General features: G+C 37.9%; 3 protein-coding genes across 4 annotated transcripts; all 3 read left to right on the top strand.

Moving 5' to 3' along the window:
- Positions 1 to 30422: 30422 nt before the first annotated feature.
- LOC149820661 (uncharacterized) lies at positions 30423 to 73535 on the top strand. Its single transcript, XM_089983444.1, has 2 exons — positions 30423 to 30637; positions 72743 to 73535. The coding sequence occupies exons 1-2, from the start codon at positions 30565 to 30567 to the stop codon at positions 73390 to 73392; spliced, it is 723 nt and encodes a 240-aa protein (XP_089839570.1). The 5' UTR covers positions 30423 to 30564; the 3' UTR covers positions 73393 to 73535.
- A 4066-nt stretch (positions 73536 to 77601) lies between these two features.
- Positions 77602 to 116931, top strand: LOC149820660 (putative glutamyl endopeptidase, chloroplastic). Of its 2 annotated transcripts, XM_089983458.1 has the most exons (16): positions 77602 to 78144; positions 78979 to 79195; positions 79335 to 79445; positions 80881 to 80926; positions 81043 to 81152; positions 81242 to 81745; positions 82979 to 83107; positions 111745 to 112041; positions 112151 to 112609; positions 112832 to 112897; positions 114102 to 114162; positions 114252 to 114401; positions 114511 to 114648; positions 115603 to 115913; positions 116374 to 116451; positions 116711 to 116931. In XM_089983458.1, coding segments are annotated over exons 1-15 (2886 nt in total). In that variant the 5' UTR covers positions 77602 to 77858; the 3' UTR covers positions 116375 to 116451; positions 116711 to 116931. The 2 variants fall into 2 exon arrangements, with proteins under 2 accessions (XP_089839584.1, XP_089839583.1); XM_089983457.1 differs by lacking the exon at positions 116374 to 116451 and having other exon boundaries at positions 77603 to 78144.
- A 25094-nt stretch (positions 116932 to 142025) lies between these two features.
- Positions 142026 to 142982, top strand: LOC149820659 (nicotianamine synthase-like). The gene has a single exon (XM_089981840.1). It carries the CDS (start codon positions 142026 to 142028, stop codon positions 142980 to 142982), a length of 957 nt encoding a protein of 318 aa, XP_089837966.1.
- The last annotated feature ends 1197 nt before the right edge of the window (positions 142983 to 144179 follow it).

The raw sequence follows: 144179 nt of genomic DNA, 5'->3' as shown, positions 1-144179 counted from the left end.
CAATAAATGATAATAATCGCGGTCGGAAGAAGCATAAAAAAGATATGAAATCCCTATGAACAATGCCTTGAGATTATATCGTTCATAGACGTGAAAAAGAACGTTTCGACCAGATAAAATCGGAAGGGCAAATATAGATGCAAACCTATCATACAGAAGAGGATTTCAAAGAAGGCTAAGATAGAATCCATGTTGAGCCTTGGTTGTGGGTGTGGAAAAAGGAGGGAAAAGCATGTTTGAAGGTGATTTTCTGATGAGGTATCATCATCAAGAAAGAGGAGACAAAGAAGATGAAACGTGAAGAAGACGGCGTTGCTGCAGTAAAGGATGTGATGTTGTGAGGAACAAAATGCATTTGATGTCGTCATTCAGCACTGCAGTGACATCGTCCGACGAGTGGATAAGGGATTGCCCAGCGCTGCAGAGGTTGTCGTCGTCCGGCGAGTGGAAGAGGGATGTTGATTCACCGAGGGTTTTTAGAAGAGAGAAAGATGTGGTAGAGAAAAGGGAAAGAGGGTTTGACTGCTACAGAGAAGAAAGAAACACACATATGGGTTTTTGGGAATATAAGTTGACTGCCCCCTTTTTAAAACACATAAGTTATCAGGTCCGAAAAAAAATAACCAACTATCAGTCGATTGAAAAGTTTAGTTTTGAAAAGTTTTAAGAAAAATAAAAATTTCAAAAATAAATTATAAATCTAATAATGAGAAAATGCCTAGTTCTCTTCTAATTCTCATAAAATCTTCGTTTTTGAGTGGTTTAGTAAAGATGTCGGCGTGTTGTGCATTTGTGGGTATAAAGTTTAAAGAAATATCACCTTTTAAAATATGATCTCGTAAAAAATGATGTCTCACTTCAATATGCTTAGTTCTTGAGTGTTGAACATAATTTTTTGAAAGATTTATAGCACTAGTGTTGTCACAATAAATAGTTGTTGTGGAGTAATTCAAACTAAAATCTCTTAAGGTTTGTTTCATCTATAGTACTTGTGAACATGCTAAACTAGCCGCTATATATTTCGCTTCAGTAGTTGAGAGTGATACTAAATTTTGCTTTTTACAAAACCAAGAGACTAAAGAATGTCCTAAGAAGTGACAAGTTTCACTAGTACTCTTGCGATCAGATTTGCTTCTAGCAAAATCTGCATTACTATATGAAACTAAATTGAAGAAAGATGATTTTGGGTAAAATAAATCAAAGTCTGAAGTATCTTTCAAGTATCGAAGAATTTGTTTTACAACAATTAAGTGAGATTTCTTCAAATTAGCTTAAAATATAGCATACATACAAACACTAAACATTATATTAGGTCGACTAGCAGTTAAGTATAATAGAGATCCAATCATACCTCTGTAGAGCTTAGTATATACAGTTTTACCATTTTCATCTTTGTTAAGAGAGGTAGTTGTGCTCATAGGATTTCTTCTTGATTTAGATGAGTCTATGTCAAATCTTTTAAGAAGTTTTTTTGTATACTTGGCTTGGTTAATGAAGATTCCTTCTTCTGTTTGCTTTATTTGAAGTCCAATGAAGTAGTTTAATTCGCCCATCAGGCTCATTTCAAACTTTTTTCTGCATAACTTTAGCAAAATCTTTCAAAGAGAATCATTAGTAAAACCAAATATTATATCAACAACATAAATTTGTACAATAAGAATATCTGAATTTAGATTTTAAATAAATAGAGTGAAGTCTACCCGACCGATGAAAAAACTAGATTTTTCTAAAAAACTTTGTAGTCTTTCATATCATGCTCTCGGTGCTTTTTTGAGTCCATACAAAGCTCTTTTTTATTTGTAGGCTCTTTCTAGATATTTCTCATCTTCAAAGCCTGGAGGTTGTTCTACGTAAACTTCTTCGTTGGTGTATCCATTCAAAAATGCACTCTTAACATCAATTTGGTATAACTTAAAATTTATGTAGCTCGCAAAAGCAAGCATCACATAAATGATTCTTTTTATATGATATTCTAGGTAGGCCTTTAAGAAGATCATTCTTGGATAACTTAGAAATTAAATTGAAGTTAACATGTCCAAGTTTCTTGTGCTATAACCATTGAATTTCATTTGAAACAATAAGACATTTTTCATTAAGGTGGGTAACTCATCAAGATAAAGTTCATATACATTGTTTCTTCTTTTTCCTTTAAAGATGATTGTTTTAGAACAAAAATCAGAAATTAAGCATAAATCAAGTTCAAAAGAAATGAAAAAACCTTTGTCACATAATTGACTAATATATTACAAATTATGCATTAATCCATCTACTAAAAAAATATTTTCTATCACGGAAAATTTTGGATTACCAATATTACCAATACCGATTATTTTTTTCTTACTATTGTCACCAAAGGTGACGGTTCTTCCATCCTTACTTTGAAGGGTGAAAAATAACTCTGGCCTTTCAGTCATATGTTTGGAACAACCGCTGTCTAAGATCCACTTGTTCCTTATTTGGTGTACCTACAACAAAATAGGAAGACAAAGTGTTTGACCCCTTTTTATTTTCGAGTCCATGAGAGTTAGTCTTAGGAACTCAAATCCATTTGAATTTTGGTTTTCTTTGAGAATAATTACTCTTTCTATCATAAAATGAATTAGCATTTTTAGAATGATAAGATGAGTAATTATGTCTTGGCTTACGTGCATTGGAAGTACCATGATGTGATATGTTTCTATCATGATATACAAGTCTAAAAAACTGAGTTCTTTGAACCAATGATTGAGAATTTTGACTTTGATTCTTTACCACATAGTTTGGTCTATTTTGAGTATCAAAGAAACTATATCCCAATCCAGTTTTGTTAACCGAGCATCTTTGAGAACCAAGAAGTTTTTCTAGATTTTCTTGACCTTTAGTGAACTTAGTCACTATAGACAGAAGATCATTAGATTTTTCTTTTGAACTAGATATCTCTTCTTGTAAGACATTGGTTCTAATGCCAATTTCTTTTATCTTAGATGTAAGACCCACGAATTTTCTGAGAAAAAATTAATATATGATAGAATTTTAAAATATACTTATATAGAACTATGTATATGTATATGTAGGTACATGTATATATGCATGTGTGTGCATATTCGCATATGTAAATAAATAAATAAATCTATATATATATATATACACACACATCGCAATGAATATTTAATCACTAAGTTTTATTTAATTGCATAAAGAAAATTTTATGAAGACTTGTTGAAAATGATTTTTATAGTTCAAGTTAGTTCGAGACTTGCAACCTTAGGACCCAGAAGACAATTTTGAACCTTCCACGCACGTCAGAACCTTGGCACAATTTTGATGCTTATTTGAGAAGAAACTTTGAATGTCTCCTTGTGTGAGGCATTCTCGAAAGTCTAAAAAAAGTAATGGCAAATGTCGCTCATCGGAAGCACTTGCAGTGCAACTCACGACGATGGGGCGGCCCCAAACTGGCACACCTGGGGTCACATTAAGGTGGCCAGGGGGCAGCCATGTAAATTGGCCAAAAATCAAGGAGAAATGCCCAACCAACTAGGCATTAGCATTTTTGAAAGCCTATTCAAATATTTTCAAACGTTATAATATGATTGGTTGTGAGGGAAGCCACATTAGAAAATTTCAAGAGTGCCACACCCTAGAAGGGCATGAACACCATCCCACCATCCATTTTGGATCTTAAAATCCCATCCATCCATTTCAAAACCCTAATATATATATATATATATATATATATATATATATATATATATATATATATATATATATATATATATATATATATATATATATATATATATATATATATATATATATATATATATATACTTTTAAGGAGGAGGAGAGAGAAGCTAAGAGGGGCGATTTTGCTCTCTCTCTCTCTCTCTTCTCTCTCCCTCTCTCCCAACCGTGAGGTTCTCTCCCCTTGGGTGCCGGTTGTATCTTCCTCCCATTGCTAGGGTGCAGTGTTGGGTGCCTCGTAGGAACTTCACTCTACACTCTACGCAAGGGAGGAGCACCATCTTCTCCACCATTTCAAAAAAAAATCGCAAGGTGAGGTGTTTCCTTCCATTTTTACCATTTTTATTGGAATAGTATACATGCATATCTTGATGGAAGCATGAAGCCTCATATCCTTCTTGCATTCGTTGGAATGTAAGAGGTCTTGGCGGATTAGAGTGTGTAGATGTCGGTTCCTACCTTGTGTTGCCATGTTTTCACCGTTTATGTGCACACACTCACATTTTTTTTTGGGTCGGCTGAGGTACTCAACTTCATTGTCGTGAGAGCCCCCTCTTGGCATTTTCTTTCGCTGTTTTTTTTCTCCTTTTGCATGCTTAGTGGCAACTTAGGGTTCTGCTCTGTTATGGCAACGAATTCGGGGCTGTCATGGTGATGTTCGGGTGGCAAGGAGGTCGTGGACTGACTCTAGCCAAGCAGCCTTACCCAGTCAAGCCAGCCCCTTTGGGTTCGAGTGCTGCTAGCCTCGGCTAGTCCAGGCTGAGCCATGCTGAACCCTCCTCTCCCCTTGTCATTTCCTTCTTTTTCTTCATCTGGCCGCGGACGCCCTGGTCCGTGTCAGCAGAGGACCCTAGCCATGGCCCCCTTGCTGTTGGTCAGGCTTGTCCAGGCTGCTGGACAGTGTCCACCAGGCATCAAGGTATGACCCCAGGCCGACTGTAACTAGGTCAGTCCGGGTCACCTCTCTCCTTCCCTTTTTGCATATTGCGGAGCTACAACAGGGCCTTTAGCCCGGAGCTGCAATAGCTTTCCTGGTTTCGGCCTGAAACAATCTAGACCGAGTTTGGTACAGACCTGTCAGAAGGTCACCTTGGACTGAGCAGGGTCTCAGATGGGGTCACCTTCCCTTGTAGCCACACAGTGCAGCTGGCGTTCGGGTGTATGCTGCAACAGGGCTGCCATAGGGATGTCGATGTCCTAGTGCAGGCTGCGGCCTACATCATCACTTTTTTTTGTTGTGTCTGGGCCACACCGGGTCTGGACACCCCGGTCCAGACCTTGCTCATGGTCTGAGCAATTCCAGCACAGGTCTGGACTAGTCAGTTCAGACCTGGGCTGTTTGTTGTTGTCGCGACCTGCACCTAGTTTGGGTTAGGTCGTGGCTGCCGCGCGTTGACCCCTAAGGGGCTGCGTGATGGCCATTTCGCTGGACCCGTGTGAAGCTCCAGTTTGTTGCATCATGACAACAGGGAGATGGTCAATAAGCTATCAGTTGCTGCTCATTTTGGGTGCCCCACCCGTAGCTGGTCATGACCGTCATTTTGTCGTAGCCATGGGTAGTGCGGCACTCTTGCTGCAGCCTCGTTGGTTGCAACTACCCATGTTGTGGTTATGACATGTGGTCCCTCACACCAACCTTGCTTGGGTATCTTTGAAGCAAGATCTCTAATGTTTGAATCTCTGCAAAAGAAAAGCGTGCAAATATAATTCTCACAAGCATGTTTCACAGGTTATTACAAATCAATTGCACATCACAACACGTACATGAGAATCCTTCATTAAATTATGTATGAATGATGGTGCGATGCATTGAGATTATGCGAATCACTTTAGCACTTAATGGTACCAAATGCGATGCAAAAAGACATGTGATGTGACATGCAATTACAAATGCTTATTTTATGATAATTGCAAAACAATACCTGAAATGTAAATGCCTATATTGTCATAACTTGTGAAAATGCGTAATTGCTTACGGATCGTTAGTTGTTGACCAATGACACTTCACACTCGCACATATTTTCATGAATGCAATTATAAACTGTACGTGACAAGCGCAGATGCTACAAATTTACATATTTGTATGTGTGTAAAGATAATGAAAATGTGTTCTACGTCATTGCACTCACACTTTGGGCACACCATGTCACTAGACTCAACTATTGCGTTAATATATGCGATAGCATGTTGTAGAATGAATTACGAGTGTATGCAAAAAATACATGTGTAGGAATATATGTGCCGTATAGCCTACGTGGTGAGGTGTAAGCATATTGAAAATCGTGAATGCTTGTAAGTGGTCATAGCTACACCCTTGCTCACCTTTGCACAAATGTCACAATACGTTGTGTGATGCATGCTCCATGTTGACTGCACAAGATATTCTTCTCGTATGTGTGCCGAATGGATTGGAGTTTGTTTTATGGCATTAGAGCACTATATGCACATGATCACACTATGGCTCAAAGAAACATGCTCCTCCTCAAGTGTAGAAATAAATGATAGTATTTTTCAAACATGCTATTTTAGAACTCAACTCATGTACATTTCACACTACACGAATGTATATTGCCCTACGTGCACTCGATGTGTCCCGATGTATGGGACAAAGAACACCATGTTAGGGTAGCTACACATTTCTGAATTGTCTTTGTGAACTCCAAGAAGTTGTGTTGGGCAATGTGCCCTTGTCTCTGAATGAGCGCATGTAGTGCTTTGTAGCATACCCTATTGAATGTTTAAATGGTGTTATGTCGCCTTCACTGGCGAAAGGCTTTTCATTATTTTGTTGTATTAGAGCACATGAATGGGCGGGCTAGATCATGTATGTTGTTCGTGTTGCCCTGCGGGGAACACAAGGCCAGATGAGCCTAAGTACTTCAGAATGAGGGAATGTTGCTATAAGTCTCACTGCCCAATCGCCCATTTCACAAACTGGTTCGCCTTGAAGAGTGTAGTTTGAAATCTGTTACTTATGCGAGTTTCCTTCGCATACTCGAAGGAGTAAGTAAGAAAGAACATAATCAGAAAACTATCACATAGTGACTCTAACTTGCTAGTTGCACTTGTTTTGTTATATTAGAAATGCTTAGTTACATGTGCTACATGCTTAGTGTGTATCATGGTTTCACATGCTTATAGTTTTCTTACCTTGATTGCATGTTTTTGATTGTCTCATCATGATACTCATAGTCATGCTTTCGTAGTTTTTGAGCCATGTCATTAGTTGTTATTTTGATTCATGTTTTCCTTAAAAATGGTATGTTGTGAATGGTTTATCTCACCACCTCGCAAGTGGTCTAACCCCACTTTATGGAGATACAGGTGATGACTTCTAGTGGTGCGATGGTGATCGATATACTACGAGGATTGGATCCCACACTTCTAAAACTTCTCGCAATTCTGACAGTTATTTGGAGAATGTCCCATATTTTGAGAGACATTTTGTAAAGAAATAAAATATACATCTTTTTCTCTCATTTTGTAAAACAATTGAAATGTGTTGTTTCTACTGTAACCCGCTCAGAATTTCTAACTATTTTCTCTTATGGTTTTTCCGCTTTGCGCAATATTTCAAAAAAAAAATACTCTAAAAATATAAGGATTTTTTTTTTCAAGTTGAGATTTTGGGGCGTTACAGATGCTTGAGATAAGTTTTTCTTCTTGAGATCTTCCATCTCTTGAAGTAATAAATTGTTCTTAGAATCAAGAGTCAATTTTTTTATTTTTAGAACTTAGACTCTTAAATTTAGCATATAAATCATTAAAAGCTTTTAATAAGTCATCATAATCAAATTGACTTACCGAGTCTTCTTGTCCTACAAAGCACATGTTGGCAACTTCTTTCTTTGATTCTTCATTGGAAGAAGAGTCACTTTCATCCCAACTTGATTGAAATGCCTTTTTCTTCTTGAATTGGTCCTTAGGCTTGATTTTGAGAAGAGAACAATCTCTTTGGATATGTCCAGTTTTTTTGCAGTTGAAACACTGAACTCCATCAGGATTTAATGGTTCAATTTTCTTCACCTTTCTTTGGAATCTCTTATTTTTTATGAATATTTTGAATTGCCTAATGATAAGAGCAATATCTTCATCTTTATATGAATCTTAAGAGTTTGAAGTGACTTTGAATTCAAGAGATTTCTTCTTGTCTATCTTGAAGTTGAACTTCATATGCCATCAAATTACCAACTAAATCTTCATGAGAAATGGTGTTTAAATCATTGGCTTTCTCTATTGTTGTGGTCTTTCTCTTTTATTTAGGAGTTAAACACCTCAAGACTTTTCTAACTAAATCTACTTGCGAATATTCTTTCCCAAGGGATTTGAAAGTATTAGTAATATCGATTATTCTAGTTATCATGTCAGAAATTGACTCATTTTAGTTCATTTTAAATAACTCAAATTTATGAACTAAAGAGGCAATTTTGGATTCCTTTACCTTTGATGTACCTTCATGAGTCATGAGAAGGATATGCCAAATTTTATTTACAGTAAAACATTGAGAGATACGATTGAACTCTACTTTGTCAATGGCACAATATAGAACATTCATAGCTTTGGCGTTGAGTGATGCAATCTTCTTTGCTTCATCGGTCTATAGGCTAAAATCAGTTGATGGTGTTTGGTACTTTTCTAAAACGACTCTCTAAATTTCAAGATCCATGGATTGTAGGAATATTGTCATTCTTACTTTCTAATAGTCATAGTTTATTCCATCAAAGAGAGGAGGATGAACTGAGGAGCATCCTTTTTGTGTTGAGAAGATGATGTTGTTGCCATGCTAGATAATGGTAAGATCAAAAGATAGCAAACCTTGCTTTGATACCAAATGAAAGTGTTGTAGGATCGATGCAACGAGCACTAGAGGGAGTGAATAGTGCTTTTAATCTTCATCTTTGAAATTTGAATACTACAAAGCAATCACACACAAATAACAAATTTTTTTTATCCTAGTTTGTTCTTCAAGACCTACATCCAGTCCCCATGCAAAACTCGTTTGAGATTTCTACTATTATACTTGTATCACCACAAGATCAAACTAACCAAAACCGGTCCCATTTTCAGCAACAACCCCGCTGAAAGCAAACTGCTCCTTTAAACCAATGAGACTATGTCCTTTTATAGAAAAATTAAAATAACCAACTTACAATCAACCTACAAGCCTTTCTTATGAATGCAAATGGAGTGGAATAAACTGCTAAGGTTGCTGAAATACTCAACTCATAATTTCACTAACTCACAAAAGGAATTGGAGTAAAAAATCAGAGTGAAAATACCCAGTGAGTGAGAAAACAAATACTTGAATGAATAAGAGTGAAAAAACAGAATTTGATCTTTCAAATCAATGTAATTTGATTCAATTTGATTGTTTTGAGTGTAGATCACACTCTTATTTATAGCTGAGAAATTTCATATGTTGGAGGTACGAAAGGGTGTCAAAACAGTCAGTTTTGAATGGTCAAATCATTTGAAAAATTGAAAAGATGCACCTTTAAAAAGTTTTAGAAAATGACTATATTAGTCGACTGAAATCAAATATTAGCAGACTGACAGTTAAAGTCAGTCGACTACTGTGTCTAGCCTAATAAATTTAAATTTTGGTTTTTGAAACTTAGTCGACTAAAAAAAAGCTAGTCGACTAATGAAAATCATCAGTAGACTGAAAAAACTTTCAGTCGGCTCTGCTAAATTTTTAAAAAATCGAGCATTCTGTCGGTCGACTAAGAGTCGATTAGTCGACTAAGAGTCGATTAGTCGACTAATCAGAAAGTTGACATTTTTCTTTGAAAAACTAGCATAAAAAAGTTAGTCGACTGATGAGTCCATTGGTCGACTGATAAATCTGAAAATGTGAATAAAGAGCTTTCTAAAATGATTTTTGTTAAGGGTTCTTTTCGAAAAGTTTTTCCTAAGTCTTTTTAGGTGAAATGCAAGTGAGATATGCAATCAAATGAAGGCACTTACAAGAATCTAAGACTTTTAAAGAGATTTATATTTGCACACTTGTCTTCAAAGATTCTTCAATGAATTCTTCAATTCTTGTCATCTTGCTTTATTGCCTTAACTGAAATTCAGTTATTCCACTTGTTAATCATCAAAGTCTTGTACTTGAAGTGTCGTGTAGCTTCTTTATCGTAACACAATAAACACTATAAAAACTGAGTGCTAAACCTACTTATTGGATGAAACTTTACCCAATTGAGGTCATTTTTTGTGCAGTGGCGCTACATCTCAGCTGCCGATAACCATCCATCTCAACATTATTGAGATGGACCTTGCACTCAGTTTTTTTCTTCTTCAGACAGAGAACACTACAACAAATCTAACCAACAACGACCATTCAAATAGAGGGTAAAATTGAAGAATTGCCATTGTTAGGTGTGTATACATATAGCAGCAGTTCCAACTGCTGCTGAAGGTAGGTTATTTTCTCACCCCGCTCCCATTTTTTGCTTCACGCTCCTTATTTGGGCGATCTATAATGGCAGTTTGGACTTCTTCTACTGTATCTTCTTAGGCAAAGAGAAGAAATTGTCGTTGTTGGGTGTTTATACCTACAGCGACAGTTTAAACCTCCGATGTATGTAGGGTTATTTTTTTTGCCCCTCTTCTCGTCCCCTCATTTCATTTTGATGGCCTATGGTAGTTTGGCAGAAGCCACTGTTGATGACCTGTAGCGTCAGGTGAAAATTGTGCCAAATATGCATTTTTATCTATCGCAAAGCTTTTAAGTGTCGTTGAATCCTCCCCCATTTTCGGCTTCTGCTCCTTTTTTTTTGTGACCTATGGCGTCAGTTGTGACTGTCGTTGAATCCTCCCTCATTTTTTGGCTATCTACAATGGCAGTTGCGACTGCCTCTGCATCCTCTCCCATTGTCGAGACTTATTGTGGCAGGCAAAACATCTAGTGAACAACAGTTGAAGTACCCACTTTCATTTTTCGCCTTCCCTCACCTTTTTCATTTCGTGCCCTCTCTCTCTCTCTCTGCTAGGCGAGTTTCGCCCCCAAATCTCTCTTTCTCTCTACTAGGCCAGTCCCCCCCTCCTAATCTCTCTCTATGTTGGGCAAGTTTTGCTCCCCTAATATCTCTTTCTCTCTGCTAGGTGAGTTTTTGCCGACCCTAATCTCTCTCTCTCTCTCTCTCTCTCTCTCTTTGTTGGGAGAGTTTCACTCCATGATCTCTCTCTCTCTCTCTCTCTCTCTCTCTTTGTTTGGCGAGTTTCACTCCCCCCCCCTCTCTCTCCCTCCCTTTGTTGTGCTTTCCCCCCGATCCTTGTCTCTTTCTCTCTCTCTTCTCTTCAACCCCCTGATCATTTTTCTCTCTTCTGATCATCTCTGGTCATCATGGTGGAGCATATTGACGAGAGGAACCGGGCATTCTAGGTCATCACAAACACGTTGCTTAGTTAATGGCTTTTATTGTTCGTTATTTGTCTACATTACATCTAATATTCTGTGTGTTTTGATGGTGAACGAGGAACTCTTAGTTGTTTATGCATTAGATATATGCTATTTTAGCAAAAACAGCCATCAATTTTGTTTTTTAGGTAGTAACCCATTTTAGTTTGATACTAAATATGTTGTTTAATGAAAACAACTATAACATTGTGATCGTTGCAAAAATTTTCCCTTTCTTTTTCCTTTTGAGGGGAAAAAGAGAAGGAAACTCTTTGCAAGGTCTCGCTTGACCTTTTGAAAAAAAGAATTTGAAATTACTCGCTCTTGTTTTAAAATTTATGGCAAAATGGGGAGATAGGATTTGCTTGTTGGTACGCGATTCAACCGTTCCTAGCACCTTTACCAGGGGTAATCGAACCAAGGATCAAACTTATGCCTTTGCTTTGCCTAAATTTGCTTAAGTAATTATCTTACGGCCTAAATGCACAAAAAATCACGCTTGTGTTATGATGTATGCTTTCAGAATTTTTTCAAAAATTTAGATTTTCCAAGTGATTTTGAAATGAATTTGAAAATACCCTTCAGGGAGTGGTTTAGAAATTTTAATTCAGAAAATTGAACTTTGAATCTAAATTTTGAATTTGGAATTGAAGTGAATTTGAGATTTAAAAAATGAAATTAGGAATTTGAGATTTTGTAGAAAAAGTTGAAATTGCAACTGAAATCAAAAGTTGAAATAGAATTTTGAGATTAAGAGTTTTAAAATTTGGATTTTGAAATTTGAATTGAAAACGAGATTTGAAATCGAAAATGGAAGTGGAAGAGAGTAAAATTGAAAAATAAAAGTTTGAATTTAGATTTTGAAATTGATAAATTTGAATTTGAAAATTGAGTTTGTTTCTGAAATGGAACTTGGAATCGGATTTTTTGAAATGGAAATCATAATTTGAAATTGAAATTTTGAATTGATTTTGAATTGATTTTGAATTTTGAATTGAAGTTTATAATCAGAATTGAATTTAGAAATTGAATTGGAAATTTAAAGTAAATTTCAGAATTTGGTTTAGAATTAAATGGAGAATTGGAATAAAATTCAGAATTTTTGAAATTGAACTTGAAGTGAAAATAGAATTCTGAATTGGGAGTTTTGAGAAGAAGTAAAGAATTTGAACTTAATATTTGAAATTGAAATGAAATTCCAAGTTAAAATATGAAATTCAAAAAAACATTAAGTTTAGAAATAAAAATAAAAAATTGGAATTTAAAATAAAATTTAAAATTGAATGAAATTGAAAATGAAATTGAAAAATGAAATAAAAAGATAAATTTGAATTTGTAAATGGAAATCGAAAATGACTTTGAATTTAGAAATGAAAATTATTTTTGAAAATTTATTTTGAAAATCACTTGGAATTTTGAAAACAACTTGAAATAATTTGAAAAAGATGGCAAATAATGATGCAATTCTATCTTAAATGATGAATGTATTTAAAAGAATTTATTTTTAAATTGGAACAAAAAGCAAATTTCATTCTTTAATAGAATTGAAACAAGATTACATCTTAATATATTTATGACTACGGTCACAAACATATTTTAATTTAATCTTTATTTAAATTTCAAGAAAGATTAAAATAAATTTTGTGCCTTTATAGAAGTAAAGAAAGATTAAACTTTCGTATATTTGTGACTATGACCATGAATATACTTTGATTTAACCTTTATTTTAGATTCTAATAAAAAAATATTTAAAAATATAATGATTTTTGAAAATAAATTATATTTTAATAAAGAATAATAATTCTAAGTATTATTCATATTCTGACTATGGCCATAAATACAAACTTTACTTAGTTTTAAAGGGTGCACGTGCCATTCGTGTTTTCCTATCGTATCCTTTTTGAAAAAAAATATAAATAAAATGCCTCAATTAATTACGAGAATTTAAAATGCAACTACATGCTCATCCATTCTAAGCTAGACAGAAAGTAAAAATTCTTATTAAATGAAAGTATTACAATCTTAAATTTAAATTGAATACTGAAATTTCCTAATCTAAAAGAAACCACTGTCTTCCTCGCTTTTCTGCAAAACACAAAATAACACAAAGCAGTTGAGGAACGAAAAAAAAATGAAAGATTGGAAGGGGATAAAAACTATGAAAATTATGATTTAAGAACTACTAAATGACCAAAAATAAAAGATTGAATATAACAAACGAGATTACAGAGTAAAGGGAAAGAAATATAACATAGATGACATACATGATGCATAGGATTAAAACGCATATGTATATATAGTATGCTGGGAATGAAATGCATAAACTCATGCTGAGAATGAAATGCCTATGCTCATGCTAAAATGAAATACGTATGCATATGCTTAAAATGTCATGCATATATATACTAAGATGAAATGCATACACATTTGCTAAGGTGTAATGCCTATAATAAGATGCAATGCATATGCTTATACTAAGATGCAATGCATAGGTGAAATGCATATGCATATGCTAAGATGTGATGCATATGTTAAGAAAATATGTATATGCTTATGCTAAGATGCAATGCATATGCTAAGAGGAAGTGCATATGCCTATGCTAAGATGCAATGCATATGTATAGGTGAAATGCATATGCATATGCTAAGATAAGATGCAACGCATATGCATAGGTGAAATGCATATGCATGTGCTAAAATGCAAGGCTAAGATGAGATGCATATGTCTAGATAAAATGCAATGTATGTGCTAAAATGCAAGGCTATAGTTACACTAAAATGGAAATATTTATGCTAAACAACACTAATTGTCTATGTCGCCAGCAACTACGCGAAGCTTGATTTCATCCCTTTTTGGATGAGTCTTTCATAAACATAGTAGCACAACCATGTGCTAACTTGAATGTTCCATATAAGAGACAGCTTCACTGCACTCTTGGTCAACTCTACCCCAATAATATCAACATTTCTTGCTCGATCCCATCGTGGTCTAGGAGGGAAAGTATCTGTCTAGCCACTGAATTCGAGACCACAAATTATGATGGATGCCTCTGAAATGGATCATATGAAATCATGTTTCCAATGAGCTATAAACCCACACATGCATTGGTGACCCAACCATTTCCACAATCCTCATTCTTGGTACATAAGCTCAGAAAACTGGGACAGTGAGAAATAAGGTACCAGACGCAAGTAAAATCCTATGTATGTAACAACTTGAATAAGAGCTTTCAGGACAACCCTCTAGGGGGAAGGAGATGCTTTCTTATTATCAGGACCCCATAGTCCTTTCTTTTTTGTCCATTCAAGATAACCTTTCATTTCATAAACTGATCCAGCCAAGTGAATGCCACAGTAAAGACAATAATCCTCATATCTCTTGTTCATAGAGGAGCTAATGCCACAGTAGAATGTGCAAGAAGAATATCTCATCCAGCAAATTAAGTATTTCCAACTCAAAAGAGTGGAATTTGAACTTAATAAAGCTATGTAACGAAGGATGAAATGAGATTCACAACATATGCTGGAATACATTTCAAATGTGATTCACAGCATATGCTGGAATGCATATGCATATGAACATAGTTGTAATGAATGCACAAGTATTGCAAGTGATAAACAATATATGAAGTGAAATAAAGTGAAATAAAATGAAACAAAATGAGAATCAGATGAAAGTGTTGAGTGAAACGCAATGCCGACCAGATGCAAAGAAAATGCAATGCAAATGAAACAGAAAAGTAATGAATAAAATGAAGTAACGATGAAGATAATGTGAAGCATATGATGCTGTGAAATAGAGGTTGTGAGAATAAAATGATGCGAAATTGAGATGCCATGAAATTCATTGAATGGATCAATTGTGAGCAGATCTCATGACAAACACCAACTTGCTTTTACAGAAAAATAAAGCATCTTCACGGTAAATTATAACAAGTTTTCTTTACAGCAAATGTAACTCAGATTTTCACAGTAAAATCAAATACAAAAAAGAGTTTTATGATAGGATCAAATGCATAAAAGGATTTCACAATGAAACCAGAGGATTTCACAATGAATCATATGTGAATCCAACTTCAAATCAACAGTGGATGATGACTTAAACTTTTACAAGTAAATCCAGAGAGGCCTTTGCGGTACAACATAGGCATACTTCATAACAAATGCAGAACCGAATTCCAGATCGGCAATAAACACTGATTTAAGCTTTTACAAGCAAGTCCAAAGAAGCATTCATGATACAGAAGAGGTATGCTTCATGGAAAATGCAAAAAAAACTGTGAAATGCCGATGCTCAGCAATTCCTGGATTGAATCGAGTCCAATTGCATAGGTGATGCAAAATGATCAACTCGAACGGGCGGTGCAGATGGTGAAATAAAATTTTTGCAGAAGATGCGGATTGAATTTGATGCATAGAACAAGAAATCAAAACAACTTATGGAATACCAATGCAATTACTGTGCTGAATCAAGAAATCGATGCAACGATTAAGGAATGAAGAAAATGCAATGCACAGGAGAATGCTTTTGTAACAAAATGCCACAAAGAATGATACAGTGAATGCTAGAAAGTAAAATGTAATGCCGATGCAGACATATTGCTGAATCAGAAAAAGTAAAACTCAATAGATGCTCATATGCTACTAGATCAGATGATGCCGATGCTATGAATACAACTGATGATGCAGTGATAATCAGGTAGCAGACAAGATGGTGCGAAGGGGATATGTTATAGATGGATGCAGATAAGTTCAAGACCAGATTGATGCAAGCTATTTTTTGATGCCGCTGAGAATGGGTGAAGTGCGATGACGAATGAGTGAGATGAAAAAATGAAGAATTAAAATATATAGAGAAAGCAATGACGCGACCAAAGGGAATATGCTAAAATGAACGATATAATGATATGCAACTGAATGTGATAAACCAAGATGTAATTGGAGAAGGAATGGAATCAAATACAGATGAATACTGCTGATGGAATGAGATTTTGACACAGATCCAAAGCTAGAGAGCTTGCAGATCTGATGTTAGTCAAATGATATCGGCAAGTGCAGATGCAATATGAATCGATGGAAACGCTTCTCAAAGGTAAATAAAAACAAAATGCATAGTGGATGAATGTTGATGAGTATGATATGATGCAAATCAATATTATTGAACAAGATTTCAATGAACAAGAGAAACAAAGCAAACAGAAAATGTTGTAAAAGAAAGAAAAACAAAATAAACAAATGCTAAATAATCCTAGCAAAAGAGTGGATCAATCAAACGATTCTAATGAAATACTTGAGCATACAAATTGATCTAATTCATAAAACGAAAAGATGAAGGGAGAGAGCATCTTACCAGACTAGCTGAAGTGGAATGGATATCCGCAGACCGGTTTGTTCGATGTTCTTCATTGGGCAGTTCCAGCGCTTTTGATGATAGAGAGAGGAAAGAAGAAAAGAAGAAGGAGAGGAGAAAAAAAACAAAAATTGGAAGAAGAAAGGAAGGAGGAAGAAAGAAAAAAAGGAAAGAGGGAGAAGAGAAAGAGCTTGCTCTTTTCTACTGGAAGATGACCCTCCGAAATAAAACTCGATGCCCCTGCCCTCTCCTTTACGTGTGTTTATAAAGGAGATGACGATTACAAAACTTTAAAAAATGCCTCTTCTAGATTTTTGAATTTTTTTAAAAAGAAGGCTTTAGTTGCAAAAATTTTCAAAACCTCCTTTTTTATTTGACCTAAAACCACTTTATTTTTATTTTTTGAAAGAAAATCTAAAATGCAAGTAGCTCAGGAGACGAGATCCAAAATGGAGTTTTGAAAGATTTTGCAAAGTATTGAATTTGAAGTTTGAGGATTTCGTAAAGGAGAGCTTTTGAAATAGAAGAATTAACTTTGAATTTTAAAAACGAATCTAGAACCGAGATTTTGAATAAATATCGAGTTTGGATCTCGAACTTGAGAAAAAATGAGAAAAATGGATCCAAATAAAGATTGGATCTGAATGAAAATACTTGAGTCATACAGAAAGTTGATTTTGGATTTTTAGATTTGGATTGAAAATAGAAGATCCGGGCTCGAAATTGGATTTGGATGTGCGATCTGGATCTGGGATTGGGTCAAGTATAAAAACTGAAATTGGATTTCAAATCTTCAACAAGGAAGTGAATCCGAGAAATGATTAGAAATTGACTCAATTGTCCTTCTGAATGACTCAGAAGGCTAGTCTTATGGGTAAAAAGGGAAATTTTAAAACTTTGAAAAATTTGAAGTGTTTACAAACATACAATTGGTGTTTCTCTTAATGAAAACCAACATAGATCCTTTTTCTTGTAGCATATATGATACTTCTCAACTTGATGGCTTAGTGAGGCCTAATGAATATCATTATCACTGTTTTTTAAAGGAATATGCATCATATCTATCTGTAACCGATCTGTGATTAGTTATGAAGCCATAGACAATCAGGATGCAGATAGGTTTTGATCCGACCTTAGTGGTCTTACTACTATGTGTTCATGTCTATTTTTGCTACTGCTATGACTCAAAAAAGCAACAGGTCTACCAAATTTCTCCTGTGAGTGTGATGGATCTTTTATAGGAAAATCAAGGTTGTCTTTTTGAACTTCACTTATGGAAGACTGCTTGTAATTCAAACAAGTTGTGGCAGACTACATGTATCCTGTAATTCAGACAAGGTACATTTCTTTCATTTTGCAACCTTGGTATCATGTAAGCTAGTCTAATAAGGTTACTAATTTTGTATTGATCAGGTGATGCACATCTAAATACCAAATATCATACCATTTTCTTTTTAAGAATCTTTTATTTACAACATTTGATCTTCTCTCTTTCATAACAAAAAATAATCAATGTTAGTAAAGTTAGCCATTGTGAATATATCAATTTCTTGCATAGTGTTAAGAACAATGACACATAACTTTTGCAATGAGTTGGCTTAAATGTGTTAAGCATCTAGCATGGTAATTTATCCAATTCTGGTTCGTGGTCACTGAAGGTTTATGATTCAATGAGTATGATCTCAGGGTGTTTTGTACCTACTTAGTATGTTAAACCTGAATCTGGATCCAATATCATACCCAGAAATCGGGGCCAAGTTTGGTTTCACCGGGGTCCTAACCAAACTCGACCCATTGGAACCCCTACTTGTAACTAGGCAGGACACCATATTTCTCTTGTGAAATGTGATTGCACCTAATCTTGCACCTTCTCATCAGGACATGACCCAAAATTTGATTCTATGTATTACATGACCGAAGTCGAGTCAGACCCGCACACCTGTCAATTAGGTTGTACTATCATAACTGAGGGCTCGACAGGCCCTGACTGTTAAATTGGTCGAGCCTAAAAGGCTCAACCCGAGCTCGATTATAACTGGGTCAGGCAATGACCTTTTTTGCTTCCCTAGTGAAGTCCCTTGTTCACCCACAGACTGACCACAAAAAAAGCACGCAAATAAGAGTATTTAATTCAAATGGAAATGGAAAGACTACTATGGATACTTTACATCAAGATAATTTGCATTTTATGATATCCAACAAATAAGCAAATAAATAAATGAGTTCATCTTCAAGATTTACAATTTGAAAGAAACTCTTTCTGTACATGTATATATTTTTAAGTTTGCTTCAAACCAAGGTTGCCAGATTAAGGAGCAAAAGTGAGAAATGATGATACGAGAAGGGAAAGCGAGAAGCGGTGCATTTTAAAATATATAGGAAGCGGGAAGCAAAAAATAAAAATATATAAGAATTGAATGAAAATCAAAATGAAACACAAATAAAAACTAAAATAAAAGTGACAACTATTAAATTTCAAGTTTTTTTAGTGTAAAAAATTTATTTTTTAGTGTAAAATTTTTTTTTTAGTGTAAAAAAATGATTTTTTAACAAAATCTAAAAATGATGACTACCAATTTAGAGAAAGCACATAGAAGGGAGTGAGAAGAGTGAGCAAAAACACATAAAAAACAAGAAAAGTTAAGTAAGAGAACATATAAGAAGAATAGACGAAACATGTGAAAATCATAAGAGAAGCATGTGAAAACCGAGGTTCTCATCAAGTTTTGAAAGTGAGAAGTATCGTGTTTTTGAAGCAAGTTTTCGGGAAGCGAGCTTTCCACCTATCTAAGAAGCTTCTGGCAACTCTACTTCAAACTCTACCAAAAAATCCAGTTGGTCTGACGTTAATCCAGACAAACACTACAAATGGATGCCACAAATCTTTATAACGAGGTTTTGTCACAAAAGAATAGTTCATGATAAATTAGAACCTTTTGGTTTTTGGTAAAATCTTAAGAAAAATAGCAGTAAAGATAAAATACAAAAAACTGTTAATAATAATAAATAACATGAAAAAAATATAGATATCTTTTTAATGAGTTCGAATGCAACAATTTTCTGGTACATGCCCAAAAAATATCATGATATTTCCAACTCTTAAAATTAATTAATAGCAATAAGTGGGAAAACTAGCATGAAAAATTCCAAGATTGTGTTTCCCTTCTATCCTAATCTATGTAACAAATATTGATGATACTTCGAAAATACCATGATTTTAACATGACTTTCGGTAGCTGATATTTTGTGTGATATTTGAAAAAGAAGAACACATATTTTTTTTATATTTACATGGAGAAACTTCTCACAAGATTAGAGACCTAGCCGTGCAGGCTCTGCCTGCCGTACTTATGGTCGATGTCTTGGCAACGTAAAATTCTGTGGGCTTTGACTTGTGCAAGGAGTGATGCCCATGGGATTTGAACCTACACTGCCTGCCTAGGCGGCCTAGGCCCCATCCCACTATGCCAAACCCCTTTGGGTATCCCATGTGGTAAGTGGGGTCCTGTGTCTGAAGGCCCAGGATCAAATCCCTCTACCACATGGGATGGCTATTCTTCTGGTAGGAGTCCGCCTAACCCCAACTTGCCTTAAAAAAAAACATATATGAAAAATATCATGTTTTTAATGCAATTTTAACTCATTATTGAAACTATAAAAAAAAATAAACATACACATATACAAGATCTCAAGAAAATTGGATCTTTTGAAAATATCACAAAATTTCATTTAGGGGCTAACCTTTTTCCCCTAAGTCTAAATATAGACTTCATGTTTATAAAATTCCAAACATAGGCCAATTTTTTTTTGAAAATAGTCAAATAGAGACCCTAAGTCAACATCCATGGAAAACATGACCCCTTTTTTGTTTATTGTATTGTCCTTTAAAAATTTCAAAACATACTCGTTCATCCTCATTTAAACTCTTAATGATAAAGGTCACTGTTGTAATTTGACCTATGATTTAGTATGTCAATTTTTAAGAAAAGACTGACCCAATTAAAATTTTAGAAACATGTAGCCCATATTTGAAATAAAGGGCAAAAGGTTGGCCTTTAAATAATTTTTTTCTTAAAAATTTGGTACCATTTGAATGACACCCAAAATCAGGTTTAAAATCTGGTTTTGGTCAAACCAAGTTTACATAACAAAACCTGGTTTGGTGATAATTTTGATGCCACCAAACTAGGTTTTGGGCTGACTTGGTTTGGGGCAAAAAATGTGGTTTTGGTCAAACTAGGTTTATGCCACAAAACCTGATTTGGTGGTTATTTGGATGACACCAAACTAGGTTTTGGGCCAACTTGGTTTGGGGTAAAACTAGGATTTCAACCCAATTTGTAAAACAATTACACCCTATTTTAACAACTTGGTTTATTAGGGGGGGGGGAGGGGCAACCCCTTCCCCCCTTCTTCCCTAGTAAGTCACCCCCACCATATTATGAGTCTAACCATTTTCGGTTGGCCATTGGCCAGAAAATGTCTGAACTGGTACTGCCATTGTCGACTGGTACCAGCTCGATCATTTCCTCCTGATGATCGACCAAAAAAATGGCAGAAAAATGTTAGGTTTTTTATTCATTTTCTAAAAAAAAAAGAGGATGATCGGCTATTTTCAGCTAGTAGTTGACTGAAAATTAGCTAAAACCTTTTTTTTAATGTTTTCTTTAAAAAAATGGTCGGCTAGCCATTTTTTGACCGGTCAACATTTCTTTTCTTTATATGGCTTGCCATTTTCTGACCAGCCATCGATCAAAAAATGGCCAGGCCGGTGTTGCCTTAGCCGGCTGACCCTGGTCCAGCCAACAATGTTAACAATGATTGGCCTTTTCTTATCCAATTTTCTTTTTTCTTATTTTTTGGAACCAAAAACTTGAAATGCAAGTTTTTTTTCATCCAAACACATTATAACTGGTTTTGCCTCATCATCCAAACATGACCTTAGTCTTTAAAATGGTCCAAATAAAAAAATGACCCAATTAGATTCAAACCAATTTTGTCATGTTTTGAGGACGACAATTGACTTAGTTAATCAATTTTAACAATGATGATTCCTGCTACACACCCTTCTATGAATACCACCTCTCAAAGCATTCCTCAAACACCACCAACTGCAAAAGCTAGAAACTCCCTATCATATATGTAGTCTTGTGCTTGCATGGTTCCACAGATCAATAATCGAGGTTAAGCATGTTGTTTAAGCAACCATTAACATGAAGCACGTTTCATATGCCTCAGTAGTAGGAAGCCTAATGTATGTTATGGTATGTATACACACCTGAATTTGGCTTATGTGGTTGGTGTGGTGACATGATATTTGTCTAATCTAGGTAAAGAGCATTGGACTGTAGTGAAGTGGATTCTTAAATATCTAAGGGGCACTTCAAATTATTGTTTGTGTTTTAGAAGCTCCAAGTCAAAGATAGTGAGATTTACATATGCAAATATGGCAGAAGATATGGATTGCATGAAGTCTGTTTTTGGTTATGTTTTTACTTTTGTAGGAAAATTATGTCATGGCAGTTGAGATTACAAAAGTGTTGCATTGTTTGCAATGAAAGTTGTGTACATTGTTGTGATAGAAGCCTGAAAAAGATGTTTTTTTTAAAGCAAGCTGGAGTTAGGCAGACCCACACCAATTACACATGGTGACATGCACTAACAACTCCTAACAAACATGTGGAGCCCTTGTTTGTGCAAAAATATGTGGATGAAGAAGTTTTTACATGATATAGGTCCAAGTCAGATGCATAGTGATAGTTAGAGTGATATACACTTGCCAAAGAATTCAACTTAGCATTCTAGAGCAAAACATATTGATGATCAATATAATTGGATAAAAAATGTTTTAGAGAAGAGGTTGTTGTAGCTGAAAAATATGTTGAGAAGAAGGTCCAAATCCACACTATCCAGATCCGCATATTGATTCAGTCAAGAAACTGATTGGTCCAAGACTCCTTAGGAAAGAGTTGGTCTTTAGGCTAGATCGTGTAAATGGAAGCAACCAGGAGCAGAAGGATAAGCGTGCAGAGGGGTTTTGTAAAAATAAATTTCTTCTTTCAAAGGAAAGTCTAAAATGTAAATCTTGTTTCCAAAATAAGTCCCTTGGTTTAAGGAGATCTGATTCTGATAAGAGATCTCTCTTACTTTGTAATTAAGAGATTCATCTTTTAAAGGAACCTCCCACTCACATTAATAGTCGAATGAGTGAAGGAGAAACTGTGGATGTAGGATGTTATCGAAACACGTAAAAATGGATAGTCTTGTGTATGTTTCATGTGAACATTTTTTGATAGCATCGTTTGCATGTTTCTTGTTTTTGTAAACTCATTTGCATCCGAGTATATTGAATGTTTTCTCAGGCAGAACCAGGGACCTAGTGTTATTTCTAAGAAGGGCATCATATTCCTTCTTCATGGCCAAACACCACTTTTTCTCCTTGAAGGCTTGATAAAAAACAACAGGTTTTTCTTCTTGAGTCATTGGCTAAGGAGACAAAGACCAAAAAAATAAGGTGATGAATCAACTTTCTTAACTTTCAACGATCGATCTTGATATCTAGTTACCATCGATTGAGTACGACCTTGGACAGGTTGGACAAGTTGTTCAACATGAGCATCACTAGAACTGTGAGTATCATGATCATCATTTATGACTTCATGTTCAACAACATTGTCTCCGTTACCACCACCATCACAAGTGTGATCCTCATCATTGTCATGGTCACAAGAGGATTCAACGGACCGATCAAGAGAATCTTGATATTGGTTTGACATCAAGGACTAAGTCGGTAATGGATGGCAAGGTTGAAGAATGACCGATTGGCTATCATGACTAAATTAACTTTGAGGATCAATAATGGCAGCAAACATGGGTTGAGACGTCAAACTGATAACGGACAAGGGAGAGGTTTCCTTTCTCAGCTACTTCGACACCTCTTCAGTAGTGATCGGATCCCGAGTTCCCGTGAACAAAAACTTGGTCTCATCAAATAGCACATGTCGAGAAATATATGTTTATTTAAAAGCAGGGTAAGATGAACTGACACCAATAAATATGCATGCCTTGGACTTAGGATTCAACTTCAAATTATTGTATGGAACAAGATAAGGATAATAGGTGCTGCCAAAAACTTTTATTTGATCATAGCTGGGTTTTTTCCAATTAACAGTTTATATGGAGTTTTTGTGTCTGTATTAAGATTGGGTAAGCGGTTCATCACGTGTACAACATACTGAAAAGCATCTACTCAAAAATTAGATTCTAAAGAAGCGTAAAATAGCATACATAGCCCACTTTCAGTGACATGTGTATGTTTTCTTTCCACAAATTGATTTTGTTATGGTGTGAGGATAGGTTATCCATCTCTTTATTCTATAGTGATTAAAAAAATTATCAAAATCTTTATTGACAAATTCACCTCCTCCATCACTATGGAATATTTTAATAGGACGTCCCACTTGGTTTTTAACTATGATTTTAAATTTTTTGAAACACTCAAAGTTATCTGATTTCTTTACCAAAAGAAACAACCAAGAAAGCATTGAAAAATTATCCACTATCAAAAAATAATATTTGTACCCTTCTCTTGAGGTCACGGGAGCCGATCCCCAGAGATCATAATGATATCTAATGGAGTATTAGAAGAATGATAAACTTTATTAAAAAGAATCTTATGCATTTTACCAATCATGCATGCAGATCATAAACTACCATCATCAATGTCAAAATAATTCAAATAGTTTATTTGCTTTAAAAGAAAAAATCCTATGACCCAGATGGCCAAGCCTAGCATACCAAACTTGAGAAGAGGAGCGCTTTACAATAGAATTGACAAGTGACTTGAAAATCACCACGATTTTCAACATTGGATTTATCTTGCTGGCCTCCTTCATTATGATAGTAGTTTCGATTTCCATGTCCATAGTTTTTATTTTGGCCACGTCCACAACCATGGTAAAAGTTTTTGTGACTTCTTCCTCTTTGGCTAAAGAAAGCTGTGGTGGAATTTTGATCATTGCTTGAAGGCTTAGGGGCTAAGAGTTGTGGTTTCTTTTCTTGATTCACTAACATTTCTTACATATCAAAGAAAATTGGAAGATGAGTCATAAAGCTCTCATAAGGATAGTCCATTGAGAGTAAAACTAATGAGATCATCATCAAAGACCTATTCATCTACCACACTTAATGAATCCGCTATAAATTTAACTTCACTCAGATAATCAACCGTTGATTTCTCACCCTTTTTGATATTTTACAACTCTCTCTTGAGTTGTAAGATTATTAAATTAGAATGAGATGTCTATGACTGCTCTAATGCAACCCATTCTCGAGTCATTGGTATGTGAATAATCTTAGAGAGGATGAATTCACATACCGCTGCCTTGATCCAACTTAGGGCGAGCTGATCCGCCTTTTTCCAAACAACATACTCTGGATTTTGAGTTTACGATGAATGATGACATGAGTTGGGGCCTGAGATGTCCCATCAACATACTTTATCAAGTTTTGAGAGTACACAACAGATTTAATCTGTGACTTCCACAATAAATAATTATTGTGATCGAGCTTGATAGAAACTAAACTCAAAAAATCATTCCATTAAATGGCTTGGTTGGGAGCAAGCGATTCTGAGTTCACTGATGAGGAGGACACCATTGGCTCTGATACCATGAAATGAGAGATCGAGCTCTCAAAGATTTTCACACATGTTGTAGCCAGATACAAAACCCATTTAGTGGTGAAGGGCTATAGTCAACCAGAGGGGGTTGACTATTTTGAGACCTATATCCCTATGGTCAAACCCATGACTGTGCATATGGTTCTCTCTATTGCTACAAATCATAATTGGGCGATACACTAACTTGATGTTAATAATGACTTTTTGCATAAATTTTTAAAAGAAAAAGTATATATTGAACGACCTCCTGGTTTTGAAAATAAACAAGTTCCTCATTACATTTGCAAGTTAAATCGTGCTCTCTATGAGTTAAACCAGACACCAAGAGCTTGGTTTGAAAGGCTAAAACTATATCTTGAAAAATTGGGTTTCACTAGTTCTAAGGCTAATACATCTATATTTTTAAAGATTACTCAATATGTGACTTTATATGTGTTCATGTATGTTGATGATATAATAATAACATGAAGTTTGTTGGCCATGGTTCAACAACTAATTAACATGTTTGGCTCAGAATTTTCTATCAAAGATTTGGGAACTTTACAATTTTTCTTGTGGTAGAAGTTGTCAAGAATAATCTTCAGATTTTACTTACCCAAAGGAAATACATATATTATCTTCTTGTTAGAATAAAAATGGAAACTTGCAAAACTCTCTCAACCCCTGCAGCTACCAACGTTCAGATCTCCAGGTATGAGGGAGAGAAACTCAAGGATCCAACTAAATATCATAGTGTGGTAGAGGCTCTTCAATATATGATGTTTACAAGACCTGATATCTCATATGCTGTAAACAAGGTGTATCAATTCATGCATGATCCAACGAAAGTTCATTGGTCCCTGGTGAAACACATTTTGAGATATCTGAAGGGGACTATTAATATGGGTCTTCAAATATCCAGATATGAAAATAGCAGTGAGTTGGCCGTTTACACTTATGGTGACTGGGCCGGATGTCTAGACGATCGGAGATCCATAAATGGCCATCTGTCATACTTGGGCTCAAACCTATTGTCCTGTAAGTCATCCAAGCAACAAATTGCTGCCAAGTCTAGTACAGAAGTAGAGTATAAAGCATTAGTTGGAGGGGTCTCAGAACTTTTGTGGTTGCATCAACTATTGAGTGAACTTGGAATGCAGAACTCCAAATCTCCAGTTATATGGTGTGATAATCCTAGAGTCACCTACTTATCAGCAAATCCTGTCTTTCATGCCAGGACAAAGCTGTTGGAATAAAGTAAAGATATATGCAGCAACACTATAAAATATTAACTTAACAATGGAGTAAAATATTGAAAATCTTTAACACAAAGTAAAAACAAAAGGAGAGAGATTACACATCTCGTACAACCTCCAAGACCTCTATTTATAGCTAAAAAGGTAAACCTATAATTGTCACTTCCTCATTAATAGCCACTACTCATGACCCATTTATAACTTATGAATTACATAACTTACTCCTTAAGTTTAAGAACCACAACACAATCGTGGATTCTAAAACGTCTCTAACGCATACCCACTAACCCATGACTTATGGTTACCCATTCACGTAACCCCCTTTTGCATCATATTCTATCACTCCCCCTTGATGCAAAACTCGATACACCTAAAGTGGATCTGAATTTCACAAACTTTGAATAGCTAAGTGCTTTTGTAAATCCATCTGCAATTTGGTCATTTGTAGAGCAATATTTCATTACTACAGCTCCATCTGCAACAGCTTCTCTGATAAAATGATGACGTAACTCAATATGCTTGGTTCGTCCATGGAACACAGGATTCTTTGTCATGGCAATGGTTGCTTGATTGTCATAATAGAGTTCTGTTGCATTCGTTTGTTCTTGATGCAAGTCCGCCAAAATTCTTCTTATCCAAATAGCTTGACATACAGTTGCATTTGCAGCAACATACTCTGCTTCTGAAGATGAAAGTGCCACTGTTGCTTGCTTCTTTGACATCCATGACACGACTTCTGATCCAAGATTAAAGATGAATCCACTTGTGCTTTTCCTGTCATCTACAAAACCAGCCCAATCACTGTCAGTAAAGCCAGTTAATTTAAACTCAGGATTTGATTTGTACCAAATCCCATAATTAGTGGTAGCTCGAATATAACGAAGGATCCGTTTTGCTGCTCCAAGTTGATGTATCGTTGGACACTGCATAAACCTTGAAATTAGGCCAACAGGAAATACGATATCTGGACGAGTCTGTGTAAGATACATTAGCCTTCCAACCAAACTTCTATACAACCGTTCATCAGCCTTCATAGTACCATCATGTACTGATAATTTCTTATTAGTATTCATGGGAGTGGAACACGGCTTGCATGACACCATGTTAAACTTCTCAAGTAAGTCTAAAGCATATTTTTCTTGAGAAATAAAAATACCATCAACACTTTGTTGAACTTGAAGTCCAAGAAAATAGTGTAACAACCCTAAATCTGACATTTCAAATTCATGCATCATGTCCTCTTTAAATTCTTCAAAAAGTGTACTTGACGAGCCTGTATAAATTATGTCATCTACATAAACGCAGACAATAAGAAAGTCAGTACCTGATCCTTTTACATATAAAGTGTGTTCACTCTCACTTCTGTGAAATCCTCTTTGCATTAGATATGAGTCCAATCTCCCATACCAAGCTCGTGGTGCCTGTTTAAGGCCATAAAGCGCCTTTTTCAACCTGTACACCTTCTCTTCCTTCTCTTTAACAATAAATCCTTGAGGCTGGCAAACATATACCTCTTCTTCCAAGAACCCATTCAAAAATGCTGATTTTACATCAAATTGAAAAACTGACCATTTCATATGAGCTGCTAATGCCAAAATAATTCTAACAGTTTCAAAACGTGCAACAGGAGAAAAAGTTTCTGAAAAATCTACTCCAAATTCTTGAGCATACCCCTTAACGACTAACCTTGCTTTATATTTTTGCACGCTCCTATCTGCATTATATTTAACCTTGTAAACCCATTTCACACCAATAGCATTTTGACCTGTGGGTAAATCTACAAGTTCCCAGGTATCATTTTTCTGAATGGCTATCATTTCTTCTTCCATGGATTTTACCCATTCTTGTTTCTCATTAGCATCCTCGTAGCACATAGGTTCTTCAACCAACAAGGAAAAAGTACATGATTCATAAATCTCTTTTATGGATCTTACCTTTTTAGGTGGTGAGTCTATGTCCTCATTATCACCATTGTTTTGAGACATACTTGTTGAAGCTTCCAATGTCTTATCAGATGCAAGGGGAATGACCCCCATTTTTGACTTATCTGCATCTTGATTCCAAGTCCAAGAGCTTAATTCATCAAAAATAACATCACGACGAATGATTAAACTCTTAGATGTTGGATTATATAATCGATACCCCTTTGTTGTGTCACTATAACCAACAAAAATGCATTTTTCACTTTTCTTATCCATCTTACTACGATCACTATAATCGATCAAGGAATAAGCAACACAACTAAAAATTCTTAAATTACTTACATTTGGCTTCCGCTGCCACCACGCCTCATATGGAGTCATGTTACGCACAACTTTTGTTGGAGATATATTGAGTAAGTATACTGTTGTGTTCACGGCTTCAGCCCAAAATTCATTCGGGAGTTGTTTTTCAGTCAACATGCTCCTTGCCATTTCTACAACTGTACGGTTTTTCCGCTCAGCTACACCGTTTTGTTCTGGTGTTTTTCTTACTGTTAGCTGCCTGCGAATTCCATTCCTTTTGCAAAACTCTTTAAAATCATTAGACAAAAATTCTCCCCCTCTATCTGTGCGTAGACACTTTATGACATGCTCACTATCCTTTTCTGCAAAAGCCTTGAACTCTTGAAATTTTTTAAATGCTTCTGATTTTTGAGAAAGAAAAAACACCCAACTCATGAGAGTAAAGTCATCAGTAAGCAATAAAAAATATCTACTATTATTTAAGGATGGAGTATTCATGGGACCACAGAGATCTGCATGAACTAACTCAAGAGGCTTTCTAGCTCTCCACGCCTTTCCGATGGGAAATGATAAACGATGTTGCTTCCCATATATGCACCCTTCACAAATTCCATCATTACACGTTATACTAGGCAATCCCAAAACCATGTTTTTGGTTCTTAGTATTTTTAGCCCATTATAATGTAAATGGCCATGTCGTAAATGCCAAAGATGTGATGGCTCATCCTCTTTACCAATTTAAGGCAACATCATTCACGTGTGTAAATTCAAGAGGGAACATTCTATTAGGTGCCATCTTGACTCTTATAAGAGGTTCAGTGTCCTTATTTTGCTTGTATTTGCTTCCCTCTATTTGCTGGTGCTTATTTGATTGTTGGATTTATATTGGGGTTTGCTCAGGTAAACGGGCAGCTATCCTACAACATTGTAAAAAATGCATTTCTTATGGGAGCATTTGTTTCATGTAGATCTCTTTCTTACAAAGATTGGAACAAATATTTTTTTGAAAAATATATGATGGGACCAACACAATAAATGCAAAAAAACAAAATGGGTTCATACTATGGGGTTTCTCCAAAGTGACTTAAAAAAAACAAAGCTTCCCTTGAGTGTGAGTATAACAAACACTTGGGTGAAAAAAAAGGTTCAGTGATTTTCATCCATGTGCCCCTTTAGATTCTCTCTCTTTTCATGAGAAATCACCATTTCATGTGAAAAGGGCATTTCCTATGACAAGTAATAAAAAAATGAGCTCTTCATGCAAACACACTTAAACTAGGGATGCAAATGGGTCAGGTTTTGGATCTCAAAAAACATCGGAGAGTCAATCGGTGTGGATCTGGGACAGCCAAATTTTGCAAATTTCTCACCAATGATCCATTTGCGACCCTAAATTAAACTACCAAAATGCCCTCACTGTCATTGCTTACTCGTACAGTTTTAGTATTTATATTGGATTAGGTTCTAACTAAAAAATAATTCTGATTTGGATTAAAATCTGATTCAATTGCATGTCACATGAAAAAAGGCTCGTTTTTAATCCTTTTGTTTTTACTAAATCCAGCATCACCACATGTATTTCACATCTGAATCCAACCTTGCCTCATTGGGTACGATTTGTATCCGAGTCTGCTGCTTGAATTTGAACACATATTTGGATCTAACCTGATCCGTCCCGGAACCTGATCCGTCCCGGAACCTGATCCGTCCCGGAACCTGATCCATTCACTCTCCCGACACTCCATTGTAAGGGTAATTTCGTCATTTCAAAACTTCAGGGTTGTCCCCGTCTTTGGGACGAAGAATCCCTCCTCCTGTGTGTATCATTCGCTTCTTCTGCGTCGCTTCGTCAAGAGCTTCTTTTCCTTCCCCTTCGGTTGATTCTCTCACGTCGATGAGGGTTTAAGTTTTACGGGTTAGTAGTAGTTCATTTGCAGAAGAAGAAGAAGATGTTGGATATTCAGAAAAGGCGGGTCCAATTGATGCTCTTCATCTCCGGCCTCATCGCTCTGAGCATCACCGGTAATTTCTGTTTTCTTTCTCGATCTTTTTCCCATCTTCATTTCTTGATTATTTTGTCAACAATTCAGTTGATTGGTCAATTAATTGCTTTAATCAATCGACTAGTCGATTGATCAGTTAGTGCCTGTTTGGGAAGGTGTTCTTGTTTGATTGGCCTGGAATCGTGTGATTTTTTCTTTATGGTGTTTTTGGTTCTTGTTTTGCTGAGCAAGTCTTGGGTTTGGGTCTTGATTTTGTTGGAAGATTGGATTGGGTTTGGAAGTGGGTTTTGAGTCTGTTGGTGATGAATTGCACGCCCAATTAGGCAGATTATAGCCAATTTTGGTTGGGAGATTTTGTTATGTGGCTTAATTTTCTATGGTTCTTTCAGTTGGTTGATTTGGAGAACAATAAGCTTTGTCAAGGCTCTTGATCTTGTGCCCTCTTGGCTAAGTGCTCTGTGCCTTGGAGGGTGTCGCTTTTGTGTCTTTGTTTTAAGATGTTGGGTGACATCGTGAATGCAATTGTTTCTTGCGTGTTTTCTGGGGTTCTTGATTCAGTTTTGTGTTATGTGATATTTTTCTGATTCGTTGGCTGTTCAACTTTCTTTCATTTGATGGTTCTTAGATTCATGGACCAAATTAGATTCAGTCCCACTCACATTTTTTTCACCAAGAACGTTTTGTGAAACTCCTTGGCCCCCAAACTTAACAGTGTCTTGCTTTCACGTGATTCACAGGGTTCAACCTTAGTTGTCATAGGCGCTAGGCGGAGCCTAGGCGGTGAGCCCCTAAAAAGCTTAGGCAAGGCCTAAGGGGTCTAGGCGGTATCCCAAACAAAAAAACAAAAAAAAACATACAATTATGTAAACAAACTACTAAAATTAATAACAAACATGTATACAACATAAAATTAATCAACAATAAGCAATAGACAAAACAAAATATGTCGTCGACCACTATAAGACAATTATATCAAATAACCTTCTCAATATATTGTCCAACACAAAACATTTAACATTTAACAACACAATACGTTTAACTAAACATAGAGTTCAAAAACATATGTCTATATATAAAAGTCATCTTCATTCTTTAGTATCAAACTTCATTTCAACGATTTCGTTTGTTTATTGCATCGTTTAGTGGCTTGAGATGATGATGGCGGGTCATCTTCATCTTCTGAATCAGGGACCAGTGGCAATTTTTGTCCTACAAATACTGCATGTACTTATTGTTAGATCTTGAGATATCACCAAAACCGATCTGCAAGAAGAAGAAGAAAACACAAAGTTGTTGGGGCTGAACATGTCACGTCTTTCACACATGCATGACCTGCCTTTTCTCATTTATACATAAGATACAATGATTTTCATGGGCATAACAGTCCTACAACAAAAACAATATTACAAGTATACCCCAATAAACACGTCAATCACACAATACATGATTTGGGTCTCGATCAGATGCAAACTGATCCAACCCATTATCATGACACTTAATAGCCTCCCTCAAGTTGTATATGATCCTGTACCATAGACAACTTGTCCTTCAAAAACCAAAATTTGTTCTTCGTCAGCCCCTTTGTAAATAAATCAGCCACTAGGTTTTTTGTAGAAACGAAGTGAGGCTCGATCTCTTTGTCTTCAACCTTTTGTTAGATGAAATGTTTATCTATCTCAATGTGCTTCGTCCTACTGTAATAAATAGGATTAAAAGATATTTTGATGGCACTTTGATTGTCACAACTCGTTCAACAAATGCCTTGTTCAAGTAACTTCAGTAGTTGCTGCAGCCATTGATCGGTATTCAGCTTCGGTATTTGATCTGACTATTTCCTTTTGTTTTCTACTACTCCAGGACACCAAGTTTTCCCCAAGAAAGATGCAATATCCCGAAACTGATCTTATTTCATCGGGGTTTCCTACCCAATCCGCATCACTGTAGACCATGATGTCATGCATACCTTTACTTTTTCATTTTTTCTTATATACGAGCCCATCTCTAATTGTACCTTTTAAATACCTTAACACTCTCTTGACTGCATCCATGTGTCCTGTTTGCGGCTCATGAATGAACGGTGACACTTGATTGATTGAATAAACAATGTCGGGGCGAGTAAAGGTAAGATATTGAAGCATACCAACTATACTTCGATATCTTGTAAGATCTGTGTAGAGATCTCCATCCTATGAATTGAGCTTTTGATGTAGGACACTCGGTGTAGACAAAGGTTTGCAATCTTTCATACCGATTTTTCTCAACAAATCCAATGTATACTTGTGTTGTGTTAGGGTCAAGCAATCACTCTTCCTGTCTACTTCGACTCTAAGGAAATATTGCAAATCTTCAAGTTTTTTCATCTTAAATCTTTGACTTAAGAGTCTCTTTATTTCTTCAATGTGATTTATTGAGTTTCCTGTGACAATAATATCATCGACATATATCAACAACAAGGTAATTGTACCTTCACTTTTGAAGATGAATAATGAGTTATCCAAGAGAGATCGATAGAACCCATGTTTTTGTATTTTTAAGGAGAAACTTTCAAACCACGAGTGTGAGGCCTGTTTCAAACCGTAGATGGCTTTTCTTAATCTGCATACATGTGTTCCTGGGTCTCCCTCAGCATATCCAGGGGGTTGCTCTATGTAAACTTCTTCCTTCAAATCTTCATGAATGAATGCATTCTTGACATCCATCTGATTCAATGTCCATTTATGTTCAACGACTGGAGATAATATAATTCTTATTGTTCCATCTTGACCACAGGACTGAAGGTTTCATCATAATCTTGACCATATTCCTGAGTGAACCCCTTTGCAACAAGTCTAGCCTTGTATCGTTCTATGGTGCCATCGGGTTTGTACTTAATTTTATAAACCCACTTAGAATCAACAACATTTTTATCAGTGGGTCTGAGAACAATTTCCCATGTCCGACACTCATGTAGCCCTTCCACTTCTGCATTCATAGCCTCAGTCCATTTATTTGATTTCACAACTTGATGAAACCCCACGGGTTCATCATGCTTATCAACCTGAGATAAAAATAGCTAAAGATCTATAGAAAAATTGTTGTAGCTAAGCCACCTGTTAATAGGATGTTTGATTCTACCTTAACTCTTCACGTTGCCATGAGAAAGAGAAAAGAAGAGGAGAATAGGGGTTGCGACTGTCATGATTTCCATAATGAAATTGTGACCTAAAACATGTATTTAAAGTTTTAACATACAATATGGGTCCGGGTCTGTTATAATATCCAGACCCGGTACATGGTACATTCGGTAACATGTGATATACAAAATACTACTTTTTCACCTCCCCTCAAGTTGATCACGGTTTTGAACCATGAACAACTTGCCTTTAAGCATCCAAAAATGATCTTTTGTTAAGCCCTTTGTAAATATGTTTGCTATTTGTCTTTCAGTATTAACAAATTCAGGCTCGATCTCTTTTTCTTTAACTTTTTGTCTTACAAAATGCTGGTCGATCTTAATATGCTTGGCACGACTATGATATACTGGATTAAATGACATGTTGAGAGCACTTTGATTGTCACACAACAAGGTAGACCGAGAGATCATTTCTCCCACTTCAATCAGTAAATGCCTGACCCATGTGACTTCGGAAGTAGCGGCAACCATGGATCTATACTCGGCCTCAGTGCTTGATCTAGCGACGACCTTTTGTTTTCTACTACTCCAAGAGACTAGGTTTTTTTCCAATGAAGACACAATATCCTGATGTAGACCTTTGCTCATCTGGATCCCCTGCCCAGTCTACATCACAATATACAGTAAGCTCACGCATATCCTTGCCAGACGATTTTGGAGAATATATCAACCCATCCCCAATTGTTCCTTTCAGATATCTGAGTATCCTCTTAACCACCTCCATATGTCCAGTACGTGATGCATGCATAAACCGAGACACTTGATTGACTGAATAAACAATATTAGGTCGAGTGAATGTGAGATACTGTAACTTCCCTATTAGACTACGATACCTGGTGGGATCCTCACACAGGTCTCCATCATGAGTGCTTAATTTTTGGTGGAGCACACTTGGAGTTTCTAGAAGTTTGCAATCTTTCGTACCTGCCTTGCCGAGAACGTCTATCGTATACTTGTGCTGAGTGAGAGTCAAGCCCATTAACCCGACTATCGACTTCTACCCCAAGAAAATAACACAAGGCACCAAGATCTTTCATTTTGAACCTCTGACTTAATAGGTTTTTCACTTCTTTGATGTGATCTCCAGAGTTTCCTGTGATGACAATATCATCCACATAGATTAGTAATAGGGTGATCACATTCTGCCTTTTAAAAGTGATCCAGTAGAGAGCGTGAAAATCCATGCTTTTGAATCTTAAGTGAGAAGCTGTCAAACCAAGAACGAGATGCTTGTTTTACGCCATAGATAACTCTTTTTGACCTGCATACATGTGTTTTACAATCTTGCTCGTGATATCCAGGTGGTTGTTCCATGTATACTTCCTCATTCAAATCTCCATGCAAGAATGCATTTTTTACATTAAGTTGACTCAGCTTCTATCCATGTTCAACAGCCAAGGAAAGAATAATTCGAATCGTTTCCATTCTCACCACTGGACTAAAGGTCTCATCATAGTCTTGCCCTACTTCTTGGGTGAACCCTTTTGCCACCAGTCTTGCCTTGTGTCGTTCGATGGTCCCATCTGGTTTATACTTTATTTTGTAGACCCATTTGCATCCGACAACATTTTTGCCAGGTGGTCTGGGAACAATTTTCCAGGTTCCACATTCATGCAAGACTTGCATTTCATCATTCATGGCTTCTACCCATTTGGTAGAAGTGGTTGCCTGATAGTACATAATAGGTTCATCTTCCTTATTGAGGGCAGTTAAAAAGAGCTGAAAATCCAAGGAGAAGTTATTATAGCTAACCCACCGATCAATAGGATGTCGCATGTGATTGAATCTTCTGACCTCAAGAATATGAGAGGAAGTAGGTGCAGTTGCTGGGGCGTGATTTAAAAGACCTGGCGCGATCGTTCTTTGTCTAGTATAGGAAATGCCCTTGTATCTGCCCGGTACCGATGATGGCACTTCTTCCCCATTCTGTGATCTCGATGCACCAATAGTCTCAAACCTTTCTTCTTCCGGCTGCACGCAGTCTGGAGAACAGACTTCATTAGGACTAGCAAAAAGTTCTGAGTTCAGCCAAGGATAATAAACTTCAGTTGTGGTAGAAGGAATATCCGTTGTGCCAGTGATCAAAATTTTGGTCATCGAAGACAACATGCCTTATGATTCTGATACGTCTATTAGCGGGATCATAACACCTATATTCTTTGTAGTCGTCTGCATATCCCATAAATCTACACTTCTGAGCCTTGTCCTGAAACTTGTTTCTCAGGGACCGATCAATGTGTACATAACAAACACATCCGAAGGCACGTAAATCATGATAACTAGGATGAACCCCAAAAAGACAGTAATAATGAGACTTATTTTTCAAAACAACCATAGGTAATCTATTTATCACATGTACGGCAGAATGAAAAGTTTTTGTACACAGATTGATGGGAAGATTACTGTCATGGAGCATACTCATTGCACTTTCGACGATATGCCTGTGTTTTCGCTCAACAATCCCATTTTGTTGAGGTGTGTGTGGACAAGATACCCTTCTTCCTATACCATTATTTTGAAGAAAATAAAGTCACTAGATGAGAACTCCCCTCCTCCGTCACATTGAAAAATTGTATGGACTCAGAGAATTGATTTTTTACTAAGGAAAGAAAGTTTTGAAACAAAAGAAAAACTTCCGACTTATTTTTTATGAAATATATCCAGGTGTATCGAGAGTAGCTATCAACAACAATTAAGTAGTATCTGCTTTCAGATTCAGAGGCAACTGAGGCAGGTCCCCATACATCAGAACATATTATCTCAAAAGGCTTTGAAGCTCTCTTATTAACAGAGTGAAAAGGCAATACATGACTTTTGCATAAAAGACAACTGGAACACTTTTGACTTTCCTCATCCACATTAAGACTTTCTTTTGGAATGAGATTATTAGAAACAAGTTTCTCAATAAAATGACTCCCACAATGTCCTAACCGACTGTGCCATAGGAAAGGCTTATTACATTCAGAAATACTAAAAATATTTGCTGAAGAGAAAGAACATGACTCTAATGAAGACTTCAAATCCAGATGAGTAGAGCGGACGAGATGACATGGAGCTTCTTGAAAGACATACATATAGGGGTGGCAAAACCTGACACGACCCGCCAACCCGACTCTTAGGCGGGTTCAGGTTTGGCTTAAACGGGTTCGTGTCATAAACGGGTCGACCCGCCTAACCCGTTTATTAAATGGGCCGGGTTCGTGTTAGGGGTATGCCAACCCGCCAACCCGACTGACCCGTTTAATAAACGAGTTAGGCGGGCGAGTCAACCTGTTTACCCGAACTCGACCCGCCAACCCGTTTACCCGACCCAACCCGTTTATTAAACGGGTTAACCGGGTCGTGTCGGGTTACCCGTTTAATAAATGGGTCGGGTTCGTGTTTGCCACAGCCGACCCGTTTAATAAACGGGTCGGGTTCGTGTTGAGGTATGCTGACCCGCCAACCCGATTGCCACCCCTACATACATATTGCCTTGTCTCTTTCCTTCAGCGAATGTTTCCCTCGTGCGAAGGTCCTTGATCTGCACAGTGAAGGGAGTGAATTCAACTAAAGCATGATTATCATCAACAAGTTTAGAAACAAAAACAATATTTTTCTTGATATTGGGAGCATGAAGAACATCAGAAAGTTCAAGAGTAGAATGGACATGGGAATGACAAATTTTTCAACATGAGAAACAGGATGGTAGGATCCATCTCCAGTGACAATCTTACTTTTACCAAAATAAGGAATAGGTTTAAAAAGTTTACCTGCATCACCAGTCACGTGAGTTGCTGCCCCTGAGTCAACGAACCAAGTTCCTTGATCATTCTGTTTTAAATTCAATTCTGACATGGCAGATATCAACAGATCTCTAATCCCTCCATTGTCTCTGATATTGCTGGACTTTCTTTTTGGTTCTGTCTGTGGAGTCTTTCCTTTATTTTCAGGATTGTGCCAATAATTCGCCTTGATATGCCCCCTTTTGTTACAAAAAAAGCAAGTGGGGATAGATCTTTGTCCCTGAGCATGGGTCGACATATTTGGAGTGGGAAGCAATCCACGTCCTCCGTGTCCACTTCGCCCTTGTTCTCCTCGCCCCCGTCCTCGACCATAAGTCACCCCTGTGGCAAAAGCTTCTTGAGAATTTGCATGAGCGTGGGTTTCTTCAGAAAATCCTTTCAGAGTCATTTCATACTGAATTAATTTAGCCCACAACTCATCAAAAGTAGGAAGAGCAGGCAAGCACAGTAGTGAAGTGACAATCATATTATAATCGGATCCCAATCCACTCAGAGTTTGTTGCACCATATCAGTGTCACTCACTGCACATCCTATAACTGCAAGTTGGTCTGTGATAGTCTTCATCTTGTTTAGACATTCCATGATAGTCATGGAGTCTTTTCTCAGCAGCTGAAATTCCCTCTTGAGAAAAACCATGCTCGCCTGCGAAACTTGTGAATACGTCTGAACTGTTAAAATGTAAAACTGTACATATATGTATATATAATAATATTATATTATTATATATATATATATATAAATACATTTTTCATTTCTTTCATTTCTGTAATTTTTTTCCTTTATTTTTATTTTTTGTCTTTATGTCATCTAGTTCAGTTTGAACTAGAATGACTGTTGCTAGTCAAGTCTTGTCCAGACTTGACTAGCAATAGAGCTGTTGGACTGACACAGTCCAACAGCTCTTAATAGAGCTGTTGGACTGACACATTCCAACAGCTCTAAATAGAGCTGTTGGACTGTGCCCAACAGCTCTATTGAGTCCTCTTTCAGCTGTGTATATAAAGGGGTGCAACCCCTCTTGTATTTTACTCCAATGCTTCTTAAGCAATTGGTTTTTCATATCAATAAAGAATACATTTTTATTTTTATTTTGTTTCCAGTTATACCCTTTTTAAGGGTTATGCTTTAGTGTCATTCTTGACACTTGCTCTTGTTAATCTAAGCTCGTGTTTCGAAGATCCCCATTTCATTTCATGGTATCAGAGCCGCAGAAGTACTAAATCTTGAGGAAAAGCTGCCTCGGTTTCTGTGCCCATTTGCAAAAGTGTTCGCCACTTGAAGAAAAGTGTTTTATCACTTCATTGGAGAAGATTTCACATCTTGTTGTATTGTTTTTTTTTCTTTCTTTTTCATTTTCCTTCTTGTTTCTCTTCTATCCCTATTCTTTCTCTCCTTGTAATCGATGGATGACAATGATAAAGTCACCATCATGCCTATGAAACTAAGCAATACGAACTATGTAACATGGGCTTCAATCGTGAAGCACCATATATGGGGAAAAGGCTTATGGGGGATTGTGGATGGTTCCGATTCGGAACCTAAGCTCTCTTACTAAAAAGGAGGGAGATAAAAAGGTCCCTCTATCGGAAGAAGAGAAAATCAAGGCTATTGCCTCATACGAGAAGAAATGGAAAGAATGGAGAATATCTCATGCGAAGATAATGTCATGGCTTATCAATAGCGTTGACATTAAAAAATGCTCAAGTCTTGCCAAATTTGATCATGCTGATAAGGCATGGGAATACCTTAAGAATATGTATTCCCTTAAAGATATTGCACACGTGTGCAACCTCCAAGAAAAAGTTCGAATGATGACACAATGAGACAAAACTATTCGTGAATATTACAATGGGTTGTCCGAACTTTGGGAAGAACTTTCCCTTTTAGAATCAAAGTGGCATTGTGCCGAAGACATCGAGCTTCGTCAGAAACAACTCGATGCTGAACATTTTTACCAGTTTATCACTGGATTAAGGCCGGAATTTGAAACCACTAAATCGGCCCTACTTCACCGGGGAAAAATTTCTTCTATTGTTGAAACTATTGAAGAGTTAACAATGGAAGAAAATCGTCTCCGAAAAGGTTCTTTAAAAATTGAAGATTATTCCGTTTTAGCCGTGTCTAGACCAGGGAATCATGTTCGATCATATAGGCCTCCTCACTTTAACCGACAAAATGGTGACTATGATAAGAAGAAAGTTATTTGTCATCACTGTTATGAACCAGGACACTACAGGCCACAATGTCACAAACTTAAGGAGCTGAGAGAAAAAAGAGTTGTAATTGCTGGATCGGAGCCTAAAGACCAGGATGCACCAGTTTTCCTGGCCCAACTAATGGAGATTCTTCAGCCTCTCATCAAAGGTGCCTCTTCCTCATCTGAAGCTTCAACCGACGCAGCAGCCTCATCTTTTTCTGATCTAGGTAAAATTTCTTGGCTTCTTGACTCTGGTGCATCTTTTCATATGACCCCAAATAATCAAAGTCTATCCAAATGTGTTAAAAATAAAACAAGTGTGTCAAAGGTCTTTACTGCTGATGGGACTTCTCTTGAAATAGAAGGAATAAGAAATTTTGAAAAAATTTATAAAACAAAAAAATTTTTTATTCCAGAAATTAGACATGTTCCCAAATTAAATTTAAATCTTTTATTTGTATCTCAAATTTCTGATTATGGGTGTAATATTTCTTTTTCTTCTCATGGTTGTTGGGTACAGGATCGCCAGTCAGGCAAGCTGATTGGGGAAGGCCATAGAGAAGGAGGACTCTATTACATGATTTTTTTGGAAATGCCGAAGAAAGCTTTTTGTTATAATATTCAAAAAATAGAGTTGGAACTGTGGCATAAGAGACTTGGTCACCCACATATAGCCAAAATCCAACATTTTCCAAATCTAGGGAAATTTTGTAACTCTGAATCATTTGATTGTAAAGATTGTATTCTCGGCAAAATGAAAAGATTACCATTTCAGAACAAAACCTTTTTCTCTTCAAGACCACTTGAATTAATACACTCGGATGTTTAGAGTCCTGCACCAGTAATTTCTAAAGGAGGATTTGTTTACTATGTTATTTTTGTCGATGATTTCTCCCGACATACGTGGATGTACTTTCTCAAACATAAGTCTGAAGTATTTTCATACTTTCAAACTTTTCATAATATGGTTAAAAACAAGTTTCAAAATGATATTACTATTTTTCGCACAGATTCAGGGGGAGAGTTTTTATCCACAGATTTTCAAAATTATCTTAAATTGCATGGCATCACACATCAAAGATCTTGTCCTTATACACCTCAACAAAATGGACTGGCAGAACAAAAACATCGCCATATTATAGAAACCACTAGGACTTTATTAATAGCAAATCAAGTCCCAAAAGACTTTTGGGCAGAAGCTGCCTTAACTGCCACCTATCTCATTAATAGGATGCCATCTTCTTCGTTACAAAATATCACTCCCATTGAAAAACTTATGAACATTTCTCCAGACTACTCTAGACTAAGAATATTTGGGTGCAAATGTTTCATATTTACTGTAAAAAATGATAAACTTTCCCCTCGTGCGATTCCCTGTGCCTTTTTAGGATATGCTGAAAACCAGAAAGGTTATAGATGTTTTGACTTCAAAAATAATAAACTATATGTGTCTAGAAATGTTTCCTTTCTTGAAAAGGAGAGCTTCTTTGATTTTAGAAAATTAAAAGACGTCACTGAGTACTCCTTTTTGCTAGATCTAACATCAACATCTGATGAATATGACCTTGACTGTAACTTTGATGATGATCAAAGAATTATTGATCTTAATGTTGAAAATGAAGAAGTTCATAGAGATACTAGTATTCAATATTCCAGGCGACAAGAGTCTAATCCTCCATGTGCACTTGAGAAATATTCTAACATTCCAACTAGACAATCAACCCGAATCTCGAGGCCTCCAGGAAAGTTTGTATCATACGAGTCTTTCTCACCCACATATAGGGCAGTTATTGCATTAATTCACTCATATGAAGAACCATCCACATATTTTCAAGCAAAAAATGATATCAAATGGATAGAAGCCATGAAAGCTGAATTAGATGCACTTGAAAAGACTTCTACATGGAATATTCAAGATCTTCCTCCAGGGAAGAAAACTATAGGATGTCGATGGGTTTATAAAATTAAAACCAAGAGTGATGGTACTCTTGAAAGATATAAAGCCCGTTTAGTAGCCAAAGGTTATGCCCAAGAATATGGGATTGATTATGAAGAAACCTTTGCTCCGGTGGCTCGTATGACTACTGTCCGAACCTTAATTGCCTTAGCTTCTATCAAAAAATGGTCTATTTTTCAAATGGATGTCAAAAATGCTTTTTTAAATGAAAAGCAAGTTGAAGAAGTATATATGAAACCCCCTCCTGGTCTAAGTATTCCTAAGGGTAAAGTCCTTCGCTTAGAAAAAGCTCTTTATGGACTTAAACAAGCACCAAAAGTTTGGTATGATAGGTTTAGTCGTGTTATGATTGATATTGGTTTTCAATTCTGTTTAACTGACACTGCTTTGTTTATTAAGAATTCTGATGCAGGGATCATTGTGCTTCTTCTCTATGTGGATGATATGATCATCACCGGAAGCGATAAATAGGGAGTTGAAACAATCAAAACACTTCTTAAATCTCATTTTGAAATGACTGATTTGGGCTTGTTGAGATATTTTTTAGGCATTGAAGTTGCTTATTCTCCTAGAGGATATTTATTATCTCAGACTAAATTTGCTTTTGATATTGTTTTCAGGTCTGGTATTACTGATGATAAGAAAGTCGGCACTCCAGAAGTTGTTAATGTTAAAATGAAGATTGATGATGAAGAACTTCTTGCAGACCCTACTCCTTACAGACAGCTTGTCGGGGCACTTTCCTATCTATCCATTACCAGACCAGATATAGCACATGCTGTTCATACAGCAAGTCAATTTCAACATGCTCCTACTTCTGTTCATATGGGAGCAGTCATGCGTATTATCAGATACATCAAGTCCTCTCTTTCACGAGGACTTTTCTTATCTTCCTCCTCTTCTCTTGATTTAATTGCATATACTGATGCTGATTGGGGAGGTGATCCCAATAACAGACACTCAACCACTGGCTTTTGTGTCTTTTTAGGGTAATCATTAATCTCGTGGAGGTGTAAAAAGCAGCAGAAGGTATCTCTCTCATCCACCGAAGCTGAATACAGAGCCATGGCAACCACGACCATGGAAGTAGTTTGGCTCCGACGACTGCTTGCTGACATGGGAGTTGAAGCAACAAAGGCTTCACAAATGTGTTGTGACAACAAAAGTGCGATCTATATTGCCAGTAACAGAACATTCCACGAACGCACCAAACACATCGAAATGGATTGTCACTACGTCAGAGAGGAATATCTACACGGGATAATTGATCTGCCATATGTCACTTCAGAATATCAGTTAGCAGACTTCTTTACAAAGCCTCTCGCTGCTCCCCGATTTCACTTTCTCTTAGACAAACTTTCGCTCATTGTACCGTAAGTTTGAGGGGGAGTGTTAAAATGTAAAACTGTACATGTATGTATATATAATAATATTATATTATTATATATATATATAAATACATTTTTCATTTCTTTCATTTCTGTAATTTTTTTCCTTTATTTTTATTTTTTGTCTTTATGTCATCTAGTTCAGTTTGAACTAGAATGACTGTTGCTAGTCAAGTCCTGTCCCGACTTGACTAGCAATAGAGCTGTTGGACTGTGCCCAACAACTCTATTGAGTCCTCTTTCAGCTGTGTATATGTATATAAAGGGGTGCAGCCCCTCTTGTATTTTACTCCAATGCTTCTTAAGCAATTGGTTTTTCATATCAATAAAGAATACATTTTTATTTTTATTTTGTTTCCAGTTATACCCTTTTTAAGGGTTATGCTTTAGTGTCATTCTTGACACTTGCTCTTGTTAATCTAAGCTCGTGTTTCGAAGATCCCCATTTCATTTCACCAGTGTTGTGAAAAGCGTTGAGGCGTAGCGAGGCGCTCCACCAAAAACCAAGGCGAGGTGTAAGCCTCAATTTTTTTTTTTAAACTTTTAAAAAATTATAAAAAATATCTAAAAATACAAATAAATAAAGAAATGCATTTTTTATAACACTGATGTCAATAATTACTTCGGAGAAGTAAAGTACCTCGTGAAGTCTAAAAATACATATATGAACCATTGTTAGTGGAGTCTTGGGCCGACTTAAAAGCCTACCTGTATGCGTTAGGGCAAGCCAATACAGACCCAGATCAAACATAACTAGGGTCACCTTTCTTCTTTTCGGGGTTTTAGTTGCACAAGATTGATGCCAGGTATATGAATTATGATGATAGATATTTACAATTATGCATGAATTTATTCTTACGCTAATTTTCATTACAGTATGCTATTCAAACATTGTCAAATTACTATTATATATTACTTTTATGCTCAAAACCAATGCAAGAGGTCAACTGCCACACAATGCCAGTTTGCACTCGTGCCTTTCCACTCACTTTCATGAGTGAAGATCAGATCTATACTCTTGCTCAAGACCTACAACCCAAAACCTACCTGTGATGCCTGCACTAGGCTATGGACGACCTCAATACCGCGCTACGGCTCTCTGAGATGCTTAGTTCTTCATACTAGAAGTGATTAGGGCCTTTTTCTTAAATTTGTTTCTGTATTTAAAATCATAAAAAGTAATAAAAGTAATCTCTGTTTTTAATTCAACAACAAACGAGTTGGTACCAAATTCAACATTCTCAGAACCCTATAAAGAAAAGAGGGGCATAACATAAAATTCAACAAAAACAATAAAACAATTTGTGCTTGATAGCCTGCATTAAAATTGAAGAGCCTGAGCTTCACAGAGAATAAATAAGAGGGTATCACTCTGGCACCAACAAGCTACACCCTGGACGAATTTGATAGAATAGTACCTCATCTGCCCCTACCTGTGTGTTTCAAACACCGTGGGGGGGGGGGGCAAAGCGATCCTGGGGGATTTGTCCTGTGTTTCAAATATACTCACAGACAAATCTGTTTGTGGGCGGGATTTTTCCAGCGTTTCAAGTATACTATTGGGGGGTGTTACTCACTGGACACACCAGGTGGCGTTTGTCTAGGACCTGGGGGTGCGACTCACTGGTTCCCTTCTGCCCTGTTAAAAACAAAGAGGCGGGAACCAACGGCTCCCTGTCGGACCAGTTGGTTCCGGCATGTGAAACATGGGGCGGCACCCAGGCAAGGACTGATCAGTCCCCTCTCAAGCGACTCCTGCGATTCAAACACGCCCTCCGCGAGCTCCTCTTATGCACCCCACCCTTTAGTACCTGAGCGGAGTCATCCTCTTCGAGGAGACCCTCTATCAGAAGACCACCTCCGGGAAGCCCTTCGTCGAGGTGCTTAAGGAGGGCGGAGTCCTGCCGCTCATCAAGGTCGACAAGGGCATCGTCGAGCTCGTCGGCACCAATGGCGAGACCACCACCCAGGGGCTCGATGACCTTGGCAAGCGGTGCGCAAAATACTACAACGTCGGCGCTCGCTTTGCCAAGTGGAGGGTTGTCCTGAAGATCGGACCCAACGAGTCCTCTGAGCTCTCTATCCACGAGAATGCCAACGGGCTCGCCCGCTATGCCATCATCTGCCAGGAGAACTGACTGAAAGCCTAGAGGGAGACGTACCTGTTTCGGCTCCACCACGAGAGAGGCGTGCCTGTTTCGGCTCCACCACGAGAGAGACAAAGAGAATGCTGCAACTGTGAGAGGCGAGAGGGAGAGATTGCTGTGAGAAAAAAAACAAAAAGTGGGGTTCGAAAAAACTAAAATCAACACATAAAGGCTCGGGGGCAGTATGTTTATCCCTAATTTTTGGTCGAATAAGGGTTTTGACCCTCATTTGACCAAATGCTTTGAGGCGTGTACGCCTCAGCCTGAGGCGCACCTCGCCTCGAGGCGTGCGCCTCAAGGCCTATGAGGTGCACGCCTCGAGGGTTTTGCGTTTTACACATGCGCCTAAAGGCAAAAAGCCTCTCGCCTTGAGGCGAGGCACGCTTTTTGCACCTTGAGGCGCGTTTTTAATAACACTGGTCTGAACCAATCTCTCTCAAAGTTGCAGGGCTGTACAATTGTCAGGGATTGCAACAAGAATCTCTTGAGACAAGGTAAAGGTAATGTATGCAACAACTGATTGGTCTTTCCTTTCCCAGTTGAGATATTCTTCATTTTTGACATACACAATTGAATTTGCCCTTTTATCATCTTTCTCTTCTCTCGTAATAAATTCTAGCGGGACTGGAGTAGTTCCATCCAGATGACCTAAGAGACCTTGGCTCCTTATAAAATGAATGATTTGTCTCTTCCAAATCAAGAAGTTTGAGGTGGTTAACTTTTTAGAAACAAGTTGATCGAGGAAACTCGAAGGAAGACTCGATTGAGAAGAATGAGAATCCATAAAAAAAAAATTAACAAGGGTATTCACGAAGTGCAAAAAATTTAACAAGGATATTCATGAAGAACCCAGTCTACTGCCAGAGAAGTTTGCTGGTCGGCCTTTTTTTTTTTTTGAAGCTGAGCAACCTTCAAGAAACTGGCGATCAGAGACTGTCAGATTCAAAGAGGAACCAGATCTAAAATTTCCCTTCCTTTTTTTTTATTTATAAGGTTTGTGATTGACGCAATAAGAAGTTCTCACACGTTGCACAAAATTTCAAACTAATTGTGTTTTCAAACAAAAGGCAGATGGGTATGATGTGGACAGACAATATGTGAATATCAGTTGTGACAACGAGAAGAAATATACTATAAAGTGGAGACGCGTGATACAAATAAACTCAGATTGAAATCTGCTGTCAAATATAAAGTCTGGACAGAAAAAAAAACTTAATATTTCAGATCTGATGCAACTTCATGCTCAGATCTGAATGTTCCGGTCCAAGTGAAAAAGAGAATGCGCAGAGATGAAGTGCTTCAGATCTGGTGCAAAAACACGACCAGATCTAAATATCCCAGACGAAGAAGAAGATGGGTCGACTTTAGGGATTCACGTGAAACATGATTTTTCAATACAAGAGTAAGACGTGATGATTTTAGGGATTCACGTGAGACGTGAATCCTCCAGAAAAAAAATAAAATGAAAGGATAGATAAGATGAAGAAAACGAAAAGAGAGATGACGAAAACGAAACCTCAAACCTCTGGTCGCACCTTTTGGAAGCCCCTTCAAACCCTAGCTGGATCTCGGTTCTGATACCATGTGAGATTCTTCACTAGAACCTGTTTTGTGAGAAAGAGAAAAGAAGAGGAGAACAGGGGCTGCGGCTGTCACGATTTCCATAATGAAATCGTAACCTAGAACTTGTATTTAAAGTTTTAACATACAATATGGGTCCAGGTCTGTTATAATATCCAGACCTGGTACATGGTACATTCGGTAACATGTGATATACAAAATACTACTTTTTCAAAGAGGAGGACCTTTTTCTTTTCGCACATAGACATACCCTTTGAATTTATCAATATGAGGAGGTTGCGGGTCCTTCTTCAACATGTGAAGCTCCACCTTCCTTAACGTCGGATTAAGATAAAACTCCATTCTTTGGCAGGTATTGAAAAATACATCGCCAAAATTGTTCTCATCAAACACAACATTTCTTGAAATTTTAATGCGTTTAGTGACAAGATCATAACATCGATACCCTTTATAATCATTTGCATATCCCACAAACCTGCACTTGGAAGCCTTTGGCTTAAATTTATTCCTGAGGGAATCGTCAATATGAACATAACAAGTGCATCCAAAAACACGTAGAGCATTGTAATCAAGCTGAATATAAAAAAAAGAGAAGTATGGGGATTTTTTTTTGTAAAATTATCATGGGCAGACGATTTATAATATAAACCGTTAAATAAAATGCTTCTGTCCACAGGTTAATGGGGAGATTGTTGTCATTCATCATACTTATAGCCGTTTCAACAATATGTTTATTCTTTCTCTCAGCAATCCCATTTTGTTGAGGCGTATGTGGACAAGACACTCTACGCTTTATTTCATTACTTTGGAGAAAATCAATAAAGTTCTTTGAGGCATACTCACCACCTCCATTACATTGAAAATGCAAAATATTGGTAGAAAAGTAGTTTTGGACAAAAGCATGGAGGTTGCATAATAGTTGAAAGGTTTCAGACTTGTGTTTCATAAAGAATATCCAAGTGTAACGAGAATAATTGTCAATGAAAATAAGATGATATTTGCTGCCAGAAGTTGAACAAACGGGTGTAGGGCCCCAAACATTTGAATAAACAATTTCAAAAGGCCTTGAAGCTCTTTTATTGATAGAATCAAAAGGAAGTACATGACTCTTACGTATTTGACAACTTGGGCACTTTTTTGTCATTTTCTTTAAGAGTCAAACTTGACTTAGGAATTAATTCACTTGACACAAGTTTATCAAGAAAAGAGTTGCCAATGACTTGGCTTATTACATTTAGAAAGACAACATGACGAAGATGACTTAGACTCTAATGAAGGCTTCAAGGCAGAACTTGTACACGCAAATGGATCTTCCTTGAAGATATATATGTTTCCATGTCGATCCCTTTCAACGAATGTCTCCCTCGTTTGAAAATCCTTGACACGCACAGAAGCGAGAGTAAATTCAACATAAGAATGTGTATCATCAACAAGTTTAGATACATAAATAGTATTCTTTTTGATAGTAGGGGCATGGATAACACTTGACAAATTAAGAGATGATTTTGACAAAGGAATGATTGTATTTTCAACGTGAGAGATATGATGGTGAGATCCATCTCCAATAACAATACTATTTTTACCAAAGTAAGAAACTGAGCTTGAGAGCTTACCAACATCTCCCGTAACATGGGTTGCTTTCCCTGAGTCAACGTACTATAACCCTTGATCATTCTGCTTCAAGTGCAGCCCAAACAATGCAGTCAACAAAAGTTGTTTCACATCCCCGTCAGTTTTAGTAGCATTATCTTCTTTCTTGATCTCAGTGTTTGAAAACTTTCCTTTATTTTTGGGATTAAACCAGCAATTTGCCTTAATATGTCCCTTCTTATTGCATAAATAACACGTTGGGACAACTCTTTGAGTTTGGTTCCTCGCATTGGAATTGAGTGGCATATTACGTGTAGGAAGCAAGTCTGGACTTGCATATCTGCCTCGACCCCTTCCTCCTCGGAAGTTATTTCCTCCACGACCAATGGAAAACCCAATAGCTAAAACATCATGAGAATCGGGTTGAGCACCAGAATCTTCAGCAATGCCTTTCAATGACATCTCATACTGTAGAAGTTTTGCTCGTAGGTCCTCAAATGTGGGCAGTATAGGTAAACACATCAATGACGTCACCAATACGTGATAATCTGAGCTCAAACCATTCAATGTCTGCTGCACCTTATCCTTGTCTTGAACTTCACATCCAATAATAACTAGTTGATCTGTAATGGACTTCACCTTATTCAAGTATTCCATGATTGACAGGCTGCCTTTTCTGAGAAGTTGAAATTCACGCTTGAGAAACAAAACTTTGGCTTTAGATATCTGAAAATAAGTCTACGTCAATCTGTTCCACAATTCCATCGTTGTGCAGTCGTCTGAAATGGCAATCATCACCTCTTATGATAAGGTAGAAGTGATGTAGGCAATCAATGTTTGATCTTTCTTCATCCAAGAAACATAATCTGGATTTCGAACAATCTTGGAAGATGAGCCTCTTGCGTATCTGTTTCCTCCTTTGCGATGAATTCTGATGGGGCTGAAATTGATCCATCCAGATGACCAAAGAAATCTTGGCTCTTAATAAAATGAACTATCTGTCTCTTCCAGGTCAGGAAATTCGAATTATTCAATTTTTCAGAAACAAGCTGACTGAGGAAGTTTGATGACAATCCAGATTGAGTTTAAGAGGATTCCATGGACACGAAGTAAGGAAATACAAAATAAAAATATTTGAAGAAGAAAGGCGAAGAAGAAAAACAAGTGGTTGATCAAACGCTGGCTTAATGCGATTGTTTAGATTCAGTCCAAGAAGATAGTTAACCTGTCACAACGGATTCATATCTACAACTGCAATCAATCTGCCCTTTTTTTTAGACAAAAATCAGATCGTGTGACTATACAGGTTATCACTTCAATGTGTATAAAACAAATCACTTCAATATGCAGCGTTTGATCGACATCAATAAACTTAAAGAAAAGGAATAATTGTAACCAAATCACGACAAGAATCGTATTTCAGATGAATCAAGGATTAAATTTCAGATGAGAATATGAGAAAACAGTCTTTAAGAAAACCGTATTTCAGACGTGAATACAATCACGATTTCTATACTAAGAAACAATTAGAAATCGTATTTCAGATGAAATACGTGAAAACTGATTTTAAGAGATACGATAGAAGTACGAGAGAACATGTTTTAAGCAATATGATGGAATGCAAGAAAACAGATATTGAGAAAATAGTATTTTAGATGCGAATACGATCAAGATACCGAGAAACGATTAAGAATCATGTTTCATATGAGAATACGAGAAAGATTTCGAGAAAGAGAAGGAGAACCGAGAAATAATTAGAGAAGAGAATATTTCTTGACTGGAATCAGATATTAATCTCTGTGGTCATACCTTTTAGAGACAATACCAAGCCCTAGATCCAACCTTGCTCTGATACCATGTTAGATCTTGAGATATCACCAAAACCGATCGGTAAGAGGAAGAAGAAAACACAGAGTTATTGGGGCTGAATAGGTCATGTCTTTCACATAACATGCATGACCTATCTTTTCTCATTTATACATAAGTTACAATGATTTTCATGGACATAACAGTCCTACAACAAAAACAATATTACAAGGATACCCCAATAAACACGTCAATCATTTAATACACGATTTGGGTCTGGATCAGATCCAAATTGATCCAATCCATTATCATGACACTTAATACTTATGTCTTTCTCTCATCATCTTCTCTAAGACTAGTACTGATGCAGGGCAGGACCCGACTGGGCCCATCGTGCCACTCGATCCACCACACAGGGCAGATGAAAGACCCCGTGAATATGACTCACCTGCAGGGACGGAACCGCGACGCAGGGAGGTACCCTTGCGCACATACGTCAGGCGTGGTGGAGCTCGCACGCCCCAGAACCAGCAGCAAAGAGAGACCGAACCGGATCGTGGGTCGGATCCAAATCTGGACCCACGACCCGGTCCAGTAGACAGTCTTTAAGAGGCCTGTCTAGGGTTGCGTGAAGATCATTGAATATTGAAAAGAACCCCAGCCGACTTCTCTTCTGCAGTTTTTTTTCTATTCTTCATTTGATTGCTGTTTTTTTTCTTCCTTTGTTTTTTTCCTTACTGTTATTGCACTTCCCATTGTTTTATTGAATTTTCTGAATTAATAAAGAAGTTCAGCCACCGATTCACGGTGGGTCATTAGTCTACGCTCCTTCTCCAACGCAGCTGCATCAAAGTGGTATCAGAGCTGCGGGCGTTCCAACTTCATCAGCGGTATGGCTCTTGAGGAGGGAACCGATCCGGTACAAGGCGAAGCGCGTGAGGAGGCGAGCAGCGAAGACCCAATGCTGCGTGTCATGGAGGTGTTGACAAAAATACAAGAAAATGTGTTGCGCATCAGTCGGGACGTGGCAACCATATCCCGGCGACTTGATGGGGTCGAAGGCCGGGTCGCTGCCCTTGAGTCGCCGGTGGATCCCACTGCGACCTCAAGGCAAAGACTGGAGGGTGCACTGAAGGTCGTAGCAGACGCGGCAGCAGTCCAGCCGACGTCCTGTCAACCCGACGGTGTCGCTGCCCCACAATCAGTATTTCCTCCTCCATTCCCAGGTTCGACAGCCACGGCGTCACACGCAGCAGGTACCCCCCATCTGAACCAAGAAGTTAGGACAGGGCAATCCCACGTCGTTGGTGCAGTATTGCCCTGGCCTCGAATCATGGGGGCTATGCCGCCGGCAGGGCTGGACCTACAGGAACCCAGCGACACGCCGGGTCCTGCCGCAAATTTTGGTCCGAGTGCACCCCAGCCCAGGGCGCGGTTTCCTGTGGGTCTGCCGCAGGTGGGGTTGGGTCCGCAAGAACCCAGCAGCACGCAGGACCCCGCTGCGAGCCCCATCGCAGCGACCCGACCACGGAAAGAGCTGTTTCTCCCTCCTGGTCCCGCACGCAGAAACATTGCGATGACCAACCAGCGGGCGGAACCTGGTGGACCCGTGTGGATGGGTCCGAACCCGAGAGGGTCCGGGCCGGAACAGTTTTCAGCAGGACCCAGGCCTGGATTTCGGGGACCATCCTTTGGGTCCCTGGGAGCGGGTCCAGGATCCGAACCCCCTTACCCAGCCAATCCAAGTGGGTCTGGTTCGCGGTTCATCTCGAACCAAACCCAACCCATTAATTTCGAACCCCAAAACTAATCCAATACCGACCCAGACCCATATCGGACCCGGACGGAGCTCCAGTTTGGATTTGAGCCGGTTCAGAACCAGACCCATAATCTCTTGGATCGGGGATCGAGTTCAGACCAAGCCTATTATCCCCAAAACTCTAACCTCGATCCCTCCCATCCATATCTGGGTCCGACGAGTAGTATAGGAGTGGGCCCGATTCACATTCCGTCGGGCGAGTCAACCCATCCATATACCCCCCAAGGCCCATACCCATACCCATACCCAAACCAACCCGTTTACCCAAACCTGACCCAAAACCCAACCCAATATCCGGCCCAACATCATATTCCTAACCCACAACCATATTATACCAATTCTACCCGTCCGGAACCAGAACCTCAACCGAACCTTCCCCCGAACCTTGGACTTCCTGTTATTCCAGTACCACAATATCGGCCGCAGATGGTGCCCGCCCACGGGCAAACCCAACCGAGGCAATGTCAGCAGGAACCGGCGCGCCCTGATCGCCGACCCCCCATCAGGAGAGTTCGACAGCACCAGCATCCCGGCGAACAATACCACCATATGGGCAATGAAGCAGCTTGGGACGACGACATTTTATGGAACGAGCATCCTGCAGGAATGGTGGAACCGCGACAACAAAGACCCCCAGACCACTCTTCCACCTATGGCGTGAAATTGGATCTTCCGGAGTTTGCGGGGCGATTCGACGTGGAGCAGTTTTTCGACTGGTCTTATGCCGTGCAGTTCTTCTTCGATTATCACACAGTTGTTGAACATCGTCGTGTCTCGTTAGCCTCTACACGATTGAGGGGCCTAGCACATACATGGTGGGTGGAGCTACAACGATCAAGGGAGCGGCAGGGATTAGAGCGCGTACAGTCGTGGGATGAAATGCAAAGACTGATGCAGTCAAAGTTCGTGCCTTCGGATCACGCCGAACGAGCCTACAAGGAATACCTGACCCTGCGCCAAGGTTCCCGAACTGTAGCAGAGTACACCGCGGAGTTCCATCGTCTTTCCCTACGTGTGCAGATCGAGGAAACAACTCGTCAGCAGGTAACGAGGTACATTTCGGGTCTCCGCCCTGCTATCTCTGATGATTTTAGTTGTGTCACAGTCGAAACATTAGATCAAGCCAGCAGTTATGCCATGAACATCGAGGACAAGCTGAAGCGGAGGCAGGAATATAGGACGACCCGTAATGAGCCCTCTAGCCGACCCAAGCCGAGTTTCCCAACCAGGGGAGCAAGCTCCCCTAGTGATTCAAAACCTAGGACCGACCTCAGCAAACCTGACCAGTCAGGTCCAGCTTTCCACACCCGGTCCAAAACCAAACCTACTGAGTCGACCCTTCGTTGCTTTAGGTGTCAAGAGTTAGGACATGTCGCGTCCAAGTGTCCGACCGTGAGCAAGAGCACCCACCTGGTTGAAGGGATTGTCGAGTCTGCAAGTGAGAGTGATAGTGAGGACAATTCATTAGTGGAGGTTGAGGATGAGCGGGGAGTTATAGAGTTCGACGGCAACGTCGAAAGTTTGTTGTCCATCCGTCATGTGTTGACCACACCCCGAGAATTGACCCCATCGAAATGGCTAAGGAATAACATTTTTAGGACTCGATGCAACTGTGAAGGTCACGCTTGTGATGTCATCATTGACACCGGAGCATGTGAGAACATGGTATCTGAGAGTGTGGTGTCTACCTTGAAACTCAACACCGAAAAGTTGTCCCAACCCTATAAGATGGCCTGGTTCAAGAAAGGAAATGAGGTTCCCATCACTCAGCGTTGCCTAGTCCGGTTTTCCATGGGGGAACACTACCACGATGAGGTGTGGTGTGATGTGGCCCCTATGCATGCGTGTCACATTCTTTTGGGACGTCCCTGGCAGTTTGATCGCCAGACCACTCACGATGGCCGCAAGAACACTTACTCTTTTATCTTTAACGGCCATAAGATCGTCCTTCTACCTATCCGGGAGACAGGTTTCCCCACAGTTGACAAACCCGAGCGAGTCCCCCGACTCGCAGGCCTCTCATACCGGCTTTTCCTGGACCACTGCCAGGAAGATGGCTATTGTTATGTCCTGGTGGCTAAGCCAGTGATGAGTTCGCATGTGTCCATTCCCGCGGATGTTGCCCCTCTTCTCGAGGAATTCCGCGACGTTATGCCTGATGACCTTCCTGATGGATTACCTTCGACAAGGGTGGTTCAGCATGCCATTGATTTTGTGCCCGAGTCGAGTCTACCCAATCTTCCCGCTTATCGCATGAACCCCTCCGAGCACACTGAGTTGTTAAGACAGGTTCAGGAATTACTGCAAAAGGGTTTCATTCGTGAGAGTGTTAGTCCTTGTGCCGTGCCTGCCTTACTCACTCCTAAGAAAGATGGGTCCATGCGCATGTGTGTCGATAGCCGTGCGATCAATCGCATCACAGTCAAATACCGTTTTCCCATTCCTCGTTTAGATGATATGTTTGATATGTTATCCGGGGCCTCCATTTTCTCTAAAATTGATTTAAAAAGCGGATATCATCAGATTCGTATACGCGAGGGAGACGAGTTGAAAACGGCATTTAAGACACGTGATGGATTGTACGAGTGGTTAGTTATGCCGTTTGGGTTGTCTAATGCCCCCAGTACCTTCATGAACATGATGACCCAAGTCTTGCGTCCGTGTCTTGGGAAGTTTGTTGTCGTCTACTTTGATGACATCTTGATCTATAGTTCTTCATTGTCTGATCATTTGAGTCACCTGCGTCAAGTCTTAGATATTTTGAGAAAGGAAAAATTGTATGCCAATGCCAAGAAGTGTGAGTTTATGACATCCAGTGTCGTGTTCTTAGGGTTTATTGTGTCTTCTGATGGCGTCAAGGCCGACCCTGCTAAAGTCCGAGCGATTGTCGATTGGCCTACCCCAAAGACTATAGGAGAGATCCGTAGTTTCCACGGGTTAGCCACCTTTTACCGACGTTTCGTGAGGAATTTTAGTACCCTTATGGCCCCCATCACGGAGTGCCTAAAAGGTACTAGCTTTCATTGGACGCCAGCGGCTAGCAAAGCCTTCACGATCATCAAGGACAAAATGACCAGTGCCCCTGTCTTAGCCCTCCCCGATTTTAGTGCAGTCTTTGAGGTTGAATGTGATGCCTCTAAAGTGGGGATTGGCGCCGTCTTGAGTCAGAATCGTAGGCCTGTCGCCTTCTTTAGCGAGAAGCTGACTCAAGCCAGGTGCCAATATTCCACTTACGATGTGGAGTTTTATGCCGTTGTACAAGCCCTTCGTTATTGGAGGCATTATCTCATTTATAAGGAATTTGTCTTGTACACGGATCATGAGGCATTGAAGTACCTGAACAGTCAGAAAAAGTTGAGTGTTCGTCATGCCAAGTGGGTCAGCTTCTTGCAAGAGTACACCTTTTCGCTCCGGCATCAATCGGGTACCCTGAACAAGGTGGCTGACGCTCTTAGTAGGAAGCACAGCCTGTTGATGACTATGTCGGTGCAGGTCATAGGTTTTGAACAATGCAAAGAGTTATACCCTACAGACCCTGATTTTCACAAAGTCTGGGAAGGGTGCACCTCCTCCGCTCGCAACCTCGACCCCCGTTTTAGTATTCATAATGGTTACTTCTTCCGTGGTAACCAATTATGTGTACCCAATTTCTCCCTCAGGCTTCAGTTGATTTCTGAATTACATGAAGGAGGGTTAGCAGGGCATTTCGGGCATGATAAGACGTTCGCTCTCTTAGATGAACGATACTTTTGGCCCAAAATGCGCAAAGATGTTGTCAAGTTTATCCAAGGTTGTCATGTGTGTCAAGTGTTCAAGGGTCATCGTCAGAATAGTGGTCTGTACACCCCGTTACCCATTCCTGAACGACCGTGGGAGCATGTGTCCATGGATTTTATCGTGGGCCTGCCCCGCACACCACGTCGTTTTGATTCAATTTTAGTAGTTGTTGACCGGTTCTCCAAAATGGCTATCTTTATTCCGTGCAAACGCACCACTGATGCCTCTTTAGTCGCTTCTTATTATTTCAAAGATGTTGCCCGTTTCCACGGTCTACCTCACACAATCACTTCCGATCGCGACACGCGTTTTATGAGCCACTTTTGGAAGTCGTTATGGACCCTGTTGAAAACTAAGCTCCAGTTCAGTAGCGCGTATCACCCCCAGACTGATGGCCAAACCGAAGTTGTGAACCGCACCTTAAGAAATTTGTTACGGAGTTTAGTGGGCGAAAATGTCAAAACTTGGGATCTCGTTTTGCCTCAAGCCGAGTTCGCCTATAACAACTCCATTAACCGGTCCACTGGTAAATCTCCGTTCCAGGTAGTGTATGGTCGGTCCCCCACCCATGTCGTTGACCTCGCCCCTGTGTCTGATCTCTCAGCTCCCGCTCCGGATGCCTTTGATGCCATTGAATATATGCGTGACATTCACAGACAAGTCAGGGCCAAACTTGTTGAAAGCTACGAGACCTACAAAGCTTTCGTAGATCAGGGTCGTTGTGATGTCCATTTCGAAGTTGGTCAACTTGTCTGGGTGTACCTGCGTCCAGAGCGTTTTCCCGTAGGTACCTATAGCAAATTAAGTCCTAAGAAGTATGGCCCCTTTAGGATCCTTCAGCGGTTAGGTTCGAATGCTTACCTCCTTGAGCTACCCGATGATTGGCATATTTCCCCTATTTTCAACGTGGCTGATCTATATGCTTACTGTGGCAACAACAAGTCGACAGAGCCGACTTCTTCCCAACCAGGGGAGAATGATGCAGGGCAGGACCCGACTGGGCCCATTGTGCCACTCGATCCACCACACAGGGTAGATGAAAGACCCCGTGAATATGACTCACCTGCAGGGACGGAACCGCGACACAGGGAGGTACCCTTGCGCACATACGTCAGGCGTGGTGGAGCTCGCACGCCCCAGAACCAGCAGCAAAGAGAGACCGAACCAGATCGTGGGTCGGATCCAAATCTGGACCCACGACCCGGTCCAGTAGACAGTCTTTAAGAGGCCTGTCTAGGGTTGCGTGAAGATCATTGAATATTGAAAAGAACCCCAACCGACTTCTCTTCTGCAGTTTTTTTTCTATTCTTCATTTGATTGCTGTTTTTTTTCTTCCTTTGTTTTTTTCCTTACTGTTATTGCACTTCCCATTGTTTTATTGAATTTTCTGAATTAATAAAGAAGTTCAGCCACCGATTCACGGTGGGTCATTAGTCTACGCTCCTTCTCCAACGCAGCTGCATCAAGTACGAAGCTCAACACGAATATCACAAGGAATGTTATGTGTACATAATTTCATAGTGGAGTTAATAACTTAATATGCCCCATAACATGACATTTAAATCTATACAATCCTCCCTGCATTATAAAATCACAAAAGTTACACTTTATTATTCCTTTGAGAGGTATCTCCAAGTCAATTGGTGTACAATTTTTAAATGCAGGATCCTTTGAGAGGCATCCTCCAAGACCTCCACCCTCCATCAACCTCCTAGAACACGAATTAATAAATCTAATCACTACAAAGATATAAAATAATGTAACTAATAGCCATGTTAAAAATGAAATAAAGAATAGTTGAATAAACAAACCATGCAACTGATAACCTATACAAAAAAACTAAAACATAACCAATTAATCACCAAATAAAAATATAGGCACACAGATATTCAATAAATCTACACACATAACATAACTAACTTTAAGTGTATTCAAGTCTAAAATAGTCAAAGATCCCCAATAAGTTTACAATAACAACTTAAATTTAATCCTTAGATGATGAACTTGAAAGTCAATCATCATCATTTGAATCATCTTCAACGATATATTGCTCTTCTTCTTCAGTTTCATTTGCAGAGCTGGCTTCTTCATCTTTTTTTTCACGCTTACCACCTTCTTTCCTTTGTTAGACCTTTTTTTCTCAGGGTTTTAGTAGCACGCGTTCTTGCCCCCGCCTTATGCCTTGATGCTCTGGATGCCTTATCAACAAGATCCCATGTAAGTGACATGTCATATTCGAAGACTGCCTCATCTTCACTTGGCTACAAATCGTTGTCATTGACTTTTCTTAAGACAATGGGGTCAAAATCTCCTTTGTTTATTCGCTCCTCATACCTTCGTTTTAATCTTCGATTATATTGCACAAAAACCAAATCATTCAACTTTTTGTGCAAAAGTCAGTTTCTTTTCTTTATATGAATCTGCAAAAAAATATATATAAAGTTAAAATATATACAAACTGACAAATATTATTTAGTAATTACTAATTAATAGTAAATAATATTTTATCGCTTCAAAAGCACTCTAGTTACGTTCACAACTGGATCCAGTGCATGTGAGGCTTAAGACTCGAACAACAAAGGTCTAGAGCTGGGGACAACCAATGGCAAAAGAAATCCACCAATCCACTAAAAAAATCAAATTAGATGTAAATAAAATATATAAGCTATAAAAATAATGTAAAGCGAGTTATTTGAAATTTAATCATCTTACCTGACATTTGTACTTTTCTCTTCTTTGCTAAGTCCATCCCGAAAGACCCACTAGCAGTTCTATATCTTATGAGTTGGTCTACTAGTGCATCTCGATCCACTTCGCTTCGAAGAAGATGGTTGATGCAAATAAGTCATTTCTTGATCTCCTCATTAGACTCAATATTTTCATACCCATAATATATGGCTAGATTCAAATCCAAGTTTGTTGCATGCAAAGGTTTGTGCAATTGATTGCTCCATCTTTGATCGATTATCTCCCAAACAAGGTCATATTTTTCTCCATCATTGCGTAAATTTATCTATTAAGTAAAATAATTGAAAATAATGATTACAAATACTAAGTTAAAATTTAAAAACAAAATTTACAATTAGTAGAATACAAAAAATTAACTTATACCTTGATCTATTCCTTTGCACGTTAACCAATAGAATGCACGTCAAACAAAATTTACAAAATTTTCTCATAGATGTAGCCCATAGCAAACTTTTCATCGCTATCAACAAATTGAAGCACATCAATCAAACGAGCCATTGTTTTCAGAGCACAACTCACTCTCTTCCAAAATTTTGAACTCGAAATCATGCTTTTACATCTTTTACCAACTGACGTTTTTTATAAACTATTTTTTACCCAATCATCTCCAATAAACATGGACCTTAGGCTTTTTTTGTAATTATATATGCTTTCTAGAGTCAAAAATCTATTTGCAAATCTAGTCACTGAAGGCCTATGTAAGTCTTTGTGTATATGCTCTCATCATACTCAATACTTGAGTATGTTTGTATATGAATACTACCAATTGCAATGCTTTTCCAAAAATGTTCAACTCTTTCAACTCTTATATATCTTCCAACATCAGATCTATACAATGTGCAGCACAAGGAATCCAAAATAAATGTCTTATCTTATCCATCAACAACGTACCCGCTTTGATGTAGTTGGAGGCATTATCGGTAACAACTTTAACCGCATTCTCCTCTCCAACTTTTTCAACAATACCATTCAATAATCTCAAAAGCAAATTTGGATCTTTTACTTCATTTGATTTATCAACCGATTTCAAAAACATTGTTTCCAAAGAGCAATTAACCAAAAAATTAATGAGTGTATGCTCTTTTGTATCAGTCTAACCATCTGACATTATGGTGCATCTATATTTGGACTAATGCTCTTTGTATTGGTCCAAGAACTCTTTTGTTTTCTTCGTTTCTTTATTCAAAAGTGGTTCTCACAAAGGTTTTAAAACCCGTGACTTGGGACTCGACTCATTCTTTATTGATTCGTGACTCGATGGGTCAACTCGGTGACTCGGATCGGGTTTTGTTAACTTTTGATTTTAAAAGAAAATAATATATAATTTGTCTCAAACCATGTTTTTCAGTAAACAAGAGATGATAAACTCATATACAGGAGCTCATGTTAAGCAAAATATGTCTGTAGTTGAATCTTTTTAAAATGGTCCATGCTTGGTCTGTACTGAAGTTGATGAGACCTGACCAACTCATACATGTTGTAATGGCCAGTTCACCAGGTTCTACCTTTTGTAGGCCCAATCCACTTCAAAATCATAGTTTGATCTTGACTCAGAAAATATTGGACTTGTGCTTTATGAAACATGCCCACATATCAAAAGTAACCATGTACAATATAGAATTACACTTTTAAGCTGCACTAGGATGATTGCCAGAAAAAATTGGCCACAATATCTGATTATGCATAATAGACTCACAAGGAAATCATCTAATAAAAGACAATATTGAACAACAGAATGAAGGACCGAGGCTTATAGTTTTTGAGATGAAACTATGAAGGATATCCAATGTGCTTTGTAAGAGAAATTCAGCCATACTATAGGCTCAAGAATCACAGTCATAACAAGCACATGAAACTTGCTCATATAGTGTACACTTCCAACTACACAGCTAAAGACAAGTTCTTTTCAAAGTCATGATCCTATTCAATCATAAAAAATAAATTAACATTATAGCCATTTCAGTAATTTGAAAAATAGAAAGATATTTGAGAGAAAGTATGGGTTACATACTATGTGTGAGAAAATCCATAACAAAATCAAAGAAGAAATTCTCAAGACAACTGATCAAATTATACAAGCCAATTAATTATTCCCTATTGATGCAAGAAACATTTTTTTTTATTCTGAAATACCAAAAAATCAAATTTCAAGCATCCCAGAACTCGCCCGAGTCAAGCCCGAGTTTACCTTGCCGGGTTGACTCGCTGGAGGGCCGAGCCGAGCCGAGTCAACGAGTTGACTCGGCGAGTTTTAAAACACTAGTTCTCACAACTCGTGATATGATGGAGGCTTCATCCTTGGTCCAAATTGGCCTATAGCTTCAATCATATTGTCAAATGAAGATAATTTCGCTGCATTAAAAGGTATTCCATTGTCATAAAACCACCTACTAATGTACTCGTATATTGTTTCCCTTTCTTCTTTTTTGAAATGATTCTCTAATGTGGTTTGTTTGTTTGCTTGCCTTCCTTTCTCTGCTAGATCACTTCACAAGGACAAATTCATAGGCTCTTTTGCCTGTGGTGGTCTCAAGTCGAATATACTACTTGGCTGCCCCTCCATCTGGGAAACTGCAGCATGTCCTTCGCCAGAATAGGAAGCTGAGAACAAACTTTCACTTTTTTCATGTATATTAATTGGCTCTCTCTTACTTTTTTCATTTCTCTTCTTCTTCGATTCCTCCATATACTTAAAAAGTAATTGTTTGATTTCTGCAGTTGTTTTATCACAAGCCTTTACGTTTCTTCCAATCCCAAGTAGATGCTGCTTTATTATGTATATGCCTTCTTTATAAGTTATTCCACATTTAAGGCACGTCACAAAATTCAGATCTTATTTATCCTTAATATAGGCCCACTCCCATGCTGGATCACCTTATTTTCGCTTGAAGTTCTACATGTCTTTTAAATTTGGAAATGTCGAGCTTAGAGTGAATCCGCTAGCACTTGCAGAAGAAGCTCCTTCCATTATTCTAAAAAATGATAAGAATCTAAAAAAAAGAGAACATGTAAATTCGCTAAATTAAATGGAGTAATCATAAGCAACAATTAACATAAATACAAAATATGAATTTAGCCTTTCACAAAAACACACATCGACGCATATTACATTTATATAAATATATAATATATTACATAATAAGTAATAGTCTAAACATGCTTTTGGGCTTTTATAAAAAATTTACAGAAACAAACAAATAAGCATGCACGTGCAAGTGTTCGCATGTGTTATTTTCTGCAGTCAATATGTTATTTTGATGGCACAAATGTTGTCAACTAAGGTGCATGCACATGTACGCACACATAACAACCACAAATGAGAGTAAAATTAAAATGCACAACATGCACTCATTGTCATCTATTGGTTATAAATTAGCTCCAGTCAAAATGTTATTTTGATGGCACAAATGTTGTCACCTTTTTAATGAAGTATGCGGAAATGTAATACAAGAATACTAATGCATTCACAATGTCCAATAATGGACAATCACAAAGGCACAAAAGAGAGATAAGAGAGAAGTCCACTATGGGACAATACAAAAAGCCTTTAAAAGGCTATACAAATAAAAAAGTAAAGAACTTTATTGTAAAAGAGCTCACAAGCTTAAGAATACAAGGGGAGAAGTCCCCTATTTATACACAAAGAAAAGTAGAAAAAGGGAGCCATTGGGGGCTCCCACATAGTGTTGTTGGAATGGTCATATTTATGACCGTTGGGGGGTCCCAACGACTATATGTGGGACCCCCAATGCATATTAAAAAACAAAAAATAAAAAGAAAGAAAAAAAGAAAAAGGTAAAAAGAATCTATCCTATTTAAAAATAGTTGTTTCTAGAAACAACTATGTAAAAAGACAAAAATACCCTTGTATATATATATAAATTTTTTTTAACAACCTTTTCTATCTCACTGGCCACTGCAAAGTTCAAGATTTTCTCGTAAATGCTGTAAGCATTATCTCTCCTTTGCCCCAACCTGCTTAGAAAAGGGCAAATGAATTAACTTTGCATGAGCATCAATTTCATAGCAAATATCAGAAGAAAAGGCAAAAGAAATATGCAGTCATGATGACATAACAAGGACCGTGTTGATCCTTTTCATTTAAACAGGAACTTTATATTTCCATGAATAAAATATTGAGGGAACAATCAGTCATGTTTGATGGTTTGAGAATCAAACTGCTATACCTTGCAAGAAACACTGTGAGTACTCTAATGCAGTAATAACTGCAATGGTAAATCACACTTGTACATAACACACAAGATAAACAAAGAAAATATCCCCATGATGCTACAAAAAGATAAAACTATGCAAGATATTGGACATGTTCCCATGAAACATCCTTAAAAGTATACATCATTATAAGTGTTGCTTTGCAAAAGGCTTTTGAAAAATAATTTTCTCAGGTGTTTTCGAAAGAAGATGCTAGCCAAAGCATGAATAGCTTTATCAATGGAAGACAAGATGTGTCCATTCTTTTAATTCACCATATCTCTAATAATAATTGAGAATTGTTAAATCATGATAGAGATAACATGCATCATAACAAGTGGTTCCTCAGCACCAAGACGTATAAATGGTGCTGCACATATATAGCCACAACACAAGGAATTTAAAATACAACTCCTTACTGGTTGCAGAAAAGATAAATCTGGATGCAACTCACTAGATTAATCTTCTAGCTGCGTAAAGGATGACACTAACTTCAAACCCTTGACATGAGTCAAAAAAAAGGATAAAAGCACTTACCCCGAACAGTGATTGTTCATGTATGCAGCAGTTATAATGTTCCAAGCAAAAGGTATAGTCCTGCAAGTCACAATGATAATACAAAAAAAAAAAACAGATAAATTATACAAGAAAAGAATACCATCAAGATGTTCTAATGATTTTGGTATTCAAGAAATAACATGTCAGTCAGATAAAATATAAATTCTCCACAACTGAATCACATCATATGTGTAAAAAAACAGAAAACAAAATCTTTTGGAAAATAGGAAGGAGCCCGAGACTGAGCGCGCGAGAGAGAGAGGTACCCGTACTTGTAGTCTGTAGAGGCCCATAGTCTTCTTCTTCTTCTTGCCCTATCATCCGAGAGAGAGAGGAGAGTGCAAACACAAATAAAAGGGGAAAAAGGGACCCCCTTTTATAGTCGTTGACATTAGTCAACGACTTAAACACAAGTTTTGCCGACCTAGGCTATCGCCTAGGCAGTCCCCTCCTAGGAGCGCTAGGCGGTGCCTAGGCTTAAATGTAGGGCCCCACCACCCAAATCGTATCGCCCAGGCAGTGGGGCTGCACCTAGGCTGCCTTTGACAACTAAGGGTTCTACTAGCAATCAATATTTCACGATCAAAGGTGTAGTACTGCTTTGTAGTAGCAGTCCTTATATATCGTATTAACAATCAAAATATGGCCAAAAGAAAAAATCTCTATTTGATGGTAGCAGAAGTTGGGGTGATTTTTTCATTTTCCTTGGGGTCTTCCAAACAAATTCAGTGTATTGCTTTAATTGATTCATAAGCCTCCCAAGAATGGCTCTTTCTTTGATGGTTCAAATAAAATTTTAAAGATATTAAATGAGCACAATACGATACGTAACACACGAAACACGACCACACGATAACACAAGAATTTACGTGGTTTGGATCTTGATGATCCTACATCCACGATAGGCCTCACCAAACACTTACTCGGTGTGGACTACCTCCATTGATGTATTTATAATGCTTTACAAGGGTTGCCATAATTCATGGCTCAATAGAGACCAAAAGGTAACACAATCATGTTTGGCAAGAATCCTTAAAGGACTCTCCTTGTATGGCAAGAGTCCCAATGGGACTTTCCTTGTGAGAGGGCAAGATGTCATCTCTTTCTTGGTCTTGAAGACTTTCCTTGTTGGACTTCTTGAGTAAGTGAACTTCCTTATTGATTTGATCTTTTGGATGGATCTTGATAATGGATCTGGATTGGCTATGTGGGTCGTGTACTCTAACATATATGACCACTACAAAGCCTTCAAAAGCTTGGATACAAAGTGTGAAAATGTCTATGATAAGACAATACGCATACGAACACAAATAATATAGAAAAAATGTGCACAAAGGCACTCTCACAACACTTGAACAAAGTACGCAAAAGCGTAAAAATAATAAACATGCACTAAGGCATATATTTCATAGAAAGAACCGGATGCTTGAGACTCTCAAGCTTGAGAAATACAAGGGGGGAACACCCCTATTTATACAAATGCAAGAAGGTGCAAAGGGGGCTCCCAAAGGAGTCGTTGGGAGCCCCCAACGGTCACATTTGTGACCGTTGGGGGCCCCCAACGACTCTATTGGGGGACCCCCAATGCACATTAAAAAATGTGAAAAATAAAAAAGAAAAAATAAATTACAAAAATAAAAAATAAAAAGAAAGCTACAACATATTCCAAAAAGGGAATATGCGCAAAACAGGAAATGACGAAAATACCCTTTCGGGTAAAAGTATATAAATATATATATTTATATATATAGAGATATATGTACATATAATATATTATATGTAAATATATCTCTATGTATATAAATATATATATTTATATTTACAATAATGATAATGATTTTTAGGAGATACATTTTAACACCCCCCTCAAACTTACGGTGTGATAACCGCAAGTTTGTCAAGAAGGAAATGAAATCTGGGCGAACATAGAGCTTTTGTGAAGAAGTCGGCAAGTTGATACTCAGATGTCACATATGGTAGATCAATGACGTTCTTCAAGTATTCTTCTCGGACATAATGACAATCCATCTCTATATGCTTTGTTCGCTCGTGAAAGGTGTGGTTCTTGGCAATGTAGATTGCACTCTTATTGTCACAACATAGCTTTGTTGGTTCTTTGAAAACTACTCCCATATCTTCCAAAAGACGTCGAATCCATACAATTTCCATTGTAGTGGATGCCATGGCTCTGTATTCGGCTTCAGTGGATGACAGAGAGACCTTATGTTGCTTTTTACATCGCCATGAAATCAAAGATTCACCTAAGAAAATACAAAAACCAGTGGTGGAGTGACGGTTACTAGGGTCACCTCCCCAATCTGAGTCAGTATAAGCAAGTAATTTTAAATCAGAAGAAGAAGATAGAAATACTCCCTTATTTACTATGCCCTTCAAGTATCTGATGATGCGAAGAACAACACTCATATGAACGGTTGTGGGAGCGTGCTGAAACTGACTGGCGATGTGTATAGCATGTGACAAGTCAGGACGAGTAATACTAAGATACATTAACGAACCTACCAACTGCCTGTAAGGGGTAGGATCAGTTAAGGGAATACCATCGTCAATTTTCATTTTTGCTCCCACAACTTCAGGAGTTTCGCATACTTTGTCATCAGAAATCCCGGATCTGTCAATAATCTCACAAGCAAGTTTAGACTGAGATAGAAAATAACCACGTTGCGAATAGGCAACCTCAATTCTAAGAAAATATGTTAGAAAACCCAAATCTGACATCTCAAATTTGAAGTCAAGACGGACTTAATACCCTTGACTCCTTGAACATCATCACCTGTGATTAACATATCATCAACATAGAGCAATAAAATTACAATCCCTGCATTAGATTTTTTAGTAAACAAAGCAGTGTCAGTATAACATGAGGAAAATCCATTTTCCAGCATTACATTGGTAAACCTATCATACCAGGCTTTGGGTGCCTGCTTTAAACCATAGAGAGCCTTACGAAGACGAAAAACTTTATCTTTAGGAATTATCATGCCTGGTGGGGCATCCATATATACTTCTTCGTTGAGATCACCATTTAAGAAGGCATTTTTAACATCCATTTGAAAAATGTTCCAATTTTTAATAGATGCAATAGTAATGAGACACCTAACCGTAACCATCCGAGCAACAGGGGCAAAGGTTTCTTTGTAATCAATTCCATACTCTTGCCCATATCCTTTAGCAACTAAGCGAGCTTTATACCTTTCTAGGGAACCATCGCTCTTGGTTTTAACTTTAAAGACCCATCGACAACCTATAGTTTTCTTTCCTATAGGTAGAGATTGAAAATCCCAAGTTTCGGCCCTTTTAAGAGCATCAAGTTCACTTTGCATGGCCTCTTGCCATTCTATACATTTTTTTGCTTCTTCAAAATTTCTTGGCTCAAAATAAGAGTGAATGACACTTAGACAAGCCCTATATCGGGGTGAAAAAGAATCAAAAGAGACAAAACGATTTGGAGGTCTTCTATTCCTTTCAGATCTTCTATGGTCAAGAGAGGTGGAAAGCTCACTATATTGATCAATAGCACTTCTAAAGGTGTCTTGGTTTCTACGAGAGTAGGTTATAGGATCACTTGGAACTCTACTTTCTGGTTCATTGGGTGAATTATGTTCACCAATGTCTCCATCATTTTCCTCATCATGGTTTAATGATACATCATCATTACTAGATATGTCATCATTACTAGACAATAAGTCGAATAAGGAGTAATCAAAATTTTCTTGTTGAGAAACATTTTTTTCAAAACCACTTTCATTTTCTAAAAAAGTTACGTTTCTAGAGACATATAGTTTATCATCTCAAAGGTTATAACAACGAAAGCCTTTTTGAGTTTCGGAATAACCAAGAAAGGCACAAGGAATAGCCTTGGGAGAGAGTTTGTCATTTTTATCCGTAAGTATGAAGCACTTACATCCAAAGACTCTTAACCTATTATAATCAGGTTCGATCTTATGTAATACCTCGAAGGGAGATATTTTACCTAATAACCTAGATGGTAAGCGATTTATCAAATAAACAGAAGCAAGAGCTGCTTCAACCCAAAAATTTTTAGGAATATTTTGAGATATAAGGAGAGTCCTAGTGGTCTCGATAATGTGCCTATGTTTTCTTTCAGCTAACCCATTCTGTTGAGGTTTCTTAGGACAGGACCTTTGGTGAACAATACCTTGATCCTCAAGATATACTTTAAATTGATTGGAGAGATATTCTCCTCCAGAGTCACTTCTAAAAATCTTTATGTTACTGTTGAATTGGTTCTTAATCATTGAATGAAATTTTTTAAAACATGAAAACACTTTATGTTTAAACTTAAGAAAATATATCCACGAATATCTGGAAAAATCATCCACAAATGTTACGTAATAAGAAAAACCTCCTTTTGAAACAACAGGTGCAGGTCCCCAAACATCCGAATGAACAATTTCGAAAGTTTTAGAAGAGAACATAGTTCTTTGCTCAAAAGGTAAACTTCGCATTTTTCCAAGAATACAGTCATTACAAGAAAAGGAGCTTTTACATAGGTCTTTTGCAAAATGTAAGTATGATAACTTGGTGATATTAGGATGACCAAGTCTTTTGTGCCACACATTTATATCTTTATGTCGGGCAACATTACACAAAACTTTTGGAACTTGAAGAGATTCCATATAATATAAATCTCCCCTTCTAAAGCCTTCCCCAATCAATTTCCCGGACTGGCGATCCTGTATTAAACATTTATCACAAGAGAATTTAATATCACAGCCATGGTCCGTGAGTTGAGAAACAGAGAGGAGATTTAAGTTTAGTTTAGGTATAAATCTGATTTTTGGAATAAAGAACTCTTGAGTTTCAAAATTACCTATTCCTTTAATTTCAAGAGAGGTTCCATCCGCAGTGGAGACATAAGATGGGGAACCATTTTTAGAGTAATCGGAGAGTGAAAAAATGTTTGGGGACATATGAAAGGATGCACCGGAGTCCAAAAGCCAAGAGATTTTACCTGGAGAAGAAGAAGTGGACACGGCCGCACCGGAGGTAGATCCCTTGAGGAGAGGTTGAAGAGCTTTCACTATTTGACTTATAGAGAGGGTCCCACTTGAAGATGCCTCCTCCTTCTGTGGTACACCGGTGGTAGCCATGGCTAGGAGCTTCTTCCACTTGGGACAAACGGGTTTGATATGCCCCGGTTCTTTACAAAAATGACAAATAGTTTTGCTATAGTCTCTTTTCCCTCTTTGTCCACCATTTTCTCCTTGATTTTGAAATTTAAAGTGAGGGGGACGATAGGTTCTTACATTGTTTCCGGGTCTTGATACGGCATTAACTTCACTATTTTCTTCAATACTATAAGGAACCGCAAGAACATTTGGTCCTTGTTTACATAAATTCATACGAGTCTCTTCACCACTTAGTTTGGTGAGAACATCTTCAAGAGAAGGAGGAGAAAAGGAGGAAAGAAGAGATGACCTTATTTGCTCAAATTCGGGCCTTAGCCCATTCAAAAAGTTGAAGAACCGTTCTTCTTCAAGTTGCTTGTGACGAAGCTCAATTGCCTCTCCACTCCATTTTGGTTCAAGCATTGCAAGCTCATCCCAAATAGAGGAAAGATCGGCAAAGTATTCCCTAATCGTCATTTCACCTTGGGTAAGGGAAATAGCCTTCTTTTGAAGGTAGTATTTATGAGAGAGATCCCTTGATGTGTACATTTTTTCAAGATAATGCCAAGCTTCCGATGCCTTTTTGAATTTAATAATGTTGGCATTGATCTTAGTCTCCACGGATGAGAAAAACCATGAAAGAATCTTGAAATTCTTCATTTCCCATTCATCGTGCTTCTTGGAGTATTCTTCAAGGGCTTTGGTTCTTTCTTCTCCCTCAAGAACCTTGATTTCGCTTCCATTTACCACGGTAATCTTGGGTTCCGGTTCCGGAATTGTACCAAGTATATATCCCCATAGGCCCTTCCCTTTTATATGAGCCTCCATATTTCCGGCCCAAACATGATAGTTGGACCCATTCAATTTGAAACCAAGAGCAAAATGGGACTTTTTTTCGCTCATTAGAGAGTAAAGAGGTAGAGGAAAAAGCGTACCAACACAATATTTCCAACACCAACTTTGCACAAGATTCTTCTAAAATATATGAGAAAAGAGATCCACCACTTCAAACTTCAAAGATCGGAAGGCACGTTTTTCGAGGCACTCGAAAAAAGGAGAATCCCACGATCTTCAATAATCAACCTTGCTTTGATACCATGTGAAAATGTCTATGATAAGACAATACGCATACGAACACAAATAATATAGAAAAGATGTGCACGAAGGCACTCTCACAACACTTGAACAAAGTACGCAAAAGCGTAAAAATAATAAACATGCACTAAGGCATGTATTTCATAGAAAGAACCGGATGCTTGAGACTCTCAAGCTTGAGAAATACAAGGGGGGAACACCCCTATTTATACAAATGCAAGAAGGTGCAAAGGGGGCTCCCAAAGGAGTCGTTGGGAGCCCCCAACGACTCTATTGGGGGACCCCCAATGCACATTAAAAAATGTGAAAAATAAAAAAGAAAAAAGAAATTACAAAAATAAAAAATAAAAAGAAAGTTACAACATATTCCAAAAAGGGAATATGCGCAAAACAGGAAATGACGAAAATACCCTTTCGGGTAAAAGTATATAAATATATATATATTTATATATAGAGAGATATATGTACATATAATATATTATATGTAAATATATCTCTATGTATATAAATATATATATTTATATTTACAATAATGATAATGATTTTTAGGAGATACATTTTAACACAAAGAAGAAAAGCCCAAAGTTCACAAAGAAGACTTGAACACCCAGTGAACAAAAAATTTGAATGTCTATAATCTTTGTCAGTTAGTGTCACCAAGTGCTGGAAACTGAACATGGCTGCCTGGTAGAATCTTCAGGTACCACAGGTTGAGATAAAGGGCAAGAGTCTACTGTATTGGCATGGTCATATGGTCATATTGCACACGACCAGTCCTTATGAAAGTACGTAAAAGTCGATTTATAGTTTTGCATGTTCTTTCAGGCCATGTTGTCATTAACATCATATTGGGTTTCTAGCATTTTTTGTGGTAAGATTCCACAAATGCCGAAGGGCCAAAGATGTTACTCAAATATCTGATATGGAAGTTATTCTTTGATTGAACTCATGTATGGTGCACAAATCAAAACCTGCTATAAGCAGCTAAGACATATTTTTTGGATGATGGTGTCTCTTCCATTGGTTGTTTGGCTAATGAAAGTGATCCATTTGTTGTTTGGTTGATGAAAGTCATCCATCTACTATTCAAGTGATGATTTCATCCATTTTCTTTTGGGTTGATTAGTCGATGACATAATCCATTTGACATTTACTTTAGACTCCTTTCAAGGGTTTCTGCAGTCTTCTTCCGCTAAAACAGAATCAGACACCCCCCCACCCAACGGGAAAGCTTTCCGTGGAAAGAGGGGGTATCACGTTGAAAATGGCCCTCTCTTTCCATGGGGAAAGAGCGGGCAGAGGGCAGTGTTTGCATAGCCACTGTGGTTCCCACGGAAACGCTTCGTTCTTCGTGCATTTCTGCAGAAACCCCCTTGTTTCCATGACACACAAACGCCCCCTTAGGATGTTATTTCCTTTTGTGAGTATGTCAGCTTCAAACTTTTCGACCACTACTGTCATTTGAGCTCACCATTGTTGCATGTTTTATATAATTAATTGTCTTGCTCTTGCTACCACATGCTACTGTCAATGTTCTCCTTTGCAGAGTCCTCGGTGTGCATTCTTCGGCAACTATTTATTTTGGTGTCATCTTGGCACCGCTGCTTTCTGTTTATTCTGTGATGCCATTTTACATGGCTTTTGTCAGTCATATGTGTTATCAATGTAAGATTTATTCACATTACCTGGTTAATACTTAATACCTATTATGTGTCTGCCATTAATCTTACCCCTTGGCAAGTTCCTGTTTTCCGCTGGGAATTGATTTTGTCAGTTATCACTTCTTGAGGTTTGCCTTTCTGCCTAAACTTGCTATTGACTTGATTGCTACTTGCATGGTTGTTCCTTGGAATTACCATTTCTTACATGACTTTGCATCTTCTTGGTGACACATGGTGCTGCAAGTTATACCTCATTGCAGCAGCAGGCTTCTTGAATCTTGCTTCTTTGTAAAGTATCTTTGCTTAACAGGAGATTGAGATGTCCCCTGAGGTGTAAAGATATATCGTGTTAGGGTAAGGTTCTGTCAGATTGGTACTTGTGCAAGTATTGCTAGCGTTGATATTCTCCCACTCCCTCTTCTTCTCTTTGCAAGTATTGACTCCTAGTCCTATCAGATGTTTTAAGGTTTTTGTCCATCTGACCATTGATCCAAATTAGACACTTGCAGGTGTTTCTCATAATTTTTATTGTCATGCAACATTGAAGGTGAAAATTAGCTTGCTGTGTGCATAAACACTTTTATTGCAAAGATTGAGGGCTTGGTGCATGTGTGTTGATTGATCCAGCAAACTTGTCCACCCTGTTTTGCGGTATCCATCTTTGAGGTGGTCAGCAGTTAGCTGTTATTTATTGTTTTTTTATATGTTATAATATATAACTGATATCCTTTTTTTCTCAAAATGCATCTGAAGACTGTCCTAGTATTTTTCTTATTATACTTTTATTTTTTTTCGTTCTTTTCAACTGATAAATGAATGCTCAAATACATGTTTCTACAAAGACTGCATTGATCATATGGCTCATAATTGGAAGTTGTTGCTTGTAACTTTCAGTTACGGGTGTACGTTGTCTTTTCTTGGCCTTTATCTGTCTCTGCAATAATTTTTCAGCTTGTGGTGAAAAGGGTAGTCAGCCTCTAAGCACTTGCGTTATATCAACACCTTGTTGGATGATATGAATGAGGACTTGGGGATAAAATCAGATCTCAGTACAAGTTATCAATTCTGTCTTGTAGATTGGGTCCAATCTTGCCGAGATGCTGTTGGCTTTTAAGGCTTTTGACATGTTCTCTAAGCTTGATATCTTTGTATTAGCAAATGCATCTCTTTTATAATGACAGATTGCATTTTGTGTACTTGTGCAGCAAGATACTAGAGGTTTTTGTGTTTTTGGATACCTTTCTACTGCTAAAAACCATAAAATGCTAGAGATGTAAATCGCTTGTACATCAGTTCTTACAGTTGTCAAACTATCTGTTGGTTTGACTTTATTCTTGAGGATACTGGAATATGCAACTTGCATTAGTTGATTTGCTCTATCCTTGTAAAGTTGATGACTGCATCCTTGTGCTTTCTCTTATTCCCTTGTCAATCAAAATGGGTTGCAGAAGAAATGAATCCATGTTGTCCTCTTTTGCAGCTGAAAAATTCAGACAACTGGTTGGAGAAGAGTCATCATCTAAAAGTGGAAAATTCACGTTTCTAAATTGCTTTGACATGGGTTCTGGAAGTATGGCGTGCGTTGTGAAAGAGGGTATGAGGCTGTACGTCTACAACATGAGAGCTGGGCATGTGGAAAGAGCGAGGCAGAAGGCCATTGAGACTGCCCTCAGTGATGCACTATCTGGGGGTCTGAGCGTCAAGGAAGCAACAAAGCAAGCACAGAAAGAAGGTGCCAAAGCGGCAAAATTAGCATCTCGCCAAGCAAAACGAATCACTGGGCCGATCATTGCTTCTGGTTGGGACTTCTTTGAAGCGATCTACTATGGGGGCACCATGACTGAGGGATTTCTTAGAGGCACTGGGACCCTCGTTGGGACTTATGCTGGGGGCTTTCATGGAGAGCAGAGACTTGGAAGACTGGGTTACCTTGTTGGAAGCCATTTGGGCAGTTGGGTAGGGGGAAGGGTAGGACTCATGGTCTATGATGTGGTTAATGGAGTCAATTATCTGTTACAATTCGTCCAAGCAGAGGATAGTTCTAGTTATGAAACATCATACGAGAGTCCTAAAGATTCAGGGGAGTTTTATGATAATTCAGAAGCTTCTGGGGAATCCTATGATCTATGATCTATGACGTATTTAGATGATGATATAGCAGACACATACCCTTTTTTCTGTTTCCTCATCACTGTAAAATTCATACTTTGATCAGGTCGCAGTGTTTGAGAATACAATATGGAATGAATGATGTATTATTGTATTCTAGCCAATGTGTGGAATTGCTTCTTTGTGCAATAGCGTGTTGAGAGAGAGAGAGAGAGAGAGAGAGACCATATTCAAAGCAAACAAGCTGTCCCCACTCCCCTCATTGTGTGCGCGCGTGTGTGAGAGAGAGAGAGAGAGCATATTAAAAGCAAACAAGCTGACCCCTCCTAATGAGCACTGCAACTCCCTAAAATTCAATGACATGAATAAGCTTTATCCAAGGCTTTGTCAAGGTTTAAACCTGACTCGATCATCTCAGATTGAGCTAGAGTTTATCTTGTAATTCTGACCTAGTCTTGTCAAAATATAATGTTTATGATTAAGATTTGGATTAAATCACGTGTTGACTTGTTTTGAGTATCATACCTGCGATTCATAAGTTTTTCATATCTTTTATTTTTTTGGTAGCTGGTTTCAATTTTTTTGGGGGGTTTGATGTTATAAATCAAACGAGCATTCTTAATTTTTAGTTTATTTTACATTTGCTTTAGGGGGGTGTTTGTTTCATGCCCTTTCCTATGAAAGAGAGCCTCTTTCGTAGGAAACAGTCTCTTTCCTAGAAAGGGTGAAAAAGCATGTTCATGTGAAGTGTGTGGTGGGATCCACGTAATAAGTGCCAAAAAACCAACTTTCTCATCAAAGCGAGTTCATACCTCTTCCCATGGGAAAGCACTTTCCCTCCAAAGTGACCCTTTCAAAGGAAAGAGGCTTTCTTTGGGTGGGAGCTTAACAAACGCCCCCTTATGGGATTAATTGCCTTTTAGTTGGTTTGACTTTATCACAAAGTTTGGCCGACGTTTTCAGCTGTCCAAGCATGACGTGAACCCAGCAGGTTGCTTAAAAGGCCTGATGGCATAAAGTGTCCTGCAGCTAGACGACTTTATGGATCAATTCCTTTTTAAGCGGCATAATAATTAGGGTTGAGAAACAAGTCTAGTCTCATGGCTCGGCTCGTAAAGAACTCATTCTAACTCATAAAATAAGCTCAGCAAGCTGAATATGAACAATAGGTACTCAGCTAAGCTCAACTTGTATAAACTCGTGAGTTAGTAAAAAAATATATTTTACATGCATTTTTTGCAATCCTAGACTCCTAGTTCTTCCATCTCTAAAACAATTTTTTCTATAAATAAGCTAGCTTGAGTTCAGCTTGTTTAACTGAGGACCATTATGGAGCTCGAACTCTGCTTGGCTCTCCACAAGAATGAGCATGCTTGAACTTGCCAAGCTCGGCTTGTTCAGTTCCTTTACCAGCCCCACTAATAACTTTGTTGTTTAAATCAGGCTAAGCAGCCATCAAACCATGGACACCTAACACACTACTTTGAGTGTGCCTCCTGCCCTCCATCTGCCTTTGGGCTCCACAACTGACAGACTGACAGCTAAAGATGGAGGGCGGCCAGCTGCAGAGGTACACTTAAAGTGTGCCATGATGGTACCTGATCCCGGATACCAGCAGCTTGCCGTTGCCATTTTTTTTTTATATTTACATGGAGAAACCATCCCCAAGATCATAAACTTAGCCACTCCTTGTTAGGGATGGCAGTGGGGTCTCCACCCCCACCCCGCCTCAAGATTAGAACCTCCATCCCCGCCGGGGATGGATTTTAACCTCCACCCTCGCTTTCATCCCCATTTCATGTCCTCCATCCCCGGTTCAAACGGGGATGAGGCAGGGCGGGGAAAAGGGTACATCTATCCCCGAACGGAGATGGATTTTAACCTTCGTCCCCGCCTCCATCCCGGTTTCATACCCTTCATCCCCAGTCCAAACCGGGCGAGGTAGGGCGGGGGCCCGCTTTCCCTGGGTCCACTGCCATCCCTACTCCTGGTAGAGTAAAACTCAGTGAACTTACCCCCTTGCCCCTAGGCCTAAGGTATCACCAAGCTTTGGCTTGCGCATGAAGTGACGCTCATGGATGCTTGCCATTATTAGTTTGGATATAAAATCATTTAAAGGGTCCCCTTTTGCTTGATATTTCAAAAAACAAAAACCTGATACACTCAAATGTCTGTCCAAGACATTTGAGGACCCAGATTTTCATTGAAACTATTAAATGGAAACATGAAGTTAATTTCATGCGAGATCTATATAAAATATCATTTTTAACCCTTGGTTTGAAAGGTGAGTTCTTGACTATTTTGTTGGCAGTTTATCATTCTATTATACACAGCTCATCATTAACTCAAGTTACTCCATGTTCGATCAGTTTCAGCAAAAAGTTTGGTTGGTCTTGAAATATTGTTTTTGACGTGACGACGCCCTAGGGGCAAGGGAGTAAGCCCACAAAGTTTTATGTTGTCTGTAGGCAAACAAAGCCTGCGCAGCTAGGTCTCTGATCAGGAGGGTGGTTTTTCCGTGTAAATATAAAAATAAAAATAAAAATAAAAATCGGAAAGCATTCTCTTTTTGAAATATCTTGTAAAAGGTAGAATCTGAATGGAATTTTTCTTATTTTTATGACAGTAATTTTTTTGGGGTTTTCTTGCCAAACTGTACAATTAATGCCATTTCACTGGTGGGATCGGAGGATGAGTGTATATTTTAGGTACTTCCTGTCAAACTCTACAACTAATTAAAGTTTTTTTTTTTATAGGCAATCTTGTGTAAGGTAGACCCCTACCAGATATCTCTTAAGCCTCATGTGGCAGAGGGATTGAACCTGGGCCTTCAGCTTTGGCACAGGACCCGGCTTACCACATGGGATACCACCTCAGTGTAATAAGTTCAAAAATCAAGACCCTGTAGTACAAAACCTTTACACTTCTGCACTATAGTGCTACGAGCAGTGTGACAAATATCGCAATATTTCTGAAAAAAATGGCAAAAATACCGTGAGAAACTAGCTGAAAGTTGTAAAACGGAAATTTCTTGCAATATTCTTAAAATATCATGATTTTTCATAAAAACATAAATATCGCCTTTTAAACACCGTATTTATGTTTTTAACAGCTATTTGTCATGAAAAATTCACGTGCTTGTATTTTAAGTATATTTTATTTGTATTTCTTCATACAAATATATTTTTAATTTTTAAAAATTTGTTTATTATTGTCTATATTTTGCAGAAAAAACATGAGTCTTTTTGAAAATTTTCTATTTCTTGAGAGCTTTTGGCTGCCTATATTTTGCCGTCTTAAACTTTTGTCACTATGGTTACTGAGTTGCAGCAAATCATGGTCTCGAAACCTATCTTCTATCTGCTAAAGTCTAGATCGGGTTCAATTCCTACAACACACTATGATACATATCTTAATTTACTGTTTTGAACAGTTTTTAACGCTTTTAATACTAATTTAATAAAAAATTATGTAGCAAGATGCAAAAATCATAAACAATTGAAAAAAAAAAATCATGTCTGCTTCCCATTCTTAAAAAAAAAATTGCAAACTCGCATCGTGAACTTGTGTCAAGTCATTGTTGGTATACATGTTCTTGTGACATAGGTCTTGTTTGAGCCGGGTTTGATGAAACCTGATCTTGATTCAGTGCCATTGGGTAAAAGAGGGTCCAAGTCTTCAAGAGGGGAGCCCAAGGATGGTTGGCATAGTGAGGTAGGGCCTTGGCGGTTAGATGGGGGTCAAGGTTGATTTTCATGGGCATTTCTCTTCTGTGCAAGCCAACGCCTAGCATAAGCTTTAGGGGCTGGGGTCCTAGCCTTGAACTTTTATGCAAACACTGTAGGCATGGCAGGCTGAGCAAATACGACCAGGTCTTCATGTCAAGTCCATATCAGGTGCAATCACATAACACAAAATTTGTGCATAAAGTACCTGATTGCCCTCCATCAGGCCTTGGCCTCACAACTGACAGGCCTGTCCCAAGATGGAGGGTGATCAGGTGCTTCATGCACAAATATTTATGCAATCATATTGCACCTGATCTTTTCAACTTCATGTAGGGTGAAGTTTATTTGGAAAAAAAGGTTTCCAAAAGGAGGACATGGGCTGGTTAAGGGCCAAGCAAAATAAAGCCTTGAATTTAAAAAATACGTCTTTTAGGTAGAGCCTTTATCCAAAAAGGATTTGTTGGGGGTGTTCCATCTAAATGTGCATTTCACAATAGGGTCATACTTCAAAAAGTTAAAACCCCAAGAAAGAAGAAAAGCAATAAAAAGCTGATTCAGCCCCATTGGATGATTGGCCTTCATACATTCTGCTTTTCTTGTGGGGGATACCTGACTTTGAGAATCTTGCAGCATGGCCTGGCTTTCGTACTTCTGAATTGGTGGAACTTACAAGGAAAGAAGAAGCGAGTGTCTCTCCAATAATTTATGTCTTTGGTTCTGTGGTAGTCCTGTCACCCATATGAGTCAACTTCTAAATATATGATAGACAAGAACATGTTGGCTCACAAGGCCTACCTTTTCTCTCTATTGCCTTCTCTTTCTTCTCCCCCATTCAGGACCCAATTTCTCTCTCTGCATCATCAGGCTCCCAGATTGTCTAATTTAGTAAGATTCCCTGCTTTTCCTTTGAGGAGAAAACCAGCAAAAACCATGGTTGGGATGGGATTCAGGTCTTACTTTGGAGCCCTTTCTGTTTCTGCTTCTGAAAATGGAGGGGACCCAAATGGGTCTGTTGGTTCTCTCTCTTCTACAGCTGTAGATGAAGGTGAATACCGGACACCTATTTAATTTCTGCTATGAGTTCTGTGTTATGGGTGATGCCCCCCTTCATTTCTTTATGGGTTCTATGTTATAGACGTCTCTTTATGTTTTAGATGGGTTTTCTTGAGTTTCGTGCATGTGTATATATATGGGTACTAGTTCTAAAGGGTTATTTGGTTTTCTTAGTTTCAGTTTAGCCTGTTTTTTTATGTTATTTGCTGTTTGGATGGTACTATGAAGTATCGACCGAATGGTTTTGTTTGATTTCTATTGTGTTTCTCTTTCCATTGCTCATGTTTATGGCATGAATATTATGAGTTCCATGATGGTTTTTACGAATCAAGTCGGAATCCCTCTTTTAGCTACTGTTATTCTTGTCTTAAGACGAGGGAAAAATCAGAGGAGGGGGGTTACTGAATAGCAGTCTTCGTAGGGACTACCACATCTTGAACTCAGTTGAATGCTTTTCTAAACTCCACTATGGGTTTTCTTTGTTCATTGTTTATCTTTTGACCAGCATATTGGTTGCACGGTCTTAGGACTTAAGTGCCTTGTCTGTTGGAAAACAAGCATCTTTTCCTTTTTTTCTTTTTGGTAACACATTATTCCATTGATTTTCAAAGCTCAAAAATTCTTATTTGTTGTCATACTTTAGTATTGCATTAGGGGAAATACCCCATAAGAATTCAGATTTAGTATGCTATTTGTTCTTATGAACGTTCATGAACAACTTCCTTTTTACGTTAGAAATCTGGCCGTAATTGAGCTGCATAGTTTATCTGCCTTCGGTTATTATGCTTCGATCTTTTAGTAACCATATTTTATTGGCACGCTACAGAGGGTTCTCCACTGGACAATCAATATCGCTTTCCTCCTCCTGAAATTAGACAGATTGTTGATGCGCCACCCCTTCCTGCATTGTCCTTTTCTCCTCAGAGGGATAAAATACTATTCCTGAAGCGTAGAGCTTTGCCTCCACTGTCTGATCTTGCAAGACCAGAGGAAAAACTGGCTGGTATGCGCATTGATGGAAGTTGTAACACTCGAAGTAGGATGTAAGACCCACAATGTTCTTTTTCTTTTCATGAAAATTTATATGCAGCAATGAACAGAGAACTTTAGGAGATGGAGAAGCAATTTCATTACTGGACACTGCTCTCATCTTTTCTGATTGAAATCAAAGTTTATTTTCAGGTCATTCTACACTGGTATAGGGATCCATGAGCTAATGAATGATGGTACTCTTGGACCTGAGAAAGAGGTACATGGCTTTCCTAGTGGTGCCAAGATCAATTTTGTTAGCTGGTAACCTCTGAAATCCATAAATCATCCGTTATGTTTCTCAGGAGTTTTTGTTGTTTTCACTTTATGGTTCATTTATTCATGGCAGAATCAAGATTCTTCCAGTTTTCTTGTTGTCAAGGAAGATCCACTTATCTTTATAATTTTCAATTGTTGTCGTATTTCATTTCAATAAGGCTATTAACTACTTTCTTGAGGTCTTGTCTCGGAACCCATTGTAGAAAAAAAATGCCTTTTTTTCTTCTTCTTTTGGTTATGGTGGTAAATTTTATAAGCTCATCGAATGCTAAACCATAAATCCTTTCAACACTATAATATGTTCTGCAGAATACTGCAAGATGATACAGGGGAACAAAAGAAGGAAAAACAATTGAACTTGTTAGGAAAAAAAATATAATCCTAGTTGATATTTAACATGAGTTCAGAGAGAGATTTGCTTGTACAATCTAAGGCTTCATTCTTTAAAAAATATGCTTAGGTTTTAATTCACCTTGAAAAAAGTTCAAATATCTGAGTGTACATACTGTCTATTGGTGGAAGAAAGTTTATGACACCAAATAGCCATATTTACTGTTATGTGGCTGGCATTCATTTGTTAAACCATGTCATATGATATTGACAAACCTATGGTATTTTGTAGATCCTGACATGATTACTGCCTATTAACATATTCTAAATGCCACTGAACCATTACACATCTATGAGGGTTTGGTATTGTATCTGTTACTATATTCTAGAGCTTATACTAAGGAAATTATGATTTTTTCATCATGTGATGCTATCAGAGCAAGTGAATTGACAAAATAGGCTTATATGGTTTGGGATGTCAATCTATCTCTTGGTATCAGATATTATTCACTGCCTTTGTGATGGTCTCAAGTCTAGAGATTGTGCTCTTTTGTTTTCCCCAAGAAATAGATTTTAAGATAACTATGTGTGGCCTTTATGCATGTTTTGCAGCTCTGGTATGTGTGCCTGGCAACCGACTTGAGTGACATAGGTCATTCAAGAGATGCATGTTTACTGCCTGAACTTGAGCGATACACGTATGCAAATTTAGGATGATGATAGCTTTTGGTTGTACCAAATAAATTGCTATAATAGATGTATAGCCATGAAACTGGAGTCACACTGAAAAAAAAGTGAATATGCTTATATTTGACCATTGGCTGACTTTAAAGTTTAAACTGTACATGTCTTTTGTTTAAGTATCTTCAGGTGCAGATTGCAATTGATGTGATTATAATCCGTGCTGATTGTGCTTAAGGTCCTTGACATGGCACATTTATTTGGTTCATCTTTGGTGCTGTTCTGATCTTACAGCTCTTGCGTTACTCTTGGATCCTGATTAGATATGGATTATTATATTGCTTTAATTAGAGCCATCTATCAACATATTATTCTTTCGTGTCTAATATGTTTTCATGTGTTTGTGAAGGTCCCTAGATGGTCGGCATTTATCCTTCAGTATCCGATTTGATGAGGTGATCGTTGATCTCTGATGCTCACAAGTGAATATATAAGCTGTGTTTGTCGACTGTTGGAGATGTACTAAGCTAACTTGTCCTTTTTCTTTTTTTATTTCCTTCTGATATTTTAGGATGATAACACAATCAGTAAACTAAGAGTATGGGTCGCAGATGTAGAGACAGGAAGAGCTCGCCCATTATTTCAGTCACCTGATATATATCTAAATGCAATATTTGACAAGTAAGTGCAGGTTGAGTACACATGTTTACAATCAAGAAAACATATATCCTATTGTTTTAACAATTGTTGTTCTTCTATGTGGTGCACAGCTATGTTTGGATTGACAATTCCACGCTGCTGGTTTGCACTATTCCTGTTTCTCGTGGAGAACCACCAAAGAAGCCACTGGTCCCATCTGGTCCAAAAATTCAATCAAATGAACAGAAGAATGTTGTACAAGTCAGAACATATCAGGATTTGTTAAAGGATGAGTATGATGAAAATTTGTTTGACTACTATGCCACCACAGAGCTGATCTTGGCATCTTTAGATGGATCAGTGAAGGCTATAGGCCCCCCTGCTGTATATACATCAATTGATCCATCACCTGATCGGAAGTACCTTCTGGTCACTTCCATTCACCGACCTTACTCTTTCATTGTTCCATGTGGAAGATTTCCAAAAAAAGTTGATCTATGGACAACTGATGGGAGGTTTGTCAGAGAACTTTGTGATTTGCCACTTGCTGAAGATATCCCAATAGCTTTCAATAGCGTGCGCAAAGGAAAACGTTCTATCAATTGGAGACCAGACAAGCCTTCAACACTCTACTGGTATGCATCATGGGCTAGCCACAGAATTCGTGGAACCATTCTAAGAAAAACCGGTGCCTTTGATTGCTTATATTGATGTAATTAGATGAACTATACATACATACATACATTATATATATATATATATATATATATATATATATATATATATATATATATATATATATATATATATATATATATATATACACGTTTACGTGTGTACGAATTCAGTTTGTTAGTGTATAACATTGTTTGACAACCCAATGATTCATGATTCAAGTCGTTGAATGCAATGCATGGCTTAGCCAGGTCTTTTATCTTTGTCCATGCACATGTAATAATGGAAGAAATGTAAAGAACATAACAATTGACTAGCATTTAGTGTTCTAACTAGCAAGTTATCAATCATTCAAAATCCTCAGGCAACTACCATGCATCAGCTATATTCCAAAAGAGAGTATCATGACATGAAATAGGTATTTATAAACTTATGGTGTTAATCAACCAGTTAATCAATCATGATTTTCAATGTAAAAGGTCTCATAAATCTAAATTAGTAAACAATGACAATTAGCAAAATGTTTGGAAATTGGAATATGTGTCTTATCTTCACAGAACATATAATAAATTGCTTGCAACTACAGTGAAGAAAAAGGAATATAAATTTTATGTGGAGTGGGTCAACCAACTAGGTTGACTTAAGAAGGGGATGATCTGGATTGGGCTGGGAAAGTCATTGGATCAATCCCAATGGTCTACTAAAGCTTGCACGCCATCATCCATGTGTATATGCTTTCATCCAAGATAAGAAAAAAGTAAGGTTCTTGCTAACTATCAAGCTCTTCCCCTGATAACTAGCAAAAACAGCACAATATTTCAACACCAACCATTGGAGTAAGTATTCTTCTGTATTTCCTATATTATCAGTTTTGTTATCCATTGGTGGGTCCTGGTGAGTATTTCAAATTGATTAGAGAACACGGAACTTTCCCCTATCAAGCTCGGTTCAAAGAATGAACTCTGAAAGATAACTGAACGAATTAGTTAAGAAACATCACATAGTGAGTGCTTTCCAAGCATGACCTCTTAAATATAACTAAGATAACTAATATTACTTTAGCAATCACATGAAGATTATGGGTCTTGTAGTTTGTTGCGAATCAGTGGCAGTTAGGCACCTAATTGTGGATCCTGTAAATGTTTGCTCTTGCCTGTGCTTCCTTTACCTATTTGATCTACTAATCTCACCAGGGCAGAAACACAAGATGGTGGCGATGCAAAAGTTGAAGTTTCACCACGTGATATAGTCTACACAGAATCTGCTGAGCCATCAGATGGAGAGACGCCAGAAATCTTACATAAACTTGATCTTCGTTATGGGTATGTAATGGAGTTATTCCTTGTCTCTCATATGCTTTGTTCAAAGATTTTCAAAACCAATTCTATGAAAGATGAGGTGATTGGGATCCACTTTTTTCTTTTCTTCAAAAATATCATTGCAGCTTCTTTTAATATTTATGATTAGAAGTTTTATGTCACCTTTCTGTGTTATCGAGTCATTATAAACATGTGTTCAACCTAATCAGCCAGATCTAGTCCACTTGGCTGATTCAGCTGAGTCACGAGTAAAGTTGATGAGCCACCAAATCTTTTTAGGATGGTTATGATGTAACTTGTCCAAGAATACTTTAACGACTACTAGTTTGAGTGAGTTGAATACACACACTCTCTCTCTAATCTGTTTTTAATAGCCAATTTTCTGATATGATGATGATATTAATAATTAGTATGAACTATAATATAAACTTTTATTCCTCATGACCAGTGTTGTGAAAAGCGTTGAGGCGTAGCGAGGCGCTCCACCAAAAACCGAGGCGAGGCGTAAGCCTCGAGGCGTAAAGTGTAAGCCTCAATTTTTTTTGAAAGCTTTAAAAAATTATAAAAAATATCTAAAAATATAAATAAATGAAGAAATGCTTTATTGATGAAATAACAACCAATAAGAAATAAAAAATCTCAAATAAGTACTAAAAAATATGAGATTTGTTAGATTTGCAGATCTCCAATCTTTTATCTGTAGAAGAGGGAATAAAGAAAGTGATGATAAGAGGCTGCACGAAATAGAGGGGAAACCCTTTCACCCTGGGCGTCCATTCTCATTGAATATAAAAAGAGCTTACAAGACTTATTAGGGTACAAAGTTACCCTTGAACAACAATAAAAATTACAACATATCCACCTTATAGGTGACGTATGGAAATTAGACATACAAGTGACTGGATCCGGATCTTAAGGATCCGATCCAAATTCAAGACACTAATACAGAACTAATGTTATCTTTTCACCCTCCCTCAAGATGTACATGGCCTTGTACCATGTACAACTTGCCTTTTTGTATCCAAAATTTGTCCTTCGTTAACCCTTTGGTGAATAAGTCTGCTACTTGATCTTCAGTTCTCACAAATTGAGGTTCAATCTCCTTGTCTTCAACCTTTTGCCTCACGAAATGTTGGTCTATCTCAATATGTTTAGCTCGACTGTGATGAATGGGTTGAAAGACATATTAATCGCACTCTGATTGTCACACAATAACAGTGTTCGAGAGATATGTTGTCCCACTTCAGTCAACATATGCCTTATCCAAGTGGCCTCAGCTGTGGCCGCCGCCATTAATCTATATTCTGCTTCTGTACTTGATCTTGCAACAACCTTTTGTTTTCTACTGCTCCAGGATATTAAGTTTAACCCAATAAAAACACAGTAACCTGAAACTGACCTTCGTTCATCTGGATCTCCTCCCCAATCAGCATCACTGTAGACAATAATCTCATGTTTTGTTGTCCGTGACAAGCTCGATTTATACAGGAGACCATCTCCAATCGTCCCTTTTAAATATCGAAGAATCCTTTTAATAGCTTCCATATGCCCTACCCTTGGTTCGTGCATGAACTGTGAGACCTGATTGACAGAGTAAACTATGTCAGGTCGAGTAAAAGTTAGATATTGGAGCATGCCAACCAGGCTTCGATATCGTGTAGGATCTTCATATAAATCACCATCCTTTGAACTCAACTTCTGGTGAAGCACACATGGAGTGCTCAGAGGTTTACATTCCTTCATACCTGCCTTAGTTAAGATATCCAGGGTGTATTTCTGTTGAGTGAGCATTAGGACATCTGATTTTCTGTCAACCTCAATTCCAAGAAAATACCGCAACTTCCCTAAGTCTTTCATCTTAAATCTTTGACTTAGAAGTTGTTTGACCTTTTCAATATGATTTCTAGAGTTCCCAGTAATAACAATATCATCAACATATATGAGCAACAAAGTGACCAGATCTCCCTGTCTAAAAATAAACAGAGTGTGAGAAATTAGATGTGGGAGTCACCTTACTATCGTAGCAAGAGATAGAGAGAGAGGTAAGAGGGAAGAGAGAAAAAAAAATGTTGGGCGGCAATAGAATCTTCTCCCCTTTCCATTGATATTTATATGCTGTACAAGTGGTACAATACAGTACAGTGGTACAATACAGTACAGTATGCTGTACAAGTGGTACAATACAGTACAGTGGTACAATACAGTACAGTGGTACAATACAGTACATGAAATATATCCATTTACATATACATATTTAACAACCTCCCTCAAGTTGAGGATGATCTTCAATCATGCTCAACTTGCCCTTAAGTAACCAAAATTGATGACTAACCAATCCTTTGGTGAAGATGTCTGCCACTTGGTCTTTTGATCTGACATACGAAGCCTCAATTTCTTCTGTTTCAATCTTTTGTCTAACAAAATGCTGATCAATCTCAATGTGCTTCGTGCGACAATGATGAATAGGGTTAAAAGAAATATTAATGGCACTTTGATTATCACATAAAAGCAGAGAGGAAGAGATGGGTTCATTCAACTCTTGAAGAAGATGCCGTACCCAAGTGACATCAGCTGTCCCTGCTGCCATTGCCCTGTACTCTGCCTCAGTGCTGGATTTAGCAATGGCCTTTTGTTTCTTACTACTCCAAGTGACAATATTTGGGCCAATGAAAACACAATATCCTGAAACCGACCTACGCTCATCAGGGTCCCCACCCCAATCTGCATCACAATATGTAAGTAAACGGTGTCCTGTAGTGAAGCTTTCATCTTTGTGATAGAGCAATCCATCTCCAATAGTCCCTTTCAGATATCTGAGAATACGCTTAATACATTCCATATGACAATCAGTGGGAGCATGCATAAACTGAGATGCTTGATTTACAGCATAAGCAATGTCAGGTCTTGTAATCATAAGTTTAGTGCAAAAGAAGGCCAATTATATCATGATTCCACTTTATATCGCCGCATTGTTGGTATGTTGCAATATCTTACATTTACAAGACCTGACATTGCTTATGCTGTAAATCAAGCATCTCAGTTTATGCATGCTCCCACTGATTGTCATATGGAATGTATTAAGCGTATTCTCAGATATCTGAAAGGGACTATTGGAGATGGATTGCTCTATCACAAAGATGAAAGCTTCACTACAGGACACCGTTTACTTACATATTGTGATGCAGATTGGGGTGGGGACCCTGATGAGCGTAGGTCGGTTTCAGGATATTGTGTTTTCATTGGCCCAAATATTGTCACTTGGAGTAGTAAGAAACAAAAGGCCATTGCTAAATCCAGCACTGAGGCAGAGTACAGGGCAATGGCAGCAGGGACAGCTGATGTCACTTGGGTACGGCATCTTCTTCAAGAGTTGAATGAACCCATCTCTTCCTCTCTGCTTTTATGTGATAATCAAAGTGCCATTAATATTTCTTTTAACCCTATTCATCATTGTCGCACGAAGCACATTGAGATTGATCAGCATTTTATTAGACAAAAGATTGAAACAGAAGAAATTGAGGCTTCGTATGTCAGATTAGAAGACCAAGTGGCAGACATCTTCACCAAAGGATTGGTCCTTCTGAAACCAAACATCATACGCAGGATTTGGAATATCAATGCAACTCACCTTCCCATCATTACCAGTTACCTCTTGCGTAATAGTCATAGGTGGGGCGGGTGATCCCCCATCCAGATGGGGTGCTGAGAGGTTTACAATTAATCATACCAGTGGTGTGAAGAATGTCAAGAGTATACTTGTGTTGACTTAGAGTGAGTCGATCATCTTGCCTATCGACTTCAACTCCCAAGAAGTATCGCAATGGGCCTAAGTCCTTCATCTTAAATTTGGCCATGAGTAAAGACTTGACCAAGGCAATATGTGCATCATCACTCCCAGTGATAATGATGTCATCAACATATATAAGAACCCAAGTAGTAACATGATCATTCTTATACATAAATAAAGAATGATCAAGTATACTCTTAGAAAAGCCATGCTTGTTGCAATGGAAGCAAGTAGGGACACGGGTACCTCTAGTGGCAGGTGGAGCAGTAGTTGTAGGAAGGAGTCCTCCACGGCCCATATAAGCAGCAGGTGGACGAAATGAGGTAGACCCAGATGTAAACATGACAGGATGAGGATCATCAATAAGATGATCTTGAGTCAAACTAACTTCATACTGTAGGAGTTTGGCCTGTAAATCCTCAAAGCATGAAAGTGTAGAGGCAACCTGTAATGCAGTGCAAAACATACGATATTGGGGCCCAAGGCTTCCCAATACCTGCTGAACAACATCTCTGTCAGAAACAGGATATCCAATAGCGGCCAACTGATCAATGATAATTTTGATATCCCCTAGAAATTCAGTAATGGTCTTAGTTCCCTTTCGCATAGATTGGAACTGCCATTTCAGTTGAAGTGCACGTGATTCAGAAACCTGTGAATAAGAGTGAGCAAGATGTCTCCATAGTTCTACAACAGTAAAATGGTCAGAGATAGTTTGTAATATACGATCAGATAACGTGGCAGTCAAATCCTGTTTCTGACAGAGATGTTGTTCAGCAGGTATTGGGAAGCCTTGGGCCCCAATATCGTATGTTTTGCACTGCATTACAGATTGCCGCCCAACATTTTTTTTTTCTCTCTTCCCTCTTACCTCTCTCTCTATCTCTTGCTACGATAGTAAGGTGACTCCCACATCTGATTTCTCACATGGTATCAGAGCCAAGGGCGTGGTAATCACGATCATCTGGAAGGCCCCTAAGGACCTTGACGTGCGTTTTTGGGCGTTCTCAAGGAAAGTGTTTTTTCCATCTTTTCTCTGTTGTTTCTCCGTTGAATCACTATATTTCGACGTCGTTTCTTCATTTCCTCATATCGTGCATCTTTTCCTTCTTACATATTCTGTTATCCCCAATTTTATCAACCTTAATTTCTGTTTTCCCCAAATTTGGGAACCCTCATTTCTCAAAAGTGCCTCTTTTCTCAAACTTCTTGTGATTTCTTATCTATTTCTTGCAATATAGTTGATAAATCGTACATTCTGCACGATTAACTGAAAAATCGTGATTTCCAAAACTCAAAAATTTCTGTCCGTACAACCTACGAATTTCTGTCGTGCTGTTTGATTCATCCTTGATCTTCTTCCTTATGGATTCTAAAATCAGCCCCGGATTTCTTTCTCAACTTGTTTCTCACAAATTAACTCATGATAACTACTTACTTTGGAAACGCCAAATTCTGCCGTTTATCCGAAGTCATGGTCTTTCCGGGCATCTGGATGGGGGATCACCCGCCCCACCTATGACTATTACGCAAGAGGTAACTGGTAATGATGGGAAGGTGAGTTGCATTGCTATTCCAAATCCTGCGTATGATGTTGTGAGAAATCAGATGTGGGAGTCACCTTACTATCGTAGCAAGAGATAGAGAGAGAGGTAAGAGGGAAGAGAGAAAAAAAAATGTTGGGCGGCAATAGAATCTTCTCCCCTTTCCATTGATATTTATATGTTGTACAAGTGGTACAATACAGTACAGTGGTACACTACAGTACCGTATGCTGTACAAGTGGTACAATACAATACAGTGGTACAATACAGTACATGAAATATATCCATTTACATATACATATTTAACAGCCTCCCTCAAGTTGAGGATGATCTTCAATCATGCTCAACTTGCCCTTAAGTAACCAAAATTGATGACTAACCAATCCTTTGGTGAAGATGTCTGCCACTTGGTCTTTTGATCTGACATACGAAGCCTCAATTTCTTCTGTTTCAATCTTTTGTCTAACAAAATGCTGATCAATCTCAATGTGCTTCGTGCGACAATGATGAATAGGGTTAAAAGAAATATTAATGGCACTTTGATTATCACATAAAAGCAGAGAGGAAGAGATGGGTTCATTCAACTCTTGAAGAAGATGCCGTACCCAAGTGACATCAGCTGTCCCTGCTGCCATTGCCCTGTACTCTGCCTCAGTGCTGGATTTAGCAATGGCCTTTTGTTTCTTACTACTCCAAGTGACAATATTTGGGCCAATGAAAACACAATATCCTGAAACCGACCTACGCTCATCAGGGTCCCCACCCCAATCTGCATCACAATATGTAAGTAAACGGTGTCCTGTAGTGAAGCTTTCATCTTTGTGATAGAGCAATCCATCTCCAATAGTCCCTTTCAGATATCTGAGAATACGCTTAATACATTCCATATGACAATCAGTGGGAGCATGCATAAACTGAGATGCTTGATTTACAGCATAAGCAATGTCAGGTCTTGTAAATGTAAGATATTGCAACATACCAACAATGCGGCGATATAAAGTGGAATCATGATATAATTAGCCTTCTTTTGCACTAAACTTATGATTTAAGACAGATGGGGTGCTGAGAGGTTTACAATTAATCATACCAGTGGTGTGAAGAATGTCAAGAGTATACTTGTGTTGACTTAGAGTGAGTCGATCATCTTGCCTATCGACTTCAACTCCCAAGAAGTATCGCAATGGGCCTAAGTCCTTCATCTTAAATTTGGCCATGAGTAAAGACTTGACCAAGGCAATATGTGCATCATCACTCCCAGTGATAATGATGTCATCAACATATATAAGAACCCAAGTAGTAACATGATCATTCTTATACATAAATAAAGAATGATCAAGTATACTCTTAGAAAAGCCATGCTGCTGAATTTCCATGGAGAAACTCTCAAACCAAGACCGAGATGCCTGTTTTAAATCATAAAGAGACCTTCTCAATTTACAAACCCATGTAGCCGCATCATGTTCACTATATCCAGGAGGTTGCTCCATATACACCTCTTCCTTCAAGTCTCCATGTAGGAACGCATTCTTGACATCCAACTGGCTAAGAGACCAACCATGCTGAAGTGCCAAAGTGAGGATCACACGAATGGTGCCAATTTTGACAACAGGGCTAAAAGTTTCCTCATAATCTTGCCCATATTGTTGTGTGAATCCGCGTGCAACAAGGCGAGCTTTATATCTTTCAATGCTACCATCTGGTTTACGCTTGATCTTGTAAACCCATTTGGAACCAACAACATTTCTATCAACAGGTCGAGGAACAATATCCCATGTATGACATTCATGAAGTGCTGCCATTTCTTCGTTCATAGCTTCAACCCAAGCTCGAGAATGGGCTGCCTGATGGAAAGTAGACGGCTCTTTCTCTTTGGCCACATTGGTTAGAAACAACTGAAAGTCAAGAGAAAAATTGTTGTAACTAACCCAACGATGGATAGGATGCCTTTCACGTGTGGATCGTCGAAGAGGGGGAGCCTCGTGAGATGGAGTTGGAGGGGCTCCTCGACGGGCATAAACCAAACCTGAAAACCGTGAAGGTGCATCCTGGATGATGGAGTTGTCTGCTTCAAACTGAATTGGTTCATCAACAACAGGATCTCTGATAGAGTCATATAGCAAAGTATCACAAAGCCATGGATCATAAGTAGTTTGCTCATATACCTGAGAAGTATCACAAGTGCTGAAATGGTCATCATCAAAAACAACATTTCTAGACACCTTAATCTTACCCAAAATAGGATCATAACATCTATATCCTTTATACCCATCGGCATATCCCAGAAATCTGCACTGAACTGCTCTGTCCTGAAACTTGTTACGTAAAGAATGATCCACATGGGCATAACAAATGCATCCGAAAGCATGCAAATCATCATAAGAAGGGTGAGAACCGTGAAGCAAATAATAAGGAGACTGATCTCCTAATAATTCCATAGGCAACCTGTTAATGATATGCACTGCAGTGTGAAAGGCCTCAGTCCAAAGAGAGAAAGAAATATCAATATTGTGCATCATACTTAACGCGGTTTCAACAATATGCCGATGCTTACGTTCTGCTACTCCATTCTGTTGTGGAGTGTAAGGACAAGAGGAGTTACGTGTGATGCCATGGTCCTTTAAATATTCACTAAAATCATGAGATATGTATTCTCCACCACCATCACACTGGAAATAAGTGATATTTGAATTGAAAAGGTTCTGAACAAGAGCATGAAATTGTTTGAAAAGTTTGAACACTTCAGATTTAGATTTCATAAAGTAAATCCAAGTGTAACGAGTGAAAGAGTCAAGAAATAACACATAATATCGAGAGCCAGATAGAGATGAAACATGAGCTGGGCCCCAAACATCAGAGTGAATAATTTCAAATGGCTTGGAAGCTCTTTTATTGATACTTTGAAAGGGAAGTACATGACTCTTGCAGACATTACAACTAGGACACTTATGATCTAATTTGACTTTGGGAATAAAACCCTGAGAAGACAATTTGTCAAGGAACCCTTGACTACAATGACCTAACCGATGATGCCAAGAAACTGGCTTATTACATTGTATAACAGAAGAAGACTGACTCAAATAAGCAGGAAAAGATGGAGTCACGGTAGATGACGTCTTCAAAGTCCCGGGGGCTGCTTCGAAGACGTACATGTTTCCGCGTCGTTCACCCTTAGCGAGCATCTTCTTGGTTCGAAGGTCCTTAAGACAAACAGAAGACAGAGTAAATTCCATGGATGAATTTGTTTCATCAACCAATTTAGAAACAGATAAAATGTTTTTCTCAATGGCAGGAGTGAGTAAGACATTTTTCAATGGTAGTGTAGATTGTGACAAAGAGAGAGATGCATTTCCAGTATGAGAAATAGGGTGGTGGGAACCATCTCCCGTGACAATAGTGCCAGTGCCAATATAAGGAACCATGTTGGAAAGTTTACCTGCATCAGAAGTAACATGTGCGGCTGCTCCAGAATCAATATACCAAACTCCATCATCATTCTGACGCAAATTCATGTTGTTAAATGCAGTCATCAGAATTTGTTGCATATCATGTGGCAACCCTGCACTCTGTCCCTGATCAGTACCCTGATGTGCTCGAAAATTTCCCTGCGGCTGCCCCTGAAACTGTCTAACATTCATCTGTCCAGCTCTTGGTTCTGGCCTCCCTGCCTTGTTGCGATTCTGTAGGTTGTGCCAACAATCTGCTTTCACATGGCCACGCTTGTTGCAATGGAAGCAAGTAGGGACACGGGTACCTCTAGTGGCAGGTGGAGCAGTAGGAGTAGGAAGGAGTCCTCCACGACCCATATGAGCAGCAGGTGGACGAAATGAGGTAGACCCAGATGTAAACATGACAGGATGAGGATCATCAATAAGATGATCTTGAGTCAAACTAACTTCATACTGTAGGAGTTTGGCCTGTAAATCCTCAAAGCATGGAAGTGTAGAGGCAACCTGTAATGCAGTGCAAAACATACGATATTGGGGCCCAAGGCTTCCCAATACCTGCTGAACAACATCTCTGTCAGAAACAGGATATCCAATAGCGGCCAACTGATCAATGATAATTTTGATATCCCCTAGAAATTCAGTAATGGTCTTAGTTCCCTTTCGCATAGATTGGAACTGCCATTTCAGTTGAAGTGCACGTGATTCAGAAACCTGTGAATAAGAGTGAGCAAGATGTCTCCATAGTTCTGCAGCAGTAAAATGGTCAGAGATAGTTTGTAATATACGATCAGATAACGTGACAGTCAAATAGGCAACCACAGATTGGTCCTTCTGAAACCAAACATCATACGCAGGATTTGGAATAGCAATGCAAGTCACCTTCCCATCATTACCAGTTACCTCTTGCGTAATAGTCATAGGTGGGGCGGGTGATCCCCCATCCAGATGCCCGGAAAGATCATGACTTCGGATAAACGGCAGAATTTGGCGTTTCCAAAGTAAGTAGTTATCATGAGTTAATTTGTGAGAAACAAGTTGAGAAAGAAATCCGGGGCTGATTTTAGAATCCATAAGAAAGAAGATCAAGGATGAATCAAATAGCACGACAGAAATTCGTAGGTTGTACGGACAGAACCGTACAGACAGAAATTTTTGAGTTTTGGAAATCACGATTTTTCAGTTAATCGTGCAGAATGTACGATTTATCAACTATATTGCAAGAAATAGATAAGAAATCACAAGAAGTGTGAGAAAAGAGGCACTTTTGAGAAATGAGGGTTCCCAAATTTGGGGAAAACAGAAATTAGGGTTGATAAAATTGGGGATAACAGAATATGTAAGAAGGAAAAGATGCACGATATGAGGAAATGAAGAAACGACGTCGAAATATAGTGATTCAACGGAGAAACAACAGAGAAAAGATGGAAAAAACACTTTCCTTGAGAACGCTAAAAAACGCACGTCAAGGTCCTTAGGGGCCTTCCAGATGATCGTGATTACCACGCCCTTGGCTCTGATACCATGTGAGAAATCAGATGTGGGAGTCACCTTACTATCGTAGCAAGAGATAGAGAGAGAGAGGTAAGAGGGAAGAGAGAAAAAAAAAATGTTGGGCGGCAATAGAATCTTCTCCCCTTTCCATTGATATTTATATGCTGTACAAGTGGTACAATACAGTACAATGGTATAATACAGTACAGTATGCTGTACAAGTGGTACAATAGAATACAGTACATGAAATATATCCATTTACATATAATATTTAACACAGAGAATGATCTAAAAGTGACCGTGAAAAACCGTGCCTCTGTATTTCCACAGAGAAACTGTCAAACCACGAACGTGATGCTTGTTTCAATCCATAAATTGCCCTTCTTAACTTACATACATACCTTCGAGAGTCTCCTTCAGCATATCCTGTGGGTTGCTCCATGTAAACTTCCTCCTTAAGATCACCGTGAAGAAAGACATTTTTAACATCAAGTTGACTTAGTACCCATCCATGTTCAACGGCTAAGGAGAGAATAAGTCGAATTGTCCCCATCTTTATAACAGGACTAAAAGTTTCATCATAATCTAGCCCCTGTTCTTGGGTGAAGCCTTTGGCCACAAGCCTCGCCTTGTAGCGTTCAATAGTGCCATCTGGCTTGTATTTTATTTTATATACCCACTTTGATCCAACAACATTTCTATTTGATGGTCTTGGAACAATCTCCCAGGTTCCACATTCATGCAGTGCCTCCATCTCATCGTTCATGGCCTCAACCCACCTTCTAAAATGTGTTGCTTGGTGAAAGGTAATGGGTTCATCCTCTTTGTTCAAAGAGGTTAAAAACAATTGAAAATCCATGGAGAAATTCTCATAACTAACCCACCTTTCAACAGGATGTCGAATTCGATTCGACCTTCTAAGATCGGGATTTTGTGAGGATGCATGACCAGGCATATTGGCCGTTGGTCTGTGTTGCTCTCGTCGAGTATATACAATGTCCTTGTACCTGCCTGGTTGTGATGAGGTTTCTGCATCTTCTTGATGTCTCATATTGTCATGTTGTTCAAACCTCTCTGTTACCTGTCTAAATTCTGCAGGACAGCTGATATCGGTTTCAGTAAATAATTCTGAGCTCAGCCATGGATAATAGAACTCAACATCATTCGACGAGGAATTTGTGAATTCTGGATGAGAGTCAAAGTTCATCTCATAAAAAAATGACGTGTCTGGAGACTTTGATGCGCTTTGTTCTTGGATCATAACACCTGTAGCCCTTGTAGTCATCTGCATACCCGACAAATCTGCACTTTACAGCATTATCTTGAAATTTGTGCCTTAATGAGCTGTCAACATGGACATAACAAACGCATCCAAACACATGCAGATCATGATAATTGGGGTGAACTCCATGTAAAGTAAAATATGGAGATTTGTTTTCCAAAATATTCATTGGCAATTTATTTATAATATGGACTGCAGTATGGAATGCTTCCGTCCATAAATTTATGGGTAGATTGCTGTCGTGCATCATGCTCATTGCAGTTTCCACAATGTGTCGGTGCTTTCTCTCAGCAATTCCATTTTGCTGAGGGGTGTGTGGGCAAGACACTTTCCTTCCTATTCCGTTATTCTGGAGAAAACTAATAAAGTCACTAGAAGAAAATTCACCTCCCCCATCGGACTGTAAATATTGAATATTTTCGGAGAAGTGGTTCTTGACAAAAGAGTAGAATCTTTGAAACAAAAGGAAAGTTTCTGATTTATGTTTCATGAAAAATATCCATGTATAACGAGAATGACTATCAACAAAAATAAGATAATACCTAGTACCAGAACAAGAATTGACTGGAGCAGGTCCCCAAACATCCGAACAAATAATTTCAAAAGGCTTTGAAGCTCTTTTATTAACACTATGAAAAGGGAGCACATGACTCTTACATAGATGACAACTAGAACATTTTTGTTTATTCTTTTCAAGACTCAAACTCTCCTTAGGAATGAGATTATTAGTGACAAGTTTTTTAATAAAATGATCACCACAGTGACCCAACCGACCATGCCATAGATCTGGCTTATTACAATATGAGACACTGAAGACAAAATTAGAGGGGGCAAAGGAAGACACAGACGAAGGCTTCAAGGTATTACAGACTGGATGACGACATGTAGAAGGATCCTCTTGAAAGATGTACATGTTGCCCTGTCATTTCCCTTCAGCGAATGTTTTCTTCAAGTGTAGATCCTTCACATGAACAGAAGGAGTGAATTCAACAGAAACATGATTATCATCAACTAGTTTGGAAACAGAAATAATATTCTTTTTGATATTTGGGGCATGAAGAACATTGGAAAGTTTGAGAGTGGACTTGGACATAGGGATAACCGAATTTCCAACATGAGAAATAGAATGGCGGGATCCATCTCCAGTGACTATACAGTTTTTGCCAAAATAAGAAATAGGATTTAGAAGCTTACCTGCATCTCCAGTAACATGGGTTGCTGCCCCAGAATCAACATACCATGTCCCCTCCTCATTCTGTTTCAAATTCAATGTTGCTAGGGCTGACATAAGCAATTCTTTTAATTCTCCATTTGATTCAGTTCCTTTCTTATGTTCTCCTTGCTGGTTTTTGTCTTTATTCTGTGGGTTAAACCAACAGTTAGCCCTAACATGACCCCTTTTGTTACATATGTAGCATGTAGGCATGTTTCTCTGTCCTTGAGAACTCGGAAGAACATTAGGAGTGGGTAAAAGCCCACGTCCTCCTGATGTATTTCTGCCCTGTCCTCCGCGTCCTCGAAAACTGAATCCACCTCTCCCTCGTCCATAGCCGATTCCTGTAGCAAGAACATCATGAGTGTGTCCTTGCTTGTGAGGTTCCTCTGGCAAACCTTTTAATGACATCTCATACTGTAACAACTTAGCGCGCAAATCTTCAAACTTTGGTAATTCAGGTAAACACAACAATGAAGTCGTGAGAATATGGTAATCAGCCCCCAATCCACTCAAAATCTGCTGAACCATGTCCTTATCGCTAACGGGGCATCCAATGACAGCTAACTGATCAGCAATGCTTTTCATTTTATTCAAAAATTCCATTACGGTCGAAGATTCCTTCCTCATCATCTGAAACTCACGCTTGAGGAATACAACTCGAGCTTCTGAAATCTGAGAATATGTGTGAACCAATCTGTCCCATAGCTGTGTGGCTGTGCAATCATCAGGAATGGCAAGGAGTACCTCCTGCGATAGAGTCGAAGTGATATAGGCCACAAGCAGCTGGTCTCGTTTTTCCCAATTGAGATATTCTGGATTCTTGATAAGAATGGTAGATGTTGCCCCTTTGTCATCTGTATCTTCACGAGATACAAATTCTGGAGGGGTTGGCATGGATCCATCGAGATGACTGAGGAGACCCTGACTCCTTATAAAAGGGATTATTTGTCTTTTCCAAATCAAAAAATTCGAAGTATGCAGTTTTTCAGACACAAGTTGGTTAAGGAAGCTCGCAGAGAGATTGGATTGCGCAGTTGGGAAGTCCATGAGAATAAAGACAATATTCAGCGAGAAAAATAAAAGGGAAAAAACAGAAATAACAAGTTTAGGGAATGACAGGTTCAGATTTGAAGATTTGACGCAAAGGTAGAAAGTAGATAAAAAATAGACAGGTCTGAATTTACAGTTTCAGATCTGCGGTAGCCTGAAATCTACGACAGTCTGAAAACAAAAATTTAGGAGACTATCTGAAATGGGTAGAAGAACGAGGGAGAAAGAAAAAATAGGTGAATTTAGGTAACGATCTGAAAGGGGTAGAAGAACGAGGTAGAAAGAATGGCTACATGATTTGAAATGGGTAGAAGAACGAGGTAGAAAGAATGGCTACACGATTTGAAAGGAAGTTCGTGTAGATCATACCAGGCTGTGAAAGTAGAATCTTCGATTTGGAAAATATGGAGACTCTTCAATCATGCCTTCTGGAAATCATGTCCACGCCCAGATCTAACGTGCTCTGATACCATGTTAGATTTGCAGATCTCCAATCTTTTATCTGTAGAAGAGGGAATAAAGAAAGTGATGATAAGAGGCTGCACGAAATAGAGGGGAAACCCTTTCACCCTGGGCGTCCATTCTCATTGAATATAAAAAGAGCTTACAAGACTTATTAGGGTACAAAGTTACCCTTGAACAACAATAAAAATTACAACATATCCACCTTATAGGTGACGTATGGAAATTAGACATACAAGTGACTGGATCCGGATCTTAAGGATCCGATCCAGATTCAAGACACTAATACAGAACTAATGTTATCTTTTCAAGATTAACATATAAAAGTAACTAAAAACTGATTTCATAACTGGAAAATATATGAGATTAACCAACAAAAGTTAAAATATACTAAGAAACTGATTACATAACTGAAATAACTGGAAAATATATGAGATTAACCCACAAAAGTTAAAATATATGAGATTAACATATAAAAGTAAGTTACTTTTATATTTTACTTTAAGTAACATATAAAAACTGATTACATAACTGGAAAATATATGAGATTAACCAACAAAAGTTAAAATATACTAAGAAACTGATTACATAACTGAAATAACTGAAAAATATATGAGATTAACCTACAAAAGTTAAAATATATGAGATTATTCTAAAAAATATGAGATTAACATATACAAGTTACTTTTATATGTTACTTTAGGTAGCATATAAAAACTGATTACATAACTGGAAAATACATGAGATTAACCAACAAAAGTTAAAATATACTAAGAAACTGATTACATAACTGAAATAACTGAAAAATATGAGATTAACTTACAGAAATCTTGTTGATTATGTCTTAGATTTTTTTTTTGCGCCTTGAGGCATAGAGGGCCGCGCCTCAAGGCGAGGTGCGCCTTTTGCGTCTCAAGGCGAGGCATGCCTTTTGCGCCTCAAGGCGCGTTTTTGATAACACTGCTCATGACAGAAACAATCTTTATTTTTATGCTTTTCATCTTATGATCTGGTACTTTTGGTATGTTACACTTTCCTCTTACTGTATAACTTCTTCTCTTTTTATTATAGAAAGTCACTACTTTTTTATAATATTTCAAGGTAATTTCTCCTTTTAGTAGATTGTAATAAGTTGTGATTCACCCCCAGTGTTGCAAGTTTGCCAAAGCACACAGATTTATTAGCATTGAATTAACTAGCATGTAACATTTTGAGCAAGTGGCAATGCTTCAAGAGATAAACACTAATAATCTCTAACTGGGAGGGTCAGAAAACTTGTAGGCACTTCTGAAAAAGAGCATATGATGATATGACATAAAAGTATGAGGCTGAAAATGAAGTTTGGTTCTTAGATGTTTATGAAACAGGTTTTGAGGAATATCTGGAATAATCTTGTCTGAACCTAGAACATACATCATTTGTATTACTAGTACAGTGTAATTTTGTTGCCGAGTACTCTATGATACAATATAATTTAAAGGTGCAAAACTTGTAACCTCAAAGTTCAAGCAGACAATAATGTTGGTTTAAATTTCCATTATCTTTTCAGAAAAAATTAACATATATGTTTTTATTGGTTTAAATTTCCATTTTCTTTTCATAAAAAAGTAAACATATATGGTTTTATCTAACTTTAAACTAGTTACACTAATGTTAGTAGCATTCAATTGATTGGAATGACCAAAACACCCTTAAAAGTAATGTTTTTTTTAAGGAGAGGTAATGGTGTTTTCGAAAGTATATAGTTACTTTAAGGGTAAAACGAGTCTTTGGTTTTGAAGAGAAGAAAAAGTCAAAGATATCTTTTAAAAAGTAACATGGTGTATTTTAGTAAATTAAATTTGAAAAGTGAAAGGGACTCTTTTGACCCAAACACAACTGTATTTTAAAAAGTGTCATTGCTTTTAAGGGTGTTTTGGTTATTCCAATCGGTTGAATGATGCTAATACTAATATAACTAGTTTAAAGTTAGATAACACAAACACACACTCACACAAGCGCACACTCACACACACACACACACGGGTAATATTTGGCCATGGCAGCCTGTGTTAAATTATGTAACTCAATCTTGTAACTTCGTATATATATTTTACATATATAAGGTAATACATATACATATATATAATATATGTATATGTATCTACCTATTATATATGTAAAATATATATAATTCTATCTTTAGTCTTAGGGGTAGTTTAGACATTTTTACACATTCTTTTTCGAATATGTTTTGTAATTTTTTTCCCTTTTTTATTTTTCTTTTTTCATTTAATAAATACCTTGTACCTACCTTGGGAGGGGCCCAACACACTAGTCGTTGGACCCCTCCAACGGTCACATTTGTGACCGTTGGAGGGGCTCCAACGACTATGTGGAGCCCCTTCCAAGGTCTCCTTTAGCCCTATAAATATGGGCACTCTCTCTTGTATTTAGTAGTGGTTGTTGGGATTTATTGCCCAACCATTTTAGTGTTTATAAAACTTATGAGTGCATTTGCACTTTTGTGATTTCGTATTTTGTGCTTTTGGTGCACAAGTGTTCCAAGTGTTCTTGGTGTGTGTATGCTTGCACATTTATATCGTTCCTTTGACTTTAGTATCTTGTTGAAGATACTTTTACATGGTATCAAAGCCTCGTTGAAAAAGGAGAATTACGATTCGCCCTCTCTAGCATTCCTCGAAAAGCGTGCCTTCAAGTTTTTTGAAATCAAAGAGGATTACCTTCTTCGAGCAATATTTTAGGAGTCTCTCGTATCAAGGAAGACGCGAAAAGTAATTGAGGTACGTATTATTCCTTGGCTTCTTTCCTCTCTAATGGGTGAAAAAGACTCCCATTTCTCTCTTGGGTTTAAGCTTAATGGCTCAAACTATCATGTTTGGGCCGGTAATATGGAAGCTCATATTAAAGGAAAGGGCCTTTGGGGTTACGTCCATGGATCCATACCGGAACCGGAACCTAAAATTACCATTGTTGAAGGAGGGGATATCAAGATCCTCGAAGGGGATGAAAGACAAAAGGCCCTTGAAGAGTATTCTAAAAAACATGATGATTGGGAAATGAAGAACTTCAAGATCTTATCTTGGATTTTCTCATCCGTTGAGACCAAGATAAATGCCAACATCATCAAATTTAAAAGGGCTTCCGAAGCTTGGGTATATCTTGAGAAAATGTACACCTCAATAGATTTATCCCACAAGTACTTTCTCCAAAAGAGGGCTTTGACTCTCCAACAAAATGACATGACCATTCGGGAGTACTTTGCCGAATTATCCGCTATTTGGGACGAGCTCGCAATTCTTGAACCTAAGTGGAGTGGTGAGGCAATCGAATTAAGGCACAAACAACTTGAGGAAGACCGGTTCTTTAATTTTTTAAATGGCCTTAGACCCGAATTTGAACAAGTTCGGTCCTCTCTTCTCTCCGCTTTCACATCTCTCTCGCTTGAAGATGTTATCACCAAGCTAAGTGGTGAAGAAACCCGTATGGGGATTGACAAAAATAATTTTAGCATTCTTGTTGCTTCCTCTACTCAAGAAGATGGTGAAATGGCTAATGCCGTGTCAAGACCGGGAAACAACATGAAAACCTATAGACCTCCTCATTTCAAGAATCAAGGTCAAGGAGGAAATGATCGATATGGCAAAAGAGACTATAGCAAAGTGACTTGCTACTATTGTAAAGAACCCGAACATATCAAACCTTTGTGTCCTAAATGGAAGAAATTGATTGCAACGGCTATGGCATCCCAAGTTGAAGAACGACCTTCTTCATCAAATGAGTCTCTTTCTCTTCAACAAATTGTAGAAGCACTCCAACCTCTTCTCAAGGGAGGCACTTCCAGAGCCGCTATGTCATCCTCTTCCCCCGGTAAGACATCTTGGCTTTTAGATTCCGGGGCATCCTTTCACATGACCCCTAGCTCTTGTTCTCTTTCAAATTTCTCTAAAAATTCTTTTCCATCTTTTGTCTCAACCGCGGACGGAACATCTCTTGAGATTAAAGGAGTAGGTAATTTTGAAAAACAAGACTTCTTTGTTCCAAAAATTCGTTTTATCCCAAACCTTAACTTAAATCTTCTTTCCGTCTCCCAACTCTCGGACCATGGTTGCGATATAAAATTCTCTTCTAATAAATGTTGGATACAGGATCGCCAGTCCGGGAGATTGATTGGGGAAGGCTCTAGAAGAGGAGACCTCTACTACGTAGATTTTCTTCAAGTTCCTAAGAGTCAATTTTGCAACGTCGTCCAAAACAAAGACATTCATGTATGGCATAAGAGATTGGGTCATCCCAATATTGTTAAAATCTCTTATTTACCTTTTGTTAAACATCTTTGTAAAAGTGACTTTTTGTGTAATGAATGCATTCTTGGGAAAATGAAATGTTTGCCTTTTCCTCAAAGATCCATGTTCACGACAAAACCATTTGAAATTGTCCATTCCGATGTATGGGGACCGGCTCCGGTAATGTCTAAAGGAGGATTTTCATATTATGTGATCTTTGTAGATGACTACACTAGGTTTTGTTGGATTTATTTCCTTAAACATAAACATGAAGTTTTCTCAACCTTTAAAAGTTTTCACACAATGATTTCAAATCAATTCAATGGATGTTTAAAAATTTTTAGGTCTGACTCTGGAGGAGAATACCTTTCAAATGAATTTAAAAGTTATCTTGAAAACTTTGGTATTCTTCACCAAAAATCTTGTCCGAAAACCCCTCAACAAAATGGGTTAGCCGAACGAAAGCACAAGCACATCATTGAAACAACCAGGACTTTACTCATTTCTCAAAACATTCCAAAAAATATCTGGGCTGAGGCAGCCCTTACTTCTGTCTATCTCATAAACAGACTCCCATCGAAGAATTTAAACAAAATTTCTCCCTTTGAAAAACTGTACGATAAGGAACCTGATTATAGCAGGTTAAGGGTCTTTGGGTGTAAATGTTTTGTTCTTACTGATAAGAATGACAAACTTTCTCCTAAAGCCATTCCTTGTGCCTTTCTTGGCTATTCCGAAACCCAAAAGGGGTTTCGTTGTTATGATATCAAAAGTGATAAATTATATGTTTCTAGAAATGTGAGTTTTTTGGAAAATGTTAGTGGGTTCGAACATAGTAACCCTCAAAATGAAAATATGGATTACTCATTTTTATTCGATTTACTGAATAAAGACGATGATACTAGTGATAATGAGTCAGATCAAAGTAACCCAAATGAATTTGAAACCGAGGAAAACTCCTTGCCTTCTTCGTCACATCAACATATTGACTTACCTAGAGACCCTATCACCTATACTCATAGAGATCAAAACAACTTTAGGAGTGCTCTTGACAGATATAGTAATGTCAGTCCCAGTGGTTCACAGAATGAAATAATCCCTCGTAGAACCGAAAGAAGTAGAAGGCCTCCTTCTAGGTTCATCTCCTATGACTCTTTTTCACCAAGATATAGAGCTTGCCTTAGTGCCATTCACTCCTATATAGAACCTAGAAATTTTGAAGAAGCACGAAAGTGCCCTGAATGAATTAATGCAATGGACAGTGAACTTGAGGCTCTGAGAAGAGCCAAAACTTGAGAGTTTCAACATCTTCCTAAAGGTAAGAAAACAATAGGATGCAGATGGGTTTTTAAAGTAAAAACTAAAAGTGATGGATCCCTTGAAAGGTATAAAGCTCGCTTGGTTGCAAAAGGATATAGTCAAGAATATGGTATTGACTATGAAGAAACTTTTGCTCCTGTAGCCCGTATGGTCACTGTCCGATGCCTGATAACCGTTGCCTCTATCAACAAATGGAACATCTATCAAATGGATGTTAAAAATGCATTTTTAAATGGTAATTTAAGTGAAGAAGTTTATATGGATGCTCCTCCTGGAATGGAGGCTCCTAAGGGAAAGGTACTTCGTCTTCAAAAAGCTCTCTATGGACTAAAACAAGCCCCCAAGGCTTGGTATGATAGATTTAACTCTGTTATGATTGAGAATGGTTTTTCCTCTTGTTTTACTGACACTGCTCTATTTGTTAGAAAATCCAATACAGGGATTGTTATTTTACTTCTGTATGTTGATGACATGCTCATCACTGGGAGTGACTCTAACAGGATTAAGAGTATAAAATCTATCTTAAAAGATAAATTTGAAATGTCTGACTTGGGTTTTCTAACTTATTTTTTGGGAATTGAAGTAGCATACTCTCTTAGAGGATACTTCTTATCTCAAACTAAACTTGCATCTGAGATCATTGACAAGTCAGGTATTACGGATGAGAAGCTTTGCGAAACTCCTGCGGTAGTAGGAGCAAAGATGAAAATTGATGATGGGGTTCCACTTTTGGATCCTACACCCTACAGACAGGTTGTAGGATCTCTGATGTATCTGAGTATTACCAGACCAGATATATCCCATGAAGTCCATACTGCAAGTCAGTTTCAGCATGCGCCTACATCCGTTCACATGAGTGTCATCTTACGAGTCGTAAGATACATAAAGGGTACTCTAAACAAGGGAGTTTTTCTGTCATCTTCTTCAGATTTAAAATTAATCGCTTATACTGATTCTGATTGGGGAGGTGACCCAAATAACCGTCACTCCACCACTGGTTTTTGTGTATTCTTAGGTGACTCACTGATTTCATGGAGATGCAATAAGCAACAAAAGGTGTCACTCTCCTCAACAGAAGCTGAATATCGTGCCATGGCAACTACTACCATGGAGATTGTTTGGATTCATCAACTGCTTGAAGACATGGGAGTCACAATAGAAGGGCCCACCAAGCTGTGTTGCGACAACAAGAGCGCAATTTACATTGCGAAAAACCACACATTCCATGAGCGGACCAAACACATTGAAATGGACTGTCACTACGTTCGTGAAGCATATCTCCGAGGAGTCATTGATCTTCCTTATGTTACGTCTGAATATCAGTTGGCAGACTTCTTTACCAAAGCCTTGTGTGCTCCGCGGTTCAAGTTCCTTCTTGGCAAACTATCGGTCATCCTGCCCTAAGTTTGAGGGGGGGTGTTAAATTATGTAACTCAATCTTGTAACTTCGTATATATATGTTACATATATAAGGTAATACATATACATATATATAATATATGTATATGTATCTACCTATTATATATGTAAAATATATATATAATTCTATCTTTAGTCTTAGGGGTAGTTTAGACATTTTTACACATATTCTTTTTCGAATATGTTTTGTAATTTCTTTTTCCCTTTTTTATTTTTCTTTTTTCATTTAATAAATACCTTGTACCTACCTTGGGAGGGGCCCAACACACTAGTCGTTGGACCCCTCCAACGGTCACATTTGTGACCGTTGGAGGGGCTCCAACGACTATGTGGAGCCCCTTCCAAGGTCTCCTTTAGCCCTATAAATATGGGCACTCTCTCTTGTATTTAGTAGTGGTTGTTGGGATTTATTGCCCAACCATTTTAGTGTTTATAAAACTTATGAGTGCATTTGCACTTTTGTGATTTCGTATTTTGTGCTTTTGGTGCACAAGTGTTCCAAGTGTTCTTGGTGTGTGTATGCTTGCACATTTATATCGTTCCTTTGACTTTAGTATCTTGTTGAAGATACTTTTACAGCCTGGCCATCTAAATGAGCTGGAAATCATAGGTGTGAGTCATGTTGACTCAATCAGACCTCATAGATGTGTTTATTCTGGTCCAAATGTTAGGAATCAACTTCTGGATAATGTTTTTCTTTTGAAAAAGCATGATTTTATGAGCTGGGAAATCTTGATACTTTGTTGGCTATTGATTTTTAAAGCCTTCCAAAAACCTGTCTATGTGTTATAATCAGATGATCCAAAAGCTGGTTTCCGCCATTCCGCCAACCAAACCATTAAATCACATCTCTAAGGTTAGTTCACATAGAACTAGTCATTTTCAACCGCTGTTTCGCAAATCAGACTTTGCAGATGTGTTCAGCATGGTCCATTTGCTAGGTGTGTACACTTGGATTGTGTTTTTTTCAATGAAAAAATACATTCTTTTGAGGCTTGAATATTTACGAAAATTATAGGCTATTGATTTTCAAGCTCTAAAACGACCTGCTCACGTGTTGAAATCAATGTTGTAATTATCGTCATATCTGTTATCGTCGCAAAATTTTTCTCGTCTTCCCTTCCTTGTGGAAGAGAAAGGGAAATGCTTTCGCGATTCAAACTTGACCGGATTTTGGAAAATGTTTTGAAATACTCGCCTTCGTTTTGAAAATTGCGGGAAAATCCATGGGATGGGGCTCGACCTGTCGGTACGAGGTTCGACCGTTCCTGCCGCCTTTAACAGGGGTAATCGAACCAAGGACCAAAATTGTGCTTGACATAGTTAAATCATCAAAAATCGTGTTCTATCCTAAATGCACAGAGAATTCAGGCATGTGCTATGAGATTTGGTAAAATATAAGTTGGAAAAACATGATGTATGCTTGGAAAATATTTGGAGTTGAAAAATATTTCTCAAGGAAAGTCAATTTCTCAGGAAATTCAGATGAAAGGGGTTTTTAAATCACGAGAAAGTTCATAAAGGTGTGGGAAAATCATGAATGGATGAAAATCCTGAGAAAATGAAAAGAATTCTTGAGAAAACATTTGAAGAGAAAATGCTTGTCAGGAAAAGCTTCAAGTTTTGAAAGATTTCTTAAAAAAATGATTGAAATTCATTGGAAAATTCTTTGGAGAGGGAGAATTGAAACTCGGGAAACTGAAATCCTAAGAATCTTAGCCTTGAAACACTTGGAAATCGATTTTGATCTTTGAGAAAGGTGAGAGACTTCTTTTGAAGATCTTGAGAAAATAACCTTTTCCATGGAAAACTGTGGAAAAACTTGACTTGGGAAAACCGATTTTGAAAGATTCTCAGAGTTTCTTGAGAAATCGATTTCTTGAGAATGAAATTTTCTTAAGAAAATCATGAGAAAACCAATGATTTCATGATGCAAATGATATGAGTGAATGAATGCACTTTGAAAGATTTTCTAAGAAATTTGTTGGAAAAATATGTATTAAGTCAAAATAAATCCTTCACATATTCTGACTGTGGCCATGAACATGTTCAGAGCTTAATTGATTTAATGCACAATACTTTGCAAAATTGGAAATATGATGTGCATTTTAAGATAGCCTAAGAGTGTAGGCTCAATGTGACTGGTAGAGAAATGATGGATCTGGGTCTCGTTCATATTCCGACTAGGGCCGTAAATATGGATTCCACCGAGTTCATTAACTCCCTAAGAGTTGGTGCACGTGCCATTCATGTACATCCATGGTGCTTTTGAAATAAAATGCATGAATCACATAAACAGGATATTGCAGGAATTTAAACTATATGATATGCATCCTAGTTTAAGCAGAAAATTAAATATCTTATTTCAAAATTTACATTATTACATCACTAAATAAATGAAATAAAAGGAAATTGCAGACTTCAGTTCCTTCTTTGAAATGCCCCTGCCAAGCTTGAAATGGAGTTAGTTCAAATATGTGGGTTTTTCCAAGATTTTCAATAATATTATGAAACTATTGGACTTAATTGGATATAAACCCTATTCTCATGCTTCCTTGATATTTGAAATGATGTAAATTCAAGAAATCCAGTAAGAAATAGTTTTTGAAACTCGAAATTGTGGTCAAAATGACCAAAATACCCCTAATATTAAGGTTACACCTTTAAAATCAGGGTTTTTTAAAGGAAATTTTGATAAAATTGAGATTTTGAAATTCAAATTGAAACAAATGATGATGAAATGTAGTATGAGGCATGATGACATGCTGCTAAACACATTAGGACTGTAAAATCAGAATTTTGACATGCTATCATTCATAAAAAAAAATAACGAATTTCGCTTGATTTCGCTTGGATCAGGGTCTTGCGGGGCCCTGTTTTGATGATATGGCTAAACCGAGCATCAAATGAATTCCAAATGCTATCAAATTCGGTATGAAGAATCTACCTATTCTGATAAATAGCCTAGAATGCTAAAACTCACGAAATGACATGGTTTAAATGCTAAAATTTAAAGAAAATCCTAAAAAGGGAGAATTTCGCCTACGGACCCGAACCAAATGCAACACTTAATGCAGTAATACGATAATTCCACCATAGAAACATCTGAGATTTTGCAGACTGCTAAATGACATGAAAATAAGCAATTTTGCCTTTTACAACCCCGGGATTTGAACTACGGTGAGTTCGGTAACGAGAATTTGGTTCTGACGGAGGCAAAATCAACCCGATCTGATGTAAAATTGCATAAAAACTAGCATCCTACCATAGAAATTTTTGATATTTAACTGAGGAACTAACGACACACAAAAAAAACTTTCATTTTTATGATTTCGGCATTTGATCAACAGGAACAGAGATAAAAATACGACTTTTCATGCTTAAATCAACATAGCAGATAAATATCATAAAACAGGAGACTGACAAGAAAAATCTGAAACAGATGCCAAAACTGTTCTAAAAATCATAAGCTTTCAGATGCAAACAGAGGACATTCCGAATATGACATTCACTTTTTACAGATTCGGATTTGGAGCAATACCTAAAGAGAACCAATCGCCTTAAGTCGATCCAAAATCTCAGAGACCCAAATCAGGCTCTGACACGTGTCCCGAACTCTCAGATTTTTGTCAGACATCAAAAAAATTCAGAAAAATCTGAGAAAATCATCTTAAATACTAGACAACATCCCGAGTTCAGGACATTTTTTGGATCGAAAATCGGATCTCATATGAAAGAGATCTCGATTTTACAAGTCGGAAGTAAATTTTCAAAACGCCTCCCGGGTAACAAAATCCGACCTACCATTTTGAACATTTACTGCAGTAAATAAATTCAAATCATTCCGAATTTTTGGCAGATTGCTAGGGACATCTAGGGACGCGTACTGTGATTTTTTTGGCATTTTTAAAGAAAAATAAATACATGAAATGACGTGTGGACTGACTGACAAAAACAGAGAGTTACTGAAACTGAGCAGAATTGAAATAAACACCGAATTAAACCTAATTAACTTATAAAACATGCTAAATTAATGAAATAAAATATAAATTAAATCTAACTAAATGCATGAATGCTAGAAATCATCAAAGAAGCATAATTATATTTTTTTGATATACGTCGTTTTATGAGAATAGCTCGATCCATCATTTGGACGAGCCTTTTCTTCAAAACGAAAATACAAATCAAGACAAAGGCATTATTTCGATAAAATCAATTAGAATAGAGACTCACCTTGTGTTCTTTTGCTGCTTTGACACCTCAGAGACGGGCGACTACCTTGATGAGGGACTCCAGAGAGGGCGTGAATTCAGAGGGAAACAGAGAAAGGAAAAATTGACATTCTAAATTGAAGTTCAGATCTCAAGCAGGAGCTCCCCTAGGCTGGGCGTGGAGCCTTGTATTTATAGAAATTTTTGAAATTCAAAGAGGCTTAATATGAGCCCTCCATGTGGCGCCATCTCAGAGGGTATTGTCTTGGAGTTTGAAATTCAAATTCTGCTTTATTCTGGAAGGAGGAGAGACTGCCATGTGGCACCATCTCAGAGCATCCACATTGACAAGTGTCAGAAGCTGGACGAGGCTCTCCAAATGGCGCCGCCTCAGGAGGCATTTGAATTTTAAATTGGGTTGGCTCTGGAAGGATGGAAGGTGGCCATGTGGCGCCACTTCAGGGTGGCTCCTACAGTGACATGTGGCAAGAGGGAGGAAAAGGAGGGAAAGGGACACGTGGCACCATCTCAAAAAATGAATTTAGGAAGGAGACTTCAGGATTTGCGCCACCTCAGCCTGGAGTTTAAATATTTGAATTGTTGCTTTTTCTGAAGGAGGCAGAAAGAGACACGTGTCCCTTGCTTTTTCTGAGAAGAGCAGAGGGTGACATGTGTCACTTGCTTTTTCTGAGAAAAGCAGGGAGTGACATGTGTCACTTACTTTTTCTGAGAAGAGCAGAGAATGACATGTGTCACTTGCTTTTTCTGAGGAAAGCAGGGTGTGACATGTGTCACTTGCTTTTTCTGAGAAGAGCAGGGAATGACACGTGTCTGCTGCAGGAGAGAATACCTCAGATGGCGCCACCTCAGAAGGAGACAACTCTACTTTTTCTGGACAAGGCAACACATGACACGTGGCATCTCCTGGTGACCTTGGAATGACACATGGCACAGGGTGAAGATGGTGGACACTGACACGTGGCATGGAATGAAGAGGATGTCTAATGACATGTGGCAGCATCTTAAGGTGGCCCCACACTGACACGTGTCGGAGGATGGAAGGAGATAGAAAATGACCTGTGGCGCCACCCCTAGGTGAACCCCACGCTGACATATGGCAGAGCAATGGAAGGAGAGAGAAAATGGTCCAGTGGCGCCAATCCAGGGACAAGGCTCCTATATTTTTGGGTTTTTCAAAACTTAGGATTTTCAAAAGAAAAGCCTATGTGACACCACCTCAATGTGGGTCCCACATTGCTTCTTTATTGAAAATAAGGACAAGACAACAAAGCCTCTTTTTTGGAATTTTCATAAAATCTAGACTAATTGGCAAAACAGAAATTTTGAAAAGAGATGGCCCCTGTAGGGCGATTTTGTAAAAGGAAGATATTTGAAATTGTTTGACAAAAGGGCAAAATCTGATATGAAAGGGCTAGAATCAAAATCCTTATCGAAAATTATCCAGATTGTTTTCCTGAGAAAATATTTTGAAATTCAGAGTCCTGGGGGTAAAATGGGAAAATTGATAATTTTGAAGACCCAGGGTTTTGAAATTGATTTTAAAAAGAGTTGAAATTCAAATCTGGATTGAAAATTTTGAAATCGAGAGTTCTGGATCTCGAAATGACATGTTGTGCAGTGCAGTGATATTTAATGCTCATGCAATGCTATGCAATGACATGTCTTATGAAATATAATCTTGAATCAGGATTTAAAGATTCCCGTCTCCTGTCAGGAGTAGAATTTTGAACATCTGAGCTAAAATAGAGAAATTTTGAGAGTTCAGATGCAATTTGGACTTTTGCAAGTTCCGATTTCAGAAAATGACCATTTTGCCCTTCAGCGATTTCAAAGGCTGGATGATGATGCTTGGTGGAAATGTCGGAGAGGTGAATGAAAATTTGGGGTGTTTACAATATCCTGTATTGAAAGGGCTGGCAATATGGATGTATCTTAAGATACGGAAAAAATCTCATTTTAAAAATCACAAAAAATAAAAAATACACAAAAAAACAGGAAATTTTCAAAAAAATAGAAATTTTTGAAAAATCATAAAATAAAATAGAAAATAGAAATCAAATTCAGGCATTATGAAACTATAACATGTGAAATGATAACAAACTAACAACTGACCAAACATAAGGTTTACTATTAAAGAGTCACATTAGATAACAAACAAAAGAAAAAGGTGGAGTAAACAAATTATAACAATCACTTAATACGAAAATAAAATAAAATTTAGAATAGCTTTATTACAACAATGTATCCATTACATTTCTCAAAAGAGTCTGAAATTAAATATTAAAAAGTAAAAAAAAAGAAAGTAATATGTCATTTCTAAGTAGTAGGCATTAAAAAACATGAAGTTTCATAATGTCTTCATTAATTAGTTTCACTAATTACAATAAGCACAAGAGTTAAATAATGTGTGTTCTTCCATAATAATATTTGTTTTACTTATCTTCTTTCTTGTAATCACAACAAATTAAGAAGAAACTTCTATTTTTTTGTTTGCATAGCTTATCAAATAAGTGAATAGAACTCTACTAAAGTTTTATTTATGTAAAAAGTTGTCACTAAAAGTAACAGATAATTCAAAACAAATTACTTGAAAATTTTCAACACAAAAAAGTGAAAAATTGCGTGTATCATATGATACAGTGCAATATGGGCCGATACAATACATTTTCTAATCCAGGGGGTTATATCGTATCACATGGACTAGTGATACTGCAATACACCTTATCGTACCATACGATACTATACTGATAACACTGGTTGAAATCAGATGATTCAAGAGTGATTCCAACAAAACCAAGCATGTAGATCACATCCTTATGGTCAAATTTCAAAAAAAAAAAAAATAAAAACCCCTGAAAATCTCAATTCATGTGAAACTGGTTTACACCAAACAGTTTATATATATATATATATATATATATATATATATATATATATATATATATATATATATATATATATAGAGAGAGAGAGAGAGAGAGAGAGAGAGAGAGAGAGAGAGCTCATGATTTCAGTCTCTGTTGAGAATATTAGGTTTCTAAACATTTATTACCCATCTTTGTTCAGAATCTTAGATTTGACATTTCTGATATTTTCTCCTTGCAGTGGCATTTCTTGGTGTGATGACTCCTTGGCATTAGTTTACGAATCCTGGTATAAGACAAGGCGTACTAGAACATGGGTTATAGCTCCTGGGAATAAAGAAGTGAATCTGCGCATATTGTTTGATAGATCATCGGAAGACGCGTACTCTGATCCTGGCTCTCCTGTGTTGAGGAGAACATCCGCTGGAACCTATGTCATAGCAAAGATTAAAAAGGATGATGAAGGGACGTATATTTTGCTGAATGGAAGTGGGGCAACACCTGAAGGGAACATCCCATTTCTTGATTTATTTGAGATGTATGTTCTTACAAACAGTTATTATTTTTTTATTTCATGAAAAGTAATAGATGTTGCATCCTGAGCTTTTTCGATATCAAGATGGAGACTAAATTATTTCTATCCACAGAAATACTGGCAACAAGGAGCGAATATGGCATAGTGACAAGGAAAAATACTATGAAACAGTTGTGGCATTAATGTCAGACCAGAATGACAGTGATTTGCCTATTGACCAACTGAGAATATTGACTTCCAAGGAATCAAAAACTGAAAACCCTCAGTATTATTTAGTGAGTTGGCCGGATAAAAAAATTCACCAAATTACACAATTTCCTCATCCGTATCCACAACTGGCTAATTTGCAGAAAGAGCTGATTAAATACCAACGCAAGGACAGTGTTCAGCTTACTGCTACTCTATACTTGCCTCCAAATTATGATCCTTCTAAGGATGGGCCTCTTCCTTGTTTGTTTTGGTCTTACCCTGGAGAGTTTAAGAGTAAAGATGCAGCTGGACAAGTCCGTGGTTCCCCCAATGAGTTTGCAGGAATAGGTCCAACATCAGCCCTTCTTTGGCTAACTAGAGGGTACTGTGATATATTCCCTTTATTTCTGATGCATCTTTTGTATACATTTATTTGATGGCTGTCTTGATATTATGGTATCTCTTACTGTTGCTTATGCTATACATGTTGGCATGACCGTATCTTTAGTGCAGTTTATCTCGGACATATAGTATAAGATCTTTTTTCCCTTTCTATACATCGTTTGGATACTTTTTGGAGATAATTGTAAATGTAACCTTGCAGGTTTGCTATATTATCTGGACCAACAATCCCAATCATCGGAGAGGGTGATGAGGAGGCAAATGACAGGTAATTTAACCATCTCATTCGACATTGCTTGCTTGTTTCATCATAATATGCTTTTTTTCTTCTATGAAATCACAATCCATCCTAAGTATTTAATAGTTCACTGATCTCAGATCTTGATTTAAGAGTGCTTCCTCACAACATCTTATCAGTATCAAGATGCTATGTCCCTTTTTCACTACTGCAACCATGATCCTGTGACTAGTTCCAGTCATCTTTTTTTTATTTTACAGGGGCATGTTAAGGGTGTTAAGAGTTATGTATAATGTATTACCACTTGTGTGCTACCCTTATCCATCTGTACATGGTATTGTTTTTAAGGGTATTCATGTACTTTTTAACTTTACTGTATTTTACCAAAGTTGTAAGGGAATTTTAGGAAATAATATGTTAGGGTGAGGGGGTCAACCCCTTTTTCATTGTAGTAACGCTTCTTTCTCACTTAATGAAGTTCATCTTCTTCTATTTGCTTCTCTTTGCTTCTATTCCTCCTCTTTGTTTCTTCTTGCTGAACAAAGGGCATGTACCTTCTCTAACAATGACAATCAGCAGAAAACTATGATGGACTCTTTGTTTGGAAAAGTTTATGTATCATGCTTAACAGTCTTGGTGTGTTGATCCTTTTCGAGTATATGAGATAATGAGAGAAACCCGGCAACTTCATCTGTAAATTTATTGGAGAAACCTAGATTACATAAAATGGGCCTTGCATTTTCTTGAAGACCTAGCAATGGAGATTTTGTTTATGCAGTTGAGGCTCATGCTCCAGGTTCAATAATGTCATTAATTAAATCGCTTGATAATCTGGCTACAAATTTGTAAATGCCGTTCATGTATGTTTTTGAAATTAAACTATTAGGCAACTCAAGTGACACAAGGAAGTTTTAAGAACTTGGAATAACTGAGAATATGATCAAATTTAAGATGAATAAGAAAAAGGTTGAAAGTGATATAGTTCTATTCTTTGTCTTTTTTCAAATAAAAACATTCAGTTTAATCTACCATGTCAAAATAAAGTTTGATTTGTTTGAACAGTATCCTGCTTTAGTAATCTTCTCTTGTACCACTGTCACACGGAAGAAGTAAAGTAGCTCTGCCATGGACATATTTCAGTTGTTGCTATTGTTTTATATTGTCTTTAGGTTTATATGGTCCATATCTGCTCTTGTTTGTACTAAATCAATGCCTTCTATTGGTCGATGAACAGGTATGTTGAGCAGTTGGTTGCTAGTGCAGAGGCTGCAGTTGATGAAGTTGTACGGAGAGGGGTAAGTTGTACAAATTTGTTCTCTGACATTACTGTGGTAATCCTGACATGCATGCTACGTACCATATATTGAAAGAGATGTTTCTACAGGTGGCTCATCCAAATAAAATAGCAGTTGGTGGGCATTCTTATGGCGCATTTATGACAGCAAACCTTTTGGCACATGCACCTCATCTCTTCAGTTGTGGCATTGCTCGCTCTGGTGCCTACAATAGAACACTTACACCATTTGGTTTTCAGGTAGTTTACACCTACTGCCAGATGTCAACTTATGATACAAACATCCTCTCAGGCATGGCATTATGCCATCATCAAGAAATATGTATGTTCTGACCATGTGACTTTACAGAATGAGGATAGAACACTTTGGGAAGCAACTAATACATACGTCGAGATGAGCCCATTCATGTCTGCTAACAAAATCAAGAAGCCCATTTTGCTTGTTCATGGGGAAGAGGATAACAATCCAGGAACACTGACAATGCAGGTATGAAGGATTTAAGACCACGACTCCTCACTAATGAATGGGGTGCACATAATTGCATAATAACTCACGTTTTTAGCTTTCAAGGCCTTTCAAGGCTTTTTCTTTGCCTGATCTCTTGCTTCTTTTACTCAGCTCTGTCTGAGCATGTCACTGACCTAAAGAGCTGAAGAAAGGAAGTGTCATTACGATCAGATCTATGATGTCCCCAAACTTTTAGGACTACCTTAGGATGTTATTCATGTGATATTGTATCCGCCACATAAATTTAGTTCATTCACCCAAAGTTCATTCATACACACATTTATGCACCTGAATTGGCTTTTAAGACAGTAATAATATAAGCATGGAGCAAAGAGATATAATGGGAATGCTATTTGAATCTACATATATATGTTGTATATAATATGTGATAATAAAGTTATGGATTTTGACACGTATGTAGATACCTGCTTGCTTTGCCGGCTAGGCTGAAGCCAGCATATCTTTTGCTAGAATGGGCTTTGTCCAACAAGTGGCTTGTTGTGCTGGTGCTGTTGGAGAAATCCTGCTTTATGATGGCCAGTACTTTAGACCAATTGGGCAACATGTGAGAATCAAATAGTATTTTTGGGGGATTTGAACCAAGACCTCTACCAATCCAGCTATTGTGTTTGACCAACCCAGACAAATAAACTTGCATATTCTGATTAACAATTTAGTATTATTCAGTATGGCCAGTGGACAAGTACTGTATTGTAGTATACAATATAATGTCCAAGTAAGCAACAATATATTATTGCACGTTATACGTGATGCTCAAAACATCCAGCTCCATACACAAATATGCTTTAATCTGTTCCACACTTTGGCATTTGATGATTGTTACTGAGTAATTGTTGTTGTTATTGTTATTCTTCTTATGGTTATTGGAAAATTGGTTGATCCAGCTTTTCTTTTTATTTTGCTTCGGTTCAGTCGGATAGATTTTTCAATGCTCTGAAAGGGCATGGTGCACTCTGCCGACTTGTGGTTCTTCCATTTGAGAGTCATGGCTACAATGCACGTGAGAGTATCATGCATCTTCTATGGGAGACCGATCGCTGGCTTCAGATGTATTGTGTGAACGCTTCAGATAAAACTGAAGATCTTGGTTCTCGTAAGGTTGATGAGAGCAAAACTCAGAATGATTCTCAAGGGAAAGTTCTTTCAGCCAGTGGGGGAGGTGGGCCTGGCAAGGACGGACCAGAACAGGAAGGAGTGTTATCATCTCCAAGGGCATCACTGTGGTAATTTCTTGTTAGACCTTTGATGCTTTCAGTTTTTTATGCCCAAATCTCATTATGCTCATTTCTTGTATTCTTAATAAATCTTATTGCTATTTATTATTAAATTAAATGGCATTGCACAATTCCTTTTTTTTTTTTGATGTCTCTGAATAGCATTCATGACTTTTGTTGTTATTTTGGTTTTGGCTACAAATTTGACTAACAAGATCCACTTTCACTTTATTCACGTCCATGGCATTCATTTGTTAACCAGATGAACACTGAAAGGTGGAAGCTGGTTTCATTTCATATTACATGCATATAAAAATGCTTTAGAATGATGAAAATGGTAAAATATTGTAAAAAAACAAGCAGGGGAAAAAACATGATAGCCATTTTGTAATCATTTCTCCATGTGGTGATGCTTACATAGTTCTGCTCAAAACATGCATTGGGCTGTCTCTATCGTGGGGTGTTACAGAAGCACCATATCTTAATATAACCTTCAGTTCCAATATCAGTAATTGGTGTGTGCAAGTGATGTAGCAATGGTTAGCAGGTGTGCTCTCTCTCTCTCTCTCTCTCTCTCTCTCTCTCTCTCTCTCTCTCTCTCTCTCTTGTATGCGTGTATTTTATTTTTTTCAGCTTATGATGTTTTTGTCGAGAGTTTAATCTGATCTATCCACTGTCCAAAGTATCCGGATTGTATTTTAAATCCACTAAGCATATTATTCTGTGGATAAGCCTGCTACATTTTTAGCCATGCCTGACAAGAATAAGCCGGATCCTGGTTTGATGGTGTTCCAACCATCTTGCAGAACCAGGGTGCCAAGTTAAAATTTCAAAACTTGGACAGGGGAGCTGCACCACTGATACAGGAATTGAAGCGGGCTTTGGAACAGTTTTCATTGATTGTGCTTATACAATAATGTGTGCATTATTTATCATCGATGGATCTTATTCTTTTATGTGAACACACTGTAATTGGACACAAACTGCACAATCAAATAAAAGCAAAGATGTCTGGTGTAACAATAAATTTGTCAAGTGCTTCCTGAGAAAATTTCACCCTCTTCATTTTTAGACATGTTTCTTTTTACTGGGTTATTTACAAAACTTACACAAAAAAATTATAATTCAGTTTCGTACCCAAAAGATTTGGTAATTCAAATGCATACCTCATTTATGTTATGGTTAACCAAAAACGTATCTGTGGTCAACCCCTAAGTTGGCCTTTCTTATTTTCACTCAAATTCATGATTTTATCCTTGAAAAAGTCTATTTTACCCTTATGAGAGTAAAATGGGGAAAGAGAAGCGAATTGGGTAAACTTGGTATAATTTTTAGATTTATTAATTATTTAATTATGATTAAAGGGAGAATAGATAACAGGATATGAATTCGAATAGCTGAAGATAAAACTATCAGGTATGATTTTGAATTCTAGGTATTTTTTAAGTATGAACTAGAATTAGCAGGCAAAGTTGGGTGTGTTTTCTGAAAATAACCCTTTTGGATGGATGTGCATATGTTATGTCTATGACCACATCTTTGTTCCTGTTCATGAGGTCGTTCTTTCATAATGGTCTGGGAATGTGTGTGACCCACATAACCGTAATTGCAAGCCTCTAGACATTTGTACGGTAGGTAGAGCAACACTACTGGGTCTTTGATCTTGTGATAGGGGTGTCAAGTGGCCGGGTTTGGTTGGGACCTAGGTGAAACCAGACTTGGATTAGATTTTCGGGTATGGTATAAGGTCCGGACTCGGGTCTAATCAGGTTTATTATAAGAAAAATCATACCCGGACCTGATAAGAACACTCAAACCATACCTGGTAAAATAATATTTTTTATCATTTTTACATTGAAAAATTGTGGGGCTTAATCGAAACTCGGGTCAGGCTCAGGTATGGTATAAAATTTCACAAACTATACCCGGATCCATGTATTAATCGGACCTTTAGGTCCAGACCTGGGTCTTAATCGGGTCTTCTTATTTATTACCATATATGCATTAGCGTGCCAAAAGGTTAATGTATATATGGTCAGGCGTCTAAATGAGTTTTTTTCTTTTTCTTTTTGAATTTTTTGGGCTGTTTTTTCATAAAACTAACATTATAGATATGATCTAAAAGGTTTGGTTAGTGGGAACTGGCTTTTGAATTATCCTATTATAACTCGTAGGCATGATTTTATCTCTAGAAAAATCTTGCAATGTGCAATATTTTCTTGGTTCATAAAATCATATTCTTCGTTAAAAAAGAACACTTGAAGAGCCTGTCCTTAGCATTTGGATCATGCTAAATCTAGGACAAGACCAAATATTAACGTAGTACCAAAATACCCAAGTGGCTCCTAAATAGGGGTGCCAACGTGTCGGGTTTGATTTGGATCCAAGGAAAACCAGACCCAAACCTGATTTGAGATTATGGTCCGGGTTCATACCCAGGTCTAATCAGGCTCACCATAACATAAAGTATGCCCGGATCCTATAATGAATACATAAACCAGACTCAAACCATACCCAGTAAAATAATATGTTTTATCATTTTTATATTGAAAAATTGTGGATCCTAATTGGAAGTCAGGTTGGGCCTTGATATGAAATTTCACAAACCATACCCAACTCCATATATTAATCGGACCCTTCAGGTCTGACCCAGATTCTAATCGGGGCCTTCTTATATATCACCAAATCCTGACCTTATAGGGTTTAGTATGGGTAGGGTCCAGGTCAAACCCAACCCATTGACTCCTAAATAAAGAATGCTCATAAGATGATAGTTTTGTGTTAACAAGATCTTCCCTGAGGCCAACATCTTAACTACTCTCTTACACAGCTGTCTAATCTCTCCAGAGAAACATCATAGGAGAGAAACTTCAGAAAAAAAGGAGGAACTTCAGAAAAAGAAAAAAAAAAGTGGTTTTGTCATTAGGTCATAAACCTACTTTATGTGAAAATTTCTCTAAAGCCTAAGGTAAATAGGGGCAGCAGGCTGGGTTGCAATTCCATTTGATATGGGTCGGATCATTCTAGATCCTAATCCAAAATGCATGTTGGATCCAAATGATATCCTGTAAGGTAGTGCTGGATCCAGATCAGAAAGATACATATTTAAATTAGATCCAATAAAAATACTAAAAGCAAGCTTTCTACATGTATATGAATGGACCACATTTAATCACTGAACTTAGGTTCGACATAAAGCACCAATGTGAATATGATTTAGAACGAAAAATAATCAAAGTGAATCAAAATCAAGTCTGATCTCAATAACCCTAAAGGGATTTGGCGTAGTGCCATGGGGCCTAGGTTCAAATCCCATGGGTGTCATCCCTTGCGCAATATGAAGCATGATGACTCTCTGGGAGCAAGGGGAAAGCCGTAAGCCTACGGAGTTTGACGATGCCAGGACAGTGATCATAAGTACAGCAAGCAGAGCTAGCATTGCTACGTCTCTGATCTTGGGGTCCTTTCTCCGTGTAAATATTTTTAAAAAAAAAGTCTGATCCCAATGCACATGCAGATCATATTTCATTGATTCATATTTGAAAATAACATGTCAGATTGAGATCATATGTCCAACCAAACCCGATCGATTCGCAACCCTAGCAGCTGGGTATGCAACAGTCTTTTTTAGGGGTCTGGACTCAAGATGAGTGAACTTGGCCCCAATATCTGTTCTGATTCATATTATAAATGGGTAGAAAACCTTTAGGTAGGTCCAGGTGGACTTGAACCCGACCTGTTATCCACCCTAGATCTGAAACCAAGAGTGATGCAAACATGCTAAATGGGTTTTTTTAGTTTTTTTTGTCAATTATTTTTAAATTTTGATCTATAAAGTTTGAGAGATCAACAGTCTAAAATCTTTGTAAATTTTCAAGGCTCCAAATATCAAGCATCAATTTTTAATAAATTGATTATGCTGAAAACATCTATGGGGTCAGAATCTCGAAAAAAGCATCAGAAAAGCCAAAAACCCTATTTAGCATATTTGTGTACCGGGTAGCACTGCTTGGGCACATAAAATTAAACATGACAGAAAGAATTGGATGGAAGGATTGTTGAAAAAAAAAACTGGCTTTCCCACAAGTGTGAACAGATGAAAACAATATATCGATGACAATGAGAGAAAAATATATCAACATCGGAAACAAAAATATACAAAGATTTATGTGGTTTCCTTTCAAACTGAGGTACGTCCACGGTGGCCAATAGGTCAGCACCTTCCACTATTTTCAAACAAAGTTTACAAAGTGGCCAAAGAACATAAACCCTTACAAACACACGAATGTGTAATAAAATGAACAAAGAGGATACCTCTCACTGAAGAACAAAGAACAAATGCTTTGAAGAACCAGCCTCACGAAGTTGTCCTGAAAGAAGTGTAACAACACTTCTTGCCTTTGTTCGCAACACACCCTTTCGGTGCCTTAAAGATTGTATCTCACACTCTCTCCTGCTATATTCCTGCTCACTCCTTCTCCCTCTTAAATCCTCTATAAATAGAGAACGAGACCCACATTTAATGCGGAAGACTAAACGTCATCCACAAGTTACAGTGAGCCTAAACGCCTTATCACAAATCACTAAGCACAATTCGCTACCCAGCGAAGCCACAAATCGCTATCCGGTGAAACCACAAATCGCTATCCAGCGAATATAAAAATCGTCCTTGAGAAAATCAAACGTCGTGCTTGAGAATTCTGCTGCGATAATGAATGTGCATCGATCCAATGATCATACCATAAATGATCAGTTATCTGACGATCAATTTCCAAGATAGATGGGTCCCATAAGGAGGGAAACCCAACAATTCTCCCCCTTCTTGACTTATGTGGAGGCTTCGACCATCCCTGCTAGAGACCGACACTTCTCAAGCTTGTCCTTGGGCAATGCCTTAGTCAACATATCTGATGTATTATCATCAGTGTGAACTTTCTAAAGTTGCAACAATTTGTTATTCAAGACATCTCGAATCTAATGGTATCGAACATCAATATATTTTGATCTTAAATGAAATGTGGAATTCTTGCTCAAGTGAAATGCACTCGGACTATCACAATAAATAACATACCTTTCTTGCTTTAAGCTCAACTCTTGCAAGAATTTTTTTAGCCACAATAATTCATTGATTCTGTAATGGCGATGAACTCAACTTCTGTGGTTGAGAGATATACACATTTCTGTAATTTCGAACTGATCATTTACGTAGTTCTCTCTCAAACTGAGGTACGCCCACGACGGCCAATAGGTCAGCACCTTTCACTATTTTTAAACAGAGTTTACAAAGTGGTCAAAGAACATAAGCCTTTACAAACACACGAAGGTGTAACGAAATGAACAAAGAGGATATATCTCACTGAAGAACAAAGAACAAATGCTCTGAAGAACCAGTCTCACGAAGTTGTCCTGAAAGAAGTGTAACAACACTTCTTGCCTTTGTTCGCAACACATCCTTTCGGTGCCTAAAAATTGTATTTCACACTCTCTCCTGCTATATTCTCGTTCACTCCTTCTCTCTCTTAAATCCTCTATAAATAAAGAACGAGACCCGCATTTAATGCGGAAGACTAAACGCCATCCACGAGTTACAATGCGCCTAAACGCCTTATCACAAATCGCTACCCAATGAAGCCACAAATCGCTATCCAGCCAATATAAAAATCGTCTTTGAGAAGATCAAGCGTCGTGCTTGGGAATTCTGCTGCGATAATTAATGTGCATTGATCCAATGATCATACCATAAATGATTAGTTATCAGACGATCCATTTCCAAGATAGAAGGGTCCCATAAGGAGGGAAACCCAACAAGGATAACTATCTTCAAAGTACAAATATTGTGTTTACATGTAGAGGGCTGAGCTACACACATAGTGACATTCAAAATTAATTAGATAGAATCCTATCATCAATCTCGAGGCACACACCTTTTTGTTTTTTAAAGGCAAGTTTGGGTTATGCAGACCCCTACCAGTTAGACAACTATACCATTGGGTTTTGAACCTGCAACGTCCCAACACAAGGTGACTTGCACTAACTGCTTCTACCCCCCCCCCCCTGTCAGCATAGAAGCGTCAGTTCGAGTGCCAAGAGTGGATACTTGGCGCAAAAGGCAAAAGGTTAGGATCATCTCTAGTCCGCCCCTAATCCAGCATCTATCATACCTTTTTAGGTTTGGCATGGACCCAGCTTCTTGTTCCCTGTCTCAACTTTATTCATTGAAAGAGGAGCATTTCAAATGGAGTCATCATATGATTGACCTTCCATTGGAAATTATTTGTGTGTGGGCCTAAGCATGCATTATTGGTGCCTCAAGTATTGGTTGGGGTTGAAATGGGTTAAACACTCAACCCACATATAAAATGATTGGAGCCCCACATGTACATATAGGGGTGTCAATGGGCCGGGTTTGGTTCGGGCTCAGCTGAGGCTAAACCCAAATCTGATTTGAGATGTTGGTGCTGGGTTTGGACTTGGGTCAATTGAACTCACACTAAGAGAAACCATACGCGGATCCTATAAGGATTACATGAGCTAGATCTGGACCATAATCGACACAATAAATTTTTTTATTCTTTTATATTGAGAAATTGTGGATCTTAGTAAGAATTCAAACTCAGGTCAAGGTCAGGCCTAGGTTTGGTATAAATTTCACAAATCATACCTGGCTCCATATATTAATCGAACCTTTGAGTCTGACACAGATTCTAATTGGACCTCATTATTTATCACCAAACCCTGATCCTATAGGGTTTGGTACGGATCCAATATGAGTCAAACCCAACCCATTGACACCCCCTACTCATATATGATTTTTACAGAAAAATATACTCAATAAACTCTGACCTTGGATATGAATCTGAAATTGGATCTAATATGATATCCAGATTCGACCAAGATATGGTTCCCATAGACATGTAGTTCATGCCAAATATAATGAAAAAGGAAGTATCTTTTTTTCCACTTTTCAAATACCAAGCACCACTTTTCACTGATAAAAGTGATAGAACAACACCATTTTGAGGAATATCTGAATGCACTTTTGATGAAGTAAACCTCTTCCTTTTTAGAGCGAATCTTAGCAACACTTTTCAATTTCTTAGGCCATGTTTGGAAGCACGCCGTCGGAGAGCGTCGGAGCAGAATTGTGGAATACTCAGCTCCTAAAAGCGTTCGGGATGGAGGGATAAACAAAAAAAAAAGGGTAACTAGGAAGGCATTTACCGATGCCAATTTCACAACTAAACTACCACCATCAGGAGGTGGTAGTCGACGACTCCCACCTCAATTCCTCTCCTGATGGTCGCGTTACTTTTTCCGATTCCCTCTCCACCTTCCACATTAACTCCCTAGCCACCATCTTAACTTCATGCAAATACCTCAATCAGCCAGCCATTTTCTCTTTCTTTTTCTTCACAAACCCCATTTTCTCTCGTTCTCTACTGTCTTGCAGAAACCGTAGCTTGTGAGGTTGGCTGCTGCAACAATGTTCCCCTTCTACCTCTTATACAGAGCCATTTAAATGCAATTCTTTATCACACTGAGGGAGAGTTTGATTTTTTTTTTCTGTTTCCAAAGCTCTGGTTCAATGTCTTTGTTTTCAAGGTTTGAACTAGTTCATTGAACATGCATACCAACTGTTTGATACAATGCTCAAGATAACGAGACCCTCAAGTAAATTTGGATGTTTTATTTGTTTATACACATCAATAGTTATACACATTTGGAGTTTATCCAAATTTGTTAAAAACATGTTGAATGTAAGGAATTTCATCATAGTTTACAACTTTAGTACTGCAATAATTTTTATATTTACAGAACTATAGGTAACAAAACCAACATGTGAAAGTATCCATGATATCTTTGTGTATGCTAGTTGGTAGCTGCATTTTTTTTCACACCAAATACCGCACATCCTCACACAAATCACATTATATTTCTCTGTTTGGAAACAAGGTAGCTCAAGAGGCAACTATAAAATCGACACATCATCCAAACAACTTCAAAAATGAATTTTCAAAGTAATGGTTGGATGTGCTTCCAAATAAACAGGTGGGAAATGCCAAATTCACAAAATTTGTGGATTTCATAGGACTGCAAAATAGAGCCATATATTTTTTCAGGTAGGCGTGTGCTTGACAGGCGTGTGTGCTTCTTATTTTCAGACTGCGCTTGTCTTAGCGTGTATGGAAATAAACACAACACATGGGGATTCAAAGATTTCTAATCAAATGACAATTTTCATCTTTCGTGTAGAAATTAGTAGCACATATGGTGCATTTCATGCTCATAATAATGAGAGAGATGTCACATAATTAGGTGTGTGCTTGACAGACATTTGTTTTCAGATTGCTTGTCTAGAGAGAGAGAGAGAGATTACATAATTAGGCGTGTGCTTGACAGACGTGTGCAGTTGTTATTTTCCGACTGTGCTTGTCCGAACGTCTATGTACATGATGATATAAAGATTTCTAATCAAATGTAACTTTCATAACCTTTCATGTAGAAATCAGTGGCACATATTGTGCATTTCATGCTCATGATTATGAGAGAGAGAGAGCTCACTCAAAAATCAGTGGCAGATATTGTGCATTTCATGCTCATAGTTATATGAGAGAGTCTTTCCCTTATTTATCAAAAACTTGTATTGAAAAGTGATTTGCATGACTCAAGGGAGAAAACTCCCTTCCGTGGGAACGCCTTCCGTGAAAATGGAATGGGACCCCCTTTCCCACGGGAACAGTTTCTGCTGAAAACCCAGAGGCAGCCCATCAAGTGTTTTTTTGCAAAAAATTACGGTTTTCTCTGTTTGTGTCGTCACTCTGGGCCCCGCAGAATTGCACGCTCATCAATTTATTTCAGCGAAAAACACTCATTTTTAGTGACACACAAACCTACCCTTAGAGAGAGAACTCTTTATCATCACATACTAGCACCCAAGTATGGTCTAATCATGGAAAGTGATTGCATGACTAAGAGCATGTTTTGTGTGTCACAGAAAATAGGCCATTTTTGTGCGAATGTACTAGACCTCATGTATTTTTGTGGGCCCTGATCATGCATAAATTATATGTTTTTATACAATATAGGCATGAATTTCATTGATTTTAATGTTAAAGTACTCATGATTGATGAATTTTGGTGTTTTTGTTTACAAAGAGTTTTTTGTGCGAATTTTGTTCAAATCGGATGAAAGTTGGGTATTCTAAAGTTATTTTAAAGCAGTTGGAGCGAAGATCCAAAGTCAAGATTCAATTCTTACATGCTCCAATATAAAATTCAGCTGGGCAAAGGTTAAAAAGTTCAAAATAGTCTTTCATAGGGGGCGCCACCTTGAAATTGTTATGAAATAATGGTATTTGTAGTGTAGTTTTATAAATAAGTATTACTTTTGAGTGTTTTTAAAAATAAAAACGTTAGAAGTGTTTTTAGAAAGTTAGAAATTATTATTTTTTAGGTTATCATTATAAATAAGTTAGAAAACCTAAATAGAAGAGTTCCTCCTTATATGCTATCCCCGCCCCCCTCCCCCCTTTTCCTATTTCTCTTTCCCAACATGGGAAACTCTCTTTCCCTCTTTCTTCTTTTCTTCTTCCTCTCCACGTGAGTTTCATGTGCAGTAGTCATTTGGCATCACTCCCCACATTGTGGCCAACCTCTGGGATGTAGCACCATCATAGGGGCAATCCACTCTTTTCTCAACCCAATCCAAAATCAGAAATCGCCACCGGTAAGTTCTTTTTTCTACCCTTTCTTTAGGTTTTTAGGATTTCTTGCATGTAGATCATATTTTATTTTATTTTTCTTACATATTTAGATCTACACTCTATGATTTTTGTGTGTTAGGTTTGTTTAAGATCATTTAGACTCATTGTTTTATGTTTTAGATTTTTTTTTAGTCGGAAAACTCTCTTCTTCATCGACTAGATTTTTTGTATCTGGCCTGAATTTTTTGGTCTGATAAACAAGTCATCCTGGCCGATCCAGAAGGAATTTAGGGATGAAATTTTAGTATGTGTTAGCTATACATTTCTAAAGTATTTTCTTAAAATTTTAGCTCGATCCGATCAGGGGTTGGGATTTTACGACCATTTTACCGAAGCTAGTTTTTTGGCTTTGCAGAACTGCGACCTTCAATTCTGAATTTTTTAGTCTGATAAACAAACTGTTTTGGTCGATCTAGAAGAAATTTAGGGCTAAAATTTCAGTATGTATTAGTGGTATGTGTTTAAAGTATTATCTTCAAATTTTAGCTTAATCCAACCAAGGGTTGGGATTTTACAGCCATTTTACTGAAGCCAGTTTTCTGTCCCTACAGAAATCCGACTTTCAGTTTTAGTTGCAGCAATTTTTTGAAATTAATTTTATTTTTTTTATAATTAAGTGTCTTGGAGTGTGTTTGGTGAGTTTTTGGGTGTCTTAGTTGAGTTTCTTTATATGTGTTAAATGTTGGTTTTTGTCAAAAAATTAGAACTTAAAGTTATGTTTTGAGTGCTTAAGTTAAGTCTTTATCGGGTCACTAACATAGTATAGAAATAGTTTTGTCTTTTGGGTTTTCATTTTATGTGATTGCAGGTAGTGGCCTTGATGAGCACCAAGGTGAACAAGGTAGTTAAAGTGGACGCACTCAAGTTCCTTGCACACAGGTTGAAGGAAGCTAGCTCACGATCATATTTAGAGTTTTTATAGTTAGGGCATTAGGCCATTTTTATCATTTTTGGGCTGTAATCCATTTAAATTTTGTTTTTGCTCCTGTTTTTGTAATAGGCTTTATGTGCATTTGCTTTCATATTTTTAAAAAATTTTGAGGCAATAAATAGTGTGATTTGTTTGGAATACTTGTTCTTATCCTATTTCCTTTGGTTCGACCCAGACTTCATCGCTTTTGTGTGAGGCGATTATTTAGATTTGGTGTGTAGTTTACACTTGATTTTTATTGAAAACATCTTTTAAAAAGTAGACATCAAATTTTAGCGTCATTGTTGGGGAACGACGATTAAGGTCTAAGTATTCACTTTATTGGCTAGTGTTTGTTCATGTTTACCTAGGATTGCTAGTTTGTTTTATTTATTACATAGGATTACTTAGTTTACTTCCTTGTTTTATATATTAAGAATGTTTAGTTTGCTTTGGTCAAATTAACTAGGATTGTTAGATCCATGTTTGGCTGTAAACTTTAGATCTATCTTAATTTTATTGCTTGGCCCACCTAAATAGGGTACCCAAACTATAGGTGATCGAGCATCTAGTTTGATTGTTGTTAAGATAACTCCATTGTTGCAAGTGCGTGGTTGCGTGTTTATTTACTTTTGTAGTACTTGCTTCCGTGGTTTGTCTTGATTACACTTGTACGTTAGGTTAGGTAGAAAGCCTTTTAAGGCACGCCGGGTCTAACTCAATAGTGTATGCAAGGGTGATGCCCTCTACGCCATGAGCTTGTTGATCTAGTCGATAACCCTGAATCAATTCTCAAGAGATTCTGTAGAGCCGGACCCATGGCGGAAGACCCCACCCAAATCCATCCTTTGATAGAGTACTTCATTTTTACCAAGTATACTCTCACCTCCTGCGTTGCAAGACCTAATATAAGAGTGAACTAATATGAAATCATGGCGATCGTTATTTAAATGCTCCCATCCTATTATGGCCTTATCAATGAGGATCTATACCGTCATCTCAATGAATTCCTAGAGATATGTTTCATTGTTAGGATCAACAACTTTAGAGATGACACACTTAGGCCAACTTTATTCCCTTTCTCCCTCAAAGACAAAGCCAAGTATTGATTGAAGTCTCTAGATACGGTTCAAATTACCACTTGAGATCAGATGCAAAAGGAATTTTTGAAAAATATTTTCTGATTGGTAAAATGAACCGATTCCGAAAAGTTATCACCAGTTTCAACCAACTGGAGGGAGAATAATTCCACGAGACTTGGAAGAGGTTAAAGGATCTTCTCAAGAAGTGCCCCCACCACCAGGTGCTTAAATGACAATTGGTTCAATACTTTTATGATGGGTTGACGAAGAAGAAGCCTGTAGGGGTACGTTTATGCTAAAGAGTGAGGATGAGGCATGGACGTTGTTTGAAATTCTGATTGAAAACTCTATGCACCATGCTTCCACTTCACGAGCAGAAAGGGCGACGCAGCGCCTGGGGATCCCAAAAAAGAGGGGATGTATGAAGTAGGAGTCTCCCTTGAGTTGCAATACAAACTTGATATTCTAACCCAGAAATTGGATCAATTATTGTCAAGCTCATCTCCAGTGCAGCAGGAGTGTGCATTGTGTGCTAGCCCAATATATCATATGGTTGAATGTCCATCCGCGCCGCAATATCTTGAGTTTGTTTAGGAATAGATTCAAGCGGCACAGGGTTTCGCTAGACCCACCAACAATCCATTCTTAAACACCTATAACCCAAGCTAGTGAAACCACCCCAACTTCTCATAGAGAAATTCATAAAACCAAGCCACCATTCCTGCCCAAACTCAGGCTCGACCAGGTGGCTACCAACAAGGCTACCAGATACCCACTCTTCCTCCTAGTCGGTCTTTGTTTATCCAAACCCCTCATCTCGAGACTTCAACAAGTCAATCTTTTGAGGAAAAGCCCATTCAAGTCTTTTCAGACATAAAGGCTAATCTAAACTCCTATACATAGTCGATAGTGAAGCTTGAGATTCAAATGAGATAGTTGGTCGATGCGTTAAGCAGGTATAGTGAAGGAGCTTTACCCAGTCAACTTATAGTCAACCCTAGAAGTAAAGAACCCATGCATTATGGCCTGCATATGACAAAGACTCACCAAGAGCAGGCCAAGTCTGTTATGACCTTCCAGAGTGGAAAGGAGTATCACCATATCCAGGAGATGACTGTGTAACCTAAGAGTTAGACTAATGACCAATCGAACTCTATAGAAAGGCCCAAAAAAAGTGGCAAGGCTCCTCAACCTGAGCCATTCACTTCATATATCCTTAGAGCTCCCTTTCCTAAAGCCTTAGAGAAGCCCAAATCCTTTGGCAAGCAGTGAATCAAGATGCAAGAAATGTTTGAGTTATTCAAGTACACATTAATCTTTTCTTGCTTGATGTCATTCAGGAGGTTCCCACCTATGTTAGCTTTGCATTCAAAAGAAAAAGTCTAGGTCTAATGTACCTAAGAAAGTTTATCTCACGGAATAGGTAAGTTCAGTGCTTCAGCACCAAACTCCACCTATGCTCAATAATCAGGGGCTCCCATTATCTCATGTATCATAGGGGACAACACTATCAAGTATGTCATGCTTGATCTTGGGGCAAGTGTTAACATTTTGCCAGGTTTCTTTTATGACACATTTGAGATTGGGGAGATAAATCCTACACCTATGACCCTGTAGCTTGCAGATCGATCCATAAAGGTCCCATAAGGGATTCTTGAAGATGTTTTGGTCAAGGTGGAGGACTTCTACTTTCTCATTGACTTCATTATTCTAGACATAGAGAGCATGGATCACGTTAGGCAGACACCCATTATTTTGGGATGACCTTTCTTGGCTACAGCTAATGTGTGCATCAATTGCCGCACTTGGGCTATTATGTATCCTTTGGCAACAAAAAGATAATATTGAACATCTTTAATGCTGCCATGGGGCTTGTTGGTGAGGATGCTTGCTTCCAGGTAGACATAGTCCAGGACTTGGTTGAAGCAGAGCCCTTTTAGGCATTGAGCGATCCACCTCAAGATGATGATGATGAATTGCTCAGAGAAGATAGTACATATATCATGGAAGAGTTATTCGTCTCACTAGGCAAGCTTAATTGGACCTGGAAGTTTGAGCCCTTCCTGAACTTGGCAGAGAAACCTGCCAAACCTTCAATAGAGTGTCCGCCTGAGCTTGAGTTAAAGCCTTTACCGACTTCACTCAAGTATGCCTTCTTAGGTGACAAGCAGATACTACCCATGATTATTGCTACAAATCTGACGCGCAATCAGGAGCACCAATTGCTTCAGGTCTTGCAAGTGCATAAAGCGGTGATAGGGTGGTTCATGGTTGACCTGAAGGGTATAGACCCTTCCTTCTGCATGCACAATATCATAATGGAAGAAGGTGCAAAACCCTCTAGAGAAATACAGAGGAAGCTAAAACTTAACATAAAGGAGGTGGTAAAGAAGGAAGTGGTTGGATGCAGGGATTAGATATCTCATCTCTGACAGTCAGTGGGTGAACCCGACTCAGGTTGTTCCTAAGAAGTCAAGACTCACCATGACCATTAATGAGAAAGAAAAAAGTGTCCCAATGAGAACCACTACGAGGTGATGAGTTTGCATCGATTACAGGAAGTTGAACGTTACAACGATGAAGGACCACTTTTCGTTGTCATTTATCGACTAGATTCTTGAGCGACTTGCAGGCCAGAACTATTTTTGTTTCCTGGATGAATATTCAGGATACAATCAAGTGATTGTACATCCCGAAGACCAGGAGAAGACTACTTTCACTTTTTCTTATGGCACCTTCGCCTTTAGACGTATGTCATTTAGGCTTTGTAATGCTCCGACTACTTTTCAAATGTGAATGATCACCATCTTCTCGGATATGGGGGATGACATCCTAGAGATTTTTATAGATGACTTCTTTGTATATGACTCTTCTTTTGAGGATTGTCTCCAAAAGCTGACTCGTGTACTTAAACGATGCATGAAGACAAATCTGGTGCAGAGTTGAGAAAAGAGTCATTTCATGATAAAGCAGGGCATTGTGTTGGGACACATTTTGTCCAAACGGGGTATTGAGGTAGATAAGGCAAAAGTGGATTCAATCGCCAAACTTCTCCTGCCTACCTCAGTGAGACAAGTGTGATCCTTTCTTAGACATGCTAACTTTTATAGACGGATCATAAAGGATTTTAGTAAGATTTTTAGACCATTGTGTGCATTGCTAGCAAAGGAGCACCCCTTTCACTTTAATAAGGATTGCATGAAGGAATTCTTAACTTTTAAGGATGCCTTTATTTTTGCCCCTATTCTTTGATCTCCAGACTAAGCATTGCCCTTTGAGATTATGTATGACACCTCTGATTACATGGTTGGAACCATTCTTAGGCAAAAGGTTGATTGAAAGCCCTATGCCATTTACTATGCCAGTAGGACTCTCTCTGATGCACAGTTGAACTAAACTAGCACAGAGAAGGAACTCTTGGCCATAGTATTTGCATTAGAGAAGTTTTTGTCATATTTGCTAGGCTCCAAAGTCATTGTCTACTTAGATCATGTTGCTTTGCGGTACCTGATGAGTAAGAAAAACACAAAATTGTGACTCATCTGATAGATTCTGCTATTATTGGAGTTTGATCTCGAGATTTGAGATAAGAGCGACAGTGAAAATATAGTAGCAGACCATTTGTCTAGATTGATTATAGATTCTTCTACTAATCAGGGACAAAATGATGATTTGTTTTCGGATAAACAAATCTTACATGTCAACAGTGTTGTGCAGAGGCGAAGCATAGTCTCAAGGTACTGAAGCACTGTAGTGAAGCATTTGCAGGTTCGAAGTGCACGCTTTGAGGCCCACTTCGATTATAAGGCGTATGCATCATGTATAGCCCACAAAAATATAAAACACGAAAGGGGAGGGGGGGGGGGGGGCTTTCTCAGCCTACACCTCTGTTCTCCTCTCCTCTCCTCGTCTCTCGCTCCCAACGCCGACGACCTTGCATCCGACGCCTCTCAGGGGAGCCGACATCGCCTCTCAGGGGAGCTGACACCGCCTCCTCCCTCGTGTTCCGATCAACACCGTCGGTGACCTCTAAGGTACGCACCTTCTCTACCTCTATCTACTTCTCCTTCTCCCCCCTTTCTTTTATGTTCGCCGGGAGGCCGACATCTCCCTGCCATGCCTCCCCTCTCTCTCTGATTGGGTGTTAAATATTTCTCTCTGTTTTGTCAAGGTGGGTCAATTTTCGTTAGATGGTGATTGAGTTCTTGAGTTTTTTGTTCTTTTGTTTCTGATATTTCTAATTCTTTCAAGTAATGTTTGATGAAAGGAGAGAGACCTATGTGATATTTTCTCAACAATAGTTGTTATTTTGAATTATCTTATGGTTTTCAAGGATAATTGGGTGCGAAAAGTTTCAATAATCTTTCCCATTTTAATGAGTGTATAGAATCTTAGATGATTGATAATCTTATGGTAAAACTTGTACAGGTCTTTTTGTCATGTTTCTTTTAAAATTTCTTACCATAAGAAAGGCTTTGTCATCCTCAGAATTTGTGTACATGACCATGCTTTCCTCATCAGAGCTATTATCATATGAGCGGATGTATAAAAGGTCTTTGAAACTCTTTCCTATAACCTATATTCAGTCATCTGTCATCAATAAATTCATGGTTGCAGATGGGAATAACATGATCACAAGAAAAATTAAACAAAAAACATGAAAATTTTGAAGAAATGTGAGCAAATAGTAGTTAACAACTAAGATGATAGTACCATCTGACCAAAAGATGATCAACTTGAAAACCATAAACCATAAGATAGTTCAACAGGAAAACATGAAGATGCCTGTAGTGCTGTAAGTTTTAAAAGAGAGAGTGTTTCTATCTTTTCAGCAAAATTTGTAATGAACAAATAAAAGTAGGACATCCAAACACAGTGAATTTTTTCTAAAATAAATATAAATGAAAATTGCATATTTATAGATACATCCAAATGCTACCTAAGTTGGCAAAGAAATAGAATACCCGTCGAATCAACTTTAGTTGATGAGAGGTGAACCCATTCAATAAAAGAGATGGCCGCATCTTAAAGAAAATAGTTTTCAGTTGTGTTTTGTGGTCACCAGAACCTTCTCCAAGTTGATCTGACCAAACTTGGGAAGCTAGAAAACTGTCACACCATTCACTAAATCTAAGCCTCATTCTCTTGGTGAAAAGAACATCGGTGGTTCTTATTAATGGTATATCTTTGACTTCTTTAGGACAATCACTAGATAGATAATCATCTGTGAGCTTGAAATGCTATAGACCATCAACCTCTTGTTCTCTTGATAAATATGCTATTCCTGTGGTCAACAAAGCCAGTGGAAACATTTTAAGTGCTCGACCATAAAGTTTCAAGATCCAGTTAATGAACTTTAAAACATCAGATATCATTCACTGCTATTGGACAAGGAATGAAGAGAAAGAAGCATACCCCGATGAGTGTGCACAACATAAATTTTACTGGGAACCAACACTAGTAATGAAGACATAAATTCATGAACAGAAAAAAAAATGGCCCTAACCAACTATTTATAAAGAAACAACAAACACCTAGCACCTTCCCTTATCTCCTAACCATCCTAACCACATAAAAGGAACATGGTTGCAGGTATTTTTTGCTTAATACTACTAGACGTGTCTCTCATTGCTTATTTATTAAAAAACATAGTTCAGATCAAATCATTTTAACTAGAAAATTTGATTTTTTTCACCACTCTGTCATATTTGCCGTAATCCCACATCAATAGCAAACTCTACTTTTCAGAGTTTATTGCAACTTGATGATAATCAGGAATTTCTTTTTGGGTATACCTACTTTTCACTCCATTGATGGAAGCAATTCAAAACCATGGTTCTTTATTTTCCCTTTTTTGTTCCATTCATAATTGTTGATGCTCTGTATTTTGTCGATTGATGGAACGTAATGATTAGCCTTAATTTTGTTTTTAACATTATTAATTTTTTCTAAGATTTTGGGAAGCTATTATGTTGCTGTTTTTATTTATTGTCCAAAAGAAACTGAGAAACACATTTCTGTTTCCAAGTTTTCCATTTTTTGATGCTTCAAAATTTACCGGATAGTATCTATCCATTTTCATGATCTATTTGATATTTCAAAACTTAAACAGGCAGTATCTTGAGGATGGTGCTTTAATCTTGAAAATGGATAGGTTACACGACAATCATGGCCTTTACTTTTATACAGATTCTGTTTCTCGTATCTTAATGATAATTTTCTAATGAGTTCTGGTTGCAGATGAGATCTTGACAAATTCTCAGAGTAAAATCAGTATTTGACCACATTTTTTTGGCCTATGTGGAAATTGTCCTAGGCAAGCTTCCAACATGTGTTGTTCTTTGAGAACCGGAATATACTTTTATTAGTTAGTTATTTTTTAATTGTTAATTGTTAATCTTTCACTTATCATATTTGGTTTGTAGCCAGATTTCTCTAGGTTATTCCATTGGATTAATTCACCAACTATCACTAATATTTTCACCATAATGCCACCTCATTGTTCATATATAAATTTTTTTCTTGATGAGTATTGTGCTTTAAATGTCAAGATGAATCCTTTGCATTTCTATATAATCTAGGTAAATATGGAACCTTTTACTTTGCTGTGATAGCATTTTCAGTCTTCCACATTTTGTGTTCTTCTATCAAAGCTTTCCCTGTAAGGCTAAACATTATTGTTGTTGATCACTTATGCCATTTCAACTACACTCATGGGCTTTTGACAATAACAGTCGTTATTCTTTATGAAGTTCGATATCAGTTGCCTAATAAAATAAATTTATGGTGGAACTGAATTGGAACTTGAATATCTGATTGTGGGATTATTGGTATTATCATCATATCATCTAGATAGGAGTAGAGTATGATGCTGCTATTAGCATTTTTCAATGACATTTAACCCTAATGACTTAACTCCTTCCAAATGGCCGAAGATTATGTCCAGTGATCTGTATGTGTAAGGTTTGATTGAACCCCTGATACAGGACTAAGAGAGAAAATGCATTGTATTTTGGACATTACTTTTAGGTTTATATTTTCGTGCATCACCTGCTTTCCAGTGTCACTACATATGCATGATAGAGGCTGATTGCTCATTACACACTTTCAAATCTGTGACAACTTGAAACAGTAAATCACAACCTCTCTCTCTCTCTCTCTCAGTGTTACAGCTATTGTGTATACTCATTTTGTAATTGTATGCATAACTGATTTTCACTCCTTATTTCATTAGTTTATTAATATTATATATTTTATTATTTTGATCATGAAGCTTACGCTTTAATGCCTCGAAACTTACGCCTTGCTTCATAACAAGCTCAACGCCTCACTTCGCCTCATCGCATTTAACAACCTTGCATGTCAAGCATCTACCTTGGTTTGCTTATATTACAAATTATCTGGTGAAAGCTCCCTGCGCATTGAAGCAAACCTGAGAGAGATTGGTTTATGGCACAAGTGAAGTACTATTTATGGAAGGATCCAGAGCTTTTCAAGTTTGGAGCAGACCAGGTTATTCAGAGGTGTATCCCAGAGGAGGACGTCGAGTCCATTCTAACCTTTTGTCATTCCCTGGCATGTGGAGGTCACTTCTTCAGTACAAAGACTGCAACCAAGGTCTTGCAATCTGGATTGTGGTGGCCTACATTTCATGAGGACTTGCATGAGTTTTGTCATAGATGCTTGCAATGTCAGCGATTAGGGAACATGTCCAGGAGAAACATGATGCCCTTAATCCTCATTTTGATTATTGAGATTTTTAATGTTTAGGGGATAGACTACATGGTCCCTTTTCCACCATCGTTTGGTTATATGTATATCTTTATTGTGGTAGACTATGTCTCCAGGTGGGTGGAGGTTGTGTCTACCCAGACCAATGGTCATAAAGTGGTTAATTGTATTAAGCACAATATAATAAGTAGGTTTGGAGTTCCACGTGCCTTGATCAGTGACGGGGGTCAGTACTTCAAGAACGTATAAGTTGATTACATCATAAGATAGCTACCCCCTATCACCCATAGACTAGTGCCCAAGTTGAGGTCCCCAACAAAAGAATTAAGAGAATCTTGGAGAAGATGGTTCGACCAGACTATAAGGATTGGTCTCAGTGATTGGACGATGCCTTGTGGGCCTATCAGACCGCTTACAAGACCCCCATTGGCATGTCTCCCCACCGTTTGGTATTTGAGAAACCATGTCATCTCCCTGTTGAGTTGGAGCACAGGGGCTATTGGGCAATCAAAACTTTCAATTTTGATTTGACCCAGGCTAGAAAAAAATGCAAGCTACAACTAAGCAAGCTCGAGGAGCTGCGAAATGAGGCATATGAGAATGCCAAAATCTGCAAAGCTCGAACTAAGGCCTTTCATGACAAGCATATTCTTAGGAAGGAATTTGAGCCTAGGCAAAAAGTTTGGCTTTTCAATTTGCGGCTTCAACTATTTCCACGAAAGCTAAGGTCCATGTGGGATGGCCCGTTTGAGATCCTTGAGGTCTTCCCTCCATGGTGCAGTCACTTTGAGGGATCCCAAAATGGGTGGGGATTTCAAAGTGAATGAGCAAAGATTAAAGCCCTATATCTCGGGCCTCACAGATGGACAAGACATTGAGTCCATTGTTATGATTGACTGCAAGGGCTAGTAGTCTCTTTGTCTGGCTGTCGACAATAAATACAGCGCTTCATGAGAGGCAACTCATAGTAGATAGAATTTTGTTTCTTTCTTTATATTATTTATTTTTGTCATTTATATACTGACTACTCACCTTGAGTTTTGAGTGTTTATGAGCATTTTAGGTAAATCTAGTGGATTTAATAGGGTCGGCATGGTTAAAATGAGTAATATGGACTCCTAAGAGCATTGAGCATACCCAATCGTATCTATTCATTTTCCTTTTGTTGCTTTTCCTTCATAGTGTGCATTGTCACGTATATGTCAGCCTCATCTTTTCATGGCATACCACTATAGATAGTGAATTTCATGCATGGGGGAGGGTGTGATACACTTGAAGCATACTTGCCATTGTATATATTGATAAAATCTAAAGTTAGGTTCTGAGATGTACATTTGAACTTGTTTCATTTTTATGCTAAGGGTTAAAAGTAGGTTAGACATTTTGAATGCCCTACCCATGATTTTTCTTAGGCAAATCGGATTGGAATTGAATGTCTATATATATATTTATGATATTGTATACTCTGAAGTGCTGAAGTAAAGAAGATTATGACCCCTTGAAAAAAAATATGAAATACACTAAGATAAAAATACAGAGCACTATAGACCATAAAATTGCATACATAGTAAGTCATGTGACTGAAGTAGATGGGTTCAGGCACTCTACAAAGTGTTTGCATTCACACAGAAAAAGGAATAAAGTGGAACTAAGCCTTAGGCTTAGTCAGTGGTCGTAACCCACTTGGTTCGAGTAATTAAGTCTGATGAATGCTCTGCACTTGGTTCCCTAAGGTCATTTGACCCGGGAGCTACCGGGCCAAAGCTCGGTACATGGACCATGTAGAAAGCCTAAAGAACACTGATATTGCACAAAACATGGGGGAAGCATATGCGGCAAAAGAAAAGGGTCAAGGTGTAATCAGTTGACATTGAGGTGTTTATACGAAGAGCATATCTAAAACTACTTAAGCATTCAATTGTATTATGATCTTCATGAGTATATGATAGATGATAATTTTAATTACATGTGTCTAAAGGTTTGTGTTATGGTGGCTAGTCACTATGTTAAACAAGCTCCAATGACGCATAAGATGAATGATGGTGTAATGTATACTCTATAGACCTATGTTTTAAATCAAATATATACAAGGCATGGATGTTTGTGGGTAGCATCACTGCAAACCCTCATGAAACCTTACTCATCCACAAAGATAACCTAGGGGTTTAAAGGGTTTGTTGCATGTGATAAATGCAACTGTGATTCCTACGAACTTAAGTTAGGCTAGTTAGTTGTTTTGATTATTTTATTTGCATTTTTTTGTAGTTTAGAGTAGTTTGCTCGAGGACTAGCAAACATTAAGCATGGGAGAATTTGATCATGCATAAATTACATGTATTTTTATACAATATATGCATGAATTTCATTAATTTTAATGTTAAAATACCCATGGTTGATGAATTTTGGTGTTTTGTATGCAAGGATTTTTTGGTGCAAGTTTCATCTAAATCGGGTGCAAGTCGGGCATTCTAGGGTTATTTCAAAGCAGTTGGAGCGAAGATTCAAATTTTACTCCTCCAATCTTAAATCCAGCTGAGAAAAGGTTAAAAAGTCTAAAATAGCCTTCCATAGGGGGCACTACCTTAGAATTGTCATGAAATAATGGTATTTGTAGTGTAGTTTTAAACATTTTCGCTCTCTCTTTCTTCTTCTTCTTTCTTCACTTCTTCCTCTCCACATGAGTTTCATGTGTAACAGACATCTGGCATCACTTTTCACATTGTGGGCAACCTCTGAGACATAGCACTATCATAGGGGAGATCCGCTCTTTTGTCAACCCAATCCAAAATTAGGAACCGCCGCCGGTAAGTTCTTTCTTCTACCCCTTCTTTAGGTTTTTAGGATTTCTTGCATGTAGATCAGATTTTGTTTTATTTTTCTTTCATATTTAGATTTACTCTCTATGATTTTTGTGTTTTAGGTTTGTTTAGGATCGTTTAGACTCATTGTTTTATATTTAAAAATTTTTATTTTTACCGGAAAACTCTTTTCTTCATCAGTTGGATTTTTTGTATCAGGCCTGAATTTTTGGTCTGATGAACAAACTGTTTCAACCGATCCAAAAGAAGTTTATAGCTAAAATTTTAGTATGTGTTAGTTGTACGTGTCTAGAGTATTCCTTCAAAATTTCAGCTCGATCCGACTAGGGGTTGGGATTTTAAGGCTATTTTATCGAAGCCAATTTTCTGGCTTTGAAGAAATGCGACCTTCAGTTCTGAATTTTCTGGTTTGATAAACAGATTGTTTCGGTCGATCCAAAAGGAGTTTATGGCTGAAATTTTAGCATGTGGTAGTTGTACGTGTCTAGAGTATTTCTTTTAAATTTTAGCTCGATCTGACCAGGAGTAGGGATTTTACAATAATTTTACTAAAGTCGATTTTCTGTTTTTGCAGTTTTAGTTGCAGCTACTTTTAGAAATTATTAATTTTTTTATAATTAAGTGACTTAGAGTGTATTTGGTGAGTTTTTTTGTGTCGTAATTGAGTTGCTTTGTATGTGTTAGGTGTTGGTTTTCGTCAAAAAATTGAAACCTTAAATTAAGTTTTGAGTGCTTAAGTTAAGTCTAATTGAATCTTTGTCGGGTCACTAACATAATATAGAAATAGTTTTGCCTTTTGGGTTTTTGTTTTCTGTGTTTGAAGGTAGTATCCTCGACGAGCACCAAGGTGAACAAGGTGATTGAAGTGGATGCACTCAAGTTCTTTGCACATAGGTTGAAGAAAGCTAGCTCACGGTTATATTTAGAGTTTTTATAGTTAGGGCATTAAACCATTTCTATCATTTTGGGGTTATAATTCATTTAGATTTTGTTTTTGCTCGTGCTTTTGTAATAGGTTTTGTGCATATTTGCTTTTGTATTTTTTTCAGTTTTGAGGCAATAAAGAGTGTGATTTGTTTGGAATACTTGTTCTTATCCCGTTCCCTATAGTTTGACTTAGACTTCACCACTTTTGTGTGAGCTGATTATTTAGATTTGGTGTATGATTTATACTTGATTTTTATTGAAAATATATTTTAAAATATCTTTTAAAAAGTAGACACCAGGCCCCACAACATCCCGTTGAAATACGGGATTCACTTTCAACGAAGAAAAGGGCCCATGTTACCAACGGGAGAAAGAGGTTTTGCTTGTCAAGGAGGAGGAGCTAGTGCACTTCAACTTGTGTTGAGACGTTGCAAGTCAGAATCCCAATGGTATATGGTTGTATAACTGGCAGGGGTCTGCTTAACCCCAGCTTTCTCTGTCAAAAAAAAACAAAAGGGCCCGTGTTTTCAATGACAGCCCTCCTTTTCAGCGGAAACGAAGTCCAACATGGGTAGGTGTTTGACTTAGTTTCCGTAGAGAGTCTTCACGGGGAGGCCATTTCTTTGGCACACAAACATGCCCTAAGTGGTTACGTTGGAAAAGGGTCCCATCATTTTTTGTGGCAGTTTTTCCTGCAAGTATTGTTATACCTTGGGATAATACACATATGGCAGCCCGTGTTTCAATGGGAGCCCACCTTTTCAGCTGAAACGAAGTCCGACGTGGGTAGGTGTTTGACTTTGTTTCCATGGAGAGAGGGGGGGGGGGGGGGGGGGCGTTTCTTTGGCACACAAACATGCCCTAAGTGGTTATTTTGATAAAAGGGTTCCATCATTTTTTGTGGTAGTTTTTCCTGCAAGTATTGTTATACCTTGGGATAATGCACATATGGCTGCACTTCCAGTGTTTGGCTTGACTATTGGGCATCACCAGTCACACAATGGATTATAGCATACTGTAGCCAATGACAAAGCATCTTTAGCCAAACAGTAAGCTTCATTTAGATCAAATGCAGCATGCCATGAAGGCCATATTGATTCTCTCAAAAGAAACAAAAAAAAGAAAAGAAAAAAGGAACACATTAAAAAAAATGAAGGCCATGTTGATTATTTTTATATTGTTCAAAATGTCCTGGAAGCTTTTGAAATCCTCGAAAGCTCACTTCTAAGGTGTGAAACCATGCACTTCTTTCATGCTTCAGAAACCCACTTATTAAATATGGAAAAAGCCTGTTTTCTTATGAATATCATTCAATCTTTCTTGATGTTTGGAACAACGCTTTAATGTTAGGAGAGTAATATTTTTATTATAAAACTTATATAATCAAATATTTTATGGAAAAAATATTAAAAGATGCACTTAAAAAAGCAGTAATTCATTTAGTTTTCTATCACTTTTTACTCACTTTAATTATTGTTTTTTTATCACTTTCCCTTCTTTTTTTTATGAGAAGCAGGGAAACCACCTTTGGGATTAGAGGTCTAGTCGCGCTGGCTATGCTTGCTGTACTTACGGCTATTGTCCCAATGATGTTAAAGCCTTGGTGCACCCCTTGCTCTCATAGTCAACTTGTTTTGGCATAAGCAAGGGGCATAATACCCTTCCTATCCATAATGCGAGGAGCTGACATCGGTGAGAATGGAACCCTGACCACCCGCCTAGTAGCAAAGGCTCCCTTCCACTATGTCAAACCCCTTGGGGCTCACAAGAGAAAATCTGTCATGATAGGGATGAGAGAAAAGCATTTCCATCACCGATAAGTCACATATTGCTTTTCAAAAAGTTGCCAATTTGGGAATAAAATGGAATAGGATAGAAAAGGGAAATCCAACGGTTGGAGAAAATCTTCTAAAATTGTATAGAAAACATTGGTCACAATCAATTGCGACACCTCCACTATGAGTGTCTCAAAATTTCTTCCGGAAAAGGCAGCCTTGCACACCAATGCCAATGACAATAAACAATTGTGAAAGGATATGGCTTTAGTGGGAGAACATTCATATGCAAGAGCACATTATTATATGGCTCCCCTTCCCCTATGTCATTCAATGCCTTCACTCACTCAAAATGTATGTACTATTTAGAAGTTCTAGTGGAAATAATGTTACTTTACTGGAGAATGTCACACTATGACAACATGAAACCCTAGATTATTTGGTAATTAATGAGATAATTAATTGGTCCTTTGATTGGTGGATGATCGTTTAACATCCTACATGACACGACACGACATGACACCTAGACATGTCATGTGATATGTCATGACACGTTAAACATTATTTTAGTAACCTTTTAGTATTTTCATAATATTTTCAATATACAATCAATACTTATGTATTAAAATATCGAAAACTATGTCCTGATCATGTCCTAGTTTTCAAAAAAAAAAATTGTATTCATGTCTCATATAAATATCGAGTCCGTGTCTATGTCTGTGTTAGTATTCATATGACAGATGACAACATGAACCACTAATTAATGCATAAATATTAACTATTGAACAACTAGATCATGTTTTCTCCAACGAACCACCGGTGGTCACGTGGGTCCACAGAGAGCATAAAACTAACCAGATCTTTTTCATTCAAACAATAATGGATTAGCAAAATGTCTACCATTACACTATTATGGTGGACTATGAGGCAGTAGGGCGATATGACAAAGAATCAAGTGCTACCACTAGGTCCTACCCCACAAGCCTTCTTAAATAGGACCCTCTTGGTTGGGATGCGTATTGTGACTTGCGAGTCTTCTTGGTCCTGAAGTCCTAACCCTTTGCTTCTGTCAGAAAAAAAAAAGGGTCCTAACTCTTTTCTCATAGTGTCGACATGGGTTTCCATGAAGATTCATTGATAGAAACAGTTTGTGAAATCTGTGTTGACATCTCAAGACTAGAGTCTCTCAAGCCTTCAATGGATGTCAACATTTTGTTCACAAAGTTAGTGTTGACATGCATTCCTCCTTGTTCCATTGATGTCAACAGGCTGAGTAAAAGGGTTCAGGAGATACGTTCAAACCTCATCAAGCTATGTGGGGAAGCAGAGGGCCACTTAGAGAGCCATTTCTCTGAGATCCTTGCTTCTAATTACACTGAACCTCTAGAGCACTTAACTATATTTCCTTACTACTCCAATTACCTTAAGCTTAGCCTTTTAGAATACAACATTTTGTGCCAACATAGTATCAAGGTCCCAAATTCCATAGCTTTTGTGGGTTCTGGGCCTTTGCCTCTAACATCAATTGTTTTAGCATTGAATCACCTGAAAACCACTGAGTTTCACAACTATGATCTCAACCTCGAAGCCAACTCGCAAGCGAGTCGGCTCGTTTCGAACCATCCTGACCTGTCTAAGCGTATGTTTTTCCATACTACTGATATCTTGGAGACTGGTAATTGTCTAAGAGACTATGATGTTGTTTTTTTAGCAGCTCTAGTTGGTATGGACAAACAAGAGAAGATGAAGGTTGTGAGCCACTTGGCTAAGCACATGGCCCCGGGCTCGATACTAATGCTCCGAAGCGCTCACGGCGCTCGAGCTTTTCTCTACCCTGTGGTTGATCCATGTGAGCTCCATGGATTCGAGGTTCTCTCGGTCTACCATCCAACGGATGAAGTCATAAACTCGGTCATCATTGCGAGGAAATCCGATACCGCCGATCACAACATGGAACATACTATCGGACACATGATTCTTCCGAACAAGTGCTCGGAGATTCAAGCTTTCAATCCACTCATCCATGGTGGCATAGTGGAGGAAGTTGCAGTTGAAGAAGGACTTTTTTGATGTTTTTCCTCGGAGGAGTTAGCATGTTTTGCTTACGACCTAGAGCTTCTTCCCTGTTTAAATAAAGACTTGTTTTTTTTATGACAAAGGACCTTCTTAAGGACCACCGAGGTGCTATCCCATGTGGTAAGAGGGGTCCTGTGCCAAGCTGAAGGCCCAGGTTCAAATCCCTCTGACACATGGGGCTTAAGAGATATTTGGTCGGGGTCTGCCTAACCCCAGCTTGCCTATCAAAAAATAAAAACTGAACACATATCGCTTAATGGGCTCGCCTTCCTACTAAGCAAACTTCAGTAGTCCACTGATTCCCATGTCTTACAGTGATAAAAAGTTGCTTGTTGTGTGTCTTCAATCTATATAGTCATTGGTAATCTTGCATGCTTTCTGCAATCTATTCTATCAATATAGTCATTGATAATCTTGCATTCTTTGTGCATATAAAACTACTGATCAACAACATGAAAAATTATGCTTGTTGTGTGTCTTCAATCTTTAGTTATTGGTAATCTTGCATGCTTTCTGCAATCTATTCGATCAACATATAGTCATTGGTAATCTTGCATTCTTTGTGCATATAAAACTACTGATCAACAATATGAAAAATACAAATCAGAGTTACCGGAAGCTTCTTAGATAGGTACGTGACGCAGATAAAAGTAGAATGTGATCCAGGTCTATATGATCCATTTGGATCTCGCTCTGCTTAGCTTGAACTTCAATGAAAAGTATGTAGGAAAATGTAAGGGTGCACAAGAAAAGGAATTTGTTGTCTTGTGATAATGCATGGCTTGCATGTGCGTTACGTATAACACAATGGTGGTTTAATAGAAATAGTAAAAAGTAAGGTGCACATTATTAATGTCGCATGTAACCATATGACTACTTTACACGTGCAAGAATCCTAGCGTATGTGAAATGTGGCAAGTTTTGGATCTATAAGCAAAAGGTAGCTAGGGAAAGAAACCCCATAAGAGAGGGTTTTTCATGACAAGATCATGTTTAATTGAGAAACATTAATCGTCAAAAATCTCTTCTTTTCACAAGAATTGGGTGCATTTGATTGCTTGGATCTTTTTTTTATATATTTAAACGGAAAAGCCGCCCTCAAGATCAGAGACCTAGTCGCGCTGGTGCTGTTATGATCACTATCCTTGCGGCGTAAAACTCTGTAGGCTTACCCCTTTTCCTCAGGAAATC

Source organism: Nuphar pumila, chromosome 12 (genome assembly GCF_984573655.1).
Source record: "Nuphar pumila chromosome 12, dmNupPumi1.hap1.1, whole genome shotgun sequence".
Taxonomy (NCBI): Eukaryota; Viridiplantae; Streptophyta; class Magnoliopsida; order Nymphaeales; family Nymphaeaceae; genus Nuphar; species Nuphar pumila.
Note: the sequence above shows the minus strand (reverse complement) of the source record. Positions and strands in the feature narration are given on the sequence as shown.

Excerpts from the sequence above, each read along its gene's own strand:
- LOC149820661 (XM_089983444.1), top strand. The coding sequence starts at position 30,565 with ATGTTGGATATTCAGAAAAGGCGGGTCCAATTGATGCTCTTCATCTCC. Across the intron at positions 30,638-72,742 it reads CATCGCTCTGAGCATCACCG|CTGAAAAATTCAGACAACTG; the intron begins GTAATTTCTGTT and ends CCTCTTTTGCAG.
- LOC149820660 (XM_089983458.1), top strand. The coding sequence starts at position 77,859 with ATGATAGACAAGAACATGTTGGCTCACAAGGCCTACCTTTTCTCTCTA. Across the intron at positions 78,145-78,978 it reads TTCTACAGCTGTAGATGAAG|AGGGTTCTCCACTGGACAAT; the intron begins GTGAATACCGGA and ends GGCACGCTACAG. Across the intron at positions 114,402-114,510 it reads TTACACCATTTGGTTTTCAG|AATGAGGATAGAACACTTTG; the intron begins GTAGTTTACACC and ends GTGACTTTACAG.
- LOC149820659 (XM_089981840.1), top strand. The coding sequence starts at position 142,026 with ATGGGTTTCCATGAAGATTCATTGATAGAAACAGTTTGTGAAATCTGT.